This window comes from Cibotium barometz, chromosome 3, assembly GCF_041138505.1.
Source record: "Cibotium barometz isolate CiBa-2024 chromosome 3, ASM4113850v1, whole genome shotgun sequence".
Classification (NCBI taxonomy): Eukaryota; Viridiplantae; Streptophyta; class Polypodiopsida; order Cyatheales; family Cibotiaceae; genus Cibotium; species Cibotium barometz.
Window position 1 is genome coordinate 35,928,603 of NC_141048.1, and position 144,179 is coordinate 36,072,781.

General features: G+C 43.1%; 1 protein-coding gene across 6 annotated transcripts; it reads left to right on the forward strand.

Annotated features, from left to right (window-relative positions):
* The first annotated feature begins 26,630 nt into the window (after nucleotides 1-26,630).
* LOC147640010 (damage-control phosphatase At2g17340-like) lies at nucleotides 26,631-113,620 on the forward strand. 6 transcript variants are annotated; one of them, XR_015262289.1, is made up of 14 exons: nucleotides 26,631-26,971; nucleotides 40,823-40,888; nucleotides 78,245-78,311; nucleotides 78,470-78,538; nucleotides 78,633-78,773; nucleotides 78,991-79,119; nucleotides 79,269-79,355; nucleotides 101,368-101,442; nucleotides 112,292-112,378; nucleotides 112,632-112,709; nucleotides 112,841-112,903; nucleotides 113,003-113,085; nucleotides 113,260-113,336; nucleotides 113,422-113,620. XR_015262289.1 is itself a non-coding variant. In XM_086776266.1 (13 exons), exons 1-12 carry the CDS (start codon nucleotides 26,802-26,804, stop codon nucleotides 113,081-113,083), a joined length of 1,113 nt encoding a protein of 370 aa, XP_086632392.1. In that variant the 5' UTR covers nucleotides 26,631-26,801; the 3' UTR covers nucleotides 113,084-113,085; nucleotides 113,422-113,620. The 6 variants fall into 6 exon arrangements, 4 of the variants coding, with proteins under 4 accessions (XP_086632392.1, XP_086632386.1, XP_086632395.1 ...); XR_015262292.1 differs by having other exon boundaries at nucleotides 113,271-113,336; XM_086776266.1 differs by lacking the exon at nucleotides 113,260-113,336.
* The last annotated feature ends 30,559 nt before the right edge of the window (nucleotides 113,621-144,179 follow it).

Consider the following 144,179-nt stretch of genomic DNA (forward strand, 5'->3'; position numbering starts at 1 on the left):
CACACCGATCTACCCCTTCTCTCTCTACACGCAAGAAACCGTGCTTCTCTCTGCATGCAAGTTATTTCTCTCTCTAGAGGTGAGTTCTTTCTCTCTTCAGGCATGAGTCGTGAGGCGTGAGGTAATAATCCAAGTAGGCAATCCAAGTGATTCAATCGTGCGACTGCACTTTCCTACCAATTCAACTTCTAATTCGACTTTCCAAATGAACCAACTTCTTTAATTGTCGATCTTACTTCTAACATCACGATCTAACATCATTGTCTCATACCTTTGATTGTTGATCTTGGATCATGGGTGATCCGACTCTTGGACAATTCAACTTCACAAACAATCCAACCTCTTAGATCATGTGATCGGAGACATTCCCACTTTCAACGATCCAACCCATGTCAATCCGTCTTTAGGACAACAATTGGGCAATCAAAACTTTTAAGATTGCAGATTCGTTCCCCTTCTCTCTCTCTCTCTCTCTCTCTCTCTCTCTCTCTCTCTTTGATGATTCTTGTTTTTTATCATTCTCAATAAAGGTAATGGCTGTACAATTGAGTGGGGAGGGTTACGTTACTGTGTACAATTGAGCAGAAAGGGTTATGTTAATATGTACACATAAATTGGTGTTTGACATAGTCATTTGCTCATCAACCACCACAAAAGCTTAGACACCACTGTAGTTGGTTTTGGCTGGTGCACTTGTCTAAACTTTGATCTTCCAGATGGCAAGGTGATATCGCGGTGTGGTGTATGTAGGTGTTGTGGGATCATGGTCATCTTTTTGAGCCTTGGGTTTTCTCAACCATGGGTGGCTCTTCTTTAGTGGAAACAAGGACGAGTAAGGTCATTGTACATGGGCAAGGTGTTGCTTCTTGTTGCTCATGGTCCATGGGCTCTTTTGACTTTTTTGAAGGTGGTGTCGGCACATGAGTTGAAGTGGAAGCCACTGCTCTCCATTCTTGCTTGAGCTTGAGAGTTAGCATTGGAGGCATGGCTTTGGGTCTCCACACCTACTTGGATCTGACGCTTGAGGGTGTGTTATGGGGGTCTGAGGCCATTGGACAAGTAGGGAAACTGGACATGGGGAAGGTGTTGCCTCTTCCTACTCATGGTCCACGGACTCTTCTAACTTTTTTAAAGGTGTCAGCACACAAGTTGAAGTGGAAGCCACTGCTCTCCATTCTTGCTTGAGTTTTAGAGTTGGCATTAGAGGCATGGCTTTGAGTCTCCACACCTACTTGGATTTGATGATCAAGGGTGTGTTGCAAAGGTCTAGGGCATGTGTATCTTTAATCTCAACACCCAGATGTGGGGGTTTTCTTCGTAGAATCTACAAAGAACTAGCTATGGCCACTCAAACATAGAGTGACAACATGGGTGTAGGAGCACCATCCATGAGTAGGTAGAAGGGCAAGATTGCCATGAAAGATGATTAGCTAGTAAATTTGATTAGTATGAGTTAATTGTTATTGAGAGATGTAATCGCAGTGTTGTGTATATGTGTAAAGCACCCTAAAGGTGCAAGATATTGTGGCAAGATGAGAATGCCACATGTAATATTGTATGGTCTGTGAGCATTGACCAAAAGAGTGGAAAAGGGAGTGCCACTTGGATGATGACATGTAAAGTGGGATAAGGCTAGAAGGCCTATATCATTGTATGGTTTATTGGTGATATGCAATAGAATTGAGTGTTGAGTGTGCAATCTTTCTCTCTCACTTATGGAGTTCTTAGTGTGGTTTAATCCACCTTAATTATGTTGCTTAATCTATATCTATTAATTGTTGAGATATGTGGTGCCAAAGAGCACTAGGAAGAGGTAGGGAGTGAGTCACATGAACAAGAGAAGAAGTATGCACAATAGAAAAAAAAAAGGAATAGACTAAGGGTCTAATCTCAAAGATTGATTTGTATGGTCACTTGTAAAAAGTGAAGTCAATGGTCAAAAGGTGACACATGGAAAGCACAAGGTTCACAAGGTTGCACATGTAGTGTGAGCATTAATGAACACATGGTTGACACTAAGGTGCAAAAAAAGCATGGATTGGAGTCCTTCCCAAGACTATAAATATGGGTGTATGAAACTTGATTACTGCAATGAGATTATGGAGTTTGTGCCTTAACCTTTATGTCATTGATTAATAATTATCTTAATCTATTATTAGCATTTTCTTAGTTTTTCATTATGGGCTTAATCACTTGCTATGAGCCACCCTAGATCCACATTTTTAACATCTATCACCTTGATCAATCCCATTTTAGGATTGTTTAACATGGTATCAGAGCTTGGGTGGGCTCTTGGTCATGGTGAATATCTATGTATAGTTTTTCTTGGTTATATGTTCATTGATTAAGCATTACTTTCATTTATTATGAAAAAAAATATGTACACTCATTATGGATTGCATTTGGAGTCTTAGAAGTTGCTTAAGAAGAAATTTGAAGATTATGGTGCTGCCATGGAAGCTAAAAATGGAGATTTTAGCAAGTATGAAGGCTATGGAGTCTTCATCAATGGGGTGTCAACAAGAAAGTTGCCAAGGAGACAAAGATGTCTCAAGAAGGTTGGTTTTGTGAGTTTTGCCTTATCAAATTTTGAAGAAGGGTTGCTAATTTGTGGGATGAGAAGATCCCATGGTTCTTTGCATTTGGGCAAACAGTGTAAGAGGTGCAATGCTTGTCTAAGAAGGGACAAGCGGTTATTGGCTTGGAAGAAGTCCATGGTTGAGCACATTGGAAAGAGTGATGCTCATGGTTCTACTCATGGAAGATGGACAATGTTTGGTGGAAGCTTTTGGAGTTTTCACATTGGTTTGCACCTTGGTTTCTTGAGAGAAACAAAAATAGAGAAGCACCCTTGAGTGGTGCATGCAAGCGATTGTGCAATGCTACATTGATATGGGTGATGGGTGAGTTGTGGAACACCTTGATTAAGAGGGGGTGTTGAGAGATGTAATCGCGGTGTTGTGTGTATGTGGGAAAGCACCCTAGAGGTGCAAGATATTGTGACAAGATAAGAATGCCACATGTAATATTGTATGGTCTATGAGTGTTGACCAAAAGAGTGGAAAAGGGAGTGCCACTTGGATGATGACATGTAAAGTGGGATAAGGCTAGAAGGCCAATATCATTGTATGGTTCATTGGTGATATGTAATAGAATTGAGTGTTGAGTATGCAATCTTTCTCTCTCACCTTATGGAGTTCTTAGTGTGGTTTAATCCACCTTAATTATGTTGCTTAATCTATGTCTATTACCATGATCAATCCCATTTTAAGATTGTTTAACAATTGAGATTAGCTATTTACATTGGCCTATATACCATGGCCCCCTTTTCACACACACTTATTAATATCCAGCCTACTTGGCCTTTGGTGGCCCATAAGCGTATATCCCCACTTATACTTGACTCTTTGGCCTAATAAGTTATTCTTGGCCCTTGGCCTCATATATACGACTTATATCCACCGCTCCATTACAAACCATCCTCACCAAAATATGTTTTGTCCTCGAAACATGCTCAAAGTAGAACCATACCATGGGTGGTTTGCATAAGCATCAACATGAATCACTTCACACTTCTTTGCCAAAGCTATCCAAAAGAGTATCATTTGAGCCTTTGAGACCTCCAAAACTTCATGAAATTCTCCCCAACACATTGCCAATCATGGCTAAGAAGTGTATATGTCAATTGTATCCATTTGAGCCTCTTTCATGCAATCTTTCTCTCTCACCTTATGGAGTTCTTAGTGTGGTTTAATCCACCTTAATTATGTTGCTTAATCTATATCTATTACCATGATCAATCCCATTTTAAGATTGTTTATTGAGATTAGCTATTTACATTAGCCTATATACCATGGCCCCCTTTTCACACACACTTATTAATGTCCATCCTACTTGGCCTTTGGTGGCCCATAAGCGCATGTCCCCACTTATACTTGACTCTTTGGCCTAATAAGTTATTCTTGGCCCTTGGCCTCATATATACGACATATCCACCGCTCCATTACAAACCATCCTCACCAAAATATGTTTCGTCCTCGAAACATGCTCAAAGTAGAACCATACCATGGGTGATTTGCATAAGCATCAACATGAATCACTTCACACTTCTTTGCCAAAGCTATCCAAAAGAGTATCATTTGAGCCTTTGAGACCTCCAAAACTTCATGAAATTCTCCCCAACACATTTCCAACCATGGCTAAGAAGTGTATATGTCAATTGCATCCATTTGAGCCTCTTTCATGCCTCATTAACAGTAAATTACAACAAGCTGTTTTTTCTATTTTAGCTCAAGAATGCACCTCGGATGCATCAAAAAGGTGTTCCATCCCCTCTCCAGCATAGAGGCGAGCTGCCATGTTGCTTCATCTTGAGGTAAACCTTTCCACTTGACAAGGTATTCACACAAAGTGTGGTTGCGTAACACCTTCTCTCTTTCTCCCAACACCTTCTGGGGTATGTACTCCACCATGCCATCTTCACTCATGGGTGGAAAATCATCCAATACTTGTACCTCCGGCCCAACATATGCCTTCAAATGTGATACGTGAAAGACATCATGTATTCTTGTAGTAGATGGAAGTAGCAATTGATAAGACACTTCACCAACTCTCCTCAGTATGACCCATAATAACAATGTGCAAGCTTTGTGTTGGTACTACCTTTGAGATCCATATCGAGTCTTAGGTATCCTCAAGAACACAAAGGCTCCTTCTTTGAATTCCAATGGCCTTTGATGTGCATCTTCACAATGCTTCATCTTCTCTTGAGACGTCTTGATGTTCTCTTTGCATGTTTGCAAAGAGAGTTTGCATTCTTTGCATGTTTGCAAAAGAGTTTGCATTCTTTCCACTTCATCCCTTGCCTGTGGATTTGCATTCTCTTGCTTGAATGCTACAATCAGTACATGCACCTTATAGCCATACATAGCCTCAAAAGGAGACATTCCAATACTATTATAATAGGTGCTATTACAGGCAAACTCCACCAAATGCAACCAATCATCCCATGAATGTTGCGTTTCATAGTAAAAATGCCTCACAAGCCACTTATTGACCCTTTCGGTTTGACCATCGATTTTCGGATGATAAGCCGTACTAGGAGTCAACTTAGTTAGTGCCCATACTATCAAACAATGTACACCAAAATGTTCCCATCACATCTCAATCACTCACTATTTGTTGCGGCATACCATGCAACTTGAACACATTTTCCATGAATTGGTGTGCCACCATAGATGCCGAGTGTCTCACTTTTGTTGGTACAAAATGGGTTGCTTTTGTCAATCAGTCAACCACCACATAGATGCTAGCCCATCCACTCTTGGTAGAAGGCAAGCCAGTAATGAAATCCATAGCAATATGCATCCATTTACCCTCCGGAATGGGTAAAGGCTGAAGCAAACCATCGGGCTTGTGTGTAGGATCCTTGTTGAGTTGACAAGGCATACACTTAGCAGCATATTCTTTGACTTCCCTCCATAGGCCTTTCCAATGGAAACTCTTCCTTATGGCATCATAGGTTTTAAACAATCCCAAATATCCAGCCATGGGAGTAGAATGTATCTCATCCATGACCTTTTTCTTGAAGGATGAGTGGGGTACAAGATACACCCTTTCCTTATAATAGAAGAGACCATTATGCAATCGAAAATGAGATAAATCATCACAAACACCATGCTGTAAGTTTTTCACTATTTGTGAAGCCTCATCATTGAGCATATATTCCTCTTGAATCTCCTCAACCCAATCATTATGCACTTCTGTGATGGCCGATAAAGAACATGCTCACATTCTAAAGAGTGAATCTGCCACCACATTCTCCTTTTCCTTCATATATGTGATCTCAAAATAATATTGTTGAAGGGTAGCCAACCATCCTCTTTGCTTAGGTGAGAGGTTTGATTGAGATAGGAAGAATTGAAGAACCCTATGTTGAGAGATGTAATCGCGGTGTTGTGTATGTGGGAAAGCACCCTAGAGGTGCAAGATATTGTGGTGAGATAGAAATGCCACATGTAATATTGTATGGTGTGTGAGTGTTGACCAAAAGAGTGAAAAAGGGAGTGCCACATGGATGATGATGTGTAAAGTGGGATAAGGCTAGAGGGCCTATATCATTGTATGGTTCATTGTGATATAAAAGGGAATAGTATACATAATAAACACGATGACCAAGAGCCCACCCAAGCTCTGATACCATGTTAACAATCCTAAAAATGGGATTGATCATGGTGATAGACAATGATTAAGCAACATAATTAAGGTGGATTAAACCACACTAATAACTCCATGAGAGAGAGAGAGAGATTGCACACTCAACACTTTGATTAAGCATTATTTTCAGTTTATTAAAAAATTATGCACACTCATATTATCATTTGGATTTGCATTTGTGAGGATTTGAGAGGAGATTTGCAACACAAGGAGGTTGCATAGAAGCTACCCAAGAGTTGCAAACGGGAGTTTTGCAACAAGGAAAGCTTGCTCATCATCATCAAAGAAGCTGAAAATAGAGATTTCAGCATTATGAAGGTTATGGAGTCTTCATCATCATCAAGGAGAAGCTGCCAAGAGAAGATATGCTGCTGATTATGCCTCAAGAAGGTTGGTTTTGTGAAGTTTTGCCTCAAAGTTTTGGTTTTGAGCATGAAAAATACTCAATGTATAAGGGTTGCTTGATGGGATGGAAGAATCCCAAGGTTCTTTGCTTCCAAGAAAAGAGTGGAGGAGGTGCATGCTTGTCAAGTGATGGCAAGCTGTGATGGGTTGATTTGTAGCTCATAATGGAGCATGCTTGAAGGGCATTGTTCATGGAGTTTGCTCATAAAAGACGAGCTGGTTGTGGAGGAAGAGCATGCTATATATATGGAGTTCATATTGGAGCTCATGAAAGGCCATGTTGATGGCTATGGGAGAAACCTCAATGAAAGAGGTTTAGAAGAGGTAAAGAGACTGAAACAAGAAGGAGATGCATGTTAGAGCTCAAATTGGGGAGCTCTTGAAGGCCATTTGGATGGCTATGTGTAAACCTCAAGTGGGAGGTTTGTTGAGGCAAATTAAAGACATGATTGTAGCATGGAGAGCTGCATCTTTCAAAAGCGGAGATGATTCAGCAAATAGAACACCTACAAGGAAATAGTAGATGCTAGGAGTAGAGCAATGGAAGAGCGAATGAAGGACAACTTCCACAGCACAGATGTCTTGAGAGTACAGATGGAAAAAGAAAGGGCAAAGCATGAGTCTGAAGTGAACTCTCTGAAAGAGGAAGCTACTCGCATCTCTGGAGAGGCATTAGCTGTAGAAGAGCATTTGCAAAGCAGCAGACAGATAATAGGTAGTAGAGGAGCAAAGCAATGAAGCTTTGAGAAAAGCCAGCGTGTCAGACCGACTGAAGTTGGTTGACTGACGCTAAGGCGGCCGGGCTGCTATGGCGACCTCCCGTGACAGTAGCAGGAGAGAGAAAAACAAGAAGAAAAGTGCTACGAAGGCACTGATGAGCAAGTACAGAGTATGGCGTCAACTTCTTTGACAATGTGGAGGTGTACGCATTTGGCAAGGCGGAGGAACTAATGGGGCAGGCCATCAAGGAGTTGGCTGGAAGTGCTCCAACTTCGTCATCTCTACCGAGCTTGTGCGCAAAGCACATCAGAGCTCTTTGTGAACTGCAACTACAGCAGGAACGAGCCGCCATAGCTGTTGTTGCAGAGGTAGTCGAGGAGAGAGCGTGACTTGCACAGAGGGGGGGGGTACCCGCCATAGCTACTGTGTAGAAGCAGTGCGAAAGGACGGAGACCACGTGCTGTGAACAGTGGGCAACCGTGGCATAAAGGCTAGGAGGTGGGTCCAGTCGGTGTAGTAGCAGAGATTCGTTAACAATGCAAAGCTGTCTGGTTTGGCAGTCAGGGAAGAGGTTCGTCGGCTACAGCGATGATCACTACTCAGTAAAAGAAAGTAGTGAAGATGTCCCAGACTTGCAGGTGACGCGGGTCCCAAACTACCAAATGCAGGGCGCCAGTGATGCAGAAGACAGTCCGTTAGCTGCACTGCATTCAATGCGTGCAGAGCAGATTTCTTTTTATAAAAAAAATGAATGAAAGGTTCTTTTTAACCCTTAGATTTTGATTCACACACACCTTATATGTTCCCCACTAGGTGGTGTTCACATGGTTTTTTTTTAAAAAAATTATGCATACATGTATGGAGATCACTCATCCGCATATGGGTTCGCTGCCCGCCGGCTTTGGCCAAAAAGGCTTTGTAATTTTTTTTATTTTTTTATTTTTTCACCCAAACATGATGATGGACAAACGAAAATTTTTTGTAATCATCCATGGTATGAGGGTCGTTATGCCCGAGCTCACATAGAAGCTCGAAATGGCTGTTGCATAATGTGCGCAGCATGAGCGATGTACGTGTGAGGTGCATGCGCATGGGTTGGTTCCCACCCGAACTTCCATGTTCTAATCGGACTCAATGGTTCTGTTGTGAGCGAGTCGGCTCAAAATGGACTAGGTGTCTAAGATGGTAGACACGGGCACACATGTTTGGTTGATGGACACTCCAATGTATCATTGAGGGGGAGTGTTGAGAGGTAGCGATTGCGTTTGTGCAATGCTACATTGATATGGGTGATGGATGATGGGTGAGTTGTGGAACACCTCGATTAAGAGGGGGTGTTGAGAGATGTAATCGCGGTGTAGTGTATGCCACATGTAATATTGTATGGTGTGTGAGTATTGACCAAAAGAGTGAAAAAGGGAGTGCCACATGGATGATGATGTGTAAAGTGGGATAAGGCTAGAGGGCCTATATCATTGTATGGTTCATTGTTGTGATATAAAAGGGAATAGAATTGAGTGTTGAGTGTGCAATCTCTCTCTCTCTCTCTCATGGAGTTCTTAGTGTGGTTTAATCCACCTTAATTATGTTGCTTAATCATTGTCTATCACCATGATCAATCCCATTTTTAGGATTGTTAACACCCTATGGTCACTTCGCACATAGAATTTACTTTCATAAAGATAGTGATGCCACTTCTTGATTGCATGCAAAATAGCAATCATATCTTGATCATACACATGCATCTCCATCTCTTTGTCATCAAGTTTGTGGCTTTCATAAGCAATGACTCCATGGTCTTGATACAACACCGCACCAATGCCTCTTCCACATGCATCCGCTCTAATAGTGAAGGGCTTGGAGAAATCTGGGTATACCAATATAGGTGCTGAAGTATGCATTCTTTTTAGCTCATCAAAACTCTTTTGTGCCGTTACATCCCAAAAGAATGCCTCTTTCTTCAACTTATTCGTCAAAGGAGCCGCTATATGGGCATAATACCTCTCAACGAACTAGCGACCATAGAATGATGAGATACCTAAGAATCCCCTCACTTGAGTGAGATTGGTGGAAGTAGGCCAATTCTTCACACATTCCACCTTCTTGGGGTTCACCTTTATGCCATCAATTCTCACAATGTGACCAAGGTATTCCACCTCTTTTGCCACCCATGAATGTACACTTGGTTTCTTTGGCATATAAGTGGTTGGCTCTCAATGCATCAGATACCTCCTTCACATGAACCAAGTGCTCCTCTTCACTCTTGCTATACACCAAGATGTCATTGAAAAACACCAATAAAAACTTGAAGAGAAATGGCTGTAGCACTTTGTTCATCAATGCTTGAAAAGTGGCCGGTGGATTACATAAACCAAACGACATCACCATGAAATGATAGAGACCTCTTTCGGTTACAAAATGCCATCTTGTGCTCATCCCCACTTTTCATTCTTATTTGGTGGTAGCCGGACCGTAAGTAAATCTTGGTGAAGAACTTGGCACCCTTCAATTCATCCTAAAGATCATCAATTCTTAGAATTGGGTACCTATTCTTGATGGTGATTTTGCTAACATCCCGACAATCAATGCACATTGTAAAAGTCCCATCCTTCTTCTTCACCAATAAAACGGGCGATGCAAATGGCGTGATTGACTCGGTTCCACCAAACCAATATTAATGAGTTCTTTAAATTGCTTTGCCACTTCATCTTTTTCCAACCTATTTGGGGGTTTGTTGACCGGCCTTACATTTGGCTCCGACTCAATTGCATAATCAACCTCCCTCATTGTGGCAAGAACTTGGGCATATGAAACACATCTTCATACTCTTTAACTTCTTCATGTCCTCATGCATACCTTTGCTCTCTTTTTCATTATCTTCATCGTTACAAAGCTGCAAAACATACATATAGCCACACTCCTTCCATTCCCTCTTGAGTTGTGTACTATTGATCAAGGTTAACTTTGAGGTGCCAAAATCATGCAATGTAATGGTCTCCTTCCCATGCATAAACCTCAAAAATCCTTGTTTCAAATTCATGGAAAAGGTTCCAAGAGTTGATAGCCAATCACACCCCAAAACCATATCAATGACTAACAATTCAGCTTTGCAAGTGTACTCTTTTGAGAGCATCAATTCCATATTTCTGCAAATCATTGTGCAATCCATGCTATCCCTATTTGGTACTTCAGCTTTTCTTTTCATTGCCAATGCATCCGGATATAATTTCAGATTTCCCAATGACTTGTAGTTCACAACTGTGTGTGCTACCACTGTCCACCAACACAAATGCATCTCTTCCCTTGACCTTAGCTTTGAATCTCAATGTATGTGCCCCTTTGCAACCGGCATAAGATTCATTGGATATGGAACAAAGAGAAGTATTGTGTTCATATGCACTTGTAGCACCCAAAGTATGAGGTAAGCCATCATCATAATCATGAAGATCGCCAAAAGAACCATCGGGGTCAAAAGGAAACTCCCCATCCGGATCTAAAGAATAGTCGGCAAACTCACATGACTCTTCAAATGGCTCCAATTCTTTGTCATTAGTGTCATCTACCACCTCCGAATAAACCATATTAATTCTCATTAATGTGTTCTTCCTTCACAAATTTGGTCTTGGTGATCCCATCATTAGTTGGCTTTGCACCCGCTTGTGAAGGCTTGATAAGTATTTCCACCCTTGAAAGCACCCGCATTGTATGGTTTTCCACCACTACCATAGACGATAGGAAATTTGGGTACATTTGGAGTGGTAGGAGATGGCTTTATGAAAGCATTTGACCCATAATCCGACCGATGGTTCACCCACGTATTTGCATACTTTTCTTCATATACTTCAACCAAGATCATTGCATCCTTGAGAGTTGTTGGTCTTTGTGCCTTCACATCTGTTCCAATTGCATTCTTTAAGCCCTTGATGTACTTGACTCTTTTGAATTCTTCACTAAAACCTTCAACGTGAAGCATAAGTTTGAGAAACTTATGTGTATACTCCTTCACACTCATGTATCTTTGTTGTAGATCATCCCATTCACAAACCATTTTGTCCTTGTGCATCTTGGAAGTAAACGTGTCCCTCATATCTTCTTTGAAAGCATCCCAACTTGTGGCCTAATAACCTTGTGATTGGAGATGCCTCCACCATGCATAAGCATACCCTTCCAAGTGTAAAGTGGCGAAGTAAACCATAGCTTTTTCACTTCTAGGGTTCATCTCAAAATAGAGATCCAATTTATTGACCCACTCCTCCTTCACAACTAAACTTTGAGAGGACGATCTTATCCTTCACACCCTTGAATTCATCTCCATTGCCCATGAACGGTCACCATGCCTACGCATAGGCCCATCCACATATTAATTGTAGTCCTCAAACTCACCAAAGAAATCTTCCTCATCATGAGGTCTTGAAGCACCTCCTCGATGAGTATTCCCTTTGAATGGAACGTGACCATCACTCCTTGGACTCTTGAACCTTCATTTGGAGATGCATGACCTTTGCCTTTGGCATCATTGGGTGAGTGTGTAAACATTGGGTTGCATATAGCACCATGAGTAGAATGAAAATTTGGGTGATAACTCTCCTTGTCCTCAACATGAGCTTGTCGAACCTTGTGAGATGTGCCACCCTTGTCTTCATCCTTGGTGTTCATGTCTCCATGCATACCCCTAATCTCTTACACAAGTGTTTGCGTTATGGTGCCCGTAATCTCTTGCATCATACTTTCCATCATGCTTCTGATCATCATCATCATTTGTGACCTACCATTAGTCATAAAGCGGGCATTGCTTGCACATTTGCCCCCCCCAAATGATTTGATGTATTGACAAAATTTGTAAAACTTGGCCCTATTTACACATGATTGACCCTATGTGCTGCATTTGCAATGTTGTCATCTTGTAGATTCACACCCTCATCACCAATATCTTCTACACGATCCTCATTTACCATTTCCCTATCTTGCCTTATCTCATGAACTTCCATTGCTTGCTTAGATGGACGTTCCCTTGGCATAATGGCTGAAAATGGGAAATGGTTAGTAGAAGGCTTGAATGATGTTGGAATTGAATGATCTAGGACTCTATTAAAATCTCTTGAGGTATAGAGTGCAAATATTCAAGAACAGAAAAATTTTGAATAGTCCTAATATTCTCTATTTTAAGTTTTTTACAACACTGCTAAAAATCAGAATTAGGCTATAGAGTACTCAAAAGTCATTGGATTTGGATGAAATTTGATGTGTGGGCTTGTGATGACAAGTACAACTATGCCTAAGAGGGCTTGACCAAAGTCAAAGTGCAGATATCCTCTGTTTTAACTTTTTGGTCAAAGTCAACCATATAGGTTTAACCCCCCAAACAACATGGATTCGGGTGTACTATGGATTTTTGGGATGCCCTAATGATGTATATCCATCCTATGATGTCATTTGTCCCAAATAGCTCATTGTTTCTGATTGTTGGGGACCTTCAATGAAAAAATGGCAAGTTGGGGATCCAAATGATGTCAGAAAACGGAGAGGTTTAAGGCTTGTTGGGAAGGTATAAGGGATTACTAAGAGCTTATATAATCACCCAAAATCCAGACCTAATGTAATTTTACTAAGGGTTTTGTGAATCTACAAATTTTGCTCAAGAGCTTCTTTGGTACCCATTTGCCTTCTGCATGTTCCACATGTACCACCCTTTGTTTCCAAGCATCTTTGGCATCCAAAAGCAACTTATATGTGCCCACAATTTCCCTCAATCCCAACCATGTATGTAAATTTTGAAAAATATTGGCATGGTCTCTTTTGTATTAGTGACCAAATCTCAAATTTCTATACTCAAACCACAACCAATGTTCTCTTGGAAATTGGCATAGCATCAAGGCATATCTTCATTGCATAATGCATTGACCAATGGAATAATACATGTGATCTTTGGGCCAATGAATATTGATTGTTGATGGAGAGCTTTGCTTGCTAGTAGCCAAGCCTTCCCACCCTCTTACCAAAGTTTAAAGTCCAATGGCAACAGTTGGGGCCATTTCTTCACTCCGAGTACCTAATCCTCTTTCTTACCGCTTTTCCATGGCACTCATGGTGGCAAGGAAGATTCAAGACATGCTCCCCCTAGCTGCCGAGGTACCCTCACACATCACTTCATCATCACTAAGAATTGAGATGTGAGTACAAGTGTGTGTGAGTTGTGAAACATAAACTTGAAGGTATATGTGAATCCACTTACAATCGGCGCTTATAGTTGCATGCCATGATTATCCAACACATAAGAAGCTAATGTCGTAGAAGAGGTTATTTAGGAATACAATTGGCTTCTTAATCTCTTCAATCCCCATGGCTTCATGTGGAAACAAATCAATGCCAATGCAACAAACAAGGTGAAGCAAAAGGCATATGGATTGGTATGTATCTTGACATTCCAAGCATAAAGATGGCTTGAATGTCACACCAATGATTAAAGAAGCATCAAATGGTTCCAATGGCATCAAATGGTGTATGGATTTGATAAAAAACCCCCAAACTTGAGATAAATGGCTTGATCATTGGTCTATTTAAAGCATTAGCTTGTGTAATGGTATCATTAGTGTAATTAATGATGATTAGACAAGGCTAATGGTGGCAAGTTGGAATGACCAATGTCAAGAAATTAGGGTTTTTGGAAGAAAGCCCTAAATCTCAAGGAAGATTTTAAGAACTCCAAGATTCAAGCAAGAAATGCAAGGAGAAGCTTAGAAATTGTTAAAATATCACTAAGAAATCATAGTCTTGAGTGTTAAAATATCACTAAGAAATCATAGTCTTTAGTTTAGATCTCAATTTTCAAATTTTTGGAGAGTGTATGGGCTTCATATCTCAAGAAATAGGCCTCCCACAAGGTATAAATCACTTGATAACTCCATTGCTATGTCTAATGAAGCATTTAGACATGTAGTTGAAGCTTCCATGGTGGATTTTTCATGAAAATGGCACCCCTGCTAAATTTTGCCGCTCAGTTGCTCCTTCTCCATAGCTCAAATCACATTCCTAATGTGCCCAAGAATCCATACTAAGGCTTGTTTAGGAGCTTGACTACATGTACTTGAAGTATGAGAAAGAAATTTGATGAAATCCATGGGATTCTAGGGTTTTCTTGGAGCACAAAAGGGGGCTAAAAATTCTGCAGCAAGAAGGTGAAATTTTGGAAAAATAGGATCAATTGAAAGCTCTGATACCACTACAAAGAACTAGCTATGGACACTCAAGGCATGGAGTGACAACATGGGCGTAGGAGCACCATCCATGAGTAGGGAGAAGGGCAAGATTGCCATGAAAGCTGATTAGCTTGTAAATTTAATTAGTATGAGTTAATTGTGATTAGCTATTCACATTGGCCTATATACCATGGCCCCCTTTTCACACACACTTATTAATTTCCACCCTACTTGGACTTTGGCCCATAAGCCTATGTCCCCCCTTATACTTGACCCTTTGGCCTAATACAAGTTATGCTTGGCCCTTGGCCTCATATATACAACTTATATCCACCGCTTCATTATTACAGAATCCTTGTGCTTCTAGTAGTTTGGTTGAGATCCAACGAGACTTCAATTTTTGGAGTAGTACTAGGTACTATTGAGGCTATCATCTATATTAATAGATTCAAGGTGCCCTCATCCACCAACGGTAGGGTAACCATTCTGAAGGGGAGCTCAAGCATTGTGATCCTTCTTTGCACCAACTAAAAATGTAATCCATCCCCTCTCCTAAGCCGAGGATGATGCTCTCTTTCAATGTGCCTATGGGCGCCACATAAAACTTACATGACACATGTTTAGAGCTAATAAGAAACTGTGTTTCAAAACAACCATATATTGGGAATTATTTACCATGATAATGGTTTACTGCGGATGGTACAAGGGGTGGGTAGCTATACCCATAGGGTGATACGGTGCTTTGAACACTGGTGAGATATGCACTAGCGTTATTAACTTTTTGCCATGCTGACTCAATAAGCCATACCATGGTGTTGGAGATAATGGCCGAATGAGTAGGGAAATCCAACCCTTTAGTTCTAATCTTAAAAAGCCTTATTCACATGAGAAGTTTTGTGAATGTTGGAATAGCATACACTACCCCAAGAGGTTGTGAGCAATGGGGTGTAAAGACATGAAGTAGATATCTAGAGGATAGAAAAATGAGGTGGATGAAAATAGGTTAGCGATTGAAGAATACGATTGTGATTCAATGCATGCAAGCAATCAAGAGAAGTGATGTGAAGGTGGTGGGTTGGTGAGTGAGACATCAAAGCTTAGTGGTGCAAAGAGTGTTAGTGTAGATAAGAGGGTTAGTGTAAGTGATAGTGTATGAGTTTCCAAAACTAATGAATCCAATTGTGAATTGGTTTAGCAAAAGTATCTCCATCTTGCGCTCCATTTTGTTACATTAAGGTGTGGATTATGCTATATCTTGCTCATGGAACATCTAAAAGATTTGTTGTTGATGCTCTATAAGGACCCTTTTATATTAATTTTCCTATTTTCTACACACTACATCACATGTGTATAATCTAGCTTTGCTTTCTCTACCTTTGCTTGCAATAACCAGTTTTTTGACTCTAGCCTTTTCTTTTGAGCATGCAACTTCTCCATTTGTTGCTATAGTGCTATGAGTTTTGTATGAAGAGTTAGCTTTCCTTGAAGCGTTATAGCTAGAGATCTCTTTGAAATCTCTAATTTGTCTTGAAGAGCCAAAATTTGTTAATCCTTGTTGAAAGTATCTTTCTATTGTTCCTATAGAAGGTCACAAGATATGGAAGCAACATGAGTGAGGAGTTTGATCTAATCCTTGAATTTGATGAGATCTCGGTAAAGGGAACCAAAATATGTACACTCTCACCAATCTAAATTTTGGGGGTCCTCATTTATGACCTTGTTGGGGGTGCACAAGTGTTGAAGTATAATGAGAAGTGAGAAATAAGACTCGATTAAACACATGCTAAAAGAGGTAATGAGGAGACATAATAAGAGAGAACACAAACACAAGCACGAGTCACTTCACATATATATGTAGACAAGCTTACTAAATTAGAATATCACCATCAAGACTTAAGGAAACTAGAATTCCATTACTGACACACATTAAGTACTAGGAAAGCAATAAGATACAAGAGTGAGGGTAGCTGTAATATCTGGGGAAACTCTATGGCTCAGTATGCCTCAATATATCTCAATATTTTCACTATGCCTTATAAGTGAGCAAGAGGGCCCCTTATATAGGAGATTTCTCACCCCTCTTCTCAAGAATTACATTAAGAGATAAAAAAAGCATTCAACTTTAGATTGCCTAAACACGGATGTCACTATCGCTTATCCTTCTTGGCTACTTTTGACATGTGTCTTTTTGATTTCTTAATTCAAAGATTTGTTGACTTGGAAAATAAGCTCAACCCCACCTGCATCCCGCATAAAGGTCCCTCAATTATATGTCCAAAGGCTCCTTAGCCCACTTATAGGACTTTTAGAAGGATTCTTCTCTATTATGCATACTTCCCTCACTACATCTAGTAATGTGAGGCTTGGTTGGATTGTTCTAGCGGCGGTAGAGGCTCAGAACTGGTTTTGTTTGTGGCCTCTTAAGAATGGATGCAGGCATGTTTTTAACCATCAAATTTCTGCTAATTTAGGCATAATTTTGGATACTTCATCGACAACATTTTAGCATTTTGGCTATTGGAAATATTTATTTGATGTGATTTCATTGTAAAAGCCTATGTAAATTAGCATGGAAAATATTAGCATGTTCGCATTTTAACAGCCATGTCCAATATATGTGTGATTTCCAAATTTTTGAAAGGTGTTAGGAGCTCTTTTCATTTTTAAAAGTTTCAACCTTAGGCAAAATGAAAGATGTAATAAAGCCTTAAAGTTTGAATTCAATAAAATAAAGAAAGAGGTGGTTGCTAAAAAAGGTAGTTTTGGGAAAGGTCATGAGTTTTTGGGGGACCCCCTCTTCTTCTTCCTCCTATCTTCATTTGTGGAGACAACACTCTCTCTTCTTGCGGTGTTTGGCTAGAAATTCTGGTTTATGTGCTTTTTTTCTCTTTGGAAAATTTATACACACTTTTACACCTAGTTTCTCTCCCCACAACACTGTTGTATCCACCAAGATGATTATAAGGCTAATCAAAATGAACCCTCATGTCAAAGTCCACAGTAATGGTTGCAATGTAATGCACAAATGGAGAGAAAATTTTTTGGTACATAGAGGACATCTGATAGAGGATATTCGACAACTTTTTAGTTTCACCATTGCTTAACACAAATTATTTGGTACATAGAGGACATTCGATAACTTTTTAGTATCACCATTGCTTAACACAAATTATTGGTACATAGAGGACATAGATTATTTGATTATTTGGTACATAGAGGACATTCGATAACTTTTTAGTATCACCATTGCTTAACACAAATTATTGGTACATAGAGGACATAGATTATTTGATTATTTGGTACATAAAGGACATCTAATAACTTTTAGTATCACCATTACTTAACATAGAGGATATCCAATAACTTTTAGTATCACCATTACTTAACATAGAGGATATCCAATAACTTTTTACTATCACCACTGCTTAACATAGAGGATATCCAATAACTTTTTACTATCACCACCGCTTAACATAGAGGATATCCAATAACTTTTTACTATCACCACCGCTTAACATAGAGGATATCCAATAACTTTTTAGTATCAGGATATCCAATAACTTTTTAGTATCATCATTGCTTAACATAGAGGATATCCAATAACTTTTTAATATCACCATTGCTTAACATAAAAGAAATAATACATGTGTCTCTAGGTAGGCATTGGGCATCATTTTTTACTACCACCAGGATGGACTTCCTAACTAGCTATAGGGAGGTGTATTATTCCTTCTATGATCCATGAACCATAAGGTGTTGTAGAATGATCTACCTTCATTAAAGTCTTTTCAGTTCGCTTAACTTAGAGGATATCCAATAAATTTTTAGTATCATTATTGCTTAGGATATCCAATAAATTTTTAGTATCATTATTGCTTAACATAAAAGAAATAATACATGTGTCTCTAGCTAGACATTAGGCAACATTTTCTACTACTACCAAGATGGACTTCCTAACTAGCTATAGGGAGGTGTATTAGCCATTTTGTGATCCATGAACCATATTAAGGTGTTGTAGAATGATCTACCTTAGTGAAAATGAACCATAAGGTGTTGTAGAATGTTCTACCTTCGTGAAAATCTCTTTAGTAGTTTGCTACAAAGAGCTCTAATAACACTATTACTTGGCTCCTTTTATGTCACTAGAGTGACATGATTTACTCTATCTACATTTGGCTTGCATGTTGCCACAATAGAAGCATTTATATGTCTTCTTCTTCTTTCCAAAGAGGGGTTACTAGAGTCCTTCCCCTTACCTTTTTTTGTGTTCATGCTGAATTGCCACCATCTCTGGCCTTCTAACACATCTCCTCCTCTCTAAACGCACAACATTACTCCTCAAAAGGATGATTCCTCACTTGGATATTCAATGAAGTGACAAACAAGCCATCTTACTTCTAGGGCAAGATCTTGATGCACTTTGTGCTAGATTTAAACTTGACTTGTTAACCCCAAATTCATTATCTAATCTCGTAGGTTCTTAACCAACATAATGAACTACTCGGTTTCTTCTCAATTCACAAAAAGTATTTATGAAGGTAGCCGATTCTCAAGGTTTTGAATCCTTATCATATTTATTGTTATTTGAGTCTCAAGGTTTTGAATCCTTATTGGATTTGTCATTTCATACTCATTCCATAACCATGCCTTTACTACGGTGGTTATTGTATGCTAAATTAAAGACATTATAGAATTAGTAGTGTTAGTAACAATGTCACATGTAGCATCTGTGTCCCTAATTCTACATTGATTTTTTGTTTTGTACTTGTTGCATAACCATGCTTCTACTTCGATAATTATTTTGACAATTGTATACTGAATCAAAGACATCATAGAATCAATGGCACTAGTAATAATGGCACACAAGCATCCATGTTGTTCCTTCGATAGTTATTGTGACAATTGTATATTGAATTAAAGACATCATAGAATCAGTGGCACTAGTAATAATGGAACATAAGCATCGATGTTGTTCCTTCAATAGTTATTATGATAAATGTATACTGAATCAAAGACATCATAGAATCAGTGGCACTAGTAATAATGGCACACAAGCATCTATGTTGTTCCTTCTTCTCCATGCCAAAATAAGAGCTAGCTTTGTAAAAATTTAATGCATTGGATCTGTTGGATTCGGTGTTGGAATCAACCTCACATTAGCCCTGTTGGATTCGGTGTTGGAATCAACCTCACATCAGCCCTGTTGGATTTGGTGTTGGAATTGGCCTTACATCAACCCTTGGATTGTCTCCAACAACTCATAAGAGTCCAAAATAGCCATTACCTTGAAGTTCCGTGGTGGTATACTTGGTTCCATACAACTTCCAAATGGTGGTGGTTAAGCCCGTGCAGTTATATTATTTGTAAGTTAAGCCATTTCTTCAAATTTGCTCACTTGAGCCAGTAGTCTTTTTCTAGAACCTATGCTCTAATAAAATATATGAAATATAAATTGTGCTTGCACACAAATAACAAAATCTTACACACTTGCACTTGCACACAAATAATAAAATCTTCCACAATCAAACCATGTTAGATGCCACAATGTTTAGTGTAGATTCTGAGGTGGGTTTATTCGAAGCTGACCATGATTGACAAGCAACCCAAGGTTATGGCAAATAGAACATGTCTTGCTGTACCACCAGGGACAAATGTTCCACAACTCACACATTAGCAAGCGCACACGATGTAAGAAGCAAGAGTCTTGCTCTCCACATGAGCCCACTATAGAAGTGCCTATTACATAGAACGGAGTTCTAGTTTTCTCCGTTTGGATAAGGAACAAGAAATGTGGGGAAGGGTATAGAGTCAATGTAAGGACTACCTCTTCACAAAGGGAATCGTACGGGCATGTATCCTTAGTGAGCCTATAGCCTCAAAACCAAGCTAACAGAGAACAAGTGCTACTGGAAATCACACAGTTCAACCCCATAGGGTAAGAGATCCCATACCTTGAAACAGAGGGTCTCTCTTTGTAACCACCTCCTTACATTCCACCGCCATGTGGATACATGGGAAGACATGCATGAGAAGGGGGGTTGCAACCAACCTAACACCTAAAGGCTCAAAGTTTGGCAAAACCAAGCCAATCCACATCTCAAGAGGATGATGACCGAATTTGATGGAACTGGAGATCCCATTTAATACCTAAAGAAGTTTGATTGAATTTGTGACCATGGGATGGATTGATGATCCCACCAAGATCTTTCATTTGGACTTTGCTTTGAAGGAAAAGCAGGCCAATGGTTTATGTCACTAAACCCACTTGAAAAGGAAAGCTACAAGGTCTTGAGACACGCTTTCATAGTGGGATTCTCATGCCCAATGAAGCTAGATGGAGCCCTATTGCATAGATATATAACTTCAAGTAGGAGGAGAGAGAAAAAATGCGGGACTATATTGCTAGAACCAAGTATCTCCACATGAGATGCAACACCCGACCGGATGATATATCACTCATTGATCTGTCTTAAAGGGCAAGAGGCTTCATGACCATCTCTACACCTTTGATGAGTGTTGTCGCGCAAGGCAATGAACCAATCTCTAAGACAAGGATGTAGAAGTTATCCACCCAAACCAAGAGATAGAGGATGCATCATCCAAAGCCTCATCACCGGCCAAGGAGCACCAACTAGAGTCCTAGTTAATGACATGAGTATGGATGAGTTAGTAGAGAATCTACTCAAATGTTTAGGCTAGTAGTGGTAATAGGGATAGCCCTAGGGGCAACCCAGCCCCAACCAAGACACCATTCATATGGATACCTAGCGGAACAACCCCCAACCATTAAGTGGCTACACCTCTCTATTTGGGCCATGGTACAACAAAGAGTGCAGGACCTCAATAATATGGCACATAGTCATGCTTCCATTGTAAGGGCCTATAAAGTGTTGCTGAGTGCCCTCATAAAACCATCACACCTATAGTGCCTCAAATCTAGTGCTAAACCCTAATGTTATTCCATACAGAGGCACATGTTACAAGTGTGGATTTGAACATATTGTCCTAATAGAGTGACAATCACCCCAATGGTAGGAGAATTAGCCACTTTGACGAGCCTTAACTTGTTAAGTGTACAATATAGACTTACTCATACAGTCCCTTTGATTCCATCACGAAGCTCCAAACCAAGGCAATAGGAAACATCTAGGGTAGCAAAGAAGAAGAAAGCTCAAGCTTCGACCTTGAAGCCAGTAGCCCAAGAGCTAGAGGTGTAAGTCCCAAATGTTATAGTAGTCCCTAAAAAGGCTAATGAACTAGTCCAAGAGGTCTAGAAGAAGAACATCTCGAAGAGCTCACAAAAACATGATGCACGATCACTTGTCAAGGGTAATTTTGTCGTTGACCATTGAAAGTGGTTCAAATGATAGCTAGATCCCTTGTGGAGATAACGAGCGATCTCCCATTCAAATTAACTCTTTCCAAATAGAAGAATACCATTGGCTATGACAACCTTCTAAAGAAACTCAAGAAGTACCCCAACCACTCGCTGGAGCAGACGGAATCCGTGAAGCTACCTCCCTTGCAAAGATAATGAGTGATCTCCCATTCAAACCAACTCTTTCCAAAAAGAAGAAAACCATTAACCTGTGACAACCTTCCAAAGAAATGTAAGGAGTACCCCAACCCCATGATGGAGAAAGAGCAAATGAAACAAGTCGAAGAGCTTGTGAGAAAGGTGAAGACTGAACTAGAGCCAGTATTTGAGAAAATGTTCGAGTATGAACCACTGTCCCTATTGAGCCCATCCAATCATAGAACCGATAAGGAAACCTCAATGCTGCCTACCAAAGGCTTAACCGAGACTATAACCAATCTCTCTCAAGTGGCAGGTGAAAAGAGCCAGTTTGGAGCCTCTATAACTAGATTCCTCATTGCTAGATACAGTGTGAAAGAGGACTTAGTGGAAGGTGAAAGTTGGCCTTCCAAGGGTCATCACAATCACACCATAATATTTTCTCCGATGTGATAGGTGCGAGTTCATTTTGACCCCATTAGAGGCACCACCTCCTAGTAGGGAAGGATCCGTGCACATCCCCTTCACATTAGCAGGACCTAGCTCGCACCGAGTGAGTACGAGCTAAGTGAATGCGAGTATCACACACGGGATATAACAAGCCTCACACTCTTCTTGTCCTCAAAGGTCTAAGTTTTGATAAGTTATCTTTTACAAGGAAATTATCAACTTTGGAGAGACTTATAACATTGGATGAATGGGAATTCAAGAGCCCAACATAGCTGAACCTAAGCCAGAGGAGGAAGACGACGAACCATGCCCTGTTAAACACCGTCCCTCTATAGCCAAAACCAAAGAATAGCCCAAAGTGCCCATAAACAAGCTGGAACACTATTTTGAAAGAAAAAAATGAACACAACAGTGTTACTTGTCGTATACAAGAGACTTACGATCTTCACGATCTTGGATGGTGCTGTTGGTGTCAACATAATGATCACGAAGGATTGTTGGGAGGCATGAGGTAGCTCGCCACTCGTGCATAAGGAACTTACAGTCTCTCCACAATCTTGGATGGTGGTACTGGTATCAGCATAATCACCAAGGATTGTTGGGAGGCTTGGGGTAGCCCGCCACTCGTAGGCATAAGCCTTGTGGTCAAGCTTGCCAATGAGAACACAGCTAAGCATCCTGTAGGATACAAAGATTAAGACCTTTGAGCTAAGTTCCCACTACACATTTGTGGTGATGGGTTTTTAGAAACAATGGACACTCTTTTATTATGGAAGCTTGGGACATGGTTTGCATGATGGGACAATGCCAAAATCACATCTCTATTTGTACTCGATGCAATCAGTGGGGGTGGAGTTGGCTCGCCTTCAGTAAGAGTTCCCCAAGACCACCTAGCTACATGGCCCACCTTAGTTAACATTACAGCTAGCCACAATGTATTGCCTTGGGAGACGTGGACCACATTAGGCCACCCACCTCTCGCACCATCCGCAAACAACCATTACCCACATTAAATAATTCCCAATCTACAATGATTAATTGTTTTAAAGTGGAGTTTCTAATTGGATCTAAACCTGCATTGTGCAAGAGAGCATCATCCTCAAGAGGTGATGGATCGTGGCCACATAGATTACATCGTTAGCTAGCAAAAGAGGACCACAACGTTGAAACTTGGAATGGTTATCGTACCCCTAGTGGATGAGGGCACCAACACGTACTTAATCCATACTCCACCGGCATCTTTGAACCATTATAACTTGCTTTTACTAACAATTACTGGCCATTTTTCATGGTGAATATCTCTAGCTTTTCATGGCTTCTAAAAACCAATCTAGAACAGCTTAGTTTCATCCAAAAAGTTACACATCACCTCTTCATATATCACATTAATATGCTCTCTTCTGCTACACCATGCATATGTAAAGAAAAGGGGCCATATCTAGCACACTCCACAAGCTCATGAGATAAACTGAGCGCTCAAGATTTGATGATGGCCATGCCAATGGCGATTCGTCCATCCCCTATATGCTTGTGGGTTCCAGCCCCCATGTGCAGACATCGCGGCCACCACATCCATGCTGCAAAAGATCGCCTTACCTGATGTGTAATCCATAAAAGAAGGAAGGCGACCGAGCTTGTGTTGTGTTGTCGGGAAAAAGAAAGTGAGTGACCTTTAGCTCTTCTCGAGAGAAAGTGCGGGGTACCACCATTGTGTGTTTGGGGTCGTCTTACATGTAGTTTAATTGAGGTGTTGAATATACACACACCAAAGTTATGGCCTTCCTAGTTAGCATTTTCACATAAACCTGTATACCTCCACGGAGGTAGAGCAGGGGGAACTCTTTTTGGATGTTGTAGGTAGTGAGAGTTCGACTCTCCTCCCAACTGCTTTTGGGAAAGATGAGCCTTTGTTGGGTGGGGGGGATAGCTATCATGTGTGGGAAAGTGTGACGGGATAAACTGCCCCTAAGATCCATGGCAAATCGGCTATTTTGCAAGCACACTGGCATAAAAATGCAATGACGGGAGCTTGAAGAGAGATGTGTGTGTGTGGCCTTAGGCCAGCTAGTATAGGGGTAGGCAAGGGTGGCCCTGCACAAGTGGGTAGTGTAGGCGAAAAGGGTTGGATCTAGTCGAAGTCGAAGGAGAGGTCGTGGTGGGTCAATACAAGGTAGAGGAGGGTAATGATAGAGGAGGGGTCATGGTTAGCACATGGCGGAGGAGGGTGGCACATAGACACAGGCATTGTTCCTTTACGGACCTGCATTGAGCCTCATCATCTCAACAACCTTCTTCTAGGTACATTTCTGGATGGGGGGACCTGCATTGATCCCCATCATCGATAGCCTTCTTCCAGGTATATTTATGGATGGGGGACCATGGGCGGACACTAGCCTGGCCCATGGTACAACCCATCACTTGGACCTTCTTATAATCACCATGGACCTTCCATGTCTCATCTTCTACCACCCCACCCATTCAATGTACCCTGCCTCTAGCCTAAGTGCTTGACAACACTGAATCCCTCGAGCCACAGAGGCTACTCAGCTCCCTTGCAGAGCTGTGGGCACAACCATGTGCAAGTCCATTGTCATGTCCCTAACAAAGTTATGATCTTGACATCCCAACAAAGGGGTTGTCAAGTAAATGTCGAAGAAAGTAGACGTGTTGGATAAGTCCTTATGTTGGAGAAGTGCACCCACATGGGCACACCTTCCATCCATTGCCCATGCACATCACCTGCATATTTCACTATGGCATCACATTTTTTTTTCACCTCACATCTCATGTCACCCATAAACACATGCACCTATAATTGACCTCATCAATGCAAACCCTCCAAGTACATCTCCGAATGAGGAGACCCTGGCGGACACAAGCCTAGCCCATGGTATGTCCCATTGCCTAGGGAAAACCCTCGACCTTGTAGGTACCTCCAAAGTTCTTTAATACATATAACCTTTGCCAACCCAACACCAACAACACCTTGCCCTAGTCGACATATTCACCTTGAAAAAGTCCAATCTTTAGGCATCATGCTATGAGATCTGGGCGTAATACCCTCACGTCATTGGCACTTATCCACTAAACACATGATACTGAATACTTTTACCAACTACCTCATGATGTTGAAAGATCCACACCACTTCCACAACCAATGGAGGCCCAACATGAAGAACCTCTACATCGCATATCACTTCATATGCTTACCTCGACGACAAGCTGCTTGCCATCAGAGCTGCCCATCACCTTGCCCTATCATCCGACAGATTGATCTATAACTAACCACTTAACCTTGGCTGCCACACCATCCACTTCTCAGCCATCGACTTGGGTGATGCGAGGACGCGGCATTAGGAAAGGGAATCCACTCTGTTGGTTAACATGGTTCCGCCAACCTATCGTAAGGCACTTTGCCATCTTATCCGTGTACGAATGAGCACTTATCTATTATAAGATGGCCTTGGAACATATAAAGCCACCTTACTATACAGTTAATGTCAAATAGGGAAAGTCTACAGACTTAGTGTACATACTTGCTTAAGACTAGCAATAGAAGGCGGACCATATAAAGCGTCCTTACCATGTAGTTAATGTTAAATCGAGACACTCTACAGACTTAGTGTATTAAGACTAGTAATAGAAGCCGTGCCATTTTTAAGTTTAGTCGACCTAGTGTGAAAACTTATAAGTCAACTTTGACAATAAGCAATACACAATCATTCCCTTGCAATAGTTTACTTGTAGCAAACAGTGTTAACTTTTAAGCAAGGAGAAGTCGTGGTGTCAGAGATGTTTACATTTGAAAAAGCAAATAAAGAAAATCAACAAAATATACAAACCATCAGAAAAAAAAAGAGCACAAATATATATTGGGAGGCGATCAAATCATTGTGTAAAACGCCCGGCAATCCCACCAACAAATATCATGTATAGGGGTCCACGAGGACCAACATCCAATATCATGTATAAGGGTCCACGAGGACCAACAAATATCATGTTTAAGGGTCCACGAGGACCAACATCCAATCATACCCCTTGATGGCTGACACAAGCACTCGATCGTTGGAACCAATCCCACCACTCCTCACAATATACTATATAAGGGAGGACCAATTAATGCAAAATGAGGTTGAATTATGAAAACAGGGGACAGTTGGGATCGATGTAGTTGAAGTTGCGGAGAACAGCAGTGGTGGAGCGCTTTTGGACACAGGCCAGGGACCTACTACAAGAGGGTTGTCTGTTTTGCTTGCCTGCTCTGCGTGTGTGAGCGCGCGCGGGTGGGAGAGGCAGCTATGGAGAGCGATTCGGCCGCAGTTCCTTTCCCCCTTCTTTCGACGTGGGCCGACTACTCTTACCGGCCCTGCACCATCCCTTATCGCTTCCCATCGGACCCCCCTCATCAGGCAACTCACACAGAGCTCCTCTGGATCGAGCTTTTCCGCAAGTCCATTCCATCCTTAAGGTAGATTCATCACCATTAAGTCATCCGGTTGCCATGTTAGGGGCATTGATGAATATTTTGAATTGTGTGTATGCTTGATTATTAGTTTGAATCGCCCATAAATGGGTATCCAAAGTCATGTCAGGGTCACTTAAGTTATTGGTATAGGGTATCCAAGGGTTATCTATAGTAAATGCCAAACTGAGGGAGTTATCTGAGGAAATGCTAGTATATCTAAGGATACCCAACAGTTCTGAGACATTGCAACGGGGAAGGTTGAGAAGTTGTTCCCTATGTAAGGTGGACCTTACCGGATCCTGAAAAGGGTTGGTGAGGTGGCTTACAAGTTAGAATTGCTTTCTAATATAAAAGTTCATCCAATTTTTCATGTGAGTAAACTTGTGGAGAAATTGGGGGCTGAGGATAGCGTTGTTACAACTCAGGAGTTGGTAACGGACCAACTGTCAAGTATAACAATATCTCCCCCACAATAACCCATAAGTTGCTTATATAGTGACTACTGCCGCTATAAATAAACATCTAGTCATAAATAGCCAATAACCATGGATTATCGATAATAATGAACCCTAGCCACCTATAACCTGCTTGCAGCCTTCCCCCTAATCTCAAGGCTCCCCAACCTTGCCCAAATTAGAACCTAATCTCAAGGATTAGTGTTAGGTACATAACATACTTCCCCTCCTAAGACCTTTCTTCCCTAGAAAACAAACTCAGGGAACCTCCCCTCTAAACTAGCAACGTTCTCCCAAGTTGAGTCCACCACCCTATCTTTCCGCTTGATTTTGTACTCAGGGGTTATTCCTAAGCTTCCTCTCCCTATAAGCTCTAGCTCATGGATACGGTGCCCGTGGGGAGTGGAACCTTAGTCCGTGGCTCGGGGGGGGGGGGGGGGGGGGGGGGGGGGGCGGGATGGAATCTACGGTCGAGAGGTGAGTTTGCCTGCACCCTTCTATGTTGTTCTAATGTTGTGTGTTTAGCTTGTGTATTAGGTGATCCTTCGAGAGGAGTCTTACACTTTCGTATGTTAACTGGTCCTCTACTCTCCTGTTCTAGGGCTACTTGACGCGAGTTTTGTTTCTGCTTTCTAAGGCGGGAACCTTTGAGGTTATCTTCGTGATTTTTCTCTTTACGCGATGATTCCTTCTCCATATGGTGATGTTTGCATGGACCCGTAGGACCATGTGGATTACTACGAGTGTGAGTTGAGTATGGTTAGGAAGTTGCGTATGACCCGTTTACAGGGAGGCAAAGCAAAAGCATGATGGCTTTTTGGCAAAAAGCAGAGCCCTCTTCAAGTATAAAAAGGCTTGAACGTTCTTGCTAAGGCTTATGCCATGGAACGGGTGTGCACATGACATCCCCTCTTGCTAAACTTGATGACACGGTGGACTCTGTCATCCTTCCTCCCTGGACTATTGACTTTGACATGCTACTTTTGACTTTGACTTTGACTTTAATATTTTTGTCTGAACACCTTCCACTTTTGATCTCCACTTCCAAGTCTTGCTGAAGAATTGAGCTTCTGTTTCACTGCTGTCCCCATTCCTGCTATCCCTTGCTAGGTCTTTGGAATTGATCTGAGAGCTTAATGGTGTATTGGTTCTGAGTACATACCCTCAAGGAATGCTTCCTCTAGCTTTGCCTGATGTAGACCATTCCATCTGCCACCTTAGTGCATTCTTTTGCTGAATCTGTGCATCTCCTTTGGTCTATGCTTAGTAGCTGAGCCTGAATGCTCTGATACCAATGTTGCATGCACGGAAGCCTTGCTGTACTGATCCACAGTCGTAAGCTTGATTAAGAGCAAGATGCTGATTTAAACATGATTAAGACAGAGGAGAGAGAGACAGTTGGTGTGAGGGTTTTTTGTATCAATATGATACAAAAAGGTTATTGAAATGTTTGTACATGATGTAGGCCCTTGGTCACTCCCTAGGGGTGACCTCTGGCCCCCTCTACATGACTTCTATGCTTCTAGACTGATGAATGACTTGAATGAACTGATTGACTGCTAAATATGATGACTAATGCTTTTATATATGTAGAGGACGCTGGTCGGCCAGCAACAAATGCAGTCAACCAAGATGAAATTAAGGAATAAATCCCATAAATGCTGCGCATTCTTTACTGCTGCCCACATACCAATTGGCCTTTACCTGGGTTGGCTTCACCTGGGTTTTGCCCCACCTGTTGGTAAGGTCCTTGGCTGGCTGCCGACTGTTGCCCAAGGGCATATATGGCTATCGATTGGTGCCCTAAACCCTCCATGCTGGTTATGCTGTTGATGGTGATGCTGAAGATGATGATGATCCTGTTGATGATGGTACTACTAATTCTGATGCTGAGGATGATACTGATGCTAATGCTACTGCTGATGACAAGTCTAATGTGCATATGGTTCTGGATGTATAGGGCAACACTTCACATGATAGCAAAGACATGGTTGTATGTAAAGCTTGGGGACAGCTCAAGGATCAGCTCGCTTTGTTCATGTTTGATGATTGTGCATCTGAAAATTTCATATCCACACAGATGGCAGCTGCATTGGGTATTGAAGTGGAGGACATGGGTCCTCAAATTGAAGCAGGGGCTGTCTTTGTTTGTAGAGAAGTGCAGGTCATGCCTATTTTTGGCAAGTTACGCATACACATTCAAGGCTATGTGGATCATGAGGATTTTCTTGTGGCGCCTTTGAATGGCTGTGATGTATTGCTTGGAAAGCCTTGGCATACACGTATTGATCCGTGCAAGGCTTACAAGACCAACAGGATCACCTTCATGCATAAAGGCCGAGAGCATGTAATTGATGCTGGTGAAGAGGGTGATACCATTCCCCTTGTATCTCATGTACAAATTAAGAAAGTAATGAAAAAGAGTGTTTTTGCGTACTTGGTTTTTGTACGAGATCATGTTGAGGAAAATAATGTATATGTAAACACTCTTAGTAATGATAGACTAAAATTTTTGCAAGAGCACAATGATTGTTTTGCTGATGAGTTGCCAAATGAGTTGCCACCCGTTCGACCGGAAGATCATCGCATTGATCTTGTGCCGGGTAGCTCACCATCTAATAGGCCAGCCTATTGTGTAAGTGCATCCCAAAAAGAGGAGATCATTGTAACGCGCGGAAGCTCTGGGTAACCTTCTTTCAGCCCTAAACACTCTTGAAGACCTTCTGATGCAAAAACGCACCATGATGCAAAAACGCAGGTAGAGAGAGAGTAGAGAGAGAGAGAGAGTGAAGTGCTGGAATTTCAGTATATACTATGTACAAAAAAGGTACAGATCTTTGCAGCCATGGGCTGCCTTCATAAAAAGGTTCCTAACCCTAAATTCTGTCCCCTATGGGACCTCCTATTGACTCACACCCCTAGTGGGTGGAATGACTAATACAAAGAGCAAGGGGGCTATTTATAGCCCCTTGGACTGCATGGGGAACTGGCCGACTGCTGGTCGGCCAGTTCATACTTCATAAATGCCTTTTTAAGCCAGCCGACTAGATATCCTCCTGCGCATGCTGCTGCCCCCTTATCTGCTGGTTCAGCCGACCCTGTTATGGACAACCGACACCTCCTTTGGTCCTGCAGCAGCCGACTCAATTCTGCAGCCAGCCTACTGCACTTATCTGGATCCCACTTGTCTTGCTCCACGTCCACTTCAGATGAGTCACCTGAAGCTCCTTCCTTCTGGTTCTACTGGTTCATAATCTTTATCTGCTTGCCTCTTCTGGATCTAGCCCTAGAAATGTCCATGGCATCTGTGATGCACATGACATCCCCCTCTGCTAAACTTGATGACGGGAATCCAATCTGCTCTTGGATGACTGTCATCATCCCAATCCTGTTCCGAAGTCCCTCTGTCATCATCCAGCCCTGGCAAACCTTTTTCTCTGAAAATCCGATCTGTTCTCCAAACCACTCTGTCTCTGATGAAGATCTATGCATCTGGTCTTCCTCTAGTCCACAATCCATTCCTGCCCTGGCTCTGAACACCGTCTTGGTCTTCGTTCCTGGAACTGAGTCTGGCACTCTCACATCACCCTTGGAGGATCAACCTCCCTTGGGACCGTTACCTGAGAACCCATCTGGCTCACGGTACTGCCGTCCCCATCTGGCACTGTGGAACACCACCAACAAACCTCCTGGGAGATCTTCCCGATCTGTGTTCTCGCCTTGGGCTTCGAATCCGTGTACTTTCCTGTACCTTGGACCTGTACACCATCATCTGGGACTGAATCAGTGTTTAGCTTGGCTGAGCCTGATGCTCTGATACCAATGTAACGCGCGGAAGCTCTGGGTAACCTTCTTTCAGCCCTAAACACTCTTGAAGACCTTCTGATGCAAAAACGCACCATGATGCAAAAACGCAGGTAGAGAGAGAGTAGAGAGAGAGAGAGTGAAGTGCTGGAATTTCAGTATATACTATGTACAAAAAAGGTACAGATCTTTGCAGCCATGGGCTGCCTTCATAAAAAGGTTCCTAACCCTAAATTCTGTCCCCTATGGGACCTCCTATTGACTCACACCCCTAGTGGGTGGAATGACTAATACAAAGAGCAAGGGGGCTATTTATAGCCCCTTGGACTGCATGGGGAACTGGCCGACTGCTGGTCGGCCAGTTCATACTTCATAAATGCCTTTTTAAGCCAGCCGACTAGATATCCTCCTGCGCATGCTGCTGCCCCCTTATCTGCTGGTTCAGCCGACCCTGTTATGGACAACCGACACCTCCTTTGGTCCTGCAGCAGCCGACTCAATTCTGCAGCCAGCCTACTGCACTTATCTGGATCCCACTTGTCTTGCTCCACGTCCACTTCAGATGAGTCACCTGAAGCTCCTTCCTTCTGGTTCTACTGGTTCATAATCTTTATCTGCTTGCCTCTTCTGGATCTAGCCCTAGAAATGTCCATGGCATCTGTGATGCACATGACAATCATGAAGCAGGTGAATGAGCTTCTTGAGAAGGGTTCGGTTCAGCCAAGCTCTTCTCCATATTGTTCACCTGTTCTCTTGGTTCAAAAGAAGGATGGATCCTTTCGTATGTGTAGGTTCATTCGGCACTTTGCATGGATTGCTTCTCATTTGCATGATTTGACAAAGAAGAAGGCCGTGTTCAAATGGACTAATGTAGAGAGGGATGCATTCCTCAAATTGAAAGATGCAACTACTCATGGTCCAGTGTTGATCATTCATGATTTGCAAAAGTCTTCTTGTGTGGAATGTGATGCATCTGGAAATTGCATAGGAGCAAGAGGGACATGCCGTGGCTTATGAGAGCCGTAGATTGCATGATGCAGAGCTATCTCTTGGCATTTATGAGAAAGAGCTCTTGGCTGTAATTCATGCACTTACTATATGGAAACATTACCTTCTTGGGGCTGATTTCACTGTGAAGACAGATCACCAGAATTTGAGGTATTTTCTTACCCAAACTAAGTTGTCAGAGAAGCATATGAGGATGGCCAATTTCCTCTCTATGTTTCATTTTCAGATCTTGCACACCCCGGGAAAGAAGAATGTAGTGGCCGATGCATTGTCACGAAAGCCATATATAGCAGCTATCTGCGTTGCCTCTCATGGGGACTTGTCTACCATGCGTGATTTGTATCATACGAATACTGATTTTGCCACTATTTGGGCTGATTTGATGGTTGGTCATGCACATGCCTCATATGTGATCAAAGAGGGTTATCTCATGAAAGATAATAAACAAGCAAGCTTATTTCTTGCCGGTCAAAAAGACCATCAAAGCTGAGCATATGGTTAAAATATATCTTGCACAAGTGTTCAAACATCATGGAATGCTGAAGTCCATTGTGGGGGATAGAGATCCCAGGACTACAAGTTTCTTTTGGCGGGTCTTATTTGATAATATGGGCACTAAATTGGACTTCTCATCAGCTTATCACCCTCAAACGGATGGGCAAAGTGAGGCTGCAAATTCAGCCGTGTTGGATCTCTTGAAATGTTATGTCGCGGATCAGAAGTCTTCTTGGGAGCAGTACTTACACTATGATTTCATTAAATGATTGTTTTAAAGACAGTTGAATCTGTGAAAAGGCAATTTCATATTGGGTATGTAAGTGGTGTGTGTGGAATTTGCATACAACAACACGGTGCATGCATCTACGGGAAAGGCCCCGTTTGAGATTGTTTATGGTAAGGTGGTTTTGCCACCCATCCTTCGCACAAAGGATGATATATTTGCAGCAACAGCTGATGAGTATGTAAGAGACTTGGATATTGCTTTTGCTCAGGTGCGGACAGCCACTGCAAAGTCACAAGACAAGCATAAAAAGGCTGCCGACAAGCATAGAAGGCAATTGGATGTTAAAGAGAATGATTGGGTATTGCTGAAATTTGAGAAAGCAAGACTTGCAAAGAGGCCTAGCAAAGAGGGTGCATATCCTAAGCTTGCAACCAGGTACTATGGGCCTTTTCGAGTGATCGAGAAGATCAATGAAGTGGCTTTCAGATTGGCATTACCTAGTCATTGGCACATACACAATGCTTTTCATGTGAGACTCCTTCGCAAGTATGTAGGGCCGGAGCCCAGTGACACGGTCATTGAAGATCCACTAGAAGTGGATGAGCTTGAGAAGATCTTGCAGCCAGAGCAGATTGTGTATCACAAGGAACGCAAGCTTGCTGCAGGCAAAGTTGTCAGGCGTTACCTTGTGAAGTTTAAGAACTATCTTTCCATTGACGTTAAATGGGTAGATGAAGAGTTCTTCAGAGATTGCCCGCATGTGCTTCAGACATATTTGGATGCTTTTCAGTTGCGGACAACTGTTTAGAAGCTGGGGGGGATGTCACCATTTGGCCACCCAATTGGTCCACCCGTGCTTTCTTATCATGTATGTACATTGGACTGGTGTCCATGGCAGTTGTATATGTCGGGGATTGATGCCACTCATGTGTTACTGTGGACTTGGCTTTCCGTTGGGACTTGTGCCTCCGTGTACATGCCCGGAAATGCTTGGTGGATTGGTGTTCCATTGGGTCTGGTACCTCGTGTACTTGCCTGGAGCATGTCTATTTTGGTATAGTCTCATGAACGGGGATTGTCCATACCAATGCTGCATTGCATAGCATATTTATGTGCTTGCTTGCAATTGAAGTTGTATGCTGTTTTCATGCTTGCTTGACCAATGTGTAGTTTCGGGTAAGGGGACGCTCGCCCGCGAACCGTGCGTATGAAACTGTCTGCTGACATGGTTATGTGGCATGTGACAGGTGGTAAGTATTGGTCATAAACTTGGTCTTAGGAGTTAGCACTAATTTATAAGTGAGTGTGCACACACTTCAATAAGTTTTGGGTGACCAAAACTCACTTATAAATTATGACCAACCCGGTGTTCACACACACTGATGTCCCGAGGTGGACATAACCCAATGTCCACCGCCCAGACCTTATCCCCTTTGTACAAAGGGAGTAACTAGCCATGTGTCCACTCTAGCTTGCTCCACAAAGCACGTGCTTGCCACCTACACTGGACAACTCACCACCTCTCTACCCCCTCTCTCTAGAGTTTGGTGCCTCCTTCATGAGGGCTATTGGGCTGCAATTTTTTGCACATTCTCCTTCCCAACTCCATTTCCAAGCTTGCTAAGGTGTTTCTCAAGCTTCCAAGAGTGTTTCCGGATGCTAATCACTCTCCTTCCCACTCCCAATGATTGAAATTCAGCAAAACAGCTCTCTTTATTGCTGTAATTTCTGGTCTTTTTGCTGAAAACCCTAATTTCAGCCCTCCTTTCTCAAGTTGAACCATAGGGGAAGCTTTCCTAAGGTTCCCTTCATCCTCTTGAATACTCTTGTCACGAAGAAAGGCAACAAATCGAAGATCTCAACACTCCAAGGACTTCCATCGCGAAGACTTCCGTTGTCATCGACTCTACTTGTTATTGGTAAGCTTTTATGCTTAAATATGGAAGCAAGTAGCAGGAGAGAGGAACCGGATTACAAGATCACATACCCTGTGTAGTGTTCTCTTGTCCTACGTGCTCTCTTGCAGATTGTTGCTACCATGTGTTGGTGGAACAATAGAGAGCAGATGGTAGGGAACATGGGCACTTGAGAGGGTAGTGTGGATTTGCAAGTCTACATCGACAACCACTTGTTTGCAATACCGTATTCATATGCATTGGTATGGAAATCTGGTCAGAAATGCCCATGACACTATGTACTTGATTCTCCCAAGATCAATATACTTTATTTGAGGGAGGGGTCGGCCGTTCCGGCTCATTGTGTGTCTCTTGTCAATTCAGCAATTTACTTCTTGTATTTGAGCACGTGTCCATCAAATCTTAGTGTATTTAAGTGTATTGATTAGCATTGTGTTCAACCAAGTTACACTAATAGTGGTGGTGAGCCTGCTTGGCACCATAGACCACCTGTGTAGTTGTTTCCCCCTCCCCCCATCGCATGAGATAGCCTTCTCCTCCTAGAGTGGCCAACCGGAGGAGAAGAGCATCCTTTTCCCTCATTACGTTTCTTGACTCCCGCTCCCCATGTGGAGACGAGTTTGAACTTTGTACTTAGCCATCAAAGCTTTTTTTTCTTGGTAACTAATAGATGGATCTTTCTTGGAAAAAAAAAGTATGGCTTTGATTGGAAAAAGTTATATAATGAGGGTTATGTGATAAGTGGATTGTTGTATTGTATTGTCACGTGACAAGATGGTTTGTGCCTAGACCATGGATTCAATCCAGGCCAGATTGTCTATCCTTGAGGTGGACGATCCACCGATGGCCTCTTAGGGCAGGTCTTGGCGGTATGGGACGCCAAGGCTGACTGATGTGGTCTGTATGGATGGAGTCTTAGTCCCTATGCTTGAGTGAGTGTCACCAGCCTGGACATTTCCCAGTCTGAAAGGGGTCTGGTGGACTCCAGGATGTTTAAATATTTTGGAAAGTACAAGCTTTCGGAATGGGGGATTATCCTAGAATACAAAGGACTACACTCCTAAAATTTAGGAGAGTTGCTATTTTTGGCCCGACTCCGATGGAAATTCTGTTCGCGTCATTACATCTGGAATTGAGGAGATACCAAGAGTTGGCAAAGTGCCTATGACAGAATGTCTACCAGTTGGGATATTTTTAGAGATAAAGTTTATGGAAGGACCCATCTCTTAGATTGGGATATGTGGCAAGAAAGTGGACCAAAGTGAGACAAGTGGCCTGACACTTGTTAGAAAGTAGATCAAAGTGAGATAAGTGGCCTCACACTTGTCACGTCAGCTATTGTGTGCCTCTCCACTTGTCATTGTAGCCTTCTCTTGCCATTTCAGCTCATAGTAGGCCCAAATCTATAAATTGGAGCCCTCTCTCTTCATTAATAAAGGCTCTCTTGCTCCACACTAGCCTCTACCACCGTTGAAGGCTGCCCTAATGATGGCTACTCTCTTTCTCTCTCTCTTGAAGGCTGCCTTACCTGGTGTACCAGCCACCGTACCTGCTGTACCAACCATTGTACCGGCTGTACTGGCCACTGTACCTATTGTACCGGCTGAATGGAGAGCTGAACCTGTTGTACCAGCTCTATTGCATGAAGACCCGTGGTTTTTGGGGAAGAATCAGTACCCACACGGAGGTATATGGATTATGTTGTTGGCTCGGCATTTCTACAGCCTATGTTCCGGCTCAGTTGCCTTGTGTTGGGCTGTGTTATGGCATTTGTATAGGGATAATCCGGCATCTCCCGTGGGGAGAGTAAGGCCCTAAAGCTTGTACATGATATTATTCTCCTTGGGTAATAAAATACTCCAAGGGAGGGGGGGGTCGGCCCATTCCGGCCTCTATGCGGTGTCACACGTGCAAGCTCCATTTTCAACATTTGTGGATGTTTTGTCCAGTTTTATGTTTTATGCAAAGTGATGATGGATATGTATTAAGGTTGTGGCCATGTTTAAATGTTTTAATATGCATTGATGGTATCAACAAGTGTGTCAAAGGCCCTAGTCCCTCGGGCACCCGCCGCGAGTTACATTGGTATCAGAGCATAGGCTTTCTTGGAAGCGGAGGCTTCCTTCTATCAATAAGGAAGAGAAAAGATCTCAAGTGGGGACCACACTTACCATCATTGCTATTAAGCATGGCCAGCCACTTCAGAGCCTATGAAGCGTGAGCATGAGCAGTAGATAGCTTGTTGATCTAAGGATTTATGAATTCGCAAAATTTATCTTGGAAGTATGGAGTTGGCTTTATGTGCACACGTTTAGCACTCTTTCCATATGGATATTGTGGATTATATTATCAAGCTTACAGGCAAGCTATATGGAGATATATCTCAGGATATCTTAAGGATATGGTGACGAGATATTTCTTTTGGCTTCATGACCAACCTGGCAAAGAAAAGCTAAGTATACTTTGAGTTTGCAAAGTTAGTGCTTTTGCTATGAAGTGTTTTTGATATTCACTAACCCTTGTATAGCTATGCAAGGAGAAAGGTGGTGTTGTTTGCCTTGAGATGGTTTCAGGGAAACATTGTTTATGGCTCCCTTTATTGGGATGGATTATATCTATGGAGATTTCTTTCTTGGACGAGATTTATATAGATATTGGGCTTCACAAGCAATTTCTATGGACGAATCTGTCCGAGTTTATAGAGAAGAAATCTTTGGATATCTCATGGATATGATGCTTTTATGGATAAAGTCCACCTCTACTCCAAGGTGTGTGGTTAGCACGGAGTATGTGGTAAGAGTTATGGTATACAAGGATTATGGTATACAGGTCTATGGATTCCTGGACTTCTTTTCTAGGGATTTGGATCCATCCTCACGTTTATGGATTATGTTTATGGCTCCCTTTTACTGGGATGGATTATTCTTTTTGGCTCCCTTTATTTGGGATGCATTGGACTTATGAAACTCATGATTCACATACCCTGTGTAGTGTTCTCTTGTCCTACGTGCTCTCTTGAAGATTGTTTCTACCATGTGAGGGTGGAACAATAGAGAGCAGATGGAAGGGAACATGGACACTTCAAAGGGTAGTCACAAGCACAACATACCCTGTGTAGTGTTCTCTTGTCCTACGTGCTCTCTTGAAGATTGTTTCTACCATGTGAGAGTGGAACAATAGAGAGCAGATGGAAGGGAACATGGACACTTCAAAGGGTAGTGACAAGCACAACATACCCTGTGTAGTGTTCTCTTGTCCTACGTGCTCTCTTGAAGATTGTTTCTACCATGTATGGGTGGAACAATAGAGAGCAGATGGAAGGGAACATGGGCACTTGAGAGGGTAGTGTGAGTTGGTGGCCGAAATGTCTACAAACTATTGGTGGCCGAAATGCCTATAAACTATGTGTAGCAGAAATGCTTATGGAGCACCAGGTTATCTATGCCTGCGAGTAATTGTTTTATCTTGTTACTTGAGCCCACCTCTCATCCAACGTGTGTGGTCAGAGTACCAACACGGAGTGCAAGTGGTAAAGTGGACATGACGGGACTTATGTCTATGCCAAGGGTCATGTGGACCGATGTTTTGTTGGCAGGAGACTTATTTTGTCTCACCCATTTACCTGGGACATGGATTATGATATTTGGACTTATGGGACTGTTTTGTCTCGTCTATTTACTTGGGACATGGATTATGATATCTAGACTTATGGGACTGATTTGTCTCGCCCATTTATCTTGGGACATGATTATGATATCTGGACTTATGGGACTGTTTTTGTCTTGCCCATTTATCTTGGGACATGATTTTGATATTGGTATTATGGAGACTTATTTAGTCTCGCCCATTTCTTTGGGACATGGATTCTTCAGTTATATTGGATTTTTGAGACTGTCTCGTCTCGCCCAATCGATGGGACATGATTATATCTTGAATATATGGCTTGAAGCTTACAGTTGCGGACAACTTTTAAGAAGTTGGGGAGAATGTCACTAGCCTGGACATTTCCCAGTCTGAAAGGGGTTTGGTGGACTCGAGGATGTTTAAATATTTTGGAAAGTACAAGCTTTGGGAATGGGGGATTATCCTAGAATACAAAGGACCACACTCCTAAAATTTAGGAGAGTTGCTATTTTTGGCCCGACTCCGATGGAAATTCTGTTCGCGTCATTACATCTGGAATTGAGGAGATACCAAGAGTTGGCAAAGTGCCTATGACAGAATGTCTACCAGTTGGGATATTTTTAGAGATAAAGTTTATGGAAGGACCCATCTCTTAGATTGGGACATGTGGCAAGAAAATGGACCAAAGTGAGACAAGTGGCCTGACACTTGTTAGAAAGTGGATCAAAGTGAGACAAGTGGCCTCACACTTGTCACTTCAGCTATTGTGTGGCTCTCCACTTGTCATTGTAGCCTTATCTTGCCATTTCAGCTCATAGGAGGCCCAAATCTATAAATTGGAGCTCTCTCTCTTCATTAATAAAGGCTCTCTTGCACCACACTAGCCTCTACCACCGTTGAAGGCTGCCCTAAGGATAGCTACTCTCTTTCTCTCTCTCTTGAAGGCTGCCTATGAAGAATACCGGCTGTTGGGGACTGTTTTGGAGGCTTCCATCGCGAAGAAATACTGAAGGCAAGGGTATTTAATCATTTATTATGATTTCTAGCCATTGTACTTGTTGTGCCGGCATTTGTACTTGCTGTACCAGCCACCGTACTTACTGTACCAGCATTTGTACCTGCTGTACCAGCTTCTGTACTTATTGTATCACCCATTGTATCGACTGTACCAGCTTCTCTACTTGTTGTACTTGCTATACCAGCCCCCGTACTTATTGTACCAGCCACTGTACTTGTTGTACCAACCATTGTACCGGTTGTACCAGCCATTGTACCGGTTGTACTGGCCACTGTACCTATTGTACCGGTTGAATGGAGAGCTGAACCTGTTGTACCAGCTCTATTGCATGAAGACCTGTGGTTTTTGGGGAAGAATCAGTACCCACACGGAGGTATATGGATTATGTTGTTGGCTCGGCATTTCTACAGCCTATGTTCCAGCTCAGTTGCCTTGTGTTGGGCTGTGTTATGGCATTTGTATAGGGATAATCCGGCATCTCCCGTGGGGAGAGTAAGGCCCTCAAAGCTTGTACATGATATTATTCTCCTTGGGTAATAAAATACTCCAAGGGGGGGGTCGGCCCATTCCGGCCTCTATGCGGTGTCACACGTGCAAGCTCCATTTTCAGCATTTGTGGATGTTTTGTCCAGTTTTATGTTTTATGCAAAGTGATGATGGATATGTATTAAGGTTGTGGCCATGTTTAAATGTTTTAATATGCATTGATGGTATCAACAAGTGTGTCAAAGGCCCTAGTCCCCCGGGCACCCGCCGCGAGTTACAGTGAGATTCTGTGTTGTACGGGATCTATGGTTGGGTGGTGAGCTAGCTTGTGTTACCTTAATCTGGATCAATCTTGTGTTTGTCTTGTGTTTAGGTGAACTTATAAGGATTTTGTTGCAAGAATCCTTGAGGAAAGAGTAGCTTTGGTGAATCTTCAAGTAGAAGAAACTAATACTTATTGACGGGGTTGTTATGACTTGATAGAAGACGCTTTTTCGGGAAAAAAAAGTTACAAGATCCTTGGGGCAGTATTGTTTATAAACGGCTCTTTCCTTTTATGAAGCTCATATTAATTAGAATGGATTATCATGTAACAAGGGTAAGGGTTTCCTATGCATGCTACTAGACTCGGAAATGAAAAGCAATTATATGATATAAATGGTTAGTAGATAGCTCTCACACATAGGGTATGAACGTTTATATGCAAGAATGGAATGGACATGCTCAATATCTTTTCTTGTTTATTGTGAAGTATATATGGCTACTATCAAACTTTTGTAGGCAAGGGCTGAAATCTAAGTGTTGTGTCTTTATTTTTAGGAATCAAGCAGAAGCAGATGATACAATCCTAGATGCCCCGGGTAGAGCTGCCAAATTTGCACAAAGGTTTTTTCCCTTTAACTTAACCGCTTAGAGGAAAGGACACATTTCTTGAACTTAAGCGTACAGTTTGATATTTCAATGCAAGAATTTCCTTGGATATATGTAGGGATATTTTGTGAAGTAAAAGTTTGTTTTTTTGCATATCTAGCCACCTTCACAATCTTGTTAATTCAAGTTATGTTGTTTGGTCCGAGACTTTATGCAGCAAAAAAGTGTAAGCAGGTTATATCAAGGCAACAGAATTATGCATTATTTCATGATTGGATTGGACACAAATCTTGAAACTGTTTTGTTTGTGGATTTTTCATCAAAGTTTTACTTTTGAAAATCGTTCATTGCAGACCATTGTGACAATAGAATGACATTTTAGTGCCTATGGAGTTTTCTAATGCTGTGATACGTGTTGTGTATGCAATACAACTCTCACAAGAAGTAGGTTTTATTATAGCACAAAAACTCAAATTGCACAAAAGAGAACATTATTGTATTACTGATGTTTGTGGTACAACATATGGCTATAAGCTCCACACCTATGTGCTTCGGTGAAAGAAGTTGATCATTGATATGGAAATGCTGGGAGGTTGTATGCTAGAGGAAGCTAGAGTGCATTAGACAATGGGGTGGATTACTTGTGTATGGATGGACTGGGGGTGCCAAGCATCTCCTTGTTTGTCCTCCTTTGGATCATGCCATATCCGCTCGTCCCGTGCCGACCCTCCCAAATCCACAAACGCCAGAGTCCCTCTCTGGCACCTTGGCCGGTGCCTCACCCTCTGCAAGGTGCATCCCTTGAAATCCTCAAAGGGGGTTTGTGCTCTCTCCAGTTTGCCATGAGGTCCGATAGAGAAGGTAAGGCGGAACTCTCATCTGCACCATGAACTGCAAGGGGTATATCATGTCTGGTGAACAGAAGTCTTGAGATTTTCTAATTATGTTCTTTGGTATACATAACTTTAATTAAGGGAGAGAGGAGAAAAGAGTGCACTTCACACCCGATTGGTGTATTTGTTTTATTATGGAAATGAAATATGTACAATACAAATAGCCGATCTTGTTGCTCTGAACGGTTCCTTGCCAGGAAAACCTAATTACTGGGTACTTTCTGAAATACACTTGTCATCCAATTATGGGGCGATATCTTGATGCACCTTAATGCCACATCTTCACTTGACTTGTTGATCCTATTGCTGCCATTTGATCTCGTGGATTTTTGATCTACATAATGAATTTCTCAAATACTTCTCCATCAAAAAGTCTTTTGAAGCTAGCTGACCCTCAAGGTTATGAATACTTAGCGTTTCATATTGGTTCCATAGAACCACCCATGCCTTCACTCTAGTAGTTGTATGCTAAATCAGAGTCATCACATAATCAATGGCGTTGGTGATAATGGTATACAAAGCATCTTTGTTCTTTCTTCTCCATGCTAAAGCAAGAGCTAGATCAGGCCAAATTATCTGTATTGGCTCTATGAGATCCTCTTGTAGACCTGACCTCACATCAACCCAAATTATTTCCTCCAACTCGTAAGATTTCAACATGGACCTTAACGTGAACTTCTAGAGTGTATAGTTGGTTCCATTCAACTTACCATCACCGAATAGTGGTGGCTAAGCCCATGCAATTTATTATTTGCAGGTTGAGCCACTTCTCTGAGTCTGCTACCAAAGAGGCACTTGCTTAAAAACTTTATCTAGAGTTTGTGCTCTGATACCATGTAAGAAAATACAACTTGCGCTTGTACACATAATAGTAGAATCTTCCACAACAAGACAAAGAATATGATGCAATAGAGATGGACAATTATACTAAATTATTGTTTGCAACAAAGTTATTGCGGCTTCCTATCTGTATGCTCTAGCAAGGAGCTTTGATGGTGATCTAGGTAGACTTTGGACGGAGGATGTCATGCACTAGTGAGGGTGCACAGTGCAGTGAAGATAGATCTAAACTCAATAACATCAATATGATAGAGAGGTTGTCAACACGTAAATCTATAGTGTCAAGATTGGTTATATCATAGGTGTTAGCCCATGTTAGCCACCCTCCAACTGGGTCCACATCACGTGATTGGGATAACAACTCGGTCTTTGATGCTTTATGGATGCTCCTATTGATGCATGCGGACCTGGTTTTTGGTTGGGAGACAGATGCTCAAATGGGCGAGGGGTTGGGCCAATTTATTGGGTAGTTCTCAATCGCACAGGAGGCAGAACTAAGGTGGTTGATGGAGAACCATGCTGTATGTGTGGTGAGAGAGAAAGAAAGAAAGAAAGTTGTACTTATGTCTTACAAAAGGCCCGATGGGCCAATGAGACAAAAGATGATTACTGGTATCCATGGAATATCATTGTCATGGAAAACTGAAACTGAAATTGGAGAGAGAGAAACAAAGAAAGAAAGAAAGTTATATTAATCGTCTTCAAAAGAACCATAGGGCCTATGAGACCAAAAGATTACATCGTAGTCCATGTTATATCTCGTCATGGAACAAAAGAAAGAGAAAATGTAAATGAAACTGAAAATAACTGACGAATGAAAAATGAGAAACAAACAACATGAAAATACATCATCATTAGAGCTAGTATGATCATCCCCCCAGGGTGGGTAGATAGCCATCTGGGACATCTAGCATGGTTGATACAAGTAGATCAGATATCCATGACATATCCATTGGGTCAGAAGGGGCTGAGAGAGAGAGAGAGAGAAAGAAAGAAAGAAAGAAGGTTGTATTAACGTCTTCAAAAGGCCAAAATGACCTATGAGACCAAAATGTTACATCATGTCCATGGAATACATCGTCATGGTATTGAAAGTAAAACTAAAAGAAAATATCCATAAAAAAACCAAAAGCTGATGAATGGGGAGTTTGGGTCATACTGAAGTGGGGGAAGGCGATCCATCCTGAGTCCCTGCCTTGTGAACCAAGTGCATACTCGGCTATACCATGACTCGTGCCCATCTGCTGCTAGCTGCCAGGACTATAGGGTGAGCCTTGGGAGTCTCTAGGGAGCCATGGCACTGATTCTGTGAGTGTATGAATGTATGTGATTGTCTGGAAGGGTGCATCTACTACCATGGGTGCTGTAGCAAACTTTGCCATAATAATGTCATGTGGGACCGATGGGTTGCTGTGTAGCATATGGGAGAGCATCATGACCTGAGGCCTCTCTATCTTCGGCCATTTGGCCGCTGTAAGATCAGGTGCTCCATACATAAATGCCGGGGTGACCAAGGTGTCAAATAGCCACACCTTGGTCCTCGGCTCTTGATTCAGTCAAGATGTGAAAAGAGGGGATGTGTTGAAGACCATAAGCTTGGTTTTCCCAAGGTTTACTATGAGATCCCGCTGTGCACAAAAGTCCTGTACCACGTCAAAGCCTCTGCAATAAGCACAATGCCAGCAGCATAAAGTAGTATCGAAACAAGGAGGCCTGCTAGTCATACGCCTCCTCCCCCTCTATCAATGAAGGCCAAAATCTCGTCAATGTAGGGGCCAAAGAGAGTGGGAGGCTTCACTCCGGTGGTACTGGAGATCTCCTGTGATAATCCTCCTTGGCATCTCACCAGCCCTATGACTGACTCATGTAATGCCATGAATCATGATCCCCTAGATCATGTCTGATGGTACCCCCAAATCCTGTAGTCTCTGCAGTCATCTGGCTTGAGGCACCGTATCAAATGCTTTGCAGAAATCCACAAAGCAACAATAAACCCGTCGGTGTTGTACTTTGGCCTCTTCTATGATGGCTCAGAGGGTGAAGATGTGAGCCAAAGTGGAGAATGACCTGCAGAAGCTTGCTTGCTTTGATGCTTTGTGCCCATGTTTCTTTGCTAATGTGCTGAGCTCCATCTCCAGTACGGACCCATAAAGTTTGGCCAGTGTGTGGCCAATCATAATAGTCCTGTAATTGTTGGGGTCCATGGGATCTCCGGCTTTATGGATGGGTGTGATGATATGGGCTGTCCAGATGGGTGGGAAGCCTTTCGAAAGAGTCTGGCTGAACATATGGGCTAGGAGGGGTGCCAGAGTCTCCCCCGCATGGGAGATGTGCTCTGCCAAGTGTCCCTCGTGGTCTTGTATACAATCTACTGTTTTTGAGTCTCCGGATGGCTCGGGCTACCATGGTAGGTGTGAAGAAGGTGAATGTGATGGGATGTGGATGTGATGGTGGTGGGATGGGGGGCTGATCTGGTACTTCGTACAGGGATCGTGCATATGTGTGCCATATAGATGGAGATGTGATGGATGTGGGTGGGTGTTCTCTCGGGTTTTCTTCCAGCCCTCGTTAACAGTTCACACCTTTGAGAGATTGGTATTAAGTCCTTGTATTGGCTCTTAACATGTGCTTGTTTCTGTTGGAAGGTTGGAAATAGGGTTGCAGGAATGCACGCATGTGCGCGCGCACATAGTGGAGAAGCTCAAGGCAGCACACAATGAGATGATAGATAGATAATGATGTTCTGTACCTGCATATTTTGGGAATGAACTGGCCTTGCCTTTTTATATGCCCACCTCATGCAAGTCGGCTGCCCCTTACATGCCTGTCGGCCAATAGAAAATGTAACGACCAGCAACAAATGCTTGGTCGGCTGTAGCAACTGTACACAACTAGCATAAACGCCTGGTTGGCTGAGATAATGGGTCGGGCTGCTGAATCTTGTGGCGGACTACCACTAAGCTGGCTGACAGCAGTTTGGCACTTGGCCGACTGCTGTCCAGGTCCATGATGATCTGTCCGACTGCACAATAGTCTCCAAGAAGTTGTCGGCTGACCTAAGTGTGTGGCTAGGGAGTTGGCTACTGTCAAATCCCCACCGGATCTCCTCGTGATCGTTCCTGGTACGAGACTCGAATCTGGCAAACAAACAAACAAACAAACAACAAGGGGGTGCAGGCCTGACTCACCTCCCAACCATGACAGCCGCGGGCAAGCCCACAATCTTGGCTGTACCCACCGAGCCACGAGCTGAGCAATCTCCTCCTCGCGACGTCCTATACCGCCATGAAGCTACCCTCGCGGGCCTTGAGATTGCTGCCGGCCTCGGCTGCGTAAAGCAGGTGCACGTCTGCACTAGATCCAGGCTCCAAGACCATAGAGCTCTCACAAATCTCGCGAGACTCTATATGACTAATGAATAACCTTGGCCACCCTTTTATAGGCTCTTGGCCGGTCATCGGGCGTCCACACTTGGACGCCCGTCCGTCCATACTTGGGTGCCCGCCCGTTAGTCTATCCCTAACTCAGCTCGCCAATCAGCCTGCCTAGCTCCAAGCTTCCCCAAACCTCGAAGCTAGTGTTGCATGCGTGTAGCACACGGTAGATACACACTGTGCACATGACATACTCCCCTTCCTCTAAGAGGTCACTCCTGAGCTCACTAAAAAACCAGGGTGGGTAATCTCTTTGAAGAGTAGTCAATGTCTCTCATGTAGCGTCCTCCTCAACACGATCCTTCCACTTGATCTTGTATTCCGTGATAAGCGTATTACGCAATCCTCTTTTACGAAATCCAAGAATCTTTTGAGGTTCGTGCGGAACAAATGTCATGTCCTCGACATCTATAATTTCTTGAGGAGTAACTAACTGATATGTTCCACCCAGTACTTCCTTAAGTCTACTGACATGAAATACAGGATGAACTTTCACATGAGAAGGCAAATCCAATTCATATGCAACTGAACCAATCCTTCGTGTAATACGAAATGGTCCACAGTATCTAGGGGATAATTTCGGAGATCGACGTGTCCGTAAAGTCTCGGAATCTTTCGGAACTCGCAAATACACCATCGTTCCTTCAGAGAACTCTCTGGGTGAACGATGTCTATTAGAATAAAACCTGTCTCGGTCTTGAGCACTTCTATTAGATTCCTTCGCAACTTGTAACATTTCTTGCATATCTTGCAAAAAATTACGTGCTGCATCATGCTGAAGTCTTGAGAATCCTACTGTAATCCATGGAAATACTTTTCCATTTATTACGTGGGATCTGCAAAGGATGCAACAACCCAGCCTGTCTAAAGCGTTCAGCTTTATTTGCCTGACAAATTTGACACTTTAGAACATAATCTTCTACATACCCTTTCATCTTTGGCCAATAAAAAGTGTGTTTTACTAACGATAGCGTCCTGTTTACCCTAGGGTGTCCAACAGAAGGGCGTCGTGACACTCCTTAAGAATCTTGGACCTAATGTTCGGGATCTGTGGTACACAAATTTTGTCATTACGGAATAGTAAACCATTCCGAATCATCCACTGGCCTCCTGCAGCCTGAATGGTAGACTACTCAGTCATTGAGTCTTGGTCAATCAATGAGCTCCCGTCCCGGATCTTCTGCCAAAATGGACCAAAATAACTATCAGTCTTGCAAAGCCCTCTCAATGACTGAAATAAGTCAATAGAAATCTCGGTGAACGACAAAGTATTCACCTCTCTAATTTGACTAAGCACATCTGCAACACTATTCATGGACCCTTTTCTATAACGAATCTCAAAATCAAAATCTTGCATTAATTCAGCCCAACGAGCTTTCCTTCCTCTCAAATCATCTGCATGACACACATACTTGATTGATTGATGATCAATCAATACCACAAACTTGGAGCCATATAAATAATGTCTCCAAACCTTGAGAGCATGAATCACAGCATAAAGCTCCTTCTCAAGGGTTGGCCAACGAGATTGAGTGTCGTCTAGCTTTTTACTTTCAAAAGCAACCGGTCTACCATCTTGAAATAGAGCAGCCCCGATGGCATAGTCACTGGCATCAGTTTCAAGAACATAAGGCCGACTAGGATTGGGTAATGCTAAGATAGGTGCTTCCTTGACTTTATCTTTCAAAAGTCTGAAGGCCATATCCAAATCGTTATTCCAAATGATAGGCTGATTTGACTTACGTCCACGACCTTTCAATAAGTCGGTCATCGATGGTGTGAGCTGAGAGTTACTCCCGTACAGATTTCCGAAGAAAAACAACAAAACCGAGAAAAGAACGAAGTTGTTTCACTGTTCGCGGTATAGACTAGTCTAGAACCTTCTGAACTCTGTCATAGTCAATGCTCAATCCATCTCTAGTCATCATGTGTCCCAAGTAAATGATGTCTGTCATAAAAAACTCACATTTACTTAACTTAGCATATAGTCGATTCTGTCGTAAAATAGATAAGACAATTGTGAGGTGTCTAACATGATCCTCAAGAGTACGACTATATATCAAAATATCATCCAGGAACACCACCACAAATTTCCCCAAATGTTCATGAAAAAGATCGTTCATCATTTGCTAGAAAATGGCTGGAGCATTGGTTAACCCAAAAGGTAATACGAGAAACTCGTAATGGCCATACCTAGTCCGAAAGGCGGTTCTTTCGACATGCCTTTCATGAATACGTATCTGGTGATAGCCAGTACGTAAATCTATCTTCGTGAAATATTTCGCTCCTGCTAACCGGTCAATCAGGTCATCTGATCTAGGGAGAGGATAACGGTTCTTAATGGTCAGCTTGTTCAATCTCTTGTAATCTATACACATTCTCCAAGTGTTGTCCTTCTTTCTCCTAAGCAACACAGGTGAACCCAAGGTGAATTACTTGGACGGATCTGGCCCATCCTCAAATAATCTTCGAGTTGTTTAGCCAACTCATCTTTCTCAGCTTGGCTCATCCTGTAAGGTGGAATACTGACAGGATGGGCACCAGGGATCAAGTCAATACGATGATCTATGGCCCGTTCAGGTGGTAAACCCGATGGCAGTTCCTTAGGAAATACATCTTGAAACGAATCAAGTATCTTCTGTAATTCTTTGCTTTCAAACACACTTAATTCATTTACATCCATGGAAGGGATGAGAAAGGAAGAAAGTGGAATCAATACACAATGGAAAGCGGTATACAAAGAACAATCCATTATATTTCTAAAATCAACTGTATTTACAAGAGGTCCCTGAGAGGAATGAATACAATCACCTAAAATACTATACTGGATGTCCCTATGCCGAAAAGAAAAAATATGACTAGACCAATCTATTTGGACTTGAAGAGTCTTAAACCACTCAATCCCTAATAACAGGTCTACATTTTCTAGGTGCATAACATAGCATTCCAGAGTATGTTTGTAGTCCTGAATCTGGATTGGAAGCATCTCCACCTTTCGATCCTATACGTGCCTTCCCGCAGGTAGGCGTACCTCATAGGTATGATCGCTAGGTGTCGTATCAACACTCAATTTCTGCACAAGTTTATAGTTAACAAAGTTGTGTGAGCTGCCAGGGTCTAGAAGAATGTGAATTTTATGGCCATTCACTTCTCCATAAACTCGGAGAAGATCATGCAAGCCAAATACTTTAGAGTTAAACTGACAATCAGAACATGTACTAGGGCGAGAAAGTACGGTAATTGACGTACCTGTCAAAGACAACTGATTAGCTGCCTTTGGCTTGGGTCCTGCGTTGGTCTTTGCACCCTTTTGCTTCGGGCACTCATTACCCATGTGACCTTTTTCTTCGCAGATAAAACAACGTCCTTCCTTCTTGAGCTTTAAAGCCCTAAGGAGTCGTTTCTTCGTCGTTGGAGTCGAACTTGAATTCTTCGAAGGTTGGTCCGAAGACTTTTCTTCAGTCGTGTTAGCCATAGGTGCGGAGAACTTTCGTTTATGCTTGTTCCCCTGCTCGGTAACGGGTTTCGACTTGGAAGAGACCATTGTATCATCATAGATACGAGCTGAATGAATGGCTTCGTCCAATGTTTTGCATTTGTTATTTTTAACTTGTAAACGGTATGAGTCTGGTAAACCAGCTACGAAGAACCCCAAAAGAGTAGTGGGATCCATCTTTGTAGCTTTCATCTGCAAGTCTCTAAACTTCTGAAGGTAGACCTCATAAGTGAGGTGCTGTGAGGTCATGATCAAAGCTGAAAACCGGGCAACAACATCATAATCATCCTCTTTCTTGAGGAATTCCTTCTGAAAGACGTCTTCGAATTGTGCCCAAGTTGTTGGCTTAGGGTTGAGTTTCTTCCACCAAAGCAAAGCTTTGCCGGAGAGGAAACCTGCTGCTAACTGGATCTTTTTTTCATCATCATATGGATGAAACTGAAAATGGACCTGTCACTTATGTAGCCAAGTGTCCACGATCTCCTTGGTACGTTGCTTTTGCTCGTCCCTGAATGGTTCCGGAGTAATGTTGGGGCCTAAAGCAGAGGCCAAGGTATCCATACCTGGAAGAGTAGAGAGGGTAGTGGTCAAAAGAGAGATGGAGTTCTGCAAGGCTTGCATCTGGGTGGCAATTTGTGCCTGACGTTCTGAAAAAGAAGCTTCGATAGCTACTTTGAACTCGTGGAAATTTGATTTTGACACATAATTGTCAAAAAGATCGGCATCGGTATCTTCCGTAGCCAGCAAGCCTTCGCGTTCGACAAGGGTCTCCAACTCCGATTCTTGGGTCGACATCGTGAAGAGGACAAGTGGAGAGAAAATTCGATCTTTGCACAATAAAAGTGCAAGGGAACTTGAGAGCTTGAGAGCTTGAAAACTTGAGAGATGTGTGGCAAGAAGCCCACTTAAGGGGTTTATATAACTATCCCCAAAAGCTACTTGAGCTTTTGCTTTTGTGTTATATATATATATATATATATATATATATATATATATATATATATATATATATATATATATGGCCTAGGCGCCTGCCTACGTAGGCTTGGCCGACTGCCTATGTAGGCCTAGCCTATTGCATGCATGCGCCTCCAACAAGCACACGACCAACATGCGCTTGCAACCCTGCAACAGCCAATCCATCACTTCTCTCGCTCTCTCTCTCTTTCGAGTTCAACCAAAACAAACGAACATGCTTTTTTTTCGGTTTCTTCTCACTTGAAACTGTTTATACAGTTCAAAACCATCTTTCCTCTTCTTTGCAAAGCAAACAACCCTTTCTAGACCACAATCGCTATCATGACGGGTTCTTATGATGGAAAAGCAACATACTGAATCTGAAAAACAGCAGTATGCACAGAAAAAACAGCAAGCTTTTTTGAACACATACCTTTCTTCGACCTCATCTTCTCTACCTACCGACTTGCTCGTTCACGAGGCATGCTCTGATACCACTGTCAAATCCCCACCGGATCTCCTCGTGATCGTTCCTGGTACGAGACTCGAATCCTGCAAACAAACAAACAAACAAACAACAAGGGGGTGCGTTTGACTCATCTCGGAACCATGATAGCAGTGGGCAAGCCCACAGACTTGGTTGTCCCCACCGAGCCACGAGCTGAGCTAACTAGGTTGACATACCGACCAATCTCCTCCTCGCGACGTCCCATACCGCCACGAAGCTACCCTCGCGGGCCTCGAGATTGCTGCCGGCCTCGGCTGCGTAAAGCAGGTGCACGTCTGCACTAGATCCAGGCTCCAAGACCATAGAGCTCTCACAAATCTCGCGAGACTCTATATGACTAATGAATAACCTTGGCCACCCTTTTATAGGCTCTTGGCCGGTCATCGGGCGTCCACACTTGGACACCCGCCCGTTAGTCTATCCCTAACTCAGCTCGCCAATCAGCCTGCCTAGCTCCAAGCTTCCCCAAACCTCGAAGCTAGTCTTGCGTGCGTGTAGCACACGGTAGATACACACTGTGCACATGATAGCTACCCCCTTGCTAGGCTAGCCCACCTTGGGGGCTGCCTTGGGGCTGGTCCCTTCTACAAGGAATGCAACTAAATGCATCTAATGCAGGCTATTGATATGGCTGACCTCTGCAGAGTCCGTCACTCCGTTCCATTGCTGGACAAGCCGACGTGGGTTCTGTCTGTCGCCCCAGTCTCCGGCTCTCTTCTTTGCCACCTCTGCTCCGCCGGTCGGCCAGCCCTCAGCCTGTTTCCGTCTCTTGGAGTGGTGGCGCTAGTGTGCAGAGCTCCGCCTCCCCCCAGCCGCCGGGTGGTGCTGTCACCACAGTAGGCGGCCATTGGTGGAGCTCAGCCACCTTTGTGGCTTATGTGGCACCCGTCGAAAAATCTAGTTTTTTGGGACTTATTTCCCCTTCGCCTTTTGGAGCTCCGTCCATGCCCAGTCGTCCCGTTTTCGTCCAGCCGGCGTCGCTGCCAGTTGCACCCTCTGGGTCCCGCCACCTACGACTGAGCTTGGCTGCCCATCGTCGACGCCGTCACCTGTAGCTTCAGGGTCCCGCCACCTCCAGCTCTAAAGTCCCGACACCTTTAGCCTTGCTTTCGGGTCCCGCCACCTCTAGCTTCAAAGTCCCGCCACCTTCAGCCCTACTTCCGGGTCCCGCCGCCTCCACATCTGCGGTCCCACCTTCTGCTGCAACAGCAACCGTGCAACTCCGCTCGCCTTCTGTACCTCGTCATCTCAAGCGGGTCACTTGCAGGTATTTTTTTTTCAAAAAAAAAAACAAATTTGTTGTAGACATTCTAGTGCAGGTTTAGAGAATTTTGGGGGGTTGGCAAAATTTCCCTTTGCATGGAAAATCGTAGGAAGCACCATATGTAGACTTCTCAATTTGATGCAGAATTGCCAAAATTGAACATGCTGCTTTGGTTGGAATTTGGGGTTTTTCAAATTAAGTTCAAAATCAGCAAATTAAGCCTCTTCTAGTTGCAAAAATTTGGAGCTTTTGTGAAAATCGGGCAATTGACTACACATTAAAGCAATTGCAGTGCATAAAAATTGGGGCTTTTCAGTTTGGAGCATGTAATTGGGGATTATAGTTGTGATTGGTCTCATATGTAAATACATTGTGTGTAATTGGACAATTTGGTGCAGGTTTATACTTGCTTTAGGTTGCAGGCAAAAATTTGCACAAGACATTTGGTTGCCTGGCAGTGCACATTGGTGCTTGGTTTGCTTGCAGGTGTATTTTGTTGACATGGCCCAAAATGCTACATATGTATTTGCTGTGCTGACCCAGGAGGACAAGTTGGATGGATCAAACTACTCCCTCTGGAGTTTCATGATCCGTAATTTGCTAGTAGCCAAAGGGTTTTGGGGCATCGTGTGTGGTGATGACACACGCCCACTTACCATACAGCCAGTAACGCCTCAAAGGGGAGGTGCTCAAAGAGCTCCTAAGGTAAAACCTGCTCCCACACAAGAGCAGAAGAGATGGGACTCTAGGGATGCACAGGCCTTGATAGACCTTTCAGTGAAAAGGTCTATTATTCCACACATTCGGTCTTGCAAGACATCGAAGCTTGCATGGGACACATTGGAAGCAATGTATTAGGTAAGCAACGAGGCAAGAGTTGCCTACTTCAAGAGGCAATTGGATCTTCTTTCTATGGATGAGGGTGACTCCATGTCAGATCATCTCACCAAAGTAAAAGATTTGCAAGAACAATTGCTCAACATTGACGAGGTTATCCCAGACAGACAACTGGCAACCAACACTCTTCATTCTTTACCACCTTCCTACTTGGGCTTTCACACCTCTCTCAACCTCTCTATGAGAGGAGGTGGTGATCTCGTCACTTTTAAAGAGCTGGTGGGTTTACTCTTGCAAGAAGAGCAAACAAGAGCAAACCTAACTAGCAACCGTGGTGGAGACAAGGCATTTACAGCCAAGGGTAAGGGTAAAGCAAAGAGCTTTAAGCATGGGGGACAACATTCTAGTAAGGCTGGTCATGGACAGCCCTCTTCTGGTGGTGAAAAGTCTGACAAAGGGGATGCAAATAAGCCTAAAAAGAAGGGGAAATGTCACTATTGCCATAAGCCTGGCCACTACATCAATGAATGTAGAAAGCGGATTGTGAGAAAAAGAAAGATGCAGGCAATGCAGTAGCAGACTCTTCTGATGACAAAGCACAACAATCGGCTAATGTAATTCAGGAAGAGTACACTTTTTTGGTCACATGCACTAGTGACACAAGTGCTTCAGACAATGATATGTCTTGCATTGCATCTGAAAGACAGGATGTATTATGGTATTTTGGTAGTGGTGCTTCGAGCCACATCACTTCACGCAAAGATGTATTTCAGCACTTGGTTTATGCTTCAAATGGCCACATTGTATCATGTGCAGATCATACCACATATCCAGTAAAGGGAATTGGCAATGTCATACTTGTTGTAGCCAATGGTGCCAATACATGTATGAAAAATGTGTTGTATGTTCCAGGGATAAAGAAAAATCTGCTCTCCGTCTCAGCCATAAACGACCAAGGCTTAAAGGTTGAATTTGAAGATGGGAAGTGTTTGGTAAAAGACCCATCAAAGGGTTATGAAATAGTCACTTTCGGAACACGATACAAAGGCTTGTATAAGCTAGACAGCTATGACAAGCGTACTTATGATGCAAATACAGTGGCTGCCCACACTCATGCTATGCATGATGCAGAACTGTGACATGCTTGTTTTGGGCATGTAAATTTTCTGAGTTTGATGCTTTTGCAAAAGCATCATATGGTTGATAATATGCCACCTCTTGAGTCTCCAACAAGACATGTATGTGAGGGGTGTATTTCGGGAAAGATGCATCGAAAACCATTTCTCAGGGATGGGGCTACTAGAGCTGAAAGTAAATTACAGCTCATACACAGTGATGTATGTGGTCCAATGCGGACACCATCCATAGGGGGGCATCTTTATTTCGTCACATTCATTGATGACTACTCCAGGTTTGCTTGGGTTTACCCCTTGAAAGCGAAAGCAGATGTTTACATGCTTTCGACACTTCGTAGCAATGGCTGAAAATATATGTGGATGTAAAGTCCAAACACTCCGCTTAGATAAAGGTGGAGAATATATGCCAAATGCATTCAAGGATTATATTCTTCAAAAGGGCATCAAACACCAATGTACTGTGCCTCATCGTAGCAGAATGGTGTAGCTGAGCAGAAAAACAGATCTCTCATGGAGATGGCAAGATGCATGGTGAAAGCACAAAAGCTGCCTCACAATTTTTGGATGGAAGCTATAATGTGTGCAACTCACGTGTTGAACAGGTGTCCAACAAAAGCTTTGAAAACCATAACACTATTTGAGGCTTGATATAGCTGAAAGCCAAAAGTGGATTATATGTGTACATTTGGGTGTTTGGCATATGCACATGTGCCATAACAACTCCGAACAAAGCTAGATGATAAAACAATGAAATGCATTTTTGTGGGCTACAGCAATGAGAGCAAAGGATACCGTCTTTATAATCCAACAACACGTAGGATTTTTGTCAGTAGATATGTGGTATTTGCTGAAGATTCAGTACAATCCATGTACAGCTTGTATAAAAGTCATGATACAAGCATACAGGACATGTTTGATGGGCTATTACCCATTGCAATCAGGGGGGATTCAGATCAGCCAGTCCCTACACAAGAAAATCCTCATGTAGAACATGTGGAACAGCCAGCAATTCAGCCCCCTTCTATGGAAGAAGGTGAAGATCTTGTCAGGGAAGAGCAAATAGCCATAGACACAGCCAAGTCGGTGCCAAGATGGTTGTTGAAAACTTTGCAAGATAGCAAACTTACAGCTCCACCGACAGGTAGAACAAGGGTTAGTTCCAGCCATGCATTGAATATGCATCATGGGGAGTTTGCATCAGCCATGGGCGGCCTTTTTGATTCAGAAGAGCCTTCTTCTTATGAAGAAGCACATGAGAATGAGCACTGGGTGCAAGCCATGCAGGATGAAATCTCTTCTTAGAGTCTGCATTAGCCTTCTTCTTATGAAGAAGCACATGAGAATGAGCACTGGGTGCAAGCCATGCTGGATGAAATCTTTTCTATCATGAAGAACAATACTTGGGATCTTGTGGACTTGCCGAAAGGCAAGAATGTCATTGGAACAAAGTGGGTGTACAAAGTCAAAAGGAAGTCTGATGGTATTATTGATAGGTACCAAGCAAGACTTGTGGCTAAAGGCTATTCTCAGAAAAAGGGAATAGATTATGAGGAGACTTTTGCTCCTACTTCGAGAATGACTACAACAAGATCAGTGATTGCATTGGCTGCACATAAAGGATGGAAAGTGCATCAATTGGACATCAAAACTGCATTCTTAAATGGAGATCTACAGGAGGAAGTATATGTAAATCAGCCCATTGGTTTTGTAGGTCCTGGTGAGGAACATAAAATATGCAGGTTACACAAAGCATTGTATGGGTTAAAGCAAGCTCTAAGAGCTTGGTATGATAAAATACATGCTCATCTAACCAGCCAAGGTTATGTGAATAGTCGAAAGCACATTGTATGTGAAGAAAACCGGTGTCGATATTCTCATAGTCATCTTGTATGTAGATGACATGCTCATAACAGGGACTGATTTGAATTTCAGATTTCAAGACTGATTTGAAAGCTGAATTTGATATGTCAGATTTGGGGCCTTTACACTACTATCTCGGCATACAGTTTATGCATAGAGATGATGGCATTGTTATGCAGCAAACTAAGTACATAAAAAGTTTGCTAAAAAGGTTTCACATGGATGAATGTAAGCCAATTTCTACTCCAATAGAACTAGGTGTACGGCTTACTATGCATGATATTGGAGAGCCTTTTGAGGCCGGCATTTATAGCCAGGCAGTGGGATGTCTCATTTACTTGTGTAACACGAGGCCTGACATATCTTTTGGGGTGTCTTTGTTGAGCAAATTCATGCACAGCCCAAGTACAAAGCATTAGCAAGCAATCAAACGCATTTTTTGTTATCTTCAGGGTACCTTGGATATTGGTTTGTTCTATCCCAGGGGGGTAGCTTGCAACTTTATGCATAGAGTGATTCAGATTGGGCTGGTGATTATGATACCAGGCAATCCACCAGTGGGAATTGTTTTTTTCTTGGCAATTCATGCATATCTTGGTTGAGCAAAAAGCAACCCACTGTTGCCACATCTACTTGCAAGGCTGAGTACATGGTAGTCTTCACAGCTACAATAGATTGTGTATGGTTGAGGAGATTATATTGGCTGATCTTCATGAGTGTCAGGAGACACCCACCACCATTCTCACTGATAGCAAGAGTGCTATGGCCGTGGTACGAAATCCTGTATTTCATGCACATACCAAGCACATTGAGAATCATTATCACTATGTCAGAGAGAGGTTACATACAGAGGAGATCAGTTTATCTTACTGCCCTACACAGGATAATGTTGTAGATCTGTTCACAAAGGCTTTACCTCTAGAGAAGTTTGAAGCTTTCCGCAAAGATTTGGGCTTACTATCATAGAGAGAGTGATCTGCTACCTTGTACAGGTTCGCACTTTCACTACAAGGGGGATTTGTAGGCATATGCTCACTTATGGTAGTGCTATGTGTGAACAACGCTTAACCAAGGGCACTTTTTCCCTTGTGGTTTTTCCCCTTGGATATAAAGTGTGAAAGGACACTCTATCCATATAACTTTTGTACTTCTATATTATTAGGATGTGACTCACATGCAAGGGTTGACTTTCATTTTGTGATCACCACACATTTTATGTCTAGCTCTCTCTCTCTTTTGTGTGAGCTTCTTCTCCCTACATCTAATCCTAATCTGCAGGAAGCATTGCTGTGTGTGAGTGTGTGAGTCCCCCAACGACCTGTGGGTCTAGAAGGAAGCTTTGGCATGTTATCTATACTCCACTGTCCTCTCCTCTATTGATCTGAGCTCTGTAAACGGGCGGGAGCCAGCTGATCCACGGGCTATCTGGGAAACTCTCCTGAAGATGCTAGAGAGAAGTAAGGCACCGGTGAATGCTCCTCTCCTGCTCACGGAATCCAGCGAGTCTGCTTTGTGCTGCGTCTTGCAATCAAAGTCACTAGAAACGGAAAATGGGATTGGAAATGGGTAACACCCCTAGAAAACAAAAACGGAAACCGGTGGGAAACGGCACACATATATAAACGTTTTTTTTCAACGTTTATTAAAAAAACTTTTCTTTCAACGTTTATGCTGGAATGTTTATAAAAAAACGTTTTTTCTCAATGTTTGTTTATGTAGTAACGTTTATAAAAAAACATTTATTAAAAAAACATTTTTTCTCAACGTTTATAAACAAACGTTCTTCACAAACGTTTATGAAGAAACATTTATGTTTCTTCGGTTATGCAGAAGCGTTGAATAAAAAATTGGCGAATGTTTATGAAGAAATGTTTGATAAAAAACGTGTAGATTTTTTTAAATAAAAAAGAACTGTTTGATTACTTGTCCTTTTCTAGCCGTTTCAGCCGGTTCTCACAATATGTAGGGCTTGAATCACGTTTCCACGTTTCCAAGGCCCGTTTCCGCCATTTCTTGTGACTATGCTTGCAGTGAATTGCAAATCTCGCCTAGACCTACATCCAAGGTGCATGTGGCAGAACCTGAGAGAAAATCTAGCCCCTCCCATATGTGGTCTATCCTCCTTCATATCTCGGAGTCGTGTATAAGGCTGTCCGGGATCCTAGTGCTCAAGTGTCTGTCTTGCCTCCAAGGATCCTCTAAGCACATAATAACCGGAGCATGATCGGAGAAAGTAGTGCCTGCCAAGATACCAATCATGTCCCCACGACCGCAAGCCCACTCATCCATATAGAATCCATCAAGTTGAGAAAGATTGGGACGAGTGCTCCTCCCGTCCGACCTCGAGAAACACAGACTCTCGGGGCTGCGTCCCTAAGTGCCAGGATCAACTCCTCCCAAGTAGAGTACTCCAATCTAGGAACTGTAGCCGTGTCTCCTTTGGGTCTATCCTTTGCTGACTCTATCATGTTAAAGTCCCCACTTATGCACCAAAAGTCTGGCTGAGGAAGGGACTAGCGAACTATACTCCAGAAGATGGCTCTGCCTTTAGGGGTGTTTGGAGCATATACATTTAGCAAGCCCACACAATCCTCGCCAATCCGGATGGTAACCCACTGGACCCGACTAGTGGCAATGATGCCTGAGCCAACTACTCTTGGCAAGAGCAACTCGCTGATGACAGAAATACAATCTCCCCTCTGCGTGCCAGGGCCCGGAGGGGCCAAAAGTGGGAGACCAAAAAGTGTGACTCCTGCCTAGTAAAGTCTCCCTGCAACGATGGGTATGCCCCTCGGAAAGATGGTGCTCCTGGAGGAAGAGAATATCAATGAGTCCCCCAACTACTGATCTATGGAGCTCTCCTCTAAGGATGCTCTCTCTGAAAACACCGAGGCCATCCCAAACCCTGGATGTTCCATGAGGCGATCCACATATTAATATCTTTGTGGGAAGCCGAACTATTGGAATTGCCCTCCACTGGGCATGGGTTTCGACGGGGAGTAGCCACACTCAATCCTAGGGCGAAGGCGCACTAGGTGGGCACGGATCCTACCTATTGTAGTGCAGGTATTTGTAGGAGGGGGGAAGGGGTACTCCTTTTGAGATATGAAGGAACACAAAGAGCAGCACTTCCAAGCTCGAGGATACCACCTCCCCGTCCTGATCCATGTGGCTTGAGCCTCCTAGATCCATCCGAGCGAAGGGCCAAAGATGGGTAAGCACGTCGGTGATGCACAGATCATGAAGATGATGAGAAAGCTCAACTACCTGCCCTTGGATGGCGGCAGGCACTGACTCCGGGTCCCAATCCGTCCCTAGGGCTGCATTCAAGGGGAAGGAGGAGATCATCGCACCACTCTGTGGCGTGGATGGCTTGGAGTGATGAAACACCACACAAATCCGGATGGGAGCCACCGTTTCCTCGAAAATATCTATTCCTTTGACAGGGAGACATCGAAAGAAACTGTAATCCACTAGCTGCCCTAGGATTTGGGGGGCCACCTGGCGACTCTGGCAAAAGAGCCCTCACTGGGGAGGTGGCGATGGTCATCTCTACTGGCTCTGAGAAGTGATGAATCAAGTGGCGGATTGAACTCGTCGGTTGCCTTTGCTCCAAGTCTGGTGCAGTCGAAGGGCGATGGGAATGCTCAGGAGAGGTGGAGGGAGGGGGACGAGCGGGCTCTGAGGGAGACGGGGCAGGGGTACTGCTACGCGGACAGTCAAAGACAAGGGCTGGGGGGGGGGGTGGGGGAGGGTAGAGGGGGATGGGGATGGGGAAGCTGCGAGGAGGGAGAGGGAAGCGGAAGGGAGGAATCCTCCTGAGAGGGAGGGTGCGAGGAAGGGCTTGCCGAAGGCTCGGTAGGGCCAACAAGCCTCACTAGAATCTGGGAACTTGGAAAGGAATCTCGACAAGGTAACGGCCTCCAAACCGCCCACCGGGGGGGGGGGGGGGTGGAGGGCATTGCCATCGGATGGTTGCTGTGATAAATGCTTGAAACGGTTCTCTGACAAAACCGTATCCTCCTATGCTCTGCTAGCCCGAGCGGCACCACTCAGCTCTGGAGGTCAGTTGGCGGCTTCGGCGCGGGCCAACGGTCTGCCACTCTCCAGCATCAGTGTTGGCCGCGGCTAGATCCTAGTGCTCTACTACGTAAGGGCCAGCTTCTCTCCCTGGCCCCCAATGAGGATTTGAGTTGGGACCTGTCGGCAGGGGGTTGGGGGGGCACTAAGGGCGATCACGTGGACTGTCGACGAGGACAAGCTCTAGTGAGATGCCCCATCTGCCTACATATGAAGCATTGGCTTGGGAGGTTGGAGTACTCTACTCTTTGCAAAATGGGGGCTCCCCAGAGACAAGGAAGAGATATGACTGTCGAGGTGAGGAGGTGGAGGTCTGCTTTTAAAAAGGATAGGCAAGAGATGGCAGCCTTGGTCGGGGATGACAGAGCGGCTGCCATGCAGTCCTGCCGGGGGATGAAGACCAGAAGAGGCCAAAACTCGCCGGAAAAAAACTGCCCAAGGACTGAAAAACTGCCTTAAGAACATCGAAGAGAAGAGGCGAGAGGGGAAGAGGGAGTGGGAGGATGAAAAAACCAAAGGACGGGCGGTGGAAAGAAGAGAGAGAGGAGGGGGGGGTGGATGGGGATGACTGAGGGCAAGCGGCAAAGGGAGAAGGGGTGGGGGCACAAGCGAGAGGCGATGGAGAGGGAAAAGGTGGAAGGGGGGGGGGGGGGGGGGGGGAGCAAGGGCATGCAGGGCGGGGGGGGGGGGGGGGGGGGGGGGACAAGGGCGGAGGCAGGCGGATGCGGACGTGGGGGCGCTGGGCGGTAGGGGAGGAGGGGGCGAATGAAGCAGGGGGAAGAGGTAGGGAGGGCGAATGCGATAAGGGGAGGGGGGAAGCTATTGCGAGGAGGGGGAGGGCTGACGCAATCGGGCAGTCATAGCACCCGCGCGGGGGGGTGGGGGGGCGTTCACAGCTCCCTTAGAACTCAATCAATCATTCTTCTGATTCTCCTTCGGGCAGTCATAGCACCTGCGTGGGGGCCCGGCGTTCACAGCTCCTTTAGAACTCAATCAATCATTCTTCTGATTCTCCTTCTTCTGTTTCCAGATGGCTGTTTTTCCAATTCTTCTATTGCTTTGTCATGCCCTCAAGATTATGGCCTACTTATCCTAGGATTTGAGTTTATAAGGTTACCACAAAATTTCACACACATGTGCTAAAGCACCAAAAAGTACAAGTGCGACCTACTGCACTCAAAGGAAAAACTTTATGCCAAAAAACAAAACCTATACAAAATCTCAGGGAGAGAAATAAGAGATGCGGGACATAAACCACTATGGAGGAATGTACTTCCACCATGGGGTACTGCCTTGCGAGTGGCAGAAAATCTAGTGATGACTCCAAGTCTCTAGGAAAGGTTCTCTCCGCAACTCACCAGACTGTAGGGACGTTGCACGGCAAGGGAGGAGGGGGCCAATGAAGCAAGGGGGAGGGAGGGCGAATGCGATAAGGGGGAGGGGGGTGTCGATTGCAAGCATGGGGAGGGGGGGGGTCGCTTATAGCTCCTGTCGAACTCAATCAATCATTCTTCTGATTCTCCTCCTTCTGTTCCCAGACGGCTGTTTTTCCAATTCTTCTACTGCTTCGTCATGCCCTCAAGATTATGGCCTACTTATCCTAGGATTTGAGTTTATAGGGTTACCACAAAATCTCATACAAACACGTGCGAAAGCACCAAAAGTACAAGTGCAACCAACTGCACTCGAAGGCAAAATTTTATGCCAAAAAAAAACCTATACCAAATCTTAGGGAGGGAGATAAGAGATGCGGGACATAAACCACTGTGGAGGAATGTACTTCCACCGTGGGGTACCGCCTTGCGAGTGGAAGAAAATCTGGTGATGACTCCAAGTCTCCAAGAAATGTTCTCTCCGCAACTCACCAGACCGAGAGGAGAGAGTCATCAAATAGTCCAATTCACCACGAAGCGTGTGAAAGGTGTCAGACCAAATATCTGGTGATGACTCCAAGTCTCCAAGAAATGTTCTCTCCGCAACTCACCAGACCGAGAGGAGAGAGTCATCAAATAGTCCAATTCACCACGAAGCGTGTGAAAGGTGTCAGACCAAATATCTGCCAAAATCTGATGAGTGGAAGAAGATTCTCCTCCAAGAGTGTGGTGACATCTAGCCCTCCAAATGCACCTGCCAGGAATAGCGCCTATGTGTTATGTGCACAGTGTGTATCTACCGTGTGCTACACGCACACAAGACTAGCTTCGAGGTTTGGAGAAGCTTGGAGCTAGGTAGGCTGATTGGCGAGCTGAGTTAGGGATAGACTAACGGGCGAGCACCCAAGTATGGACGGGCGGGCGCCCAAGTGTGGATGCCGGATGACCGGCCAAGAGCCTATAAAAGGGTGGCCAAGGTTAGTCATTAGCCATATAGAGTCTCGCGTGATTTGTGAGAGCTCTATGGTCTAGAGCCTGGATCTAGTGCAGACGTGCACCAGCTTTACGCAGCCGAGGCCGGCAGCAATCTCGAGGCCCACGCGGGTAGCTTCGTGGCGTATGGGGCGTCGCGAGGTAGAGATTGGTCGGTACGTCAACCTAGTTAGCTCAGCTCATGGCTCGGTGGGGACAGCCAAGACTATGGGCTTGTCCACGGCTGTCATGGTTGGGAGGTGAGTCAGGCCTGCACCCACTTCTTGTTTATTTGTTTGTTTGCAGGTTTCAAGTCTCGAACCAGGAGCGTTCTACGAGGAGATCCAGTGGGGATTTGAGAGTGGTATCAGAGCGTGCCTCGTGAACGAGCAAGTCGGTAGGTAGAGAAGATGAGGTCGAAGAGAGGTATGTGTTCAAGAAGCTTGCTGTTTTGTTTATGCATGCTGCTGTTTTTTCAGATAGTATGTGCTTTTTCATCAAAGAACCCGTGATGAGGGTGTAGGTGGTTTGGTAGGGTTGTTTTGCTTTGCAAGAAGAAGGCTGAAGATGTTTGTGTAGTCGCATGAACAAGTCGTGAGAGAAAACAGAAAAAAGCATGTTTGCTTTTGGTTCAACGAGAGAGAGAGAAAGAAAGAAAGAAAGAAAGATTTTATTAACGTCTTCCAAAAGACCGAACTCGGCCTATGAGACAAATCAGTGTACCTGTGTGGGGTATCCTCTGTCATCCCAACAAAATGAAAAAGTACTGAACTAAAAAAGCTGAATCTGGGTGTGCAATAAGTACAATGAGAGAGAGCGCGAGATGGGGAACGTTGGCGGTGCTGGTCGAGTATTGGTGGCTGGGTACAGTTGTACTACCGGCTGTTGGAGGCGCACGCATGAAGTCGGCCAGGCCTACGTAGGCAGTCGGCCAAACCTACGCAGGGAGGCGCCTAGGCCAGGTTGGCAGGCGCCCAGGCCTACGCCGGCTTGTGGCCAGGCCTATGCAGGGCTGGCGCAGATAGCTGCGCGCATACTTGCATGAAGTGGCGCTGGCAGAAAAGCAGGCGACGAGAGCAAGGTGGCGACGGTAGCATACAGTGGCATCGCTAAATCCAGGAGGAAAAAAAAAACCAGAAAAAGCATTCACGCCAAATTATTTGCTTTCGTTTTTTCTTTTATAGATTAAACGTTTTTTTAAAAAGATTTTAAAGGTCCCTAAGGTTTAAAGGTGTTTTATTTTATTTTAAGAAAACAGAATATATATATATATATATATATATAAAAACACAAAAGCAAAAGCTCAAGTTGCTTTTGGGGAAGGTTATATAAACCCCTTAAGTGGGCTTCTTGCCACACATCTCTCAAGTTTTCAAGCTCTCAAGCTCTCAAGTTCTCTCGCACTATTCTGTGGAAGATCGAATTTTCTCTCCACTTGCCCTCTTCAAGATGTCGACCCAAGAATGAGAGTTGGAGCCCCTTGTTGAACGCGAAGGCTTGCCGGCTATACGGAAGATACCGATGCCGATCTTTTTGACGATTATGTGTCAAAATTTGATTTCCAAGAGTTCAAAGTAGCTCCCGAAGCTTCTTCTTTGGAACGTCAGGCACAAATTGCCGCGTAGATGCAGGCGTTGCAGAACTCCAACTCTCTTTTGACCACTACTCTATCTACTCTTTCAGGTATGGATACCTTGGCCTCTGCTTTAGGCCCCAACATTACTCTGGAACAGTTCGGGGGCGAGCATAAGCTGCGTACCAAGGAGATCGTGGACACTTGGCTACATAAGTGGCAGGTCCATTTTCAGTTTCATCCATATGATGATGGAAAAAAGATCCAGTTAGCAGCAGGTTTCCTCTCAGGCAAAGCTTTGCTTTGGTAGAAAGAACTCAACCCTAAGCCAACAACTTGGGCACAATTTGAAGACGTCTTCAAGAAGGAATTCCTCAAGAAAGAGGATGATTATGATGTTGTTGCCCAGTTTACAGCTTTGATCATGACCTCGCAGCACCTCACTTATGAGGTCTACCTCCAGAAGTTTAGGGACTTGCAGATGAAAGCTACAAAGATAGATCCCACTACTCTCTTGGGGTTCTTCGTAGCTGGTTTACCAGACTCATACCGTTTAGAGGTTAAAAATAACAAATGCAAAACATCGGACGAAGCCATTCATTCAACTCGTATCTATGATGATACAATGGTCTCTTCCAAGTCTAAACTCGTTACCGAGCAGGGGAACAAGCATAAAAAAAAGAAAGTTTTCTGTACCTATGGCTAACATGACTGAAGGAAAGTCTTCGGACCAACCTTTGAAGAATTCAAGTTCGACACCAGCAAAAAAGAAACGTCTCCTTAGAGCTTTGAAGCTTAAGAAGGAGGGACGACGTTTCATCTGCGAAGAAAAAGGACACATGCGTAATGAGTGCCCGAAGCAAAAGGGTGCAAAGACCAATGCAGGATCCAAGCCAAAGGCAGCTAATCAGCTGTCTTTGACAGGTACGTCAGTTACTGTACTTTCTCGCCCTAGTACATGTTCTGATTTTCTGTTCAACTCTAAAGTTTTTGGCTTGCATGATCCTCTCCGAGTTTATGGAGAAGTGAATGGCCATAGAATCCACATTCTTCTAGACCCTCGAAGCTCACACAACTTTGTTAACTACAAACTTGTGCAGAAATTGAGTCTTGATATATCACCCAGCGATCATATCTATGAGGTACACCTACCTGCGGGTCGACAAGTATGGGATCGAAAGGTGGAGATGCTACCAATCCAGATTCAAGACTACAAAGATACTCTGGAATGCTATATTATGCAACTAGAACATGTAGACTTGTTATTAGGATTGAGTGGTTTAAGACTCTTCAAGTCCAGATAGATTGGTCTAGTCATACTTTTTCTTTTCAGCATAGGGACACCCACTATAGTATTTTAGGTGATTGTATACATTCCTCTCAAGGACCTCTTGTAAATACAGTTGATTTTGGAAATATAATGGCTTCTTCTTTGTATACCGCTTTCAATTGTGTATTGATTCCACTTTCTTCATTTCTCATACCTTCCATGGATGTGAATGAATTAAGTGTGTTTGAAAGCAAAGAATTACAGAAGATACTTGATTCGTTTGAAGATGTATTTCCTGAGGAATTGCCATCGGGTTTACCACCTGAAAGGGCAGTAGATCATCGTATTGACTTTATCCCTGGTGCTCATCCTGTCAGTATTTCACCTTACAAGATGAGCCAAGCTGAGGAAGATGAGTTGGCTAAAGAACTCGAAGATTATTTGAGGATGGGCCAGATCCGTCCAAGTAAATCACCTTGGGGTGCACCTGTGTTGCTTAGGAGGAAGAAGGACAACACCTAGAGAATGTGTAGCAGGAGCGAAATATTTCACGAAGATAGATTTACGTACTTGTTATCACCGGATACGTATTCATGAAAGGCATGTTGAAAGGGATGTTGGGATCTAATCCACGAATGAATTGATCCATCTTGGCCTGCTTAGATAGCCCTAACTATTGTGCTAAAGTGATAACCTTTTCGGAAAACAGGAATTGCTCGTTGAAGCTCACGCTCCCCCCCCCCGCTCGCGGTGCATCCTGCGCGCCCTCCCCCCCTTCCCGCCCACGCGTCTGCTCCTCCTCCAGCCTGCCCTCACGCAAGCTTCCCCCCCTCCTCCGCCTGGCTTTCTTGCGCGCCCCAGCGCACCCGCCCCCTGCTCCTCTCCTTCGCGTCCCCCCTCCCTTCATCAGCGCCCCGCCCCCCCTCTGCCAGCCGTCGCCCTCTCTTCCCCCCCCACCCCCCCCCTCGGTTTTTTTTTTTTTGTCTTCGCCGCCTTATCCCCCCCTCCCCTTCTTTCTGTTTTTTCGTCCCCTGGGGTTTTTTTTTTTGCCTTCCGCCTTCCCCCTCCGCCCTTTGTGTGCAGCTCGGTTCTTGCAGGACTCTCCGCATTCGCTCCGCCTTCGACATAGCTTCAGACTCTGGTGGAGACTCCTCGCGCCCCACCTCAGAGGGACTCTCCCGCAGCCCCCTCGCCCGCCCTTGAGGATACCCCCATCAGGCTTTCTCTTTCGCCAGAAGAGGAAGCAAGCCTCGTCGCAGAGGTGGAACGCCTCTAGGCACATTCCACCATCTGCCGTATACTCGCCCCAGCAGAGGGGAGATCCGGGATCTTCTCCAGGCCCGCCTTCTTGCAGATGTGGGCAAGATCCTGGACGTTCAGCTACTAGGCCGTGGACACTACCAGATCGAGTTCGAGACAGCCCAGAGCGTGGCCAAGGTCCTAGCCAGGAGTCGCCTTGACATCAGGGGCGCTCGGGCATTCTTCAGACCTTGGCAGCATGGCTTTGACCCAACAGCGGCCGAGCAGGGAGAGCGCCTTATCAAGGTTACAGTTTGCTTCCCTGGGCTCCGCCGTGAGTACCTTCCGCTCCTTTCTAGGCTAGGAGCATTGGTGGGTTTGGTGCTTGAGGTTAGCCCCACAGCAGCTTCAGTGGTGGCCAGAGCAGCTGGACTACCTTCGGTCAGAGTTTTGGTTCCTGACATCTCCTCCCTTCCGAAGGTCATTCAGCTACCTAGGATAGGGGGGATGGATTGATCAGAGAGTGGAGTTTTCGGGGCTCCTGAACCAGTGCTTTATCTGCAGGCAGGTCGGCCACCGGGCCAAGGCCTGCCCTTGCAGGAGACCCTGACCTTCACCGCAGCAGCAGGCCCCCAATGGCCCGCCCACAGATGCGGCTCGGCAGGCAGCCTTCGGGACACTTGCTCAGCCCATAAAGACCTCGGAGTGGCAGCGTGGACAAGGGCGCCGTCGAGGGAGAGAGCCCCAGCAGCACGCCCAGATACCGATGCAGCAGCAGCCAGAGTCTCAGCATCACTGGGTTCCCGTGAGGAACAGCTTTGCTCCCCTTCAGGAGGAGACCCCAGCGCCGACTGAGGACTAGGAGATGCCAGCACCCCCTCCTTCGCCCCCACCCCCCCCTCCCCCCCTCCCTCTCGCATCGCTTCCACCTTCGCCTCCTCCCGTCCTCCCCGCTCCGGTTTTGGCAGCGGCTCCTTCTCCACCCCCTTCTCCCCCCCCCTCCTCCCCCCCCACTCGCCTCAGCTCCCTGGGAGGCCCTGGCAGTTCCCTGGCGCTCACCTACAATCCGGTGGACACTGAGCACCGACCTTGCTCGAGCACCGCAGAGGAGACTTACCATGCCGATTCGGGCTTCACGGATATCCTCTATCCGCAGTCGGCTGAGTCGCCTCGACACTAGACAGCGCTCGGAGGCTTTTGATTATTCCTTCACACGGCTTTTTGGAGCGGAGGGTCCCCATGAGCCAGCACCCATCTGAGTTCATGTAGTGATACCTCCGGCCCGAGGGGAGGAGGCACTTGATTCAGCGGTGGCCTTCTCATTCCCTCTCTGTGGCCCTAGCGACCGGGAGTGGACGATGGATCTCGCTCTTAGCACTTTGAAGACTCAGGCAGTTGAGTTTTCTCACCATGTGAGCGATTTGGAGGTGACAGATGTGATAGGCCGACTATGGGAGTTGGCTCATTTTTTCCTTGATCTCGGGAGTGTGGATGCCTCCGGGATTCGACATTTGGTGGTTCGCATAGTGGCAGACTTAGCACGCGACCCTGGATATGTATGCATACACGAGGTTGCTCTGTCTGAGCGGGAGGCAGTCGCCATGGGACACAGCCACTGGCGCCTGATCCGAGATTCTTGCAGCACACCGGGTGGGCAGATTCGTAGCCGCTCGGATGGGGACTATTCTCCATCCAAGCCGCTGGCGAAGGCCCGCCGTACGGCTGAGATAGCATCCACCTCAGCAGGTCATCCATGAGGATCATCTCATGGAATGTATAGGGCCTTGGCGGCGCACACTATATACGTTACCGTGGTTGCTTGAGGCAGGAGCTTCAGAGATGCCTGGTTGGGGGCAGTATTGATATTTTGATGATGCAGGAACACCATTTGGGTGAGAGCAGGATCCGGAGATACGGTTCGGTGATGCCTGGTAGATGGGACACCTTTTGGTCTGTAGGGTTTGGCCCCTTGGGTGGGCAGGGAGGAGTATGTATGGTCATTGCGGATGTATGGCGGCAGACCATTGTGGATCACGGGATCATTGTGCCTGGTAGAGCACAATATGTCATTCTGAGGATGCATGATGAGCTCTTTGGCGTGCTCAATGTCTATGCGCCTAACCATGCTAGTGCCAGAGCATAGTTCTGGACCCAGGTTACGAATGCATTGCCAGAGGCCGCACATTGGTGTGTCGGGGGAGACTTCAACATGCTTGAGGACCCGGCCGATAGGGTGGGAGGCAGTCATGTCACAGTGCATGGCACGGAGCTTGCAGCTTGGGAGCGATTTTGCATGACACTGAGGATCACTGATGCATGGCAGCATGAGGCTTTCTCCCGCTCTCAGGACAGTCTTAGTTGCTCTCGGTCGGATCGCCGGCAAGGAGGGACTAATTTATCACGGATTGATCGCTTCTATGTGGGCGACAGGTTAGGGGAGCGAGGGGGCTCCGTTGGCATTCTCGCTGGCACCTCTTTTTCAGACCATGCGCCAGTTATTTTGACACTTGAGGAGAGGACACGGGAGACCAGCTTGCAGTTGAGGATCCCAGAGAGGATACTTACAGATCCTAGTCTCGCTGAGGACATTGAGAGGATATGGCATGATAGCCAGAGCTCTGACCAGGATGCAGTAGGCCAGTGTGCCCAGGGACTCATCGAGCTCAGCTCTTTTTTGCACGCTGCAGCCTTCACACGGCTGGGAGAGACGCGAGCGGGAGCGGCGGTTGAGACGTAGCCTTGCTTCGCTTCAGCGCCTTTAGGAGCAGCAGCCTACATGTGAGTGGGTGGCGTCCCAGACAGCTGAGCCAGGCACGCCAGGAGGTTAGAGAGGCAGAGGAGCAGAGACATGAGTTTTACTATCGTCTCGCCAGGCCTCTCAGTGGACGCAGCTTGGTGATAGAGTGACTTGGGAGTTTTTTGAGATTATTGGACCTCGCCATGCTCGAGCAGGAGTCCGCCAGCTCAGGAGGCAGGACGGATCGGTAGCCACTGAGCCCGGGGAGATCAGAGCCATTGCCACTGAGTTCTATAGAGACCTGCTTTCAGCGGAGCTAGCCACTGAGTCTCGGGATGCTTGCAGACAGATTGTGTGGGCCCATGTGCAGAGGAGGGTCACAGATCGTATGCATATGGGTGAGCCTCTTTCAGAGGTTGAGCTTGCTGTGGCCTTGAGAGTCCTTCCGCACCACAGTTGCCCTGGGAAGGACGGATTGACGCCTGCTTTTTTTATGCGATATTGGGACCTTTTGGGGCCAGGCCTCCGCAGGGGCTTTCAGTATGTTTTGGACACTGAGGTGATGCCACAGAGCTTTTCAGAGGGCTTGATCTTTCTTATCCCCAAGGGGGAGGGAGTATCAGATGATATTCGGCATTGGAGACCTATTACGATCCTCAATACTGTCTACAAGGTCTTAGCAAAGGCCTTGAGTTTGAGGATCCAGCCCTTCCTGGGGGAGTTGATTCATGCTACCCAGACAGGATTCGTCAAGGAGCGTAGTATCCTTGACAACATTTTCACCTTCTGGGAGGCGACGGGTCGAGCTAGATTTCTCGGTGAGGACCTGGTCGTGATGCTTCTCGATTTTGAGAAGGCATACGATCGAGTCGATTGGAGTTTCTTAGAGGGCACGATGTTTCGCCTGGGCTTTGAGCCAGTTTGGATTCGAGGAGTGGCGGCTCTATATTCCACAGCTCGTAGCCAAGTGCTGATGGCAGGAGGACGGGGGCCGAGTTTTGAGTTGACCAGATCAGTCCGTCAGGGGTGTCCTCATGCCTCGTTTCTTTTTCTCTTCTTTGTTGAGGCTATGAGCATGTATCTGACGGCAGAGGAGGTTGGTTTGAGAGGACTCCAGCTCCCAGTTAGGGGGGAGGACCTGCTCGATGCTGAGTTTGCTGATGACACGGGTTTATTTTTGCATGGCCAGGAGGCCAATCTTCAGAGGGCAGAGCAGTCGCTTCAGGTTTTTAGTGTAGCTTCGGGAGCATTGATCAATTGGCGCAAGACAGTGGCCTTTTGGATCAGTAGCGCTCCCACTCCGGCATAGAGCCCAGACCCGGGTTTTCGATGGATTCCTCCTGGCACAGCAGTGCGGTATTTGGGATGCCAGATTGGACTAGATTTGTCACCTGAGCAGCAGATTGCCCCGTTTCTTCTGAGCATTCGGAGGAAGCTTTTGTATTGGAGTACAGCTCGGCTATCCTTGGCTGGGAGGGTGGTGGTGGCGAATCAGGTGCTTTTAGCGACCATGTGGTACATCACGTCTTGGTGGATCTTCTCGAGCTCTTGCATCAGCCAGGTATAGAGGCTGATCAGGAACTTTCTTTGGTCTGGGTGAGACGGTCAGTCAGCCCGGGCTAAGGTCGCTTGGGCAGTTATTACACTTCCGCTGGCCTAGGGGGGCTTGGGCATTATAGATCCAGTTGATCAGAGTAGAACCTTATTGGGAAAGCTTATCGTTCGGGGGCTGCTTCCAGGCGCGCTGAGCCTTGGAAAGAGCTTCTTTTGCAGCGGCTGCAGGCTCGGGCTTCTCCAGCAGGGGGCATTTGGGCACCGGAGATATGATGGATCTTCATAGAGATGAGGAGGACAGGCCTTAGTAGAGGATGGGAGGACAGATTTGCCTTGAGCATCCTGCGAGCTTGGGAGTTGCTGAGACCGGGACTCTCTCAGAGACCTCCTTCTTGTGATGAGGAGTGGGCCAGACAGCCGCTCATCTGGAGCCCAGCGGTTCGCACAGAGCAAGGTCATATGCTGGGTTCTCGGCCTCGTCTAGCCTGGGGACCATTGGCGGCAGGCCCAGCACGTAGTTTTGGAGACTGGCAGGCCTTCTGCAGTCTCCCAGAGGAGATCCAGGTGGAGAGGCTGAGTCACTTCAGAGGGGGGCTGATTATGAGGGATGACATTCAGGAGGCACTCACAGAGGAGTGGTTCACGCCTCTCGAGCTAGTGGCCCCTCGGTGGATGGGAGCCTTTACACAATTGGAGATCCTGATTGCTGCCAGAGCTTGCACTGAGGATGGTAGATGCCTCTACTATGAGATCCAAGATGAGGGCAGACTTCAAAGAGTGGAGGTGGAGTCGCCTTTGGTTGCAGAGTGCATTTTTCAGAGGGTACGGGTAGTGGCCGCCGCTTCTCGGAAGTGGCATATTGACCTAGACCCTGCAGATGTGGACTCTGATTGGCGCATATGGGCTTATGCAGCGCGCCCCTTGGCCCGGCTCCAGTGGGACCCTGGCGAGTACGAGTGGCATGATCCTTATGCATCCCCCGAGGCCACAGAGATCACCTTTTTCCAGTATACTATTCGGTTGGGGCGACATATTTTGACGGCGAGGAGATTGGTCTCTCCAGTTGCATCGGAGCATTGGCGGCTACAGGGACTCTCACAGGAGTTCCTGGAGGATTTTTGGATCAGGCTCTGGGCTAGTTGACAGGCCCGCAGGATCTCGACTTTCCAGTGGGGCTGGTCGCCGACAGGGGCTCTGCAGTTGGCACCTGGCTTGTGTACAGCGGTCTTCCGGCGGCCTGCGGCCGATGCGGCCACCCTATGGAGACACAGAGACATTGCCTATGGGACTGTCGAGGTTGGTTGTCAAGGGCTATGCTCAACACCTTGGGGTCAACTTCGATGAGACCTTCACTCTGACCACTCGGATGACTACCATTCATACCGTTCTTGCTCTTACAAGACATTATCGATGGCCCATTTTCTAGATGAACATCAAGTTGGCCTTCCTGAATGGAGAGTTTACACAAGAAGTGTATGTTCATCACCCATTGGGATTTGAGATTCCAGGAAGACAAGACCAAGTGTATCGGCGGCTCAAGAAAGCCATGTACGGTCTGAAGCAAGCTCCCTGGGGCTTGGTAACAATGGGGCAAATTGATGAGTTATTTTAGAAGCTTTGTTGCCTGCATCGCTCTCATGCAGATTTCTTACAAGTTCTTATTCTGTGAGGATCCATTCAACCATGGATGCTTTGGAGCAAGAGTTTGAGATTCCAGATTTTGGCCTTTTGCATTACTTTCTTGGCTTTGAGATTTGGCAAACCCCTCAATAAATTTTCTTTTCTCAGCAGAAGTACACATAGGAGATTTTTGATAGGTTTTAGATGACTGAGTGTAGACCAGCATCTTCTCCTATGGATACTAGTGAGAAGCTTTTGCTTCTCGATGCTCCAAGGATTGATTTGGGATAGTATCGGGTTCTCATCAAATGTTTGGTATGGTTGACCTACTCGCCAAGAACACATCAAGGCCATGATTCTATTTGGGTTGTGGTAGATCGCTTGACAAAAATGACTAGATTTTTACCGACCCAGAAGACTATTACAGCTACGCAATTAGCACGACAGTTTATCGAGCAATTGTTTAGACTGTATGGGTTACCGTAGGACATAGTCAGTTACGAGTGATTTTTGGAAACTTGTTTTTAAGAAGTTCGAAACAACTTTGAATTTGAGTTCCTCAGATCATCCTCAATCCGATGGCCAGACAGAAAGAGTGAATCATATTTTGTAGGATATGCTTCGGGCATATGTATCCAAAAGACAGAGTTCATGGGAGGATTATCTTCCTATGTTAGAATTTGCAGATAACAGTACTAAGCATACGAGTACAGGTTTTAGTCCTTTCATGCTTATGTATGGTTTTCAACCTAGATCACCTATTACAGTAGGATTCTCAGGACTTCTGCATGATGCAGCACGTAATTTTTTGCAAGATATGCAAGAAATGTTACAAGTTGCGAAGGAATCTATTAGAAGTGCTCAAGACCGAGACAGATTTTATTCTAATAGACTTCGTTTACCCAGAGAGTTCTCTGAAGGAACGATGGTGTATTTGCGAGTTCTGAAAGATTCCGAGACTTTACGGACAGGTCGATCTCCGAAATTATCCCCTAGATACTGTGGACCATTTCGTATTACACGAAGGATTGGTTCAGTTACATATGAATTGGATTTGCCTTCTCATGTGAAAGTTCATCCTGTATTTCATGTCAGTAGACTTAAGGAAGTACTAGGTGGAACAGACTAGTTAGTTACTCCTCAAGAAATCATAGATGTCGAGGACATGACATTTGTTCCACACGAACCTGAAAAGATTCTTGGATTTCGTGAAAGAAGATTGCGTAATACGCTTATCACGGAATACAAGATCAAGTGGAAGGATCATGTTGAGGAGGACGCTACATGGGAGACATTGACTACTCTTCAGAGAGAGTACCCTGGCTTCTTAGTGAGCTCAGGAGTGAGCTCTTAGAGGAAGGGGAGTATGTCATGTGCACACTGTGTATCTACCGTGTGCTACACACACACAAGACTAGCTTCGAGGTTTGGGGAAGCTTGGAGCTAGGCAGGCTGATTGGCGAACTGAGTTAGGGATAGACTAACGGGCGGGCACCCAAGTATGGACGGGCAGGCGCCCAAGTGTGGACTGTTGAAATTTGAGCATAATGATGAGCTATGGTGGATCAAACACTAGAATCAACATAATTAACAAAGTGATTAGCAAATGATTAAGACGTAATTAGTGAATAATTAGCACATAGATTAATGTAGGCATGGATACTCAAAAACCAGCAAATTCTCATTAGGACTATGCCTCAATTTATAGAGTTTACATCAAGCATCTAATCCCATTGATTTCTCCATGATTCACTCCCAGAATATCTCCACCTTTTGCCTGATTCTCTCCACCTCTTCTCTTTTCCTTGAATATCTCCCAGAATATCTTCACACTCCTAAATTTCCTCATGCTACCCTTTATTCTCTCCCAGTAGATTCTTCTAACCTTTTCACAGGTTCTTTCACAATTACATCTCCTCTTTTACAGCCTCTAACCAAGGGCTTGTTCCCACACACACCCTATTCACTTGTATATTTCAATACCTCCCCTCAAGTGAATAATCCTAGAACACCTAGACCCTATACCAAGTTTGCCTCCCCTTACTTGATAGTCCGCGACCAGTGTCTACTCCTCCCCTCAAGTTATCTCAGCACACCTGGACCCTGTATCAAGTTTCTTTCTTACTTGACAGTCCGCGACCAGTGCCTCAAGTCCCTAAACTCCATAGTCCTTGACACTCTCTCTCTCTATGTGTCCAAGGCTACTATAAGTGCCTGCGACCTTGACTAAAGTGCTCACACATACATCTACCACGTGGCCTACATCATCGGTGGCTCAGAGGTGGTTCTACTTTATTGGGGCAGGTTACATTGGGTTGTGGGGTCTCTCTCTCTCTCTCTCTCTCTCTCTCTCTCTCTCTCTCTCTCAGAGATTTTCACATGGCTCCTCACTCTTTGGAGCCTCACATCTTCTCTTGTCTTTAGTCTTCTTGTCGTGGCAGCATCTCTCCACGCGTCCGTCTCTTCTTTCAGTCTTCTCGGGGCAGCTTCTCTTCTCGTGGCAGCTTCTCTTCTCGTGTCCATGTCTTCCTTCAGATCTTCTTCTCGGTGTGGATCCTCTTCTTGGGAAGAGATATTCTTCTTCTTTCATGGCTGGGGCCATGAGCTCGTCCGTCAGGTCATTTTGCTCCATGTGAGCAACATGTTTCAATGTTTTGCTGACAGTTCCTTTGGGCTTTTTATGTTCATTTTGTATCATCATGCAATGCAAACCCAAATTTATGCGGGAGGTCTTACCTCTTGCCTTAATCTGGACAAGGGCAGTGTCTGTTCCCATTTTTACACTGATGCAATGTGCCCAATACATAATGCGTATAGCATTCATTCTCATGCACATTCCGAATGCAGCTCTGGCTGTGAAAAATCTTGAATTTGAGTGAGATTTACAGGCATTAACCAAGGGTTAAATGCAAAATGATGATTTTCACAAATTTATCAGCACAATTTTCCCAGAAATTACATTAAATTAAGGGTAACCAATTTGTACGGGATGGTTGGAGTATCAAACCAGCTCCGATTTGAAATCTGAAGTTATAGGGATCTGTATCAGATACCTAATGGTTAATTTGAATCCTCAATTGCACCAAAGTACAGTGATTAGCACTGATTAATCACTGATTAGCAAATTAATGCTCTGTTTTGTGTGCAGAAAACAGAGTATGCGGGGAGTCCAGATTTGGTACCTTCCACTTCAAATGAGCTCAAATGCTTTCAAAGGCATCAATAGCAATGAGTCTAGTAGAGGATTAAGCCAAGAAACACAAGATTTGACCAAATAATGAAAGCTTAATCTCTGTTTTACCAAAGTCACCTGCAGATTTGATGAAGAGCTTTGATCTCAATGTAGACTTGATGAAATTGATTTCTGTCTTCACCAGCTTGTAGAGCATGCTTGATTACCCCTTGGGCTAAGAGGAATTAGAAACATTTGAACTGAGCTTGAAGAAATCTCCATTCTGCTTCAGAAAAACGGCGCCCCTTCATCTGCGAAAATCAGCGCTGATTCGTGGCGGTTTGCTGCGTTTTTTGCATAGGCTTGAAGCCAAGGATGTTAGCTAGCTAGTGGTAAAAGCTTTTGCCCTAATTTGATGTGTGCAAGATGCTAGAGATCCTCCACTGGCTGGGGGTGAAGGGGAGAAGTGAAAACTCACTAAAAATTTGATTTTTTGCTAATTACCTACTAATCCTAATTAATTAACTAATGGGCTCATAAACCTGGTTGATTCTAGGCATGGCTCTGATGCCATGTTGAAATTTGAGCATAATGATGAGCTATGGTGGATCAAACACTAGAATCAACATAATTAACAAAGTGATTAGCAAATGATTAAGACGTAATTAGTGAATAATTAGCACATAGATTAATGTAGGCATGGATACTCAAAAACCAGCAAATTCTCATTAGGGCTATGCCTCAATTTATAGAGTTTACATCAAGCATCTAATCCCATTGATTTCTCCATGATTCACTCCCGGAATATCTCCACCTTTTGCCTGATTCTCTCCACCTCTTCTCTTTTCCCTGAATATCTCCCAGAATATCTCCACACTCCTAAATTCCCTCATGCTACCCTTTATTCTCTCCCAGTAGATTCTTCTAATCTTTTCACAGGTTCTTTCACAATTACATCTCCTCTTTTACAGCCTCTAACCAAGGGCTTGTTCCCACACACACTCTATTTACTTGTATATTTCAACATGGACGCCCGATGACCGGCCAAGAGCCTATAAAAGGGTGGCCAAGGTTAGTTATTAGTCATATAGAGTCTCGCGTGATTTGCGAGAGCTCTATAGTCTGGAGCCTGGACCTAGTGTGCAGACGTGTACCTGCTTTACGCAGCCGAGGCCGGCAGCAATCTCGAGGCCCGCGCGGTAGCTTCGTGGCGGTATGGGACGTTGCGAGGTAGAGATTGGTCGGTACGTCAACCTAGTTAGCTCAGCTCGTGGCTCGGTGGGGACAGCCAAGACTGTGGGCTTGCCCACGGCTGTCATGGTTGGGAGGTGAGTCAGGCCTGCACCCCCTTTTTATTTATTTGTTTGTTTGCAGGTTTCGAGTCTCGAACCAGGAGCGTTCTACGAGGAGATCCAGTGGGGATTTGACACTATGATACTAAAGTCTAAAGGTCTCTGAGCGAATCGATGATTCCTGAAAATGCAGAACATGACAAGGGATATTAGAAAAATGCATGTGAGCAGAGATCCCATGTTTGATGTGGAAAATTAAATCATCCTGAGCAGCCTCGTATCGAAGATGCCAGCCTACCAAATTAGGCTGCAACCAGCAAAATTCATCCCAAGTAATGTAACCGAGGTCCGGAGAAACCTGTCGGAGAAGCTGAGAAACAGCTGTCCACACCATCTGAGAGGACTGACATGACCAAAGGCAAGGATGAGGAGTCTCTAGGATCCCATCTGAGCAAATTGAGGAATACCCATCTGCACTAGCCAACTCCCCACCGGTAGACCAGCATGTGCCAACATCCACATAAAGTAAGCTGTCCTGTGTGGTCTCCATGAATCCCAAAGCTGCCTCCAAATCTCTCCAAGAAAGCCGGAGAAATCCCCTCTGCATGCCAAGGAGGGGCTCTAAAAAGCCATTATTATAACATGGAGCTTATTTGAAGCTCAAATTTCCAGGAGCTTGTACTGTCTTGAGTGCATTTCTCTATGTGTACATATGTGTTGGTTATGATGTGCAGATGTACTCCATGATCTAGCTTCCATTTCTTTCAACATAGCTTTTAGAGGCCATTCTAGATGCAAATGTGGCCATGTCAGCTCATGCACACAAGTTTCTTAGTTAGTTGCTTGCTGGAAAAAGCTGCTATGTGAACAAGTTCAAAACTGTTTTAAGAGTCTGCACATAAGTCTGTTTTTAGTTCTGTGGACACTGGTAGTTAGGTCACACTTATTAGGAGAGCTATTTGTGCTCGAGAGGTAAAATCTCATTGAAAGGAATTAAGGTAAAGCTCTATACAAGGCAGCACTGGGTTATGACAGTCTAGCCAGGACTTGGGAGTTCCTCATATGTAAAAAAGGTTCATAACTACTTACATATTGTTTAGGTGAGAACTTTAATCTTAAGTGCATGTGAAACACAGTTCCCATCCTAGTTGTCTCATGTTATCTCAGATGTTTGCACATAAAGAATTTGTTCTCTGGTAGAGACTTTGGGAAGATAACTACTGGATTGTTCTATAATCTCATCCAGATTTTTGGTCAAATACAGGTATGGTGATATATTGGATGAACTGCGGGCTGATACCGAGAGCCATGGAGGCCCTCCTGATTGCATTGTAAGTATGTAAAACGTTGTGTGCATTCTTTTCTTAGAGCAAAATAACGTAGTTTTTGAATCATCTAGTAGTAGAATCCAACGAGCCTACTCGACAAAGTAAAATCCTACATATTTGGGGTCTTTCTCATCGATGTTTGTATTTGGTTGCCACTACAGCTGCTTTGCAGGCTCCGAGAGCTTTGCTTAAGAGAATGTGGTTTCAGGGACATCTTCAAAAGGGTCAAGGTATACATGAATGTTATTACAACTTAACAACCAAGTAGTTATTTTTTTAAATGAATGCTCTCCTAAAAATCCATGCTGCACCTGCCATTCATAGGATGAAGAAAACGCAAAAGCTATTGGCCTTCTTAGTAATGTTATCAATCTTGCGGATAGCATTGAGGACGACGGAGAACGCTTGGAACACCTGCTTAAAGGCATTTTCGCAGGAAATACTTTTGATCTAGGTGTAACACAGGTTTGATTTTAGCTTCGTGATGCTTGTGAATAAATAAACACATATAGGGACTACAGACACAAGTACATGCAGACACACGTCATGTACATGTACATGCAGAAACATGCACATGCATACACACATGAACATTTGTATAGATGTGCATGTTGTTTGAATGTATGTTTTAAGTTTTTTCAAAACTCATACATGTGAAATTTGTGGTGTATGGTTTTGAAAGCTTGCAGAACAATTTGCTAGTGGTGGCATGTCCTTCTTAAGAAGCTATGAGAAGCTGCTTTCCCGACCTTGGGTGATTGATGATCTTGAGCAATTCAAGTTACGGTGGTTGCGGAAGTCATGGAAAAAGGCAGGTTTTTTCTTCTATTCCTGCAAAATTTATCATTCGAATTGCAGATCTGATCAGTTGGATTCATATAGCTAATATATGAGATATGTATCTCTTAAAAAAGAAGAAGAAAAAGAGCTCAACAATGAAACAGTTGCTTGTTCATGCAGGCCGTGATTTTTGTGGACAATACTGGATCAGATGTGGTACTTGGAATATTGCCATTTGCAAGGGAGCTTCTTCGACGAGGTACAAAGGTCTGGATCACATATATAGACTTTGCATGACCACAAATTCTCTCACTAAATGATGTTATTAACATAACCTTGGTACTTGCCCCTTATTGTGTCAGAGTCTAGTGGAAGTGATTTGAATAAACACAATTACATGAACCCAAACATGGACGTGGGCAAGTGAATGTGTGTGTGTGCTTTTGTACTCTTAAAGGTGTAGCACACCTAAACATGAGCCGACTATGGATGGCTGTTAGCCCACAGTTGACACCCTAGAGTGACCACCTATGCTGAAGCCCTTGCATGTAACCTATAGCTGCCTACAAGCGCTAGGCGACCACATAGCTGCCCTCTGGTACCTACCCAGTCTGTTTATGTGAGGCTACTAGTAATCTGACATGAGTCGGCCATATAGGCAATTTCCAATAATCTAGCTTCATTTGTATTTCTTGCATTATCCATTTAGTAGCATCCCGGTGAGAGACATTCCAACCCGAAAGTGTTTGACAATTTCAGTGGGTGGGATAATTTGCCCAGGCCAGAAAATACTGTGCTAGTCTTCTTCCTTTAAAGGCAACAAATTTGATTTCTTGAAGTTTATAGACAGCCCTGCAACCTCACCAAATAACTTCAAAGCCTCTCCAGAGCCTGCATAAGTATACATAGATCATTGTGGTTATTTTTTGGGAAAAAGAAAGGGTCATGAGCATAAGCCTGAGCATAACAAGGCACTCAAGGGGCATCCCTGCATGACTGATTTTCCCAACTGCTAGGGAGAGGACAATCCTTTTCCTAGAATACATCTTGCCGTGTACTCTCTTTATATAGCCAGTAAATGAGATTACACATTTTTTCTTCAAATCCAAGTTTTGTCATTACTACTCCAATATAATCCCAGTGAACAGTATCAAAAGCTTTGGTCACATCTATTTGCAATAACAATACATCCTGCTCTATTTCGTACATTCTATCCCCACATGTACATTGCAAATATTGTTTGTGATTTGTCTTCTGGAGACAAAACCATATTGTGCCGGATGAAGACCCCTATTCAATATGTTTCTGATTCTACGGGTGATCATTTTAGTAATCAATTTGTGGACTATCGTCATCAATGTAATAGGTTGCCAATCTACAATATTTTGACATATTGTTTTTTTGGCACCAACTTAACCAAACCCCCTTGCCATGAGGATGGCAGAGTTCCGTGTAACCATGATTGATTGATCATAAGCAAGAGAGGTTGTTTAACTATATCTCAGAATTGCAGAAAGAATTCAATAGTTAAGCCATCCCATCGCGGGGATGGGATGGCTTAACAGTAGATCCCAAAACTGCAGAAAGAATTCAACAATTAAGCCATCCCATCCCGGGGATTTCCGTTTGCCTAAAGTTTTTACTGCATTATCAAGCTCCAATTCCAGAAAAGGAAGTTCAAGGTCATGTGCTTCTTGTGCATCCATAATTCTCATCACATGAGAATGTAGGTCAACACGAGCACTAGAAGCTCTGTATGTTAATGGCGTAGGTGTTGCAAAAGCATGTTGGAAATGAGTCATACATTCATGTTTTAATTGCATGATACTATGTGTCCATTCACCATTTGTCTTTTGTAGTCATGAAATGCATTGCTTTTGCCTTGATGTATGCAAGCTTTTGAAGAAAGCTTTTTAGGAACATCCCTTATCCAATAATGGTTTTTGTCATGATCGGATCTATCATTTTCCAACTTTCTTTGATCAATTCTTTCTAGCTCATGCGTAGCATAATGCATTCTTTCTTCTTGTTGAGGGATAACATACAAATATGGATGAGTTCTTCAAGAGCGCGCGCGCGCGCACACACACACAACACACACACACACACACACACACACGCACGCACATTTTTTTAGTGAAAGCATTGTCTCATTAGAAGAATCAATGTACATTCATAGTTGTCCCAGAGTGGGGTAGCTACTACTTAGTTCAGAAACACTGGGAAAGCACTTCTAGTTGCTGAAAGGAAAGGTCTCTCAGTTCATGAGAATCTTGGAGGGATTGTAAAAGGGCTCTCCAGAAGTAAGCAAAGAGTTAAAAGGAATCTCTAGAGAAGAGCAATTGATTATGAGCATGGTAGATAGTCCACAATGCCGAGAATCTAGTCTAGTCAAGGAAGTTTGTATAAGTTGGTAGTGGAGGAGAAAGACAACCAAAAAGCCAAACCATTCGCTCGAAATGCTTCCTAGGAAAACGAGCCTGGAGTTGTCCTGACCAGTCATCCAGAAAACCTTGAGAGTGCAAGAAACACCAAAGAAGGTGAGGCATTGTCTCTCTACTGCATACAAGATGTAGTCGTAATATGCCTCCGTGCCAAAAGAGTTCCCACTGGGAATACCCTAACCACACATCTACATAGAAACAATCGTTGCTTGAGGGGTGATCTGCTCTTCCAAATTCTTTTAACTGCAGCTTTCCACTAAGCAAGAGATTTTGACATATGCTAGAGGCGATTTCCATGGTCCTCAATCCATGGGGGTGGTAAGAGAAACTTATAAGTTCCCACTGGGAATACCCTAACCACAAATCTCCATAGAAACAATCGTTGCTTGAGGGGCGATCTGCTCTTCGAATTTCTTTTCAATGCAACTTTTCACCAAGCAAGAGATTTTGACATATGCTAGAGGCGATTTCCATGGTCCTCAATCCATGGGGGTGGTAAGAGCAACTTATAAGCCTTGGCCGTAGACAATTGGTAAAAAGCACAAGAGTATATCCTGGAAGGTGTCTATCAAAACGCCAATCTCAGAGTCTCCCTGCCTCCTCAAGCATTGGGATTGGCTGAAAAGGTTGCATCATTTCTGAAATGGCTCTCTAGATTGGCCCGTGATGTATCCCCAAATTAAATTTCATGACGGCTTGTGGAAAAGTGAAAACATAACCATTTTCATCCACGATGTCACATATGTGATGAAATCATGAATCCCCGATGTAGACAGATTGTAGGCCTTTCTTGGATGAGACAAAGCAAGTGGTTGATCAAATAACGTGCTTCAATGAATACTTTGCAGGAACATTGAGTTAACCCAATTCGGAGGCCTACTGGACCATTATAGATGGCATAGGATAGCTTGCGAGTTTACAAAAAAAGCAGTCGCATATGGAGAGCCCGGAATATGGCTAGTGAAACACCCAAAGACCATTTCATCATAATTGATAATCTAATGCCCATATGCATATGTACGCATGTTAGTGCACATAACTCCCAACATTACGTGCCCATGGCTTCACCTGCTCTAAAAAATCAGGTAAAAGAGTGGCCTTCCTTATGAATATTAAGGACATTGAGCCCACCATACAATTTGGGCAAACATATGAGGTCTTGCCTCAACAAACGTAGCCCTTTTCTATCCGCTTGGGTTTTCCATAGGCATTCCATTGCTTTAGACATGAAATTGTCAATTTGTCTATGTGACCAAGGTAGTAGCGGAAGATAGAACTGCACATATGTCATTATAATTGACTACACTATCCACAATCACACATGTAGAGGCCACGTACATAATTTTGAATATTCAATTTTACAGTGCAATTTGCCCATCACCCATTGAGTCTCATCCTTCAAGGACAACTCCCAACCAATGGGGTAACCCAGATGCATGACAATCTCATTAGGTGGCAAGATCTGACGCGGCCACAACATCTGATGCCAGTCGTAAATTTTCAAAGGGAGGACTGTCACCATTTGATCCATCTCCATTTCTGGAGCCACTTCTATGGGATTGCCACTCCATAGAGCGGCCAGATTTGTGCCATGTTCACATGGGGCCAGGCTAGTTTCCCCATGTGAAAGGGTCAGTTTTATGGTGTCACATGGACGGGAGCCAGGCACAGCCTGCAGCCTGAATAAGCGCTTTTCTCTTTTAGAAACTCCACGCTTCAGCCAGCCTTGTCTTTCCAAAAGCAAGAGAGAGAGATAGAGAGGGAGGCGTGTACTCTAAAAGTGGAGTAGCCCCCTCTCCCATAAAAATCCTAAGGCCCTAATGCCCTTCATAAGTTTATTAAAACTTATGCCTAGGGGCCACCCAAGGTTATAAACATTAAAATATTAAATCCCTTGGTCCCCCTTCACACTTGGGGATGTCCACACATTAACCTTTTGTCTCGGGCACCCAAGTATGAACAATTAAATGTTTACCCTGCTCACCGACCACCATGTCCACACTTGTGCTGTACCAATTTCACAGGGTCATGACATACCCCCCTCCTGAAAAATGGCAAGCGTCCTCGATTGCAATCTGGTGATACAGCAAGACATCCAAAGCGGAAATGTACAATATGGCAAGATCAGCGTCCCAATCTCTCTAAGCCATGCATATGTAACAACATTCACTGCAAACCAATGGTGTAGTAATAGTCCAAGTTGTATACCACTGTGAACCATACACAACCACAACATCCAATGTGACTAGTACACATATATCATAGAAGTCCCATAAACAGATATACTGTGAGCCATCAGTACTTTCGGGTGAGACAAAAGCTGCACCAAGTGACCTCTAGATGTCATTTGAGCCTGTCTGTATCAAGGGAGCGGAGGTGCTACCCTCCTCTTGAGCATCAGGCAATGCTCCAGACCCATGCTCTGCTGAACCTGAATGAGCCGTAACTAGAGTCGGCTCCAACTCAAAGGCATCGAGATAAAGCTGCAAAACTTGAGGTGAATCTGCTAAGTCACCCTCCTCCATCCACTTCGCATCCATGAGTGAATAGTTCTTGAACTTCACAAGATAGCGACGGGAAACTTTACCTCGTACCTTTCTTTCCTTATGTGCCAACATCTGCTCTGGAATAAGAACCTCATCAAGTTCCTTAACTTCCGGTTGAGCCTCATTTGATACATCCTCAGGCCCACCCCCACGGAAAGGTCTAAGTAGACTCACATGAAATGCATTGTGAATCCTCCAGTGATCTGGTAGCTTCAAACGATAGGCCACCTCACCAATCTTTTACAATACCTGAAAAGGTTCATAATAGCGCATGCTCAACTTAGGAAATAAGCGCTCTTTACCCTTCATCTTTTTAGAGGAAGGTAGAACTGAACATAAGCTAGAACAATGGACTGAACAATTCGAAGCCGTACGTGCAATGGCCAAGTGGGGATCTTCCAATGTTCTAATTTGTCCTGAATTTTGTTTAGTACCCAAGATATTTGTTGCTTATTTCTGATTTTCCAGCCAATGGGATAACCCAAATGTCTTACTATGTTTTCTGGGTAAATAATCTGGCCGGGCCATAGGATAGCATGCCAGTCACAATGCTTGAGAGGTAAGAGTTTTGATTTTTGAAAATTAATTTTTAGACCAGCTGCCAACCCGAAATCCGAAAGAGTATCCATCAATAGGCGAAGCTCCAGAGGACTGTTCTTTGGCATGAAGAATGAATCATCTGCATAAGCGTGTGCAATGAAAGGGCTTGAACCAGAAATCTGAAGCCCCTCTAACTGTCTAGTATCAACCAGATGATCCATATAAAGAAGCAAAGGATGTGAAGAGAATTAGCATGATGAGCAATCCATGGAGGAGGTAATATCAATCGATAAGCCTGTATGGAAGTCAATAGATGCAAAGGCTGAGAGGATAATCTTGAACTTGAAGACTGAAGATGCCAATCTTGAAGCCTGTCTCGTACATCCAATGTTGGAATCGGAATGAAAGGCTGTAAGAGATCTGCAATAGCTTTCCATATAGATCTATGATGCATCCCAAGATTGTATTGTTACCGGAAAAGAGAGAATTTGCCCTTGAGTATCTACCACGTCGTCAATGAACCGGATGCCCAACTTCATAAGATTGTAAGCTCTGATTGGTTGTTGTACAGCAAGGGGAGAGTAAAAAACAGCACTCCAATGTAGGCTTTCCATTCGAAGCGAGGAAGCTATAGAAGCAGGATGGGGAGACCATTTGATGCGAGAGAGCACTTTCTTCCAATCCTGAATCAAGGAAGTAGAAAATGGACAACCAGGGATTTTACCTTGAAATTTGCCAAGTACTACTTCCGATGGATCAACTAGCCAACGACCATAAGCATTTGTGCGCATCTGACCACACAAAATTGCCAACATGATAGACCAAGGCGGCTCTTGTTGAAAGAAGGTTTTGAGCATAGTGATCTTTCTTGCCAACACATGAAATTTGATGTTTATAATATTCAAACCACCATGCATTCTTGGCGAGCAAAGCAGGTCCATTTTGAGCAACCTTAAAGCTTTTTTATGAAGCTTAGTTTTCCAAAAAATCTCCATGGCTTGAGACATAAAAGAAGAAAGATCTCGAGATGACCAATGTAATAGAGGAAGGTAGAACTGGACATAAGCTAGAACAATGGACTGAACAATTCGAAGCCGTACGTGCAATGGCCAAGTGGAGATCTTCCAATATTCTAATTTGTCGTGAATTTTGTTTAGTACCCAAGATATTTGTTGCTTATTTCTGATTTTCCAGCCAATGGGATAACCCAAATGTCTTACTATGTTTTCTGGGTAAATAATCTGGCCGGGCCACAGGATACCAGATGATCCATATAAAGAAGCAAAGGATGTGAAGCAATAGCATAGAACAAAGCACTGAGAGGGCATCCCTGTCGAACTGATCGTTCTAGAGTCCACACACACACACAAACACACGCACGCACGCACGCACGCACGCACGCACGCATGTTACCAAGGAGCAATATACAGGGGGAGGATGCACTTAAGAGAGAAGCCTTCCAAAGAAGAAAGCTAGAAATAGTAGAAAAAGACCTCAAATTGTCAGGTATCAATAGTTGATAGTCATGTAGGGACTGGCGAAGATTGGCATGAAAGAAAGCTTAAGCATCTAGAGAAGGCTATCGAAACATAATATGGTTCCTAGCCTTCCAAATAGTCCAAAGAGCTCAATATCTCATCCAAATCATCAAAGTGTCAAATCAAGCCATGCAAGATGGCAGAACACCAAAAATTCAGAAGAATTTTCCTCTTTTGAAGGATGGAAAACATCCTTAGAGATTGTGAGTCAGTGTATGCAAGAAAATCATGGAGATCGTGCAATGCCAAAGAAGATGTGGAACAGACTCTACATGTTGTCCACATCTACAACATCTATCACTGGAGATATGTCGTTTTTGTTGGCCCAAGCTGGGGAGCTATAGCTGAACTAGGGTTTTGCACAACAACACACACGGTGAAGCACACACATAGAGTGAAGAGGGTGAGTGATGCAAAGGGAAGATTGCATTGGAATATGTGGAGTTAGAAGGTCAACTCCATAATATCATAATATAACTAAAATAGAAGGTGGTCATTTCACACATCTCCAAGGAGAAAAATCCAAAGGGAGAAAGTGCTTTTGGTTAGCCCATGTTCACATGTGGCAATACTCATATCATATATGCCAATAAATCCCCCCTGTAGTGGTAATGTGAACATGTATAAGGTGAGTAGCAGATCACTCTCTGTAGGAGAGTAAGCTCAAAGCTTTGCAGAAAGCTTCAAATTTCTCTAGGCAATGCCTTCGTGAACAGATCTATAACATTGTCTTGTGTAGAGCAGTAAGATAATGTGATCTCCCCTGCATGTATCCTCTCTTTGATATAATGATAATGAATTTCGATGTGCTTAGTAGGTGTATGAAACACTGGGTTTTGTGCGATGGCTATAGCACTCTTACTGTCAATTAGTATGGTAGTGGGTGCCTGTTGATACTTATGAAGATCAGCAATCAATCTCCTCAGCCATACACAATCTACTGTGGCTGTAAAGATTGCCCTATACGCAGCCTCACAAGTAGATGTGGCAACAGTGGGTTGTTTTTCGTTCAACCATGATATGCATGAATGCCCCAGAAAAAAACACTTCCCACTGGTGGATTGTTGTGTATCGTTGTCACTAGCCTAGTCCGAATCACTGTAAGCATGTAACTGCAAGGTGCCCCTCCTGGCATGGTTAGAGGCGTCAGAGGCATTTGGTACGAGGCGGGCAGGGTATGCACCTCGAAAGACTCGTATTTTCTAGAGACGTTAGAGGCGTGTTAGAGGTGTCTGTTATATATATATATATATATATATATATATATATATATATATATATATATATATATATATAACACAGACCTCTAATACTCCTCAACGTCTCTAAAAAATATGAGTCGGTGGCCCAAGCGACAGTACCCCAAATGATGATGAGGGTCGATGTTACGTCCATAGCGAAGATGTGGAGAATCCGCTGCCAAATCTGGTGAGCCTTCGGACAATCCCTAAGGCAATGTCATTGAGACTCCTGGGGGTGGTTGCACCTTGGGCAAGCTGCTGACCGACCTCCGACTGCCAGCCAAGTACCAACCGCTAAACTCCTTTGTGCCGTCAGCCAAAGGACGAGGGTGATCATCCTCAGCTGAAAGCTGACCCAAAGCCTCTCCCTAGGATTGCCAGTGTGCTGTTGTTGCCGGTGTGCCATCTATCTCCGGCATCTGGATCCTGTGGGGCCGACACCCGTTGTATATGCAAAGAAAGAGGCATCCAGAGTCTCCACCCGATCTGTGGGATCATGCCAAGTCCACTCTCCAGGGTCCCATTGCAACCGGGTGAGAGGTCGGCACTCCAAAATCCATAACCGCCGAAGTCTCTTCCTGTCCACCTTGGCCGGTGCTGGATCTATGTGCCATGCCCGTGCTCGAAAACCAATCACCCTCACCCTCTGCAAGGTGTAGCAACTGAAATCCTCCAAGGGGTGCTTTGATCTCTCTAATCTGCCATGTAATCCAATAGAAAAAGTGAGCAGACCGCTGTCCTCATCTGCTCCATGGACCGCCACGAGGATATCGTGTCTGGTGAACACGCCTAGCCACACTGGGGGGGTCGGGTCTGGAATAGGAGTCAGCCACTCCTAAGGAATAGCTGAGTCGATGTCGATGATGAGCCTGTCTCTACCCCGGATCCCTGTCAGCCTCTCTCCTGCTCCTCCTGAGGTAACTGCTTGTGTGCAATCCAATCTCCAAGAGACCTGGCTGGTCCCATGCTCAAGGCGCCCCAGGATATGTGCGGTCGGGCCCCTAGCATGTGGCCACTGGGTAAACGGATCAGAGGGTTCCAAATCAAAGGCTGCCGAAGCTGCTCCATTGAGGCCATTGGAACAATCTTCCTGAGGGCTGGCCTGATATGATCCCAAGCACGAAGTAGACTGGTTGCAAATATGTCCTCAAAGGCAGGACTAAAACCACGGGATTGCATGTATGTGAAATCCATCTAGTACTCTGCGGCCACGGGCCTCCAAGGCTCGGAGTGCGGGCTGAAATTCGGGCCAAGAGAAAATCCTTCCAAGGATCACCACCGGGTAGGAGTCCTCTAACAATCAACTTGCCCAGCTGGGCACGGCTCTGTATAGCTAGATCGGTAAGGCCAAGCCCCCCTCTACTACGTGGCTGAATGATCACTCTCCATGCCACCTTGGCCCTTGCTAGCCTCCCATCCCTTCCAGCCCACAAGAAGTTCCGGATCAAACATTGTACCTAGCCAATACAAGCCTGCATGAGGTGATGTACCACATGGTGGCAAGCAGTACCTGGTTCGCCACCACCACTCTGCTTGCTAGGGATAGCCTCATCGAGCTCCAGTCTAAAAGCTTCTTCCAAATATTCAGAAGAAGCGGAGCGAGGTGCTGCTCGGGGGAGATATCGATGCCAACCTGGCAACCGAGGTATCGGACTGCAGTGCCCCTCGGGATCCACTAGAAAGCCTCAATTGGTCGCCAGGTCGGGGTGGGTGCTGAGCCTACCCAAAAACCACACGACTTGTGCCAATCGATTTGTGCTCCTGATGCACGACAGAAAATCTGTATCGCCTCCGCAAATCTCTAGAGATTCCCAACATCTCTAGCAAGGTAGGCTGCTATGTCGTTTGCAAACTTTGAGTCCAGCAGTTCCTCCTACGTGCGGAGGGGAAGGCGCAATCCTTGAAGTCTGGTCTCCTGGGCGGAGAGAGAACTACTCATGGCCTTGGCGTAAAATAGAAAGAGTACGGTGCCATAGGACAGCCTTTTCGAACCAAGCAGCTGTCGCCTCGGGCTCCCTGAATGAGAACCTGGCTCCCTGAATTAGAACGTGGCTGTGAGATGCTGAATAAAGTCGCAAGACTCCACGAATCCACTCCATGGGGAATCCCATCCGGCTCATAGTGCCCTCCAGAAAGCTTGAATCCACCCTGTGATAAGCTTTCTCAAAGTCTAGGAATAGCACAACAAGGTCCGGCTGTCGCATCCTGGCTAAAGCTGTCGCCTCCCAAAAGGTAAAGATGTTGTCCAGAATGCTCCAATCCTGAACGAAACCAGTCTGAGTGTAGTGGATCAAGTCTGGGAGAGAAGGCTGAAGTCACCTATTGATGGCCTTGGCCAAAATCTTATAGGCCATTCCTAGAAGGGTGATGGGTCTCCACTGTCGGATCTCCTATCTATCACCACCCTCCTTGGTAATCAAATGTATCAAGCTCTGTGAGCCTCTCTGGCATGGCACCTGTGAGCATAATCTCATTGAAGGCAGTGCAAAGGCCACATTCCATGAGGTCCCAATGGCGAAGAAAGAAAGAAAGAGGAAGCCCATCCGCCCTCGAGCATTTGCCCTTGGGTAATGCCTTCTTTGCCTCCGCCAGGTCCTTTGAAGTAAAAGGGGTCAATAACATCCATCACCTAAGGGGATAATGGAGCACCAGTGAGAAGAGATCGGAAGAAATCTGTGGTGATGGCTCTCACATGCGGGGGATGAGAAACAATAGCTCCATCCTGGCCACGCAGCCTGCGAATACCGTCTCTCCTCTTGTGTGGGCCGGCTATCTCAAAGAAGTCTCCAATAACTCTGTGGCTTGAGTCCAGAAAGAAGACCTCGCATGGTATCTATACTCCACCCTCCTCTCCTCAATGGACCGAATCTCCGTGCAGGCGGCATCAATCTGACTCTCAATCCACGGGCTGTCTGGGGAACTCTCCTGAAGACATTGTAAAGAGGCTAGGCCCCTCCTCAGACTCCTCTCCTGCTCCCGAATCCCTCCAATCTACTCTGGGGGGCTGCCTCTTGTAAGAAAATACCGATTTCCCCAAGGCCATCATCCAAAGTGCACGTTGCAGAGCCTGAGGAAAAGTCCAGTCTTGCCCATATCTGCTCAATCCGGCTACAGATCTCGGGGTCTTGAATGAGGCTATCTGGAATCCTGGAGCTCGCATGTCTCTCATGCCTCTATAGGTCCGTGCCACTATGGTCATCTCCACAATGAACCGAAGTTTGTCGAGTAAAACAAAAACCCCCGGAGGCCGGGAAGCAACAACTTGCACGGGAGGGGAGGAAAAAGAAAAAACGGGGAGGCACAGAGCAACGAGGATAGGTAAGGGGAGGCGGGCAGCAAAGAGGGGGAAGCAGCAAAAACGAGAGGGCGGGGGGCTGGAGGAGAATGAGCAGAATAAGGTGGCGGGCAGAAACAAAAGAGGGGGGGAGCAGCGAATCAAAGCAGCAAAGGGGGGGCGGGCAGCAAAACAGCGAAGGAGGCGAGAAACAGCAGCGAAGGAGGCGGCGGTGGCGGCGGGCAGCAGAGAAGCAAGGGAGGCGAAGGGGGGCGGGCAGCAAGCAGCGACGAAGGGGGGAGGGCAGGCACTGTGTAGGGAGGGAGAGGCGGAAGGAACACGGGCGCACAGCGGGCTAGGGGGCAAGATGCAGGCGACTCCAATGGAATTGGGGGGGGGGGGGGGGGGGGTGTTTGGGGAGCTCAAAGTCTGCTTACGACTTTTTTCGTATGCTATCTTTGGCTCAGTCTCTTCTTGCCAATGATATCTTTGGATTGCGGTCAAATCAATTTGACTTTTTTGCTTTTTCCTGTTTTTTTGACCAAGATTGGTGCTTTTTCTTGAGCAAACCTTATGGTCCCTGTCCCCATGCCTTCTCCTGTCTAGTGTCCCAGCAAGGGTTCCATCATGTTAAATAGAGCTAGGAGGGCTAAATAGTTACTCTTGGAGCAGGTGGTCTTGTAGTCCATGTTCGGGTAAGGTGAAAAAAGCAGCATACACAAAAGAGCATATCACTATATATATATATATATACGTGCGTACGTATATATATACACACATGTATATATATTCTCTCCTGAGATCTGAACCTGAATCCTTGTCAAGTACTTATTCCTATTTTTTCATATTCAAGTATTATTAAAATTAAATGTTGTTTTACAAGTCTTGTCAGGCAAAACATCACACCCCGTTGCCTTCACCAATTAAGGCCATCGAGATGGCGACTTTTCCCATGATTACCCTGACCGTGCCCTCACATTTAGAGGAGCCAGTGAAGGTCATTCCGGCTCTAGTGATGGGGTCAAGTGTTCTTTGTCATTTTCAGTTTTAATGTAGCAAGTATTGTCCATTGTTGGTATTAGTTAAGTGATCTAAAAATGTGTATTTTATCTTCCGATTTGTCATGCCTCCTGTAGGGAGCGGTTACACTGGTATCAGAGCCCGGTCATCTCTCTTTCTTAAGAGGAGACATGGTGTTTTGAGATCGGAAGAAAACACAGACACTTGATTCAATGGACAGCCAAGGAAACCCTTTGGAAGTGCTGAATTCAAGAGGCCAGTCTAGTGCTTCTCGCGATTGCGATGCATTGCATGGAAGGCACAAGCCTCTTGAGAGAGTTTATGACAGTGCATTCATGGGACAGCCATCTCGTGGAAAAGAGTCTATGCATGAGGATGAGCCCAATGCATTGAAGGCTGAATTGGAGCACATGAAGAACCTTTTTCAGGCAAAGGAAGATCCCCATGTACAAAGTGTCATTGAAGCAAGGAAAGCTGATGCTATGGTGGATATGACCTTTGAGTCTATGGCTCGTGAAGTGGGCAAGAAGCCAAGGGAGTTGGCACTCTCCTATCTCATCCAAAAGGGTGACATCAAAGAAGGAGAGGATGGGGAGTTAATGTTCAAGAATCCGCCTAGTTTGAAGCATGGAGACCCAACATCTCAACGGTTGAGGTCTTTCATACACAAGGAAGAGGTGTCAGTCACTTCGCGTTGTGCATCTACTCCTCATGGGACAAAAAGGAAACAGATATGTGCATGCTGGAGTTAGTGGGCGACATGATGGCCTTGTGGATTCAAAGCTTGTTCATCATGGAGAGAGAGGCCGGCATGCAAGCCAAAAGACTTTGCCCATTGTGTTGTCTCGTGGCGAGACATTGTATCATTCAGGGAAGTCAGATGCTTTTGGGCCACAGATTCATGGAGCACATGCCACGGTCCCTCGTGAAAACATCTTTGCATGCCTATGAAGCCCATGCAGAGAGGGCTGCCCCATTGGATAAGGGGAAGAGAAAGAGGGAAGAACATGAATCACATCCCAAAAAGCTCAAGGAGTTCAAGGCAGGGGACAAGTCCGTGAAGTTTGATGCCTCCAAGGTGCTTGCTTTCGTGGCTCAGTTTGACATTGCTTTTAGTGATGAGGACTTCACTGAGAAGTCTAAAATTTGTCATGCAAGCATGTTTTTGAAGGGGACAGCTGCCCATTGGTGGATCACTGAAAAGACCACCAAAGATCCTATTTGCACTTGGAAAGAGTTCAAGGACAGATTTTATGCCCAATTTTTGCCTCCAAATGTGGAGCAAACTCTCACATAAAAGTGGGATAGACTTGAGCAAAAGACAATGAAGCAATATGTCAACAAATTTTGGAAAGTCTTGCTTGAGGTAACTTCTTTTATGCAACTCTCCGAAGATGAAAGGAAAAGGAAGTTTCGCTCTGGGTTGCAAGCAGCTTACCATTCGGGCATTGAATTGCACCCAAAACACATCCTTCAGCAGCTCATAGCATCTACTCTTGCTACGGAGTTACTGGTGCTTGAAATTAAGCTGGATCAGGGAGGTTCTAAGGGCAAAGAGAGGGCTGTCCCAAACCTGCAAAAAGGTGGACAGCCACCTAAAAAGACCTTTCAGGAAGCCCAAAAGGAGGTAAAGCTGAAAGTACCCCATCCAAGGACATTGCACCAAAGAAGAATAGGTTTGGCTTGACCCCCGAGCAAAGGGAGCAATATGCGAAAGAGGGGAAATGCTTTTCTTGTGGTGGTAAAGAGCACATGTTTAGGCAATGCCCTACCCGCAAGCAAAAGCAAGAGGGCAAGCCACCCAAGGGTAATGTGCATGCCATTCCTGATGTGCAGGGTAACACTGAGCATGATTGCAAAGAGAGAGTGGTATGCAAAGCTTGGAGACAAATCAAGGATCAGCCTGCTTGTTGCATTTTACAACCAAAGCCCATTGCAGCCATGACCTCAGCTATGTAATTCCATTGAACTTTGTCAAAAGCTTTAGCTACATCCACTTGCATGACAAGAACATTCTGAGAAGTATATTTGGCATATTCCATCGCCAGATATACATTAGCAATATTATCCATAGTTTGTCTTTTGGGAACAAAACCACATTGTTGTGGCTGCAATACATGGAAAAGCAAATCACCAATGCGATTTGCGAGCATTTTAGTTGCCAATTTATAGATAACTGGCATCAATGTGATTGGTCTCCAATCGTCAAAGGATTATCAGTACCAAAGTCACAAGGCCTTCTTTCCAAGAATTAGGCATGTCCCGTTTTCCATGCAACATTATCTTTAAAATCGGGAGTTTAAGCTCATCCCAAAAAGCAACAAAGAATTCAACCGCCAAACCATCCCAACTTGGTGACTTCCAACGTCCCATACCATATAACACATGTGTTAGCTCTTCTTGAGTGAAGGGGAGATGATGTCTCAAAGCAGATTCAACAATGGAGTGCATATAATTTGTTCCCTACCCTGTTAGCCTTCTTAGTGATCTAGGGCTTATCTTCCACCATCATATGGTACACTTGATTTGTTGTACGCTAGACAATGTCCTGAGGCTTTCTAAATGCCCAATCTAACCAAGGTTGCTGATCCTCCAACTGAGGAATATCACCAAACGGTGTAAGGCTTGTGCTCACCTTCTCCCATACATGTACATATCCACGTGGAACTCGAAAATATTGTCGGATTTTCTAAAAAGACAATAAAGGTTAAAGATAGGCCTGTAAAGGTTAAAGGCTAGATTTTTGGCAAGATTTCGAATGGGCCGGATAACCCAGAACATTCAATTTTTTTTCATTTTTTCAAGTGGACAGGTTTGTGGCATATTTGGTTAACTAGGAATGCCTTCATATTTGATGCAAAAGTGGGTATTACAGCTCACATAGGTCGTATAAAAGGGCTACTATTGTTGCAAGTCTCTTCCTTGCGGTTAGCCATTTGGTGGAGAATGACATGGCTATATATTGGATGAGGGTACTTCGAGCTACACCTATGGTCCTCACTAATTAGTGAGGGAAAGCCATAGTAACATGGGACGGGAACGTAACGGGGATTCTTGGTAAATCGGGACGAGGAACGGGGGACGGCATACAAAATATGCAATTTTAAGTAAGCACTCATTCAAGAAACTTAACAATACTAAAACAAAGTCACTTTACACTTCCAAAGCATCAATATTAAGTCATACTAGCAAAAAAATGGGTGTTACAAAAAAGGAGATCGGGCACCCAGGACCCAGATGCCAAAGGCTAAAGCAAAAGACAAGGGCAAAGGTCTAGGCCCTAACCACGTAAGTGGTATACAAAAAAGAGACTATCACTAGAGTAGTATAAATGTCAAAAAGCCTCAAGGGGCATGTGAAGTGTTGCCCTCACGATCATGGGTCCCTGCAATGCCTACAGACTCCATAGAGATGTCCTCCACTTGCTCCTCCAACTCCTCATCATCCTGAGACATCTCCCACCCAGTAAATGCACCAACCTTTGCATTTGCACTCTTGCAAAGCATTCGCAAGTTTTCACTCACAAAGACTAGTCACTAGATCATTTGCCTGTTCCACCCCAAGACGGTTCCTCTTCTTTGATGCAATGTGACTATATGAGCTCCAAAGTTTCTCTAGGCAAGAGGAACTCACTGCCTGGCTGAAAATGCGGATGGCTAGATCGCTCAGGTCCATCCGAACCAAAATCTTCCCACCACAAAGCAGCCCCAACTTTGAAGCGATCATCCTGTGCATCCATGTCTCCATAAGAGCCCTGAAAGCTCCTATACGTAGACAACTGGTCACGGATCTTTCGCCTAACATTTGGGTTAGGCACAAGTCGAGTCAAGACAAGTCTCCATAGCTTGCTCACCTCTGCGTCACTTTCTTGCCCTTTACCCTGCAACTTAGGGTCCACCACATAGGCTGCTGCATGCAAAGGAGAGGAGTAGGAGTTCCACCTACGCGCACACAGGGCACAGATCTCCTCATACCTATTCTCATGTGGCTCCAAATCCCTCGGCTTCTCTATCATGCTGTCCATAGCCTCATATACCTTGCCGATGCATGGCTTCATACCGTCCACAAGCCTCATCAAGTGGACAATAGGTTGAACCATAGCATCAATGCGCTTCACTTTTTCCCAAAAATCAGGGGGCTCTGCTTTTTCCTTGCATAGAGCTCTTGTCTCAGTGGAAGACATTGGTGAAGAAGTGAACTCGTCACTAGTGAACAACTGTCTCAATGCACCACTACACTCTTTTAATCACTGGAGCATCAAGAAGTTGTAGGCAAACCTCGTATCTGAGTATTTGAGGAGCTGACGACTGGATTTTTTGGAGAATTCATGGCGTAGGAACTGATGGTTTGTGACAAATGTCATTATTTGGCTGCCCACTTGGATGATAGGCCGGATCCATGGCAAGTCCCCAATATCCTTCAAGAGATTATTTAAGCAATGTGCCATGCAAAATGACACAGTGATGTTGGGGTACATGCTCTTGATGATCGCTCTAGTTGCTCTGTTTGAAGCCTCCCCATCAGCAACAAAGCCCACAACTAGGTCTGGGCCAATGATCTCTATGCCACTATCCCACTCTGCTGCTAGCACATCAGCACTCTTCCCCGTCCCAGAAGCATCATGTGAGGTGATGAAGTACATCTCACCGCGGGAATATGCGACAAGGCCATGGATGGACCTCTTCCGCGTATCACTCCATCCATCGGCTATCAGGGACACTCCATTCCTTGCCCATTGTCGCTTTGTGTTTTCTGTTGCTTGCTCCACAAGCCTTTTCTTCTTCTCTAGCAATTTGGTGTGCAAAGACTCCGATGATGGGGGCGTATAGTTTGGACCATACTCCCCTATCTTCTTCACCATGACCTTGAAGTAGTCCGATCTATCGACAAAAAATGAATAATTTAATAACCGATCAACTTCAAAGTTCAAAGTTCAAGTAACTTGTAAGAGGAACATTGTAAAATGATAGATCTTAAGCTAGACATCTTAATTCTTGATTACCTAGCATTATGGAAAGCAATGTGGTCGTGAAAGAAGAAGCGCGTATCCACCTCTTTTCCTTCTTCTTGGGGTTCCAACTAGCCTCAAGAGTACTTTGCCGGCGTGAGCGTGTGGATGCGGTCAGCATGGAGAAGGATGGTGTTGGGGCCCGTTCTTGTGGGGCGGGTCACGGGTACTGATGAAGTGGATGCACATGGGGATGCCGATGCCGAACCTTGGGATGGCCTCACTAGTGTTGCGGGATCCACGGCCACATGCGGTACTCTCCTTGAAAGCAAGGCCTCATGTGCAGCAACGCGTTCAAGAAGCCTCCTTCTCGTCTTCGGTGTGACCTGATCACAAAATCGGACCTCATGATCGGGCTCATGCAAGAGGTGAGCTCTCACTTTATCTGCCTGACCCGTTCGCCTATCTTGCACGACCATGGGCCAGAGCCTCCTCCACTTCTGGGATGATCGGAGTTGACCTCTTCCCACCAAGACCAACCTTCGGTCCTCCTTCCTCTATTCATATTGGCACCGCTGGATCGAGGTGCGGGGGATGGTCGCGATGAAAATGCCATGGAGGCAAGTGCCAAGGAGGCTTGAGCAATGGAGGTGAGTGTAGGAGAGAGATGTAGGAGAGGCTAAAGCAACTTGCAAGAGGTGAGCATGTGTGTGTGTGTGTGTGTGTGTGTTTTTTACTCTCCCCTTGCTGTACAACAACCAATCAGAGCTTACAATCTTATGAAGTTGGGCATCCGGTTCATTGACGATGTGGTAGATACTCAAGGGCAAATTCTCTCTTTTCCGGCAGCATGCGAACAATACAATCTTGGGATGCATCATAGATCTATATGGAAAGCTATTGCAGATCTCTTACACCCTTTCATTCCGATTCCGACATTGGATGTAAGAGACAGGCTTCAAGATTGGCATCTTCAGTCTTCAAGTTCAAGATTATCCTCTCAGCCTTTGTATCTATTGACTTCCATACAGGCTTATCGATTGATATTACCTTCTCCATGGATTGCTCATCATGCTAATTCTCTTTGGCATCTGAATAAGTCTTTAGCTTGGTGGAAAGGAAAACTGACATTGATATGGAAGTTGAAAATGCCATTGAAGCAGAGACTCTTTCTTTGGAGATGCATTGTTGGTATTTTTCCAGTGGGAGTGAAATTGGCTCAAAGAAGGATTGCCTCTCCTCTTTGTCCAAGATGTCATCATACTACTGAGAGTATTCCACATTTACTGTGGTCTTGTTCATATTCCAGAGACCTTCTGGACAAGATCTCCTATTTTTTATCTCTCAGATTTCTTGCACACAGGTTCTACAGGTTTTTCTGGATGTTTGGCACGTTATCAGCTTCTTTGTTACAGTATTCTCTTTTCTTCCATTGGATCAGATACTGGGCCTTATGGACCCTCTGGCTACAGCGAAATCATGCATATCTGAATTCACCCCTTCAGCACCCTTATGAGTTCTTTCGAGCCTCATTGCGGCAGTCCTTATATGATGCCTTACATGAGGAAGATTTGGATGTTTCTTGTGTTCAGCTTTTCTTTTACTGTTTCTGATGGATAGGGCATAGGCTCTTTTCTTGAGCACTGCCCTGATGTAAAATGGATGTTTTATAATATAGTTTCTTCGTTTCACAAAAAAAAAAAAAAGTGTGTGTGCTTGCCAATGGAGAGGCTAAAGCAAGAGGTGAAACTAGAAGAGAGAGAGAGTATAGAAGAGCAAGAGGTGAGAGTGTGTATGTGTGTGTGTGCGTGCGGCGTGCGCTTGCCAATGGAGAGGCTAGAGCAAGAGGTGAGTGTAGGAGAGCAATTACAACTTACCCAATGCCACTTGAGCCTTGAGGAGAGCTTGAGCCTTGCCTAGTGCCCACTTGAGTCTTGAGCCTTGAGTGTTGAGCCGATGAGCTTCCCACTTGGGCTTTGAAAGTTGAGGAGCCTTGAGCCTTGAGCCTTGAGCCTTGAGGCTTGAGCTTGAGCCTTGAGGAGTGTTGCAAGTGCCAAAAGCTAAGAGGCTAGAGCAAGTGGCGGTGGGCGAGGGCCATGGGGTATGGCGTTGAGCTCTGCATAACTCAGCAGCTCTGTTGAGTGTCACACCTCTTGGCCGAGCTCCTGCACTAGCCTGTGGTCTGGGTATGATGGGTGGATCGGCCCTCGGAGCGCTGGTATGGAAGAAGTCGGTGAGAGCTCTCTGTGCTGGTCCTCAAGCAAGTACATATGATCTGGATTTCACTAAGGACTCCCTGTGTCTACGGAGCTCTAGAAGAAAATGTCCCAGGCATCTCTAATCCGAGAAGTATGATCCTGGGTCCAAACCCAGCTCGGAAGAGGTAGTGGAACCTCCCCCGAATCTCATAGTATACAGGGCATCGGCATATGTAATGATCCTTTGTCTCGGGCTCTGTGTGACAGAGCTGGCATATCCTATCCTTTGGTGCGACCGCCCTAGGCCCATATCTGGCAGTCTCCACTCTCAGCTGGTGGGACGAGGTGCGGATCTGGCCGATCGCACATCTCACCCCAAAGGATAGGTGTGTCCATGTAGCGTGGGTGGATGATGAACCCATCCTCTATCGGGCATAGGAGGTGATCTCTGTAGAAGGCCATCTTCGTCCCCAGTGGACGACTAGGTGAACTCCATGTTCTCTGAGTATCTAGTCTGACAATGTCCTTCCTGATAACCCTGTTCCACTCTGTGCGGTTGAGAGCAAATGACAAGGCCTCTATACTTCACTGGAACAGGGGGAGTGCCTCCATCTGCATATCGTGCATGCCAAACCAAGTGCCTACCTGTGCATACCAGGACTCTGTATCTCCCTCAAGTGTCAACTGTCTTGAGGACTCCAGGGCTAGCTGGGGATATCTATCAAGTGGAAGCTCCCATTGCTTGTGCCAGTATGTCACTGTGTGGAATAGAGCCTCTGTCACTATCGGTGCAGCCCCCATCTCTGCCCGCACAATCTCATGTGGCACTGATGACTTACTCCTAATCATGCGTGAGATCATCACCACTTGGGGACTCTCCATCTGCTTCCACCCATCATATACCTCCTTTGTATCTGTCTCGGCCGACTCTCTCCTCTGTCTCCTCCTATGGTATAAGCTAGGACCCCAGATGGGGGCACCATACAGTAATGCAGGTGTAACTAGAGTATCAAATAGCCAAAGCTTCGTCCTTAGCTCTTGAAACTGTATCTGTGAGCATTTCCTCTCTAGCGAGCCAAGGGTTGCATACAGAGTCACATGGGATGCGAAATGGGAACGGGGAACGGGGACGGAAAAGATTGAGAATGGCCATTCCCTGTGACTATAGAGTGACATGGGACGGGAATGGGAACGGGAAGATGCTGCCATCCCCAACATTCCCGAGTCTAAAAATGCCCATTCCCTGTGACTATGGCTGCATATCCCCTTATCAATCTAGCTTGGGCCGCCTTCCGCATCGAGAGCGAGCGAGAGAGAGAGAGAGAGAGAGAGAGAGAGAGAGAGAGAGAGAGATGAAAGTAGGACTCACGCACAACTATGTAGGTAGAGGAAGAAATGAGAGAGAGAGAGTTCTATTAACGTGTACAAAGACCAAAGGGTCTCTGAGACCAAAAGTGTTACAATGTGTCCATGAAGTGACATAATCATGATAAAAAATCTAACTAGAGCCGAGACTAGAAACAACCACCCTCTAAGTGCAAGTGGTACAATGCTACAATGATACAATGTGAGAGGATCAAATCAGGTCTTCCACATCTATGACTATATAGAGGCTCTCCACATCCACTTCTTGTGGAGGGGCCATAGTTACTAGAAACGAGAAATGGGAATAGAAACGTTTGAGGAATGGAAATGGGGAAAAGAGTTTTTAGGGGTGGAAACGGCCGTTTCTTGTGACAATATCACTTTGGAAACGAGAAACGGCCATGGAAACGGATGGGGTCCTGAAACGGAGAAACATGATTCTAGGGACTGAAACGGCCGTTTCCTGTGACTATGGGAGGGGCAATCTTGTATCTGTGGTAGTGTATCTCTTGGATCTAAAGCTGTTGGGTGGAGCATGTCCTTGGACGAGTGGGCCTCAGGCATCTAACTTGCTCTGCACCTAGATCTCTCTGTCTAGGGAGATGCCCCGGAAGCGGGGTGGCACTTGTGGCACATGCATTGTCAGTGTGCGCTGCCTGGTCCGTTGAGTAGGGGCATTTGGGTCAAGGCTATCTCGTGGTCATTTGTGAGGGCTTTATTCTTGGGTCGAATGAAAGAAACTCCTGATCGTGGGCTATGAGGTTTCTGGGTGTCTACCTCTCTGCATAGCTGATCTCTATGGTGGCACATCTCAATTCGGTAGAGTTCTAGGCATTGCTGTTCTTGGAAATGACCTGAGACAATGTCGCAAATCCCTCCTTGAAGAGGCAATGAAACCCCCCACTCATCAGCTCCAAATCCAAGACATGCTCCACCACCATCGAGCTAACTTTCCATGTGACGTAGCTGAGGGTGACCTCTCGGCCATACTCATTAGCCCCATGGTTGATATATTGGAGAGTGGTATACCATCTATGGGGGGCTGATGCACCTCTCATGTTTCGTGTTTCATCTATTGGTATAACTTGAGAGAGAGAGAGAGAGAGAGAGAGAGAGAGAGAGAGAGAGAGAGTGCAAAAGGGTGACTGTCTTAATTTTGTTGCAGGTAGTACTAGCTGCAAATGATTTGCCAGCTCTTAATGATATCACGTATCTAGAATTGGTGGATGTCATTTCAAAGGCAAGTTGGTGCAAACTTGTTCTTGCCATTGGTTGCAAAATCTGTGCGCTTCTTATAGAAGATGGATGCACACTATCTGTTTTGGTTTTGCATTAATTGCATAGTAGTACAATGGCACATGTATTTGGATAGTAACAGTTAATTTTATTTACAACTAATTATGTTTTTTTAAAAAATCCACCATCGTATTATATATTATTCTTAGTTTTAATCACCATTCAGTGGTAAGGATTAAATTTGCAGTCTACCCTACCTTGCTTTTATTATATCGTAATGCATGCTTTTATCTTTATTTGCTTTGAGATGCTCATAGCTTGAAGTATAGAACAATATAGCAAAAATATTTAGTGCCAGGTGTGTAGCTAATTTTGAATGGTTTTGTCTCCTACAGCTTTGTCAAGGGTTTGCTGTGGCCAAACCCTCCCCAAGGTCCCCTACACAAGACATAAGGATAGTTAATCCAAATTAGGTTTCACAAGCTTGAGCTCACCACCCAATCGTATATCTAGCACATCGAATCACTCCCGCGTATAGGGATCAAGGCTCCAGTCCATACAGACTTACACCAGCCTTTGCCACCAACACTCGCCCTAAGGGGCCGTCGCTAGACTATCTGCATCCAACTATGAACTGGTAAGAGTGGGTTATCACTCATAGTCGAGGTACTGACCATCACAATAATACTAACCAACTCATCATATAACCCCCACTTATATAGCCTGCCAATAAAAGCCATACTTGTGGGATTATTACTTCTGAGCCTTGACAATTATAATTAGCTTGCTTTTCCTAATCTCGGGGTCCTCTAACCCCGATTAGGTTGACTAACCCCACAGTTAGCAGCAAGTACATAACATACTTTCCGTCAAACATTTACGTCTTGGGAAATAAAGTCGGGGAATCTATGTTTCAAATTTGCCACTGTCTCTAAGTCTTCCTCTGCCCTGTCTTTCGACTTAATCTTATATTCAAGATCAACTTATTTCTAAGCTTTCTCTCTCTAAAATCTACTATGAACTCTAGTTCATGTGGAACAAAGGACAAGTCCTCATCCTCAACAAGTTCATGTTGTGACATAAGGTTATCCTTGCTGCCCAGTTTCTCCTTAAGTCTACTCACATGGAAATCTGGATGAACTTACACTAGTGGAGGTCAAGTTTATAAGCAACCTTACCTACCCTCTTCAGGATTTTGTTAAGGTCCGTAGTACCTAAGGGATGATTTTGCATACTTCTTTGTCCTCAAAGTCTCAAAACTTTTGGGTACCTGTAAATATACAAGCTTTCCCTTGGAGAAAACCCTCGGCAAATGCTTTTTATTAGAATAAAACTTTTCCCTATCCTTAGTAGTCCTGATAGTCTCCTTAGCATGAGCTAGCATCTCTGCATATCCATCAAGAAATCTCTAGTCGCATCTAGTTTCAAACCCTTGAAGTACTAAGGTCACAAGGGATCTGCGTTAATACCCATACATAAGCATAAAAGTCTCAAAACTCTTTGGTACCTGTAAATAATTTTTATTAGCATAAAACTTTGCCCTATCCTGATCAGTCCCGGTAGTCTTCTTAGCATGAGCCAGCATCTCTGCATATCCATCAAGAAATCTCTAGCTGCATCAAGTTTCAAACCCTTGAAATCCTAAGGTCACAAAGGATCTTAGGTTAGGAGATTCTCGGAGGCAGAGCATCGGCCCCCCATTCTCCTCCTTGGTTAGATCCCTTCTTTTGGCTTGGGATTGCATGAGGAGGTTCTTGGTACACATACCTCCGCAATGAGCTAAGGAAGCTAATAGACAACCCATTATGTGGAATGACTTGATCTTGGATGAGTATGGTAGACCTCTTGGGGCAACTACACATATTCAGTGGGCTGGCTGGGAGACTCTCTTCCCCTTAATGCTGGATTGGAAGAGGCTTAAAAGCCTCTTCCAATCCCGTGAGGCTTAAAAGCCTCACGGGATCAGAAAGGGTTGCTTACACAACATTTGAGGGACACTAATGAGAGGGATGTGCAAATTGATGCTCCATACCCAACCTGTAATCTCAGTCAAGTAAGCTCCCTTAGGCTTTTCTTTTTGCACGCTTGAGGGCAGCTCCCTTTCCAATGGCCCATCTAGCCACAAGTAAAGCAGTGGCCCTCCCGAATGGTCTAGTGGCTCTGCTCGGTCCTCTGAGTTGGGTTGACTGGAAGTCTGGGTCCAATTTTGAGTTGTGGAAGCCTTCACAAACCTAAACTTTCGTTTACATTTGGAATCTGGTTCGGAGTTGCCCAAGCTTTTTTGCTTCTGAGGAACATTCTTTTTACTCTTGCCAACAACAACTGTCTCTTCATAGATGTTTCCAAAACAAATAGCATCCTCAAGTGTTTTGCAATTATTGTTCTTCACTTGAAGCTTATGAACTGGGGACAATCCCTGCACAAAAAATCCAAGCAAGGTAATGACCGCATCCATATGCGTCACCTTTGTCTGCAACTCTCTAAACTTGTGCAAATACGTGTCAAAAGACATGGTCTTCATATCCAACTCTACAAATCTAGATACCACACCATACTCATCCTCCACGTGGAGAACTCATGCCTAAACATCTGCTCGAAACTAGCCCAAGCAATAGGCTTGTTCCAAAGCTCTCTGCACCGTCACAAGGCTTTCCCTTTTAGGAGGTCCTGCACCATCTGAATCTTCCAAGCGTCTTGGAGAGGGTGGAATTCAAAATGAACATTCCATCTATTCAGCCATGCATCAACCACTTCCTAGGTTCTCTCCTTACTCTCCCCCGAAAAAACCTCTGAGATGAAGAAAAGAGTTGCTGAAATGTGCCCCATAGGTGCAGGAGTACTCGCCAACACCTTCTGCAGTATAGTGATATGTTGATGCAATAGAGTGATCTTTCGGAAATTGGCTATCTCACTTCCCTGGGTCTTTAGGGTAGAGATCTCTGCTGGGAGTTTCTGCATCTCATTGTCGAAGTAAGACTTCTCCACTGCATCTATCTCCTCCTCTTCCACCACTATGGTATGGTGTCCATGCTCAATATCATGGCCAGGTTCCCCAACATCTGCCACTATGTCTTCCCGTTCTTGCTCATGATCCGATAAATCATCTGTGAAGGAGAACATGGATATGAGAGATAGAAGCGGGAAGAAAAACAAGGGTGTATCTCTATTATTGCAAAAAGAGAGAAAGATTGATATGTGCCAATTCTGAATTTTTAGAAAAACGAGCGAAAAAACTACAAAAACTATAGGTAAAATCTAAGATCATCACATAAACCACTCACCAAAGCTTTCCCCGAGCTCTGTGTACAAGAAGAGGTGCGAATTTGCTCCCCGCTGTTTTCTTTAATATCAAACGTATGGAAAGAGCCTCGTTTGATGGTTTAATGGGTAGGATGTGATCTATTATATGGCCTAGCCATAGCTTCCCCCCCCCCCCCCCCCCCCCCCCCCCCAAAAAAAAAAAAAAAAAACGACTTTTTTTCTTTTAAAAGAATTAGGTGTCCCCCTCTAGAAATTCCTTAAGTGGCTTAAGTTGACGTATTTAGAAGTTTTCTTAAGAAACAGCACATGTTTTTCTGTTTCAGTTATTTTTAGAAAAACTTCAAAAATAGTAACTCCTGCTTTCTTTCCTCAACGCGGCCTGCTGAGACAGCGCACAGCAGCCTGCTGTCCACACCCGCATGCACTTGCGCACACAATGTTCCCCTGACTGCTTCTCTGATGGCTGCCTTGGTCTCACCCCCCCCCCCCCTTCCCTCTCTCTCTGTGTGCTGCGCCAAACAGCAAGAAGTTGTTCTGTAGGAACCAGACTGTCGTGCTCTTCTTCAAAACACACGTCTGCTGCCCACAAAACCCTCTAACTGCTGTGCGCAGGCCATACAGCCCTCTGGCAGAGTTTCAAGGTTCCAAACCTCAACCCCTTGCCCACATGTTTACAAAACATGTCAAGGGTATCACCTGATTAAGAAAATCGCAGCCCTTCAGGGAGTTTTAACCAGAGGAACGTCAGGGTTTCATAAGGGTTCTCTTGTACATCTCCTACACGCATGACTATCCTTGTTCCCTATCTCTTAGAATCCACATACAATCCTGGCAGTTGCATATCTCTTACGATGCAAAAAGCAATCTGTGGTGCTGAGAGAAATACCTGGGAATCTCGACGTGAAATAAACCATGAAAGACATGCAAACCTTTGTAGACTCCGCATTTAGGTTGCTGTGATATCAAGTGTAAGAGGCCTCCTTGGCCTGTCAAACCAGGATCTCCTAAACACAGTCCAATACAAGATTAGAGAAAACCAGATAAAGGGGTGTAGGGGCAAGCTCACTACCCAACTGTAGGATTAGTACTTCGATTCACCCCCGAGCCAGGGGCTAAAGTTCCACTCTGGATACATGCCAGTCAGCACTGGACCAGTACTTGCCCATAGGGGCCCTTGGCAAGGGTAGAAACTCTAGTCTAGGCACAGACCCATCAGAAATGCACTACACAACTGACTACCAGTAATATCCTAGGGCATCACTTATATAGTGATAATTGCTGCTATGTATAGCTAACTTGCTATATAGCAAATAGCCTAGTTTTATTAATTCTGAACCTTAGCCCTCTGTATCTAACTCTTATCTCCTTATCCCATGTCCCCTAACCTTGCTCTGGATTAGGCTTGCTAATCCAAGGATTAGCTCTAGGTACATAACATTGTTGGAGCTCACGGGTGGGGAGACGCCATCAGTTTGTAACTCTGGTTTGCAATAGTAATTCAGCATTATTCTCCATATCCCTTGCTTAAGTTCTTTGTCTTGTGATCAAGTTCCACTTGGTATATTTTCTTACATATGAACAACCTTTGAACCGGAGTAAATTGAGGTTGAGCCCGAATAAGTGTCTCCATTGGACTGAGATGGGGTGTGGGGCAAGTGGCTCCATTGAACTGAGGCAGGATTTGGGAAGATCCTTGGTTTTGTGTGTTGTTACCCCATTGGGTGGGATTAGGTTTGGTCAATGATCCTTGGGTGGTTTTGGGTTTTAGCAATTTGCAGAAGAAAAAGTGTCAAGAGAGAGACTCCGGACATCCTCCACCCAGAGCACCCTTTGGAGATGGCTGATCAGCCACCCCCACACAAGGCCGACTATGGCAAATGGACAAGATTGGGAAAAAATGTGCTCTTTCCTTTTTATGGGGCGTCCTTCGCTGATCGGCCCTTAGCCCCTTTTTGCTTGGTATTTTGGGTACCCATGTGCTGCCTTTGGCCAATGTTCATGGCCTCTCTTACGCACATTTGATCCTCGTTCACATTGCTAGTGTTGGAATTAGGGTTGCAGGAAAGCACACAAAGCTTGGAGAAGAAGAAGCAAGAATGCACACAACACAAAGTGTATTAGATTGTGTCAATGTACAAAAGATAAGTTAGCCCTAGAAGGATGGGCGTATATACAAGCCGGGGGAAAAAACCTCCTAAAGAGGGAAAAAGTGCCCCGGCGGTCCTAAGTGTGTTCACACACAGCACTACCTATATGTATATGGCAACAAATCCTCCCTGGGAGTGATGGTGTGAACGAGAGCTGGCACTCATGTATAGGGGAGTGCCATGTCCGAAGTAGATCAGTCCACAAAGGGGAGCAAGCCCAAAGCTTTGCGAAAAGCTTCGAACTTCTCATGAGGAAGCGCCTTTGTGAAAAGATCTGCGAGGTTGTCCTGTGTTGGCACATAGGCCAAGCTGATCTCTCCTGCTAAGAGTCTCTCCCTGACATAGTGATAATGCACCTCAATGTGCTTTGTGCGAGCATGAAAAACTGGGTTTCTCGCAACTGCCAATGCGCTCTGACTGTCAGTGAAGATAGAGGTGGCAGACTTCTGTCCAACACCCAAGTCAGCCATAAGCCGTCTGAGCCACACACACTCAACCGTAGCTGTGAAAGCTGCCCTGTACTCAGCTTCACAACTAGAAGTGGCCACAGTAGGTTGCTTCTTGCTCAACCAAGATATGCATGAGCTACCGAACATGAAACAAAAACCACTTGTGAATACTCTTGTGTCATAGCAACCAGCCCAATCTGAGTCCGAAAAAGCATGTAAATCTGGCGGCAACGATCCCCCTTGGGATAAAACAACCCAAGATGTATGGTGCCACTCAAGTAGCGAAAGATGCGTTTAACTGCCTTCCAATGCTGAGACCCTGGGCTATGCATAAACCTACTCACCTGTGAGAGTGCAAACTGAATGTCCGGACTCGTAATGCATACATAAATGAGGCAACCAACAGCTGTCTGATAGAGTGTGACATCAAAGTGATCTCCAGCATCATGAAGACTCAACTTCAAACCTGTCTCCATTGGAGTAGCAATAGGCTTGCAGTCTTCAAGGCCAAATCTCCGCAACAATGTCTCAATATACTTTGTCCGACACAAAGCAATACCTCCATCATAGTGCTTAAATTGTATCCCCAAATAATGATGCAAATGTTCCAAATCTGACATCTCAAAAGAGGCATTCAAATCAGCCTTAAAATCAGCAATATGACTCTCATTTGGTCCTGTGAGCAGCATGTCATCGACATAGAGAGCAATGATTAGATGTACACCATCCACACGTTTAACATACAAAGTGCTTTCTGTTGGACTATTCTGAAAACCATGTGCAGTTAAATATGCATGTATCTTTTCATACCAAGCGCGTGGAGCTTGCTTTAAACCATATAAAGCCTTTTTCAACCTGCACACTTTGTTTTCCTGCCCTCTTTGAACAAAACCACGAGGCTGCGATACATACACCTCCTCATGCAAATCTCCATTCAAGAACGCAGTCTTTATGTCCAGCTGATGTACATTCCAACCATTATGAGCTGCCAATGCACAAATGCTACGAATGGTAGTCATACGACAAGTGGGAGCAAAGGTCTCATCAAAATCAATGCCCTTTTCTTGAGCATAACCCTTTGCAACAAGTCTAGCTTTATAGCGATCAACACTGCCATCTGGCTTTCATTTCAACTTAAAAACCCACTTACATCCAATGGCCTTTTTATCAATAGGCAAATCACACAAAGACCATGTACTATTCTTTATTATAGCATCATATTCACTTTGCATTGCAGCCAACCAATTTTTTGATTTTTGTGCCTCATCAAATGAAAGAGGTTCTTCCTCTTCACACATACTAGACACAGCCAAAGCATAACAATCTGATGCATAAGAGGCATGCTGAAAACCTGAACGAGTACGACTAGATATAGGTGCATCAATTTTACTATCACGCAAGGTTTGCACCAGCCATTTAGACATACCTCTAGCTTGCTCATTTTCAGTCCTATCCTCAGAAATTACATCCTGTAAATCTGCATCAGAAATAGGCTGATCTATGATGTCGTTTGAAATCTGCATAGGCTGAATATTTGCCTCATTAGGACTTACATTTGAATTCCCACCTGTAAACAGAGGCAACAATGTATCAAATACATCCCGTGAGCTCACACCTGTCTCTTTGGTACATGATAACAAAGGCTGCACATCATCTTCCACAAAAACAACATCTCGACTAATCAAGATACGCTTTGACTGTGGATGATACAATCTGTAACCCTTGCTCTCAGCACTGTAACCAACAAAAATGCATTTGACAGCCTTATCATCCAATTTTCTGCGTTGTTGCACAGGCACTAAAGCATAGGCCAAGCAACCAAAGACATGTAAGTGACTAATAGAAGGCTTCCTGCCATGCCAAGCTTCGTATGGAGTAATAGATTGCAAGGCCTTAGTGGGACACCTGTTGAGTACATATGCAGCACACATGACAGCCTCAAGCCAAAACGCATGTGGCAAAGCTTGGCTCTTGACCATACATCGTGCCATCTCCATAAGTGACCTGTTTTTCCTCTCAGCAACACCATTTTGCTGAGGGGTATATGGCACTGTACATTGGTGTTTTATCCCACGACTAGCCAGAAATGCATCGGACTCTTTAGACATGTACTCCCTCCCTCGATCAGAACGGAGGGTGCCCACATTACAATTGGATACATTTTCAACCATAAGCAAAAACTGTTTGAAGCACAAAAACACTTCGGACTTTGCCTTCAGTGGATATACCCATGCATGCCTTGAGTAATCATCAATGAAAGTCACGAAGTACAAGTGTTTACCAAATGACGGAGTTTGCATAGGCCCACATACATCACTATGTACAAGTTGCAATTTGCGAGTGGCCCGCACAGAACCATCCTTTGAAAACACAGAACGCTGTATTTTGCCCAAAATACAGCCTTCACAAACATGTTTCAATGGTGCCTCAAGAGGAGGCAATGAAGCAACCATATCAAATTTCTGCAAACGCAGCAAACTAGCAAAGTTCAGATGACCAAAACGAGCATGCCATAGTTTTGCATCTGAAACTGCCTTTTCATCAGAAACTGCATTTGCTGAATCTTCCACACACTTGTCATAAGAATTGAGCCTATACAGCCCACGAAACAAGGTGCCAGCTACAATAATCGTATCACCAGAAGTCAAATCATGAACAGTACATCTGTCATCCACAAATTTGACTACAAGTCCAAGTCTAGCAAGCGCAGAGACAGACAATAGATTCTTCTTTATCCCTGGCACATACAAAGCATCTGAAAGTGTGAAAGCGCTGTCATTTACAGCAGTAAGCATAATTTTACCAATGTCCTTCACTGGGTAAGAAGCATTATTGGCACATGTGATAGTATTCCCATTAGGGACAGCCTCAAGAGAAGTGAACATATCACGATGCGAGGTAATGTGCTTTGTAGCACCACCGTCAAAATACCAAACATGAGAGTCAACAGAAACTGCCAAACATGCATCATGTACAGATGGGTCATACTTGCAATACACGCTAAACGCCCATTCTGTATCCTGCACAACATTTGCAGAATCTGCATTTGTAGAAACATCTGCTATTGTGGCTGCATTTGACTCTTTTCTTCTTTGCTTCTTGAGCCTTTAGCTTAGGGCTATTCTTAATGACATGATCATTTGCCTTACAATAGTTGCACCTGGTCTTTTTCTTGCCTTTATCAAGAGCCTTCTCAGACTTATTATTGCTACCTGTGGAAGGAGAAGAAGTTGCAGACCTACTAATAGGAGAAGAAACAGTGGAAGGGGCTGCCTTACTACTTCTCTGCTGCTGGGCAGCAATAAATGCTTGATCAACTGCACGCTGCCTGGCCCTGTTTTGCCTGGACTGCGCTTCTTGCAAGAGCTTGTTGACTAAAGTATCATACTTGACAGCATCAGGTCTGTCCTCATTAAGAAGTCTCCACGTGGAAGCAAAAGTCTGATATGTCTCAGGTAAAGCATCAAGAACAGTCTGCACAAGAGGATGATCAGGAATAATCTCACCTGCAGAAATCAAGTGTTCTTTGAGATCTTTAATCTCAGCAAGAAAAACATTCATATCATCATCTTCTTGCATAATCTTTAATTCTAGCTCTTTACGCAGGTAAGCGATTTTTGCCTCGTTACGACCTTTGCTGTTTTAGCTGAACGAATATGTGGAGTGATGTTACGTTTGACAGAAAGTGCAATCAAGGCATGAGCCTGCGCATCTTTACCATCCCAACGAGCTTGTTCAGCAGTGGGTAAAACAGCAGCAACAGTAGAGCTGCTAGAACCTGCAACATCCTCAACAGATCCTACATCCACAGAACTTGGAGGTACATCCATACCCTACACAATGTTCCACACTCCTTTTGCAACCAAAACATGCTGCATCATGTATGCCCAAAGTGGGTAGTTGCTGTCTCCATCCAATTTGTCATCAGCAGATAACATGCGAAATACATCATTGCTGTTATCTGCCATGGCCACTGACTGAAACACTACCTGTAATGAAGCAAAGACTGAACAGAAGACAACTTGTGCTATGTAGCACGGTCCACAATAGAACACGTATGCCTGTTTTGCAGAAAACTGCACTGTCGAAATTTCTGCAGAAAATGACGAAAACACCTGTGCAGAACTTGAAATGCAAAAACGGAGCCCGAAACGACCTCAGATGCAAATTCTGAGAACGCAAGCCCTTTGGGCTTATTTGCAGAGTTTAGGGACCTGCAAGCGCTCGTGAAAGCTCACCTCAATCAGAGAACGTGAGTCGGAGGGTGCCGGCGGCGTAGCCCTGGGAGCCGATGCCTGCTCTGATACCAATTGTTGGAATTAGGGTTACAGGAAAGCACACAAAGCTTGGAGAAGAAGAAGCAAGAATGCACACAACACAAAGTGTATTAGATTGTGTCAATGTACAAAAGATAAGTTAGCCCTAGAAGGATGGGCGTATATACAAGCCGGGGGAAAAAACCTCCTAAAGAGGGAAAAAGTGCCCCGGCGGTCCTAAGTGTGTTCACACACATCACTACCTATATATATATGGCAACAGCTAGTTACCTTGGACAAAAGGCTTTAACACGTGTGGACAATTACCTTCTAAATGACTCTGACCATTGTTCTAGGCAGTCAATCAGAAACCTAATAAATGATTGGGACAGACGTACATCATTACAGCTTGCAAGTGGGTTACATTTGACTTGTGCTGGATTTGCATAGAGACTTTGACATTGGCTTGACCCTAGACCTAGATGGTACTTGGTGACATGTCCCTAAACAAGGACTCACAAAATGCACTGTGGCCATCCCAAAAGGTGTTCCAAGTGTATTGATTAGCCCGACTGTTCACATGGCACCCTACTACCATAGGTGTGCACATGATGAGTACGTAAATATGTATGTATCTATATCTATTTGTATGTATGTATGTATCTATATCTATATGTATTTATGTAAACACACAATGTGTGCGTGCAGTAACATAAATAATAAGGATGGTATTGTTGCAGGTGAAGGAAGTGGAAGATGGCAAGGAGCTGTTTTTTGGTGTGGATGCTCAAAATCTGTTGGTTGTGAACTCTGGAAATGACTTGCCGGTAAATTCTCTATGAGCTGGTCCGTGAAGTATTGCGGCAATAAAGTAATAAATTCTGTTCTTTAAGTTGCTGAAGTGTTGCCTTTTTTTGGTAAGCACTCTAGTACTTCTGGGGTCTCTTCCCAAACCTTGCACTTCAGTGCCATCATAAGGGATCATATGTCATCTACTGCCTTTTAATGACTTATTTCATCTCATCTAAGATTGTGCGAAAATTCGTGACTGTGAATGACACACACGCCATATTTGCACAGGTAATTGATCTCTCAAGGGTCTCACCTGACCTTGCATACATTGCGGCTGATGCAGACTTAGTAGTATTGGAAGGAATGGTAAGCTTCTAGTGTGTTTCTGTTTTGCGATTTTTTTAAAGCACTCCATATCTGCACTTTACAAGTGTGACATTAATGACATTATTTGTGTTGTGTGAAGTTTTAATGGGACTTGCCTTGCATACTGTTAGGGTCGGGCTATTGAGACCAATCTGTACTCTTTGTTCAAGTGCGATTCTCTAAAGATTGGAATGGTAATCCTTCTCTAATCTCTACCATCCCTTAGCCAGAATCTAGACCTTAGACCCTCTTTATTGACAAATATAAGTGTTGAGAGGGATCCTTATGTACAGGTAAAACACCCGGAGGTTGCAGAGTTCCTGGGAGGGCGATTATTTGATTGTGTAATTAAGTACACAGAGAATGTTCCATAAAGGTATATAATGATGTGTTTTGGCTATCATCGATATATTTATATAATCGATCTGTTTCTCATCACTGAGAATTAAGATGGTTTTGTGTGAATGCTTTTTTGAAGAACAGATTCATCCAAAAATTTTGCCATATATTTATTTGGCATTTGAATCATTTATATAATAAAAATTTTCAGGATACATGCAGATATATTGGATTTACTTCATACCTGTGATTCATACATGTGATGCATAGCCAGTTTTCTTCTATCAGGTTTTGCAATTATAAATCTGTTCTATATATGCTCTTGGATGGTACAATTGGCATTGTCTGATAACATCCAAAATGTGTCTTGTAGGACTAATTCCCACCATTCATATTCTCATACGAGCTTGGGTCTCCATGTGGGCTCATCTGCCCCCTAATGGGCGCCCAATAGTGTCTAGGGACAATATAATGCTTTTGTGTGGCAATGATACTTGTATTGGCATTACGACTGCTTATGCACTTATTTTCCCTTTCTTTTGCATCATTAAAATATGTGATTTTTTCATAAATACGAGGTGCCCATCTAGCTTTTTACCGACATTTATTTTGTAGGATTGGCAATTATTTGTACCCATCTTGTTTGTGAAGTTGGAATGACTCTTCCTCTTGTGTGTTCTCAACCGTCCATATCCATTATCTTAGCTAGCTATGTTTTAATCAATTATTATTAAGCTTAATAGTTTGCTTTGGGATAATTAAGGGCATAGCACGAATTATGAGTCAAAAATAGTTTTATTTCAAGTGTGCAACAATAAAAGCATGATAGACAGTATTGCTTTGGATGGATGCACTGTATTCATTAGCATTAGGAGCCACCCCAGATTGACCAATTGTTATATCTTAAGACGAGGCCCAAGCTGCTTGTACAGTATGGGGAATAAGGCTTGCAGCCTATAAATAAATAATAGCAATGTTTTAGTTCAGTACTAAAGTCATAGCAATGTGTGATAGCTTTGTTTTAATCTAGTAATGAGCTGTATTCAAAGGCATAACATTCTTAGCCTCATGTTCACCACACTAATTATCTAATAAATTTCCAACTATATGCAACCTTCGATTAAACTCCATCTTCTTTCTTTTCCACTAGCACTTCTAGTGTAACCTTCTCATGTCCCTTGTGACCACCCTGCAACCCTATGAACGTGCTATGACAAATGCAGCGTCTATAATCACTATGTTCATGACATTCCAAATGCCTCCCTATCTAACACTAGCAAGGAATTGGGAGAGGGCAAGTTGTAACTCATCTGTTGCCTCATCATAACATGTGACCTTACTAGACATGCTCCAATGTAGATGCACATGGTCATTTAGCCACACCTCATTAAACTTGTGTAAGTTTTCTCTACTATTCACACCAATTGGTGTAGCACTGAATACATGGATTGTTTCTTTGCAATGAGTCAACTTGAGTTTGTTACCAAGAATACATTTCCATGCAGTACAAAATATTGACCATTGGTTGCAATTCAAGAGGAGTGAAAGTGATTGTATGCTTGATTTTTGTTGGGCATTTTTACTTTTTGTAACCTATGTTAATGGTTTGTTATAGGCAAGTTTTTCCAATGCACACCAAAAATTACACTAAAAACATTGTTTCATACATATTTTAAAATTTTGATTTTTGACAAACAAGATAGCATAACAAAAATGAAACCTAGTGGTAAGACCAAGTTAGAGACAAATTATGTGGTGATGAATCTGACCCCTTGTGTTTGGAAGGGTTGGGTGGGTTCGAAACTAGTTTGTTCATTGTGAGCTTCTAAGAAATTGTTCCCTAGAAATCTATAGCATAGTGTGTGTGTGTGTGTGTGTGTGTGTGTGTGCACGTACACACCCACACACCATGTGTTCTCCATAGTATTGTGTGTGTTTATGTAAAGGCTTGTTGCTCTAAGGGTATTTGGTGATTGTAAAAGAAAGGTGAGAGTTAAAGATCAAAGGCTAGTTTTCAAATGAGGTTAGTGATGATGTGTATGTGATGATATCATGGGGCTATATTGGTAGATTGAGACAATCAAGGGATGGTGGAGATTCATGGTGATTTGTTGGAGTAAACCATGCAGAGAAAAGTGGATTTGGATATTCATGTGTGAGCTATAAATTGGTTAGAGAGGGCTTGATCAATGTGAATAGTGCCTTTCACATTATGATGCATTTTACATTTGAGAGGAGGCACGTGTCGTCTAGATTATTGTGTGTATGCGAAGGCTCGTTGTTGTAAGGATATTTGGTGATTGTACAAGGTGGGAACGAAAGATCCAAGGTTACATCCCAAGCAAGGTTAGGGATGATGTGTACATGATGATCTTGTCATGTCTTGTGTGGACATAACTTGGGTAGTGTTAAGGTCGATCGGATAATTCTAGCACTGTGAATTGGTCATGTGGCTATAAAGTTGGGATTATGGGTCATTTGTGAGTAGTTTCGGTTGTGGAGCTCTTACCTTGCAAGAGGGGGCATCCTAAGGGTGCCAACTAGTGGTCAGCCCATTGGGTGGGCGATGCCAGTGCGACAGTTGTGATGGTTGGGGATGCGTAGTGTGCAATGCACATGCTATGTGGGCAAATGCTTGCTAGGGTTGTGCTGGTATCTAGCTTGGGGGATGGCTTACTATTGTGATGGTTTGGAGTCTATGGTTGGGTGGTGAGTTCTAGCCACACCCCTATTTGTTTTCCTTGTTTGTTCATGGTTACATTGATTTATATGTGGTGTTGCAATGCTTTGGGTGCACTTCTCAAGTTTTCAAATGTGAGTTAACCATCTTGAGTGGACACACAAATAGGTGGACATTTACCTGAGGTGTTTAAGAGCATTGTTTGTTTATTTAAATAATGTTAATTGATATCTTAAGCATGGTTAGTGTTAATTGAAGAGGATTAGTCGAATTAATTATGCATCTCCATTAGTGAATATATATATTTATTTAAATAATACTTATTTAGTGTTAATTGAAGAGGATTAGTTGAATTGGTTATGCATCTCCATTAGTGAATATAATTTCTTTGGAAATGTATAAAAATTAACCAATTAAGAGCCCTTGAATGGTTTGTAAAAGATTTTTTTGTTTGGTTGCATTAACCTTAGTGAAATGAAGGTTTAAATGGTGAAAAGGCTTCTTGCATAGTCTTCAATGCACTCAGTTAAAAATTGATTTTTTTAGTGAAAAGATGAGAGAGTTAGAAGGTTGATTTGATGGGAATTTATGGTTTACAATCTAAAATTAAGGCCATGGTTTGAAAACCATTTGTTTGGGGTAAAATTGGCATATTGTAAGAGAGTATTTTGTTTTTTGTGTGTTGAAATGCATAAAGGAGGGAAGTATAGGAGAATACATGCCTTCTTGTGCATTGGGCCTCATAATTACTTGTTACCATCAAGGTATTTGCACTTTGGGTATGAGAAGTACCTTCCTAGGGAGACCATTGGGTAAAAGGGTAATTAGCACTTGGTTCCTCCTTGTAACCAGTGGATAAATGCATTGAAGCACATGGAAAATTTTTGAAGTTTATTCTTTTCTGTACTTATAGACATGGGGAAGATTGATGAGTTAGAGAAAAGGAGAAGATGATTTTAGTGTTGACATGTGGAGATAGGGATCCCTATTGATTGTGGCACATGTGTAACCTCCATCCATATGGCATGTGACATGAAGAAGACTTTTTTTCCTCCCTTCTAGCATTTGAATTTCCATGCCTACTTGAGATGGGGGGGAATGGTTGCATTTTCAACCTTGTCTACTAACTTTATGGCTTTTTCTATTATCTTGTGAAAGCCATAATATTTAAAATGTTGAAAATTCTTTTTTGTGTTTCTTATAGCAAGGAACTAGCAAGAAAAAAGCCTATCTTTCAATTTTCATACACCACTTATGCTTTTATAAAAAATACCTTCAATATCTTTACAAAAGGTCTATACCTTTGTAAAGCCTATATACCAAGCAACTATAAACCTTTGTTTAAAATCAAAGGTGACCATTATACACGTAAGAAAGGTTTTTGCTAACCCAAATCTTCGGTGCCACCACGTGTAAAACTAGTGTAAGCATTGATAAGTCAAAAATTTTGTTGGATTTTGTTTCTTTATTTTTTCAAAATCTAAATCCAATGATTTCATTGGTAATTCAAATAATTTCTTACACTTTTTTTTTTTTGTAAAAATACATGAATCACTCTTGTGATGGGGGTGAAAGTATGGTTTTTTTTTTTTGCATAATTGTACTTTAATTAATGAACTTCATGATGAGTTGAGTGATTTAACACAACCACTTATTAATATACTTAAATTAAATTTTGTTGTGGATCGTGTGGGATGGTTTTATACATGTGAATGTGAGAAAATGATATTTGATTTGTGCCATGAGAAACAGGTGGAATTTTATAAACTTTGGGTTTTGCTTATGCTTAATGGAGTGGGGAAACTCACAAAAGTTTCCCAAAAGCTTATGTAGAAAAGTTTAGAAAATCAAACAGTGGATTTCTTGTTTAATATTGGGTTTAAAGAGGCTGTATAAACATAGACCAATGCAAAAATTTTCCTTTTTGTTTGACGAAAAAATGGAAGTTGCTCTCCTACTGACCAGTTTGGTGTCATAATGTAGCGAGAGTGGACACTAGTGGTCCTATGCTACCCAGCTCCAAACATAGATGGTCCTTATTGATTTAGATGAGCTTCAAATTACTTTCCAGCAAGTTCAGAATCTACAGAGTGAGCTCCACAGGTTGGGCCATTTGGTACTTTTGGGTATCTTCCTTTTAGTTCAGAATTAATCTTAGGGACACCTAGATTTAGTTAGAGCCTAAGACACATTTTGCCATTATTCAATGTTTTGGGGAGTACAAAATAATGGCAGTGGGGAAAAGCTTTTACGAGGTCATGTCTTCATGTGGTGGCAAGATCTCAAGGGTAAACCCACGGCTCCAAGGACTTGGGAGGAATTCAAGATTGTATTCTTGGAGACCTTTATTAGAGAGCCAAATGAAACTGTAGATTTATTGCGACTGTTGATTATACAATTGAGGGGGAGATCTTTTGAGGCCTTCATAGAGTTCTAACAGCTTATAGCTAAGTTCCCAGATCTTCCAGATCATTACATTTTCCTATTTTTCCTCTAAGCATTAGTGATTATCACAATGAGGTAAAGGTACTTTCAGGATGCAATGCACTTGAAAAAGAAGGACACTAACAACAAAAATGCAATGTAAAAGAGGAGGAAAGGGAAAATTATGTTCGATGAGCGAGTAGATGATCTACACACACATAATCATATCAAGCACAGAGTGAAAGAGGGACCAAAAGTGATAGTTGGAATACTTGGTAGTAGAATGATCATGAATGTGTGGAGTTAAAAGTACTAGTAGCCCTAGTCCTAGGGCTGACGTGGCTAACACATTAGAGTGTGTTTAGATGGGGAAAAACCCCTGCCAACACAGGGTGAAAAGTGCTTGTGTGTAGGGTTGTTCACACCAAGACTTCCAAGGCTAACAAACCCCCCTAAAGTGAATGGTGTGAACATGTATAGGGTGTAGTAGACTACCTTGGTAGAGGTAATAAGTTCAAAGCCTTGAGGAAAGCCTCAAACTTTTCTTGGAAAGGGACTTGGTAAGCCCATCTACACATTGGCCTATGTAGGCATATAAGTCAAGGCAACCTCTCTTGCATGAAGCCTTTCCCTGACATAATGATAATGCATCTCAATGTGTTATGTCTACGCATGGAGAACCATATTGCGTGTGACTGCTAATGCACTTTGATTGTTAGTGAAAATGGTGATAGAAGACAACTGTCTAATACCAAGATCTGCCAATAGACGGCAGAGCCATACACACTCCACAATAGCTGTGAATGCTACCATGTACTCAGCCTCACAACAACTAGAAGTGGCCACTGTCACAGTAGGAGCTCCTTCTTGCTAATTCATAAAATGCATGAACTGCCAAAACAAGAAGGAAACTATTACCATGGTGAACAAGCATAAAGAAGACACATTGCTGTAAAACAATGCAAAGTCTTGAGTGCCTTGAAGGTAACGAAAGACACGTTTCACTACTTGCCAATGTCGAGTGTCGGAGAAATGCATAAATCTGCCCAACTATGACACCGCATACTGAATATCAAGATGGGTAGTGCATAGATATGTAAGGCATCCAATAGCTTGTTGAATAAACTGGATACCCAAATAGTAATGCAAAAGCCCTATGTTTGTAACATCAAATGCATGCCTTAATTTAGCAATGAAAGCTAAAATTTTCCCTTCATCAAGACCAGTCATGAGCAAATCAACCCAATTAAGAGTAGATACTATGCACACTCACATACACACACATGCACGCACAGTTGTACACAAGCTCAGAGAGCATGAGAGATGATACGCGATAGATGGAAGTACTCGATGATACTTATCATGAATGTGTGGAGTATAAAGTACTAGTAGCCCTAGTCCTAGGGCTGATGTGCCTAACACACTAGAGTGTGTTCACACGAAAAAAAATCCTAGCCAGTAGTACAAGGTAAAAAGTACCCTTGTGTAGGGTTGTTCACACCAAGACTTCCAAGGCTAACAAATAAATCGCGAGCAGCAACATTGATAGCAACCCCTTCAAGGCCTCATTTTTCTTAGCAATCAAAGTTGAAGTCTCTTAGTAAGAGGCCTCGATAAGATTCTATAGTGACCCCCAATGCTCCCAAGGGGGCATGTTTCAAATGCCATAAGCAAAGCTATTATGCATTTATTTATCCATTCAATAAGACCAGATGGTAGTGGAGGTGGTGGTGGTGGTGGTGGGCAAAGCAATGTAACCACCAATGCATGCCCACTTTGTGCAGACAGTTATTGTTCGAGGTAATCCACGTCAATTCTATTGATGTCTATTCTTTGAATAATAGTTGTGAGAATTGTCATTTAAACATGGGGGTGTTTGGTCCACGTGACCTTATCTAGATGACAGGTGGATTTATGGGATCCCTCGTGCATGTTTTATTTAATGATGGTAGTACTCACAAATTTATTGATGCTTCTCTTGTCTAGAGATTACATGTCCATGTGGCATTAAGTGACCACTTATGTGGTCAATCTGGCTCAAGGCATGTCCCAGTTTTGGCAAAGGAAGGTTCCTCCGGTCACATTGAAGATCCAACACTATGAGGAATACCTTTCCTTTCTTGTCATGCTCCTTGACATCTTTGACATATTACTAAGTGAAAAGTGGGTTTTCCACAAAAGCTTCATTTGCAAATATTGACTATGTGCGTCATATGAAGAAGTTTTTCTTAGTTGATGATTTATCTACCCCAATGAGCAAGATTTCTTCTCATGTTGATGTTTCGAATGTGGTTAATGATGATAGTAATATGTATCTAAATGAAAAAACGCTTGATAATAATGAACGTGATGTTCTTTATTACACCTTAAGAATGAAGTTCAATGCGATGATGGTATTTTTGTATCTTCTCTTAAGGATAAATTTGAAGCATTTCTAGAATTTGAGAACTTTTTCTATTCTAGTTGTTTTCCTTAGTGTGGAGTTGATGTTATGTAGGCATGCACTACTAGGGCTATGAGTTTAGCTCTAGAGAAGGGAGAAAAGAGTGATTCTATTCTTCGTGGGAGGTTAGTTGTGGGAGACCAATAGGCTAGTTCAAGCCCTCTTGTCATTGATATGGCAAGCTCGAAGGGTATTGACATTTGTAGTGTGAATACTTTACCCAATCCTTCTAATTCAATTTCCACAGATTTAGGAATTTCATTCAACGTATTCCAAGAGATACATACGCTATTAGCTTGTCGATCATAGGCATCATCACTCCTCACTACATACAGCACCGGGCCAATTGCATCAGCCATATTTGTTAGCGCAAGTCTCAACCAAGAGGATAATCCAACGATCTCAACCCATATAGGACATGCCTCCACCAAGATACTATTTACATCAAAGAAGGGATTGAAAGGCATTGCATGAATAAGATTTTGATTCATAAATAGAGGGGGTCCTTGTAAACACATCAAAAACAAGTAAACCTTTGATGAATAAAACATTGAAAACCCTTTCCCAAGATAGAATATCTATGACACAACCTTACTATGAAAGACTTCTTCCTGCAGCCACTTACTAACATCACCCTTCACAGGCGGCTTACCGGAGAAAAACAAAAAAGCGTTGCAAAGTAGAGAAAAAACCAATTTGATGCTCTACTAGTTCAGAGGACACCTTCAAGCATACCTTCTGTCCCCTTGTTTGAGGTCTTTGAGCATGACCAGAAACCTCTTTAGCTAACCAACCCGACAGCACTTTCTTTCGCTCCCTCTCCTCCTCCACTTGCTCACAGGCTTGCTATCCTACCTCTTATTCTGGCGAGCTCGAGTCCCAGGTCCCCTCCATGCATGTAGCTTGTCCACATGTCATTGTACTTACTGAGGCATGCACCTCATATGTGTCAAGTACCCATGTCACCACCCCAACTTGATAAATGATCAGTCTCATTTAACGTCACTCCTCCTTTTCGTTCCTTTGAATAAAAAACCTATGTGCATTGATGAGCATAATTCAAATACACTTTAGTGATAGGCTAACATCATATAATATAAATTGGAAGATTAGAATCAAATTCAGAGAATAAATCAAGATTAGAAATATCTTAATAGAAGAAAGAATGTAGAGAAAGAAACTACTTATGTATAAAAATTCAAATTTAGAGAATAAATCAAGATTAGAAATATCTTAATAGAAGAAAGAATGTAGAGAAAGAAACTACTTATGTGTAAAAAGATGGAGAATAAATCAAGATTAGAAATATCTTAATAGAAGAAAGAATGTAGAGAAAGAAACTACTTATGTGTAAAAATCAAGATGGAGAATAAATCAAGATTAGAAATATCTTAATAGAAGAAAGAATGTAGAGAAAGAAACTACTTATGTGTAAAAATCCATCTTTTTACACATAAGTAGTTTCTTCAAGATGGAGAATAAATCAAGATTAGAAATATCTTAATAGAAGAAAGAATGTAGAGAAAGAAACTACTTATGTGTAAAAATCCATCTTTTTACACATAAGTAGTTTCTTTCTCTACATTCTTACTCTATTAAGATATTTCTAATCTTGATTTATTCTCTCTAAATTTTCTCCTAATCTTCCAATTTATATTATATGACCTTAGCCTATCACTAAAGTGTATTTAAAGTATGCTCATCAATGCACATAGGTCTTTTTCCTTCACAATTTCCTAGAGAGAGAAACTTATGGGTTTGTAGTAAGTTTACTAAGTGGTTTCACATGAGTTTTACTTCCATTAATTTTTATCCAAAAATTAGGGTATGCATTTTCATATCTTGGGGTAGATATTTTCATCCTCCACTGCTCTTAATTTTTGGATAATTAGGACTTCCTCTCTCTAAATTCTAGGATAATTATTGATCTAATCCACCCAAAATCAATTATCTAGGTTTCCCTAGAAATATAAATTTCCTTGTGATTTCTTATATAAATTAAACCCTAATTAACTAATAAATCTACATGTGTATGTGCTCTATAATGTTTGCTTCACACCTATGCTATCTCTCCTAATTCAAAGGTTGGGTTGATTCCCTTAATCTAATCCCTTAGATTATTTTACATAGACATAAATTTATATGGTAAAAAATCAATAATTTTTTAGTAATCCTAAGGTTCATATGCTAAAGGGTAGTCAATTTTGTTGGAATTAGGGTTAGGGTTGCAACAATGCACACACACAAGATATAGAAGCTTGAGAGCACACAAACTCACTAGATTAGAATGGAAAAATGTATGCCAGATACAAAAGATAACTACACACCCCATAATGAGTAGATAAGAGGGTGTACATACGCACAGGGAAAAAAACCTCCTAGTGAGGGAAAAAGTGCCCCAGCGGTTCTAAGTATGTTCACACACATCACTACCATATAATGCTACAAATCCCCCCCGGAGTGATGATGTGAACATGTACAAGGTATGGCGGATCAATCTTGAAAAGGTAGTAAGCCCAAAGATTTACAAAAAGCTTCAAACTTTTCAAAAGGAAGAGCCTTCGTGAATAAATCTGCCATGTTGTCATGTGTAGGCACATAGACCAAGCTGATCTCTGCTTTAGAGAGTCTTTCCGTGACATAGTGGTAATGCGCCTCAATCTTCTTAGTGCGAGCATAAAACACTGGGTTCCTCGCTACTGCTAATGGGCTCAGGCTGTCATTGAAAATCATAGTGCTAGACGATTGTCGAACGCCCAAATCAGCCCCACCATAAGACGTCTGAGCCACACACACTCAACTGTAGTAGCTGTAAAAGCTGCCCTATACTCAACTTCACAGCTAGAAGTGGCCACTGTAGCTGAGCCATGATATACATGAATCACCAAGGCGAAAGAAAAACCCACTAATGGACACTCGTGTGTCATAACATCTAGCCCAATCTGAGAATCACTAAAAGCATGCAGATGTGACTCACCCCCTTTTGGATAAAACAATCCAAAATACTAAGTGCCCTGTAAATAACAGAAAACCCGCTTAACAGCCTACCCATGCTTCGTACTTGGGCTATGCATACTCTCCCTTCACAGATAACATTGGCCCAAACCCTTTTAGCCAAACATAGCTACACTCCCTATGCTTCAGCCCATCTACTCGATTTGTCAAACCGCCAGCTGCAAATCGCGATTTCTCAAGCACCTTTTTCTGAAGCAAAATTGAGATCTTCTCTTCCATAGATACAATGGATCTAATTCCTCTTGGCCCTAGGGGTTTTCAAGGGTGCTCTACAAGCTGGTGAAGACAGTTTTTGATTTCATCAAGTCTACAGTGAGATCCAAGCTCTGCATCAAATCTGTAGGTGACTTTGGTAAAACAAAGATTAAGCATTCAATGTTTGGTCAAATCTTGTGTTTCTTGGCCTAATCCTCTACTAGACTAACTGCTATTGATGGCTTTGAAAGGAGTTGAGCTCATTTGAACTCTAAGGCCCCAGATCTGGACTCCCTGTTGCATACTCTGTTTTTTGCACACAAAACAGAGGATTATTTTGCTAATCAATAATTAATCAACACTAATCACTATATTTTGGAGCAATTGAGGGTTCAAATCAACCATTGTATCTAATACAGATCCCTATAACTTCAGATTGCAATTCGGAGATGGTTTGATACTCCAACCATTCAGTACAAATTTGTTACCCTTTGTTTTATGTAATTTTTGAATTTATGCTGATAAATCTGTTGTAATCATCAACTAAACACCAAATTGAGTTGTAAAAGGGTAGACACTGTCCTTGAATCTTGAAATTGGATCAACAGGCAAGGCCCCCTTCACATCATCTCATGAATTGTTTGCAATACTGTATTCATATACATTGGTATGAAAATGTGGTTAGAAATGCCCATAACACACAACCAAATGCCCTCAAGAAAAGTGGGACAAAATGACCTTCTTTTAAAAAAATAGTACTTTGTGTTTATTGGTCCTTTTCTATGTGTAAAGAGTGAGTGCACCCAAAGACTTGGATTCGACTCTTTTTATTGGCTATTCAAACCAAAAAGTTGGGTAGTCCTTTGTGTAAAGGACATGAGATCAGAGCCTTGGCAGAAACGAGCCACTTGCTGGGAAGTAGTCATAGCTGGGGCATACTTCTGAAGAGTGATAAATTTGGAATAGTAGTCCTCAAGAGTTAAGCTGCACTGACTAAGACAAAAAAACTCATTCATCCTTATGGATTCATGGGAAGGGGGAAGATATCTTTCCTTTACGGCTTGCTTGATGTCTTCCCATGTTTGAGAATGCTCGGTGACTCCCTTGTCACGGCACCACTGTTTCCACTAGAGTTTAGCATCTCCGATGAGGCGAAACCGTGCAAGCATAGACTAATTTGCTACTCCAGTACCGAGGAAGAGAAATAATCGTCCATCGCTTCAATCCAGACTTCAGCATCCTTCTCAATCTTTGAACCTTCTCCTTTAAAGGAGGGAGGTTACATTTGCTTGAGTAGGAGCTTCTTCTCCTCGATATCAGTGTAAAGCGCATTGGGAAGTAGAGGGTGATCGTCCTGGCCATCATTGTAAAAACAATTTTAAGATTAACAAGATTCATATTTACACAACGCTTATTTTGGAGAGTAAAACATTGAAATCATTTTATTTCCAAATATTTACAAGGATAAGTTTTATTACAAAGATCTGAGACTAATATAATTAGTCTTATTTGCCATCAAGGGAAATTCCTTATCTTGACTATGACATAAGGATAGAGCGGTCCACATAGGTGAAATATGGGGACTCTGCTGTAGTGCAGATAGCCAAGGGTTATGGAAAACAAAAAAGATATATAATTCCCAGAATTTGAAAGATCTAAAAAAATTGGATCCCAAAGGCCAAAGGACTCAAGATGATTTTTTGTTTTTAAATCATGAGAATGAAGTTTTCTTTCCCCCCCTTTTTTTAAGCTTTACAAAGTTTTTTTTAAAAGAAACTTGGGGGGGGCGCCGGCTGCCACTGGCCAAAAAAAACCCCCCCTACTGTTGTTCACAATCATATGAGGGAGAGAGGAGAAGCTAAAAGTCCATCTCACAGTTTTCCTTCATCATGGGAGATAGCTCGTGAGCATCTTCTGTTGCTAATGTCGCGCAACCTACTCACCATGCTTCTGCACCATCAGTCGGTTGTCATGCTGCACCTATACATGTAATGTGCTACTGCGTCAACTAATCCACTAAAAGTGGCTACACAATCAGACCCATGTCCCCTTATGCGCTTACAACCCTATTGTCCAATGCATGCAGAGACTAAGTATAGCCCAGTGCTATATGTACATCCAAGGTTGCTCTTCACCACCAATACTTTCCCATCTTTTTAGGCTTATCACCTTATTTCTTTGCATCCTTACCTAAGGATTCTAATTTTGGCTTATAGCCACCATGCAAAGAAGCTTTACCTTTGCCTTTCTAATTGGCAACAAAAGCTTGGTCACCAACTCGCATAACAGATTTGTTTTGCCTAGACTGCTCTTCTTGCAAGAGTACTAAAACTAGCTCATCAAATGTAAGCGCATTTGGATTTCCCTTCATCATGAGTCTAAGGGTAGAGGCAAAACTCTGATAAGAATTCGGCAATGCATTGAGAACTGTGGGCACCAATTTACTATCAGTATATATCTCATCCATACTAGCAAGCTGCTCCTTAAAATCTTTGATCTTGGTCAAGAAGCTATCCATTGAGTCTCCCTCATTCATGTGCTCAAACTCCAACTGTTTGCGTAGATATGCAACACGTGCTTGCGCAGATATACAACACGTGTTTGCGCAGACATACAACACATGCTTCATTGCGCAACCTGGTGTAATACAACAAGTGCATTCCATGTCTATTTTGAAGTCTTACATGATCGAATATGAGGAATAATGCTTCGCTTTACAGAAAGGGCAAGCAATGCATGTGCCTGTGCATCTCTTCCATCCCATCTCGTTTGAGCAATAGTAGTGGGAGGTACTGGTGGTGCATGTGGAGGAGCCACATCTGTATCAAATTCTACTTCAAATAAATCTGTGCAGCACCTAGTTGCATTGGTAGTTGTGAAATAGGACGAGTTTCACTACCACTGACCACATTCCAAAGGCCTTAGCAACCAGTACATGCCTCATCATATGGGACCACAATGGGTAGTTAGCCCCATCAAGTTTCTCCTCAGCACAGACATGTTGAGTACATCACTACTGCCAGATGACTTTCTACCAAATGTAAAATTTTTCAACACACTGCAAGTACTCTCAGTATTCACTGAATGCAACCCTGGATGGCTGCCAAACTGACTGAATCACCTGCAAAGTGTATGAAAGATAAGACAGAGAGTAGAGAATAGAGTATTACTGGCGAAAGTATGATAGTTGATATTGTTGAAGACACTGTAGATGCTACTGCACACCAAATCTTTACCGCTACTACACAGCCTAAACACCCAAATCGAGCAGAACCAATCCAAAATGATGCCTCTCTAGAATGTCTCGAGAGACCTTGCAGTGCCCAAAATGCACGCGAACCCCAAAAATGTTGTGTACCTCATATACAGCACACTACAGTATATACCTTCTTCTCCTATAAGAGGTTATCTCAATCGGAGACAGACTACTAGATTAAGTGTCAAGGAAGCTAGCTCTGATACCAATTGTTAGAATTAGGGTTAGGGTTACAACAATGCACACACACAAGATAGAGAAGCTTGAGAGCACACAAACTCACTAGATTAGAATGGACAAATGTGTGCTAGATACAAAAGATAAGTACACACCCCAAAATGAGTAGATAAGAGGGTGTATATACGCACGGGGGAAAAAACCTCCTAGTGAGGGAAAAAGTACCCCAGCGGTCCTAAGTGTGTTCACACACATCACTACCATATAATGCTACAAATTTTTTCTCTAGTTTTTAGGATAAGGGGCAGAATCTTAGCTTATTCTAGAAAATCAAGTAAATACTTAAACGTAGTCTACCTCAATTCATTATATGTTTCGATGAGTATAAAAGGTCAATATAGACCTTTTGAAGATTTATTGCACCTAACATTTTTAATTGAAACTTACTCTAAGGTGAAGATAGACCTTTCTTGGGTATAATGAATCTTCTTGTGTGTCCTGTCATTTTTCATGAATCCAACCACTTCCACACATGTATCTAACTCTTACATTCGGTCAACTCCCTAATTTAAGCATGATTGGAGTTTTGTATTAGTCTCCATGCTTATCTCCTCATTTTATATTTATTTTACAACCAGAAAATTAGACCTAAGGTATTTCACTTTATCATCTAACCTTCAACTTTCCAATTTACCCATTTAACCTTGGCCCAATTAAAATGTGCACTCTCTTTTATTTATAATTTTTGTCAAGGCTAATTTTCACACACCGAAGCACATTTTAACTGTATATTGAATATTAATATTATTAATTAATTTACTTAGAATAACTCATTTATTTCTTTCATATTTTTTTTCCTTTTCTAACTCTAATGAGAGAAAGGCACCCGAGGGGGTTGCACATGTGCACAAGTGCATATGGGAGAGACCAAATAAATTGTACACATACCTAGTTTGGCAAGTTAACTTCAATTTTTTTTAAAATTGTCTCAGACTCCCAAGTCTCTCCCATTATCTTCTTTTTTAAAAACCACATTGTCTCACTAGAAAGTGCACTCAAAAAATAATACCCCCAAAATATATGGTATATGAAGAGGGATCTTACATTCTTTTGCAGATCCGAGATGCTCTTATCTCGTGAACTGGGGATAGTATTTATTTTTAAACTACATTTGATGACTTTCACTCTCATCATTGATTGGACCAATTTAATGGCATTAGGAAATCTTGTCCATAAAGTGTTTTAAATGAACTAATGCTTGAAGAATATCCTCAACCTCTTAGTTTACCCTCAGTTTTCGAATAATGATAGGCAGTACAAAGATCCAGAGAGGTCCTTGTGGTGGCTTGGAAGAAATCAATCCATAATTGGGACGTAAATTTAGCATCTTTATCATTGATTATCCTTCTAGGCAACCAATATAGTCTAAATATCTCTTTAAAAAATACTTTAGCAGCATCAAGTGCAGTGTAGGTCTTTTTTTCACTAGGATTAGGTGAGCAACCTTTGTTAGATAACCACCACTACTAGGATGGAGGCATACCTAGCATTTACTAATTGAGTGATAAAATCCATCCTTATGTATTCCCAATTTATCAGTGGAATGTCCAAAGGATGCAACTTTTCTAGCATTTTTATTCTTTTGGCCTTGATCTTTTGGTAGATAGCATTGACGAACATGTTGGAGTACATCCTTCTTAAGTTTTGGCCAAAAGAAACTCTTCTTTAAAACTATTAAATTCTTCACATAAAATGATTTTCCTACAATAGTGATGTCATGAGCCTCATTTAGAATCCTTCTCTTCAAATCTTTGGCTTTGGGAACACACAAACAATTGTTGAAGTATAGGTAGTCATCCTCTAACCTCTGTACCCTAAAATTTTCTTCATTTTTTGGGCCATCTTTCTTTCCTACTTAAGTAAGGCAATGATAGGGAAAAATAATTTATCTAATCTAATTCTTACCTTGATCTCAGTGGGTAAGGGATTCAAATTATGGTTATCACAAGGAGGATTTCCTGTTAAAGTGCATCCGACCACGTTCCCTTTCCTTGACTTATATTTGATCTCAAAATCAAATTCTTGTGGAGAGTTTGCATCCATCTTTTTTGCCTCATATTAAGATCATTTTGAGTGAAGATCCACTTCAAGCTCTTATGAATAGTTACCAAAGTGAACTTCTATCCAAGAAGCTAGTGTCACCAAAGCTTCAAGGCATGCACTATTGTAAGTATCTCTAAATCATGCACTATTGAAAATAGCTCTAAATCATGGACATCATTATTCCTTTCACATGGCCTCAACTTTCGAGATTCATACGCTATGGAGTGTCCTTCTTATATTAGGATTCCTCTATCTTCTTGTACCCTTGAATGTTCCTCATTTCCTAGGCCGTCTTGCTTTCTTTCTTAAGCAAGGCAATCACAAGGGCAAAAAAATTATTTGATCCAATTCTTTTCTTGATCTTAGTGGGTAAGAGATTCAAAATTACGGTTATCGCGTGAGTAAGGAGGCTTTCTTGTTGCTAAATGCATCCATGACCACATTCTCTTTCCATGACCTATATATATTTGATCTCAAAATCAAATTCTTGAAGAGTTTGTATCCATCTTCTTTGCCTCATATTAAGATCATCTTGAGTGAAGATCCACTTCAAGATCTTATGATCAATTACCAAAGTAAACTTTTGCCCAAGAAGATAGTGTCACCAAAGCTTCAAGTCGTCCGCTATTGCGAGCAGCTCCAAATCATGGACATCATAATTCCTTTCATATGGCCTCACTTTTAAGGTTCATACACTATGATGCATCCTTCTTGTATTAGTATTCCACCAATAATGATGAATCCATTGGCATCAGTTGATGACGACTTCAAAAGCCTTCCCAAATTATGGTAGCTTTAACACGGGATTTTCCACTAATGCGATCTTTAACTTATCAAAGCCACTCTAACACACAAGACACCATTAAAATGGAGTATCTTTCTTGAGAAGTGCAGTTAAGGGAGAAGAAATCTCCTGGCATATCAGGGGATGAAAATCCAATAGCACCCTATAGAGCCTAAAAATTCTTTGATTTCCTTTATCATATTTGGTTCTGGCTAGCCAATAAAAGAGCTTGCATCTTTGTAGGATGGTGCATTCTTGTGTGTGAAAGTTGAGTGCTTTTTTTTTACCTTACTAAGAAATTATTTATGTGAAAAACTTATAGTGGGGAATGTTGTTCATCGAGGAGGAAGCATCTCTGGCAACCAAAATCATGGTTGTAATGCATTTGAGAGTGATGATGAAGATGGTAATGAAATTGCTAGCTTTTCTAAAGCTGTTGGGTGCACCTATTAAGTGTATTGAGAGTACTAGTACTGCATAACCTAATCAAGTATTTATTAGCTACTTCAAGCACGAATCATCTGGCATGTCAAGAACCTTCTTGCTCTCTAGCAGGAACCATAGTGCCATTGGTTAAACCACTTGTCTTGGATCATTGAAGTCCCTATTGGAGAGGCTAAAGAGGCTAAGAGGTGTGTCAATCCCTCTTGTTTGATCCCTTCCTCTACTCACTAATCGACTCTTCCAAAAGGTAATGGCTAATCTAGAAGACTTGAACCACTTTCTTCTCTAATCATGCCAAATCACACTCTCAATCACACAAGAGAGCATGCACACTCAACACACACCCTCTACACACACAAGCATGCATCCTACAATCAAGTAAGCAAGAAGGTAAGAGATCAAGGGAAGAAGAAATCTTGCACTTGAGAAACTATTTAATTCCCTCATTCACATTATCAAAATATGTGTATATATAAATGGGCTTACCGAACTATCTAGCTTAAGTGGGTGCCTATTACTTATCTCTACTCGTATAGACAAGGCTTGTGGCTATGATGGCCTTTGATACATCATTGGGCCATCCATACATAATGTGAATACATCATCCTAGGATACATGCAATGATTTTGGATGTGTATAGCTAAGTTGATATGAGGTTTCTATCCTTTCGTTAGGGTGTGTCTTTCCTTCGTGTTTGTGAGCATTGGTGCATTTTTTTTAAGTTTTTGAATTGTTTGTAATTTTTATGTTTTTATTTATATATATTGTCTTTGTCTCTCTCTCTCCCTTCCTTTCTACTCTCTCTCTCTCCCTTCCTTTCTTCTCTCTCTCTCTCTAAACCACTAATACACATGCCATGATTGTTGTTTAATATAAAGTTTTGTTTATGTTTTATGCACAAATATGTCGTTATACATTCTAAAGGTGGCTTATGAAAATAATACATTGTTAGATACGTTCTTGTTTGACAAGGTTCCACAATTGGGTGATCCTAGATACCATGTATACTAACCCAACCTGAAATAGAAACTCATGGATTTGATGGATGGGATGATGCTAATCCGCGGTATATTTACACAACGTTAGACCCCTATACATTTTCAAGGAAATATTGAAGTGCATTCCGATGAGGAAACTCATAAAGACAATGATGTATTAAACTTTGAGATTATTAATGGATCTCTCTTTCTCTCTCTCTCTCTCTCTCTCTCTCTACATCTCGTTGTAACTGTTTGGTACTCATCCAAACACCATGCAAATTTATATTATCAATCTCTATCGCACACACTGTCTCTCTCACTGTCTTGGTCTCTCTCTCTCTCTCTCTCTCTCACACACACACACACACACACACACACACACACACAAACAAACAAATATGTTAGTTCTCTCTCTCTTTGCCTATTACACACACACCCTCACTATCTCTGTCCATGTAACTCTCTCGTGCTATTATACACACACATATTCTCTCTCTCTCTCTCTCTCTCTCTCTCATGTAACACACAAATAGTTCCTCTTGCCTTTGGTGTGTGTTTGGTGTGAAATGTAGCAACAAGGACAGTGTGAGAGAGAAATAGAGAGGGGGGGGGGGAGAAAGAGAGAGATTATAAGTTTTTAGTTGTTTTGGTTTGTGTGTGTGATTGTATAGAGGTAAGGCACAAGGTTGATAGCCAACAAGTTGGTGGTTTGGAATATCATTCTCTCTTATAACTTGAGATTAATTTCATTTGAGGCCCTTTCTCTCTCTATCTATTTGTGTGTTTATAGTTAATATGTGTGTGCCAGCGTCGACGACTTGGTTTTTGTAAGAAATATACAAGATAGATAGAGAGAGAGTTTGTGAGGGGATAGAACCACCTCATACATTCTCTCTGTCTTTTTTCAGAAAGGTTGATAATGATTTATTGGTATGGTATTTTGTGTGCGCCCAGATAAAGATAGTTATTTATGGGGCGATATGTTTGTGGAATGTTTTATAATTGATAATTGGTTGGTTATTGATAAAAATACTTTCTATCTCTCTTTCTCTCTCATTGAATGTTTTATAATTGATAATTGGTTGGTATATGTGAATGTATTAATGATTTCTGCATGTTTAATACTTTAGTGTGTGCACATAAATAGAGTTTGTTATAGTGATATGCAAGGCTGGGTGCTTTCTTTGAGTGCAACAATATACTGTGGCAATGCTTTAGAACAAAATCCTCTTGTTGCGTTCTGAAAGGTGTAGCAATGAATGTTTTGATGTGAGATTACTAACAAGCATCCAATGTAAGATTATTAACAAGCACCCAATGTACGCTAGAGAATGCAAGATGCTTTGTGGACAAATAATAAATGGGTGGCTCTTCTCCATATCAACGCATTAAAAAAGAAAAAGGACTGCAAAATCTCTTCTAGGTAGGCACAACTATAGGTGTAACATGAAAGACTTGATTTGTAAGACAATTGTAAATTCTTCTCCTCTTTACAGATTGTGATTTACTCTTCATCTTTGATGATCTTCATGTCTTAAGATTTGATTAATTTGCGATCATGAGAGAGAGTTTTTACTTCTTTAAATTTTTTCAATGCTTGTTTAGGAAAGGCGGCCCAATAGAGTAGTACCTCAATCTTCACATGCAAGGGAGGACAGATGTCTACTCTATGAAGCCACATGTAAGAAATCCCAACCTTGCCTTTCTCCACCCCTAGTCTTTTCAGTCTTCTAGATGTTTGCTTATAGAAATAAATATGTACATGTAAGCTCTAATCATGTTTTTGCTTCTTGTCGACGAGTTCTTTGGTTAACCTATTGCAGTTGGCACATGCTCAAACCCTAGCTAGGTCGACAACGGAAGTGCTTGCAAAAAAAAGTGAAAAAGTTTTTATTTTTTTCATCTATTTACTTATATATATATATGTGTGTGTTTTTATTTTTCTTTTCATTTACTTATATATATATATATATATATATATATATAAATGAATAAAAAAATATCACCGACAAACAAGAGGTAAGAAATAGGGGATTGGACTCGAACCCCCACGAGTGACCTCGCTGCCACCTCAAAGCAGCGCGTCTACCGTTCCGCAGGCAGACATAAATAGATCCAATTTTAACAAATATAAATATTTTTAATTATTAAAATTTTAACACCTTTTGAGCCAATCGCAGGTTTGTTTAAGCAAACTGTAACTGAACCTGCGAAATAAAATTCACAGGTTAGAATTCTGAGATATTTTGCAGAGCCCGGTTGTGAAATTTTCAAACAAGCACACACACAAGTACTTGGTATCTTGAGTCCTTCGGAAAAATGGTGAAAAGGTGTCTCACCTTCCAAATGAACCGCTTTAAGAAAATGCTGGTTAAAATCCCCTTTAAAATGGGAATCAATGCCCCATAATTAAAAACAAAAGAAAGTGTTAAATTGTCAAAAATATGGTAAATTTCCTTTATTTGCTAGTTGTATCAAGGACAAAAAGGAAATGCATAATTTTAAAAAAAAGCAATTGGTAGTGTTTTGAATACAATGTGGCATTAGGGCTAGACATATATATTTTTTGCAATATGGTTATTAGAGGGCTATGCCTCGCCGAGAAGATGGGTACTTATTTTGTAAGGTGAAAATAGTTGTTGCCCACTCCACATGAAATTGGACACTCATTGTGTGCCTTGTGTAGGATAAAGGGGACGCTAAAGTACCCTTCCTTTAGTCTTAACACCCCTCCCCCATTCAAGAAGGTATTTCATGACAATTTTTTGCATTCAAATGGGCAGAAAGTTTGCTTACTTGTCCTTCTACTATTGCTTATAAATGGTGTTTCTTTTTTGTCTCCTCAGCGTTTTTTTATTGACACTCACCTTAGCTCATTTTTTTGTGTAGCTGTGAATACTTGCGCAACGTCTAGCTTGTAGACAAAATATCAAGAGAGCTCCATAACTTTTTCGTACATTGGGGATGATCAGTGTCAGAACTAAACTTTTTTTCTAACCAGCGGAAAGAAGGATGACCTTCAAGCCCAATGAGTTTTTAGTGAAAAAATGTATACATTAATCGATTTTATAACTAAAATTTGAATCTTTAAATTCAAGGCTAGGCAAAATTTCTCAATCTGAGCCGTGAAAATTACATGAAAGGACAATTTTTTTCTGACACTAGGGACGATACTAAGTAAGAGCCTATATTTTAAGAATTCAGAAAAGGCATGGGGCCCTTTTTAATAAGGGGACACACAAACAATGACCCTTTTCTTTTATTATACGAAGTTTTTGGGTCCCATCAAAAAGCTCCTTCACATGCTAAAAAAAACGTCCTTATGAAGTGGAGGCTTCACCCCTAAGCATAAGCTTCCAATGCTATACCTCCCTTTTTGGCCTTGTTCACTTGTAAGCATAAGATTTGTCCCTTTCCACCAATGCTATACCTCCCCTTTTGCACCTAAAAAGAATTAGTACCGATGATCTTTGAGCTAGACACACATTACTTGTGCAATTCTTTTAGGAGGTGTGTAGATTCAAAGGAGGCGAATTTCTAAGGTTTGATATTGTTAAGAGGCGAAGGGGGCCAAATCAACAACTTTATTGAGTAGCCTAAAGTTTTACAAAAATAAAAAACAAAATAGTAGCTCTCACTAGCCTAATTCCAACTCTCATTCCAAGAACTAGTGGGCAACCCGTGCTTCGCAAGTCTTTTGAGACTCCAAATTCAAATTCTACCCAAACCTCCTCCTCCCCTTCCCGAACCTCCAAATCCTTGCCGACTGGCAACTTTGTGAAACTCTTCCTTAAGATAATATAGAGAAGAGATGGTATCGCCATGATGAAAGATTAAGATCTCTGAATGAAGGTTGTTCATGAGAGCTTAAGATCTCTGAAGGTTGTTGGAGTTAATTCACCATATGCTTTTCTAGCATGGGCCTATACCTTGCTAGATAGCTCACCGCAAAAATTTTACAAATTTTTGAATGCTAGTTTCCTAAGACAAATCCTTGTTTCTTTCTATTAAGCAGCAGAGAAGCCCCCGATCAGGGACCAAGCAGAGTAGCACAGATTGGCTACACAAGCAGCATCGTCTGCAGAAGACCGTAGGGAAAGACGCTGCATCATCGTCTGGCTACCTAGTGTAAAACCTTATGTTTTTATGTAAGCCAAGTTGTTGTTGAATCATAGAGAAGTAAGGGTCGCAGGAAAAACCCTACAAAACCCATGCCTGCTACATCATATTCCAATCAGAGCTCCTTTGATGAGCCAGAAAGACAGGTATTTTCTCTCATCATATTTTCTCATCTAACTCTCATCTTCTGTTATACCTTGCATGATCAGCTTAATTCACACTACTTGTTAAGCATTTTATTCAACTCCTTCGTTGACCTAAATGACCATGCACATAGAAGACAGAGGTAGCTAGCTTAAGTAGTCTTTATGAGGTCCCACTCCCAGTACTAAGCCTGGACAAGGACACACCCTATAGTGATTCAACGGCATCCTGGTCATGTTTTACTCTGCAAATTAGGGGTGAAATTGATGAGGCTACATGCATTTTCTCACTTGGCGTTTTGTTTTTCTTTAACTGGCTCGCATCCCAAAGCTCAACTTTGAAGAGGATTTTGTAAAGAAAAAATATATTTTCTTCTTCTACAATTTTGTGTGCAAGTATTGGGTTTTCTATGCTTATAGTAGAAAAATTATGGTTTTTTTCTCATCTGCCCATTGTTTTTTGGTTCACTATTTGTGGGTATCAGGGATTTAATATTAACGTGATCACAAGATTTTTTGTGATAATAACATATGTGAACAAGTTATTCACATGTTCTCATGTTACCGTTCACAAAATAACAGGTCACTTGCCATTTGGGAGCCCCTTAAAAGCTTGGCTACACATGGGAATAAGCTATTCACATGTTCTCGTGTTACCATCTTCACATAATAGCAGGTCTCAGTGGCCACCTAAGAAGATTTTTTATGCCTGACAAAGATAAATTTTTTATGCCCTTGTGAAAGCTTTGTGAATATAACACGTGATCACAAGATTTTTTGTGTTATTAACATATGTTATTAACATGTTCACATGTTCTCGTTTACGTCGGTGAAATCCCTGGTGGCTATCCATTTGAATTTGTTTTTCTATTCAATGTAGGAGTGTTTTTTTGCGTGTCTCCAATGCCTCGGGAAAAAAAAAGCCAAGATACAAGCAACATCAAACAAAGGATGCTTGACAAATTTCTTTCAGGAGGGTGCTAATTTGCACAAGGACCCTCTACATGGCTCACATGTGGGCGCTCCCAATACATCAAACGTCCCTTCGGGTATTGCAGTAGATATATATCAGCTTGAACTTGAAGAGCAAGGCCAAGGTACTTCTGTATCATCCTCCACTCCTCAGTCAATTGAACTCGAAAGCATTTCTGTTGAAGGTTCAAAGGATACAGGTGAAGGAGAAGAACTTGATGATAAAAGAGAAAAAGACGAGAAAAAGGACAATGGAGAGGTAACACTACAACTGAATCTTGATACAATAGAAAAGCATATTGGAAAAGTGTACGAAGAGCAAGAAATTGATGGAAAAATAGTTAGATCAATTAGATGGAAATCAGCAGACAAGTGTCATCATGTGAAGTATATGGCCCTTTATGAGGCTCATCTACAAAAAGTAGAAGCTAATCAGAAGGCGGGGGCATCTATCCGATGCTTGTTCAATGAAAAGGTGATTAAATATGGTTCTGTTTGTGATAGTGCATATTTTGAGTATGGGAAAGCCGATGGGTGACTCTCCAAAATGGAGGGCACTATTTAGCTTCATTGGCATTTCTATTCCAACATTTCCAACCCAATATTGGAACGAGCCTAGTGGATGGGAGTTTGTAAGGTTCATGGGGGCTGAAATAGTAAAAGACAATTTGCGAAAGAAAATATTAGAATACAATTTCATTGCTATTTCTTTGGGTGATGTTACTGCACGTGACACCACTTCATGGGTATGCATGAATGTCTATTTTGTGGAAAAGCACATGCACCAGGTTATGTATTTGGGTATCTTCAAACTGAAAGTCTAGTGAAGCTTGTAATTGACAGCTTGGCAAGTGTTGGTGGAATGACTTTGGAGGATGTATGCAAAAAGGTTGTGTGTGTTGGTGCTGATGGCTGCTCAGTAATGCATGGCACAATCGAATAGGGCTTTGTGTAAAATTACAAACTTCTTATTGTTCGTATATGCTTAGGATACATTGCATGGCCCATAGAACAAACTTGGCATATAAGATACTAGTATAGTATGTCGAAGATTTAGTATGCAAATCTTATAGCTTCTTTTCAAAGAGTACAAAGTGACATAACTACTTTAATGCATGTGTTGAGGGAGTCACAGAAGGAAGAAAGATGTTGAAGCATGTTGACACCAGATGGACGGTGGAAAGGCTTTTCAGGCCAGTACAAATCAATTGTTGGTAGTGTTCATAAGCTTGCTCATATAAAGGACAAAGGACAACAAAAATCAAGACATCCACTAGAGCTTCTTATAGATGTGGAAACATTCTTTTACTTGGGGGTTCTATTGCCAATGCTATGTAAGATGAACGTTCTAGTCAAGGTTGCTCAAATGAGAGATCTTTATGTCATGGAGTATACATCTGCACGTAAAATGACATGGCTTCAATTAGAGTCTTTGTACAGCAAAGTCTTTGATTTTGGAGATGGAGAGTTCAAAGAATGGAAGTTGAATATTGATGATGAAAGTGATGAAAGCTATTTGAAATATGACAATAAGGGATGTCTATGCATGGAGGTGAAAGGCAAGTTCATCAAGCTACATGTGGTCAGAATAATAAAGAAAGAGAAAAGGACAAGGAATGTGAAACGATCAAATTTTCAGTAAGTAGTTTCACATGTGAAAAAGGAGCTTATAAGCATTTGCCAAACTTTAACAAGTTGAGATAGGTTTCCAAGGGATGAGGTCTTGGAGTCCATGGAGATTGTCCATCCCTTGTATTGAAACAACAAGAATGTGAGAAAGAGCTTGCAAGATGACTTTGTAAACAAATTAGACACATTATCTCAACACTTTGGAAAACCCATTACACTACATGGTATTGAAGTTGATGGTTCGCTAGACCCCAAACAATTTATTTCTTCATCAAGCAAATCTTTTTGCAGAAACCATGTGGCAACGATACAATAGCGAGGAAGAGCCTTTAAAGCCAGGTGCAATGAGAAGATTGCAGGACAAGCTGACCCTCAATGTCTATTTGCAAGATGAAATGTCTAGATACTTTAAAGCTAGGTGCAATGAGAAGATTGCAGGACAAGCTGACCCTCAATGTCTATTTGCAAGATGAAATGTCTAGATACTTTAAGCTTGTGGATTTGTGTCAAACCATGATACTTGGGTCTATTGAGGATGAGAGAGTTTTCAGCAGTATGAATTTCATATGAAATTAGCTACGAAATAGGCTTAAACAAAATCTAGATACTTGTCTCCACCTTTATGTTGCAAAGCCTCATTTAGAGTCTTTTCCATATGAAGAAGCTTATGCTATGTGCCCCTCTAGCTCCCAAAGAAAAGGAGCACATGATACATGTCCGATGAGTATTGATAGTGCAAGACATTCCTCCAACTAGAAAAGTCAATAGGAGCTTTTTTGTTAAGGTGAATTTCAGTTTGCATTTGATTGTTGTGTGATTATGCCTTTTGTTTCTTAAAGTAAGAGTTGTACTACAATCTCACTTCTATAAAATATCTTTCAAATAGAAAGATGGATCTTTTTTTGGTGGTGGATGCAAATCAAAGCTTGCCATGGAGCTTAGAAAAAATTGCAATGTCTCAATATGTATGCTATGAGGATTCATATAGCAATGACATTTTGAAGTTTTGGAGGTTAAGATATGTCAACCATTTCAAATCAGAAATATGGATCTTCTTTTTAAAGTAGATGTCCATGGAATCTTATCACGGAGTTTAAAAAATGTACCGAGGTTTGATATGTATGTTATATAACAATTCATACAAGCAATGAGACTTTGAAATTTGGGATGTTAAGATATGTATACCATAAATCATTTAATTTTGTTTTACATGTTTGATGAAATTAGGCACTCACATCCATAAGTTCACTTTTGGTATGTTTTTCTTGTTTTTTTACAGAATGTGTTGTTTTTTCTAACTAGTTGCTTGCATGGTAAAAGCTATAGCAACATAGGAGAAGTCGAAAGGGGGAGCATATTCATGGTGAGGATACCCAAGTGCAAAGAGGTGAGTTTGTACACAACCACACTTGTGCGAGTATATATATGCCTAGTGTGCTTCACTTCCAAAAGAACAAGAAGTGATTGATGGGCTTCAAGTTCAGGATGTAGTCCTCTAGAATGTATAATGTATGTGTGGTGCACTTAAGAAGCGATTGTGTAAGCCAAATGTGGGGCACTTACACAAGAATAAGAAGTGTTTGATAAGCTTTATTTTTTATAGTAATCGTTTAGATTACACAACCTCTGGACAACATGAAAGAAATGCTTGACCAGGTCTCAGAGTTTGGGATGTGGTCTCTTGAAATCATTGATCTGAGGATATGCTCGACATTGATGAAGAATTGAGTTTTTTTAGCATGCAATATGAGAATTTTTAGAGATAAATCAGCTTTTCTTGCATCTTGGTAGCATGTGGCAGCAGAGGAGAAGCTAGGAATGGCCAAGATTGGTGGAGAGGGGTTTGCCTAATGTGGTGCACTTGCAAAGGCACAAAAATCATTTGATGAGATTCAAGTTCATAATGTATTCTATTGGAATGGTCTTATTGTGGGATATGTCCACACGAGCATGGTGAGAATGAACTAGATGTTTTGAACGAATGCAAGGTGAGGGCCTCTCTGCAAATGAATTGGATGTTTTGAATGGATGAACTACATTTTTTTGCATCTTGAAATCCTATGGCAGCAAAGGAGTAGTTGATAAGGGCACAAGTGCTTAATGAGCTTCTTGTTTTGAATTTTATCTCCTGGTCTGCACTAATCACACTATGTGTAGAACATGGACATGGTGAGGAAGCAATAAATTGTCTTGAATGGTGCAGCGCAAGTGTGTCTCTCCAAGTGCTTGATGAGCTTCTTGTTTGGGATATATGGATGTAGTAAAAGAACCCCTTGAGATGCAATGACCATTTCTTGCATCTTGAATGCTTGTGGCACCTTAATAGTAGCTGACAAGGAGAAGCCAAGATTGCACAAGGCAATACCTCAACATGGATAGAAGAACATGTTTTAAATCAGAACCTAACCAAGAAAAACAAAGAACAACAAACTGTCAAAACCAAGGTCGAATTAAAAGACAGGGAAAAGGAGTCTATACAGGACATAGACCCAAAAGGGGACATAAATACGAAAGAGCCAAAAGCTATACAAGATGCAGAAGCATCCACATCAAAGACCACCACACAAACCTGAAAACCCAAAAGAAAATTTGATCTCGTCGCATGGGCAATCATAATGAAAAATTAAAAAACTAAAGAAAGTCAGAAAATGAAACAAGTTCTAGTACATCACTAAGTGAGGATGAAACAAGTTCTTACTCTTCGCTCAGTGCACTACATAGACTAATCAAGAAGCTAGAACCCACCCAACCACCCCAAATGGATAATAATGATCACATGACATATGCGGAACGCAAAAAGCAAGCTCAGGAGAGCATGCTTAGCTTGGTTGAATGTCTTACAGGGTCATCGATTGTGATTGAACCTCATAATGCCAAACCTAAAACAGCAACCAAGATATAAAGCCTAGAGGAGTACCGCTTTCCCTTTCAAGAGGAAGACATACTCTCTACATAAGAGTCATTTGAAACAGACTGTACGAACTATAGGCTTGAGAAAGCACATGAGGAATTCGATAATTCCCTTACAAGATTAAAACAGTCTCTCAAAACCTCATTCGAAGGAATGTTCTTCTCTCATGATAAAGCCAGCATCACATCAACACTTGCACCTTTAATGGCTCAACCTGAGTTATACAAGGACATAACGAGCTCATAAAATAGGAAGGTTAGGATTCGCAAGTTTCCAAACAGTCCTCATTAAGAATTGTGAGAGGGCCAAGTGTGCCATTGTACGCATTGGGTACTCTTGAAAAAGCTGAGACCCAAACAGAGGATAAAAGTGAATGGGAATATGAAACAGACATAGGATCTGAAGCTGAAACATTAACCGAAACACCCGTGGTTCCTTTGGAAGATTCTATCATGGTATGGTTGGATTTCCCTACAGGCAATGATGTTCAACGCAAACGCACATTGATTAGCCCTCGAGCAAGTCATAATATCATGACAATAGACACTTGGGTATCATTGGGACAACCTAAACTCACCCCGACAAGCAATAGTCTTGCAAAAGGATCCAATGAACAAAACATTGAAGTTCCAAGTTACTTTAGATACACTACTCAGCGATATGGAATTTACATTTCATGTTACCCTAGATTCCCTTGAGTATGATGTCATCTTTGGTGGACCTTGGATAAGTGAATCGTTGTATTCCCTAGATGAATCCATGCAAACAGTCACCTTGAACACTCATGCCAGCAATGTACAATTGTTATTTACGGGAGAAAGAAACCTTGCAGGAGCTGGAACTTCCAACATATCTTACTGAAAAGATCCCTAGGATTTTGGTTGGATTGAAAATTGCAAATAAAATCACCATAGCTCAAGCACATTTATCCAACATGAGAACACAATCTCATGACCTTAGAGCTATGGGATTTGTTAGGTCAACCAACACTCACGGCACATCTTGAAAGGATTACCTTTACACAAGACTTGAACATGCCATGTCTGGGGTACTTTGAACATACAATGTATATTGAAACTAACCCCCTCACTTGCAAGTTTTTTGTGGTTATGTGTTGGAAGAAGATTTAATCTTGGGGTATAAACGGACTATTGCTGCCCAAGCACCACTGTGCTTTGCTCTAGCGATTGAGTCATCATGATGGTCAACGAGACAAAAAGTTAACAATACCATACTGCAAGGAAGAGGATCCAACTTTAATGGATATCTATGATGCTGAACGCAAAAGGATACAAGTCTCTTCCACAAAAGCCCCTCTACACAATGACCTATAATCTGCATCAAAACAACCAACTCCGATAAAGCCTCTACTCCTTCAACCCCATCCTTACCTACAAAGTTTGATGCCAAAACCTTGCAATTAGTAGCTATTCCTAAAGAAGTTCCCAGAGCCCAACCATCTAACTCTAACATGGAACTCAAAGTAAAGGCCACGGCTCCTATGCATCTTCATCAACAAACCTCACCAAAGGAGACAACCACATGCTCAAAGGCCTCTCATTGATAGCCACTCCACAAGAGACTCTAACCTCATCATCAACAATGCCAATGAGTCTCAAACCTGCAGCCTGAACGCCAACCCAAGTCACAGAGGGCCCCAAACCTTTCACACTAACCCAAAAGAAGACTCCACCAAGATTCCCACAACCACGATGTCTTAATGGTATCAAAATGTGGGTGGAGAAGTAGCTACTTGTAGCTTAAGGCTACTATGAAGGTGCCAATCAAATTTGGGTGCCTCGACAGTCAAAAACTCTTCCTCAATGAAGCACTCAAAAGCCAAGGAAGAAGAAGAGTACTCCACAACACCATCCACAAGAGCCTATGCGAGTTCTTCAAAGAACTCCACCAATGCAACAAGTGTGGGTACCAAAAACATTGCTGCAAGCACAAGGGTACTACCAAAGAAATACCAAAGCTTGGGTCCCCAAGCGCATCACAAAGTCCCCTAAGCTTGCACAAAGAAGAAAACCTCAACACCAAGCACATCGGCGGCAACCAAATTAGAGTGTTCATCAAAGATGGGTGCCTGTGCATATACTTCACCAACAAGGATACTATGATGGTAATTCCATCATATGGTTGCCAAAATCGAACAATGTGAAGAAAACCTCACCACCAACTTCAACCCCAACAACTTCACCTATAGTTCAACAAGAATGAATCCCAAAAGTAACAGCAAGCAAATCCCTCCACCACTCTCGTGCATTCATCAGCAAGCAAATCCCTCCACCACTCTCGTGCATTCATCAGTACCAACATAAGAGCTTGTCTGTTCAAGCAAACAATCAGTAATCCCTACTGCCTCGACATCATTTTTGCAAACAAATTCAAGATCAAATACGGAGACTTAGGAGCACATCAAGAACAAAATAACAATGCTCTTGTCACCCCTCTGGTAGTGAGAAATGAGTGTACAAGAAGTTGTTGCTTGCAAGTCATGACCTAGAAGACAAAAAAAACACCTCCAGGTCAAAACGTGCAAATTCACGGAATTACAATTCAAGGAGCTATATTTCACGGCTTAAGAACTTGCACTTTCATGATTTAAGCCTCATCACGGATTAAGCCATATCACACAATAGCTACTATATATTTGTTAAGCTTATCGCTTACTATTCTTTTGGCTATATTAATGTGGTAGCTGCTCCATGAGTACGAATCCATACTCATGCACTGGAGAACATTTACACCAAAAGCTCACCATCAATAACTTCCAGGTACATCTCTGGATGGGGGGGCCATGGTGGGCGAAAGCCTGGTCAATGGTATAACCCATCGCCTAGAATTTTCCTT

What these genes read in the sequence shown, in the direction of transcription:
- LOC147640010 (XM_086776266.1), top strand. Translation starts at nt 26,802, where the DNA reads ATGGAGAGCGATTCGGCCGCAGTTCCTTTCCCCCTTCTTTCGACGTGG. An exon ending in TTCTTCGACGAGGTACAAAG is followed by an intron (nt 79,356 to 101,367) that starts GTCTGGATCACA and finishes ATTTTGTTGCAG; the next exon opens with GTAGTACTAGCTGCAAATGA. An exon ending in TAGTAGTATTGGAAGGAATG is followed by an intron (nt 112,710 to 112,840) that starts GTAAGCTTCTAG and finishes GCATACTGTTAG; the next exon opens with GGTCGGGCTATTGAGACCAA.